General features: G+C 39.9%; 1 protein-coding gene across 1 annotated transcript; it reads left to right on the forward strand.

Moving 5' to 3' along the window:
- Positions 1-49,261: 49,261 nt before the first annotated feature.
- Positions 49,262-112,192, forward strand: LOC124605316 (eukaryotic translation initiation factor 3 subunit A). Its single transcript, XM_047136902.1, has 18 exons — positions 49,262-49,643; positions 54,124-54,320; positions 61,951-62,099; positions 69,842-69,992; positions 74,015-74,211; positions 75,079-75,291; positions 75,909-76,080; positions 76,280-76,594; positions 77,293-77,478; positions 77,798-78,145; positions 78,451-78,627; positions 78,870-79,034; positions 80,621-80,853; positions 83,859-84,112; positions 86,389-86,852; positions 109,343-109,419; positions 110,160-110,335; positions 111,087-112,192. The coding sequence occupies exons 1-18, from the start codon at positions 49,595-49,597 to the stop codon at positions 111,167-111,169; spliced, it is 3,606 nt and encodes a 1,201-aa protein (XP_046992858.1). The 5' UTR covers positions 49,262-49,594; the 3' UTR covers positions 111,170-112,192.
- Positions 112,193-121,896: the final 9,704 nt, after the last annotated feature.

Genomic DNA, 121,896 nt, shown 5'->3' on the forward strand with positions numbered 1-121,896 from the left:
ATGCTAATAATGGCTCTGTGGCCAGCACTGAATTTTACATTTGAATAAGAATTCAGGAAAAGATAATTTTAATCACAAGTGTGAACAACAGTGCCAATTATGGTTAGGTGGCCTCAAAACCCACAAAACTTAAAAATAAAAAAGTACTTTGGCGATAAAACTCGGAAGTTGCTTTGGCTCTATGGCCTATGAATAATCTAACAATTGACAAAGTATCTACAGCACAACTCTGGGTTCCATAGCCTTGCAAGAGCTTCTAATCATAAACAGATTTGGAAATGCAGTTCAGTTGATGGCTTCGTGGCTTGAATAGTGGCTGGGGGGTGGGGGTAAAATGTAATATATAATGGAAAACTGATTGCTGCTTAAATAATTAAAAGGGATTTCTTAAGAATAATTGAAAGAGGGAGACACTCAAGACAGAGCCTTGTGGGACTTGGGAGGAAATATGGCAGGAACCAACTAGCATGTGGAAGGAACGAAGCAACAGAAAAGTTTGAATGAAAATTGGGAGTGGGCCCGAAGACCCCACCCATGAAGTGTGGTGAGGATGTGATGTCGCCATGTGGTAACATATGCCTTCAACATGTCAAAAAAGACGGCAACCAAATGCTAATGGTGGGCAAATGCTGTATGGATGGCAGACTCCAGGCAAACCACATTATCGGTGGCAGAGTGGTCCTTACGGAGTCCACCCTCAGACGGAATCAGAAGGCCCCGAGACTCAAGTAGCCAACTCAACCTCCTTCTCACCATGTGTTTGAGCAACTTGTACAGAACGTTGGTGAAGCTAATGGGGCGGTAGCTGTCCACCTCCAGTGGGTTCTTGCTAGGCTTCAACACTGGTGCGGTAGTTCTTTCCTGCCACTGAGACAGGAACTCACCCTCAACCCAGATACAGTTGAAAAGGTCTACGAGGCGTCGCTGGCAGTTCACTGAGAGGTGTTTGAGCATCTGATAGTGGATGTGATCTGGCCTGGGAGCTGTATCAGGACAAGCAGCTAGGGCACTTTGGAATTCCCACTCACTGAATGGAGCATTGTTTGATTCAGGGTGGCATGTGTGGAAGGAAAGACTCTGATGTTCCAATCACTCTTTGAGGGAGTGGAAGGCCATCGGGTAATTCATAGAAGCAGAACTCTGAGCATAATGCTCCACTGAGAGTTTTGCAATTGCACGCTGATGGGGGTCCAATAGCCATAGAGGCGCCTAATCTTGGCCCAAACCTGCAATGGAGAGGTACGGAGGCCAATGGTAGAGACATACCTTTCCCAGCACTCCTGCTTGCGTTGGCGAATAAGGCAGCGGGCTCAGGCATGGAGCCATTTAAAGGCGATGAGATATTCCAATGATGGGTGCAACTTATGATGTTGGAGGGCCCGCCTTCGATCTCTAATTGCCTCAGCGCTCTTGGGTGACCATCAAGGCACAGTCCACCGCCGAAGGGACCCAGAAGAACGGAATTGCAGATTCCGCAGCAGAAACGATGCTGATGGTGATAGTGTGAACCATTACATCAATAGCGTCATTAGGAAGAGGCTCAATAGTGACAATGGATGCGATCAAGCCCAAGTCAGCCTTATTCATAGCCCATTTGGAGGGGCGCACAGAAGAGTGACGCTGTGGTAGTGACAGAAAGATCGGAAAGTGGTCATACAGCACAATTCATCATGCACCCTCCATTGGACAGATGGTAGAAGGCTAGGGCTGCAGACAGAAAGGTTGATGGCTGAGTACATGCCATGTGTCACACTGAAATGTGTGGAAGCACCATTATTTAAGAGGGAAAGTTCGAGCTGTGCCAACACTTGCTCAACAACAGTGCCTTGACCTGTTGCCACAAAGCCACCCCACAAAGGGTTATGGGCGTTAAAATCACCCAGTAACAGAAAAGGTGTCAGCAGTTGGTCTACCAGCACAACCAATACATGCTGTAGGACATCACCATCTGGTGGAAGATAGATACTGCAGACAGTAATAGCCCAAGCCATCCACACCCGAACAGCGACAGCCTCTAAAGCTGTTTGAAGAGGTACACACTCGCTGTAAAGAGAGTTAAGGATGTACAGGGTGTTACATAAAGGTACGACCAAACTTTCAGGAAACATTCCTCACACACAAAGAAAGAAAATATGTTATGTGGACATGTGTCCGGAAACGCTTACTTTCCATGTTAGAGCACATTTTGTTACTTCTCTTCAAATCACATTATTCATGGAATGGAAACACACAGCAACAGAACGTACCAGCGTGACTTCACTTTGTTAGAGGAAATGTTCAAAATGTCCTCCGTTAGCAAGGATACATGCATCCACCCTCTGTCGCATGGAATCCCTGATGCGCTGATGCAGCCCTGGAGAATGGCGTATTGTATCACAGCCGTCCACAATACGAGCACGAAGAGTCTCTACATTTGGTACTGGGGTTGCGTAGACAAGAGCCTTCAAATGCCCCTATAAATGAAAGTCAAGAGGGTTGAGGTCAGGAGAGCGTGGAGGCCATGGAATTGGTCCGTCTCTACCAATCCGTCGGTCACCGAATCTGTTGTTGAGAAGCGTACGAACACTTCGACTGAAATGTGTGGGAGCTCCATCGCGCTTGAACCACATGTTGTGTCGTACTTGTAAAGGCACATGTTCTAGCAGCACAGGTAGAGTATCCCGTATGAAATCACGATAACGGGCTCCATTGAGTGTAGGTGGACGAAACTAAAATGAGCTCTAACATGGAAGTTAAGCATTTCCGGACACATGTCCACATAACATCTTTTCTTTATTTGCGTGTGAGGAATGTTTCCTGAAAGTTTGGCCGTACCTTTTTGTAACACCCTGTAGATGCTGCCCAATTCTTATAATGACTATGATAGCCATGGAGGACGGGGGTTCGCATCGCCAGAAATCAAGTTTTCTGGAGAGCAATGCAGAAGAAAGGATGAAGTCTGAGAAGTAGTTGGAGCTCAGCAAGGTGGTGGAAAAAAACCCTGCAATTCCACGGGAGAATGACATTGTCCGTGGCCGAAAAAGGCGTGAAGGGACCAAGGAGGCAGATTACGCTGCTGGGTCACCTGCTGCCACCAACTTAGGATGCGTGCAATCGACATCCATTGTGTCTGAGGGTCCGGCGAGATCTAGGTCCTCAGCAGACGCCACAATCTCCACCTCATCCTCAGATGCAGAGCCTGTAGCGAGTGGTGGGGTGGGTGCCACTGCAAGTTCCTTGATCTTAGAGGTCTTCTTCTTGGACTTGTCTCCCTGCTCCTTGGGTTTCACTGGATGGGAGGGCTTCACTGATTCAGTCTCCGTGATGGAGGAGGATGGTGAAGCTCTACGACCAGCTGCTTGTGGGCACTTCAGCCACTGGTGGGTGTCATCTTTCCCACTGGTAGAAACCTGAGAAGGGAGGAATACAAGGGGCCCCTTGCAAGCGAGAGGAGCCAAAGAAGTTGGACCCTTCTCCGGCTTAGAAGTGGGGATGGATGTTCCCGATGGGAGGGGTGGAGTTGCTCCCGAAGTAGGTGGCGCAGGAGCAACAGGGAAGGGTAGAACCCCCCCACGAGCAAGGGGGCAGATCTAGTCTTCTAGCTCTGAGAGGTGACTGTTATAGGTGGAGCTGATGGGGCTAGAACAGTGATAGCGGCAGCATAAGAGGAGATCGTATGAACAGAATGGAGGACTTCAAACTTCCACTTAGCCTCGGTGTAGTTCAGTCGGTCCAGAGTTTTATATTCCATTATTTTCCGCTTTTTCTGTAAAATTCTGCAGTCTGGTGAGCAAGGTGAATGATGCTCTCCACAGTTCACACAGACGGGAGGCGGGGCACATGGAGTATTGGGATGTGATGGGCATCCGCAATCTCGTTATGTGGGGCTGGAAGTACAGCGGAAAGACATATGGCCAAACTTCCGACACTTTAAAGCACCGCATCAGGGGAAGGATATATGGCTTGACATCACAGCGGTACACCATCACTTTGACCTTCTCATGCAATGTATCACCCTTGAAGGCCAAGATGAAGGCACTGGTGGCAATCTAATTATCCCTCGGACCTCGATGAACGCCCGGACGAAATGAACGCCTCGCAGCTCCAAAAAAATGGTTCAAATGGCTCTGAGCACTATGCGACTCAACTGCTGAGGTCATCAGTCGCCTAGAACTTAGAACTAATTAAACCTAACTAACCTAAGGACAGCACACAACACCCAGCCATCACGAGGCAGAGAAAATCCCTGACCCCGCCGGGAATCGAATCCGGGAACCCGGGCGTGGGAAGCGAGAACGCTACCGCACGACCACGAGATGCGGGCTCGCAGCTCCAAATTGGCGTGCACCACGTCATCAGACTGCAAAAGATGGTCCCTGGGGACTATAATACTCTAGACCATTTTTAAACTCTTATGGGGCGTGATGGTGGCAGAAACATCCCACCAACTTGTCACAGGCGAGTAATGCCTATGACTGGGCAGAGGATGCTGTTTTTATTAAGCCTGACCTAGAGCGCATTTTGGACAAGCCCTCCACCTCCCCAAACTTGTCTTCTAAATGCTCGACAATGAACTGAAGCTTCATCGTCGTGAAGGACTCCCCGTCAGCTCTCGTACGTACTAGGTACTGGGGTGAATCAGCTTCACTGCCAACCTTAGCCTATCGATCCTCCCATGGTGTGGCCAGGGAGAGGAACGATTTGGGGTCATACGTGTTTGCATTAAATTGAGCCCTCGAACGCTTAGAGACTGCTGGTGGAGAGCGACCAGCAAGATATAATGCACCACGCTTCATTGCATGTCATCTTCCGTGATGTCACCCACTCTGACCAAGGACCCTTCCCATAGGCGCCACCCAGCCGCAGCAAGGACCGCCTGGCAGGATGGCCATTGCCGGGAGTCCCAATGCCCCAGTGAGATAGGCGTCTACTCCTTGGCATACGTGGGGAGTTAACGGCGCAGGCATCAGGACAGCAATCCCCGTGTTGTCAGGGGGCTACAACCAACAGGGTACATGGCGGCCCCACCACAACAGACTGGCTACAGAAGTACGTGGCGCAAAGAAGTACGTGGTCTTCGTCGGCGCAGAAACCGACACTGCATAGTACACGGCTTATCCTCGCTCAAGAGATGGAGAATGGGCGGGACTGCAATGTGACGACGAGAAAGGGGGCTAAAGATCTGAATACACGATGGACACAATGCACCAAGCAAGGCGCCCTTCCCCAATTGGCTCGCTCTTCGGAATAACTTTGAAGGTCAAACCCGAGAGGGGACCATCACATAAGTGCCGAAACATCTGAGACTCCTTTTAGTCGCCTCTTACGACAGGCAGGAATACCGTGGGCCAATACTAACCTCTGAACTCGCAAGGGGGTTTGTAGAGTTATGAGGTAATGGGAAGATGGGGTAGTAATATTGATGAGTTATTAGCGACAAACCGCGAATCAGATAACTTACAGAATAACTTAGAACATGCAGTAACAGATGGATTAAGTGGAGAGAACGTCACAGTGTCACAGGCAACGGTTGATTCCGTATCTGCTGACCTTGAAAACGTTACACAAGGTGTCGTGACAGCGTTCCAAAGTCATCTTCACTGGCACTCGACGACATACTGCCATTATTTCTTGCAGAGTCGGATGAGACGGGCAAAAAGGTGGATGAGTGAGACAAGAAGACAGACTTGAAAAATGTGACGCACTTTAAAAATATTGAAGATCAATTTAAGAATACAGTGATCAGCATAAGAGACTAGAACAACAGTTTAGCGGTCATGTGCAAGAGTGTGCTGAACGGATGGAAAAACTAGAGAAAAAGATCGGGGAAGAAATCAGAAGACGGGGAGAAACGGGCCTTTGAGGATCAGGTTAGCTGTTGCGGGGATAAATTAAGCATGGCAACTCTAGAGGTGAAGAAACGACCGTTGAGTTACTTATGCAGGTTGACAGCATTAAAGAACGAAAGGATGTAGTCATATGTTTCACAAGTTAAGAAGCAGGTAGAAGAGTAGTCATCATGTGATAATGCGAGTTCAGATGGATTCCAGTTAGTCTAAAAGATTAAGGAGAAATTGAAATTCTGTTCCAATTCAAAGAAATTCAAGCCGACTTCAACCGCCGTAATCGTGAGGCGTTGGTGGAATTATTTTAGCAGATTCAGTGTAACAGTGGTTCGGTCAACAGTGCGTATATCGGAGAAACATTAATGAGCGAAGAAAACAGGTCCAAAGAGGAACAAGTGTTTCCGGATTTAACTGAGAAGCTCTGTCGCACTTGCAATGATCCGGTACCAAGTCCAGTGAACATGGAAACATCGGCAACCATATGCATAAATTATCGGGACATGTACGAGTATGGAATACAAAAGCTTTTCGTCTTAGTTCAGAATTATGGATTGTTCCCAGACTGATCGAATAGTCTACATCCCAAAATTTGAACTGAACAGTTCCAAGAAGTTCTGCCAAGATCCTGGTGTGAAGGTTACATCAATTTCACTTGCGCACACTTACGCAAAGAAGTAGCTGCGACTACGCTCGTGATTGCGCCGAATTGCAAAACGTTTGAGAAATTTACAGACGCGTGTAAATATGCTTTTATGGTCATAGATCCCAAGTCATATTTGAGCATAATTTAAACAAAGTGATATTTAAAAGCCTAAGAATCCCATTTCTTAATATATTGTAAATTGTTGAAGTATGTAATGTATCATATTATTATTATTATTTTTCTTTTCTCTCTCGTTCTTTTGAACCATAGATAAAATGGGCATAGAAACAAAACAAGTAGAGATATGCTCTTCAATTTTTAATATTCATCTGTTCGTCCCTATAACTGACAGCGAGCCGTCGTATGAAGTGTTCTGCCGCATTAATATTGTTCAAAAATGTGTATTCTCGTCGGATATTAACGAAGTGTTTTGTTCATCATTCCAGGACGCACCGAGAATCCTGCTTCAAGAGGATCGAAGCAAACAAGAGGAATTTGCGTGAGCAGCGGAGGGGTAATCGTCATAACCAGCTCTATGCACAATCGCGGTAACGAGAAATACGTAAATTTAAATGGTGAATGTTGATCTTAAATGGATTGAATATTGAAGGTCTGATGATTTTTTCCTGTACCATAGCTCCACTGGCATTGTGGTTGCTGAACGGCAGCTACAGGGCGCTATCCATAGGGCGCAGTCTTGGGCCATCACACACAGGTTCCAGTTCTCAGCCACCAAGGCCTGCATCGTGCATTTCTGCTGGTATCACACTGTTCACTCTGAGCCACGGCTTCATCTTGGCAGTGAACCTCTTGCTGTAGTGTAGATGCACCGTTTTTTGGGCTTGCTTTTTGATACCCGGTTGACTTGGCTCGACAGCTTAAACAAACGTGATGACGCCATCTTAACACTCTTCGGTGCTTGAGTCACACCAGCTGGGGTGCCAATCAGTCTACCCTTCTACAACTGTATCAGGCGTTGATTCAGTCCCGTCTCATTATCTGGAGCTTTCCACACAAGCCCTGTAAACAGCAAACTTGTGGAGGCTGGTGTCCCTCCATTGCGGATCCAGCGCCTACATCTACTGGCCGTTCATGCTGCACATGTTTGTAGCTTGCCCGGGCATCCAAATTACTGTCTCCTGTTCCCCAACTCGGTCGTCCATCTTACAGATCGGCGCCCCAGGTCAGGGTGAATGATCGTGGTTCGTGTCCGGGCTCTTCTCTCTGGGCTTGAGTTTTTCCCTCTCCCACCTCTTTTCCGGGCCCATATACATATACCCTCATGGTGTGTGCCCTACCCATGCCTTTGGCTTGACTTGGCACAGGGCCCGAAGGACTCAGTCCCTCCTGAGTCCCTGAGGCCCTCCGTTGACGCTTTCTTTCCATCCTTGCCGCGTTTCATGGCTCTGACGTGGCCAATACCGACGGTTCGATGGTTGCTGGTCGAGTTGGTTATGCTATTACTCTTGGGGATCATTCCAAACAACGCTCATTGCCGACTGGCTGCAGTGTATTCACCGCAGAGCTTGTCGCCATCTCTCGCGCCCTAGAGTATATCCGTTCCTGCTCTGGTGAGTCCTTCGTTATCTGTAGTAACTCCCTGAGTGGTTTACGAGCTATCGACCAGTGTTTCCCTCAGTCTCGTCTGGTGATGGCTATCAAGGAGTACCTCCCTACTCTTTCCTGTTGCGGCTGCTCCGTGGTCTTTGTGTGGACCCCAGGTCATGTTGGCATCCTGGGTAATGAACGTGTTGACACACTGGCCAAACAGGCTGTCGGTGCACTGGCCTTGGAGATTGGCTTTTCGGAGTGTGATATCCAATAAGTTTTGTGGCAGAAGGTACTTGGCACCTGGGGTGATAAATGGCGCACCCTGCCTTCACCCAACCAACTTCAGGTCGTCAAGCAGACTACAGGTCGCCTTGCGAGCCTCCCGCAAGGACTCAGTTGTTCTCTGTCTGTTATGTATTGGCCACACCTGGCTGACACACAGTCATCTCTTGCACCTTGAGAACCAACCTCTCTGTTGCTGTGGATCAATGTTGACAGTGGTCCACATCAATGCAATACCTACAATAATTAACCTACCAAATAACCACACCTGTAGCTGAAGGGAAAACCATAAAGGTGTGATAATAATTCATCAAAAGCAATAACAGTGTTTCCTAACACAGAAGAAAGCAGTTCCACAACTGTTGCCATATTTGAGCAACAGGCAGAGGAATCTTAAACACATTCGCTTTTTAAACCAAAAATAATTCTCTTTATAGGAATATTAGAAAGTCGAGTGAAGTGTAAGAATGACCAAATCAATGTGTTACATATCATTATGAGAACAGATAACAACATGTATATACAGCTTCTCATGCATTAGATATGTTTACATTCTCTTCCTTTCACTAGAGCAATCTGCAATTATACACACATATGAAACTATTTCTTCATGAATAATTTGTAGCTTATATCACAGAATCAGTGAGATTCGACATTTTTACATTTATTTCACGATAACTCATACCTCTTAGTACTTTAATAATAATCCATGGAACGCAAAAATATAATAATTATTTCGTTAATTAAGTAGAAAAGTAATTAAAAACAAACATTATCTTTGTAATGCATGTGACTGTGCTTTCTCAAGCTTCATGCGCTAGTGTCTCTCCATCTGTCTAATGGTAACAACTTTTGTGGCAGAGAGTGTCACAACTACATGTGTGAGACCATGCACAACTGCTTCTCATGAGTCACCCCATGCTCACTGCTGCAAATCCACAAGGGTGCAACTATCCCACCCCTGGATAGCTTCTAATTGTGGTCACTGCTACGATCGCAACAGCCCGGACGATCAATGATCCTTTACTAACACCAGAATAAAAATTTTAAGTACAGTCATGAAAGTGCATTGGAACCTCTGTACCTCTTCAACATAAGGTTTCCCCAAAATAAGAAAAAATGTGCACAAAAGTTTAGTTGGACTGTAGATCCTCACAGTTTATATTTACCATTGCACTCATTCATACAAGAGATATATGATAAAACATTTCTCTGTCAAATGAAATGTGGCAATAAAATACAAATGAACAAGTGACCGTGAAAAAATAATGGAGCCAAGGTACATGGTGGACCAACAATGAACATGCGAATAAATTACTATCACAACAAATATGTGTTATAAGTGTGAAGATACATTTTATCAGAAAAAAGAATACTTTTAACTGTATGGCAACAGTGAGAAGATATGAAATTCGCAGATAATCTGAAACAGACAAAAATGTGTGTAACATGTGTGAAGGTACCTAAAATGAACAAACATAAAAATAATTTTAAATGTGTGGCAACAGGGACAAGATATGAAACTTATTAATTCTTTGGTCCCCAAGGCCAGTCAGAAACCACAAGAATATAAAATAATTTATCACAAAAGTGTCTTGTATGCAGATTCTGTGTGGACAAAATGTAAACATAAAAATGTATCATGTGTCAGATGAGTTACCAAATATGAAAACTTACTTAGTGTTCATTGAAAGAAGAGTGACATATAAAGACAAATTGCTACATAATCACAAATAGTATTATACACAACTGAAACAAGAAAAATCAAGAGGCGTTCATTGGATTTGTTGACTTGGAAAAAACGTTTGATAATTTCAAATGGTTCACGACGTTCGAAATTCTGAGAAAAATAGGGGTAAGCTATAGGGAGAGACAAGAAATATAGAATATGTGCGAGAGGCAAGAGGAAATAATAAGAGTGAATGACCAAGAACGAAGTGCTCAGATTAAAAATGGTATAAGACAGGGCTGTAGTCTTTCACCCTTCCCATTCAATCTATACACTGAAGAAGCAATGATGGCAGTAAAAGACATGTTCAAGAGTGGAATTAAAATTCAAGGTGAAAGGATATCAATGATAAGGTGTGCTGATGAGATTGCTATCCTCAGTGAAAGTGAAGAAGAATTACAGAATCTGCTGAACGGAATGAACAGTCTAATGAGCACAGAATATAGATTAAGAGTAAATCGAAGAAAGACAAAACTAATGAGAAAAGGCAGAAATGAGAATAGTGAGAAAATTAACATCAGGCTTGATGATCATGAAGTAGATGAATTAAGGTATTCTGCTACTTAAGCAGCAAAATAACTCATGATGGCCAGAGCAAGGAGGACATCAAAAGCAAACTAACACTGGCAAAAAGTCCATGCATTACCAAGAAGTCTACTAGTATCATACATAGGCCTTAATTTGAGGAAGAAATTTCCAATAATGTGTGTTTGGAGCACAGTATTGTATGATAGTGAAACATGGACGGTGGGAAAATCGGGAAAGAAGAGAATGGAAGCATTTGAAATGTGGCGCTGCAAAAGAATATTAAAAATTAGATAGACTAGTAAGGTAAGGAATAAGGAGGTTCTACAGAAAATCAGCGAAGAAAGGAACGGGATACTGAGCACCTGGTGGACAGCAGGGGTTGCATGACTCATAGGCTATTTGGAAGTGATGTTGTTAATGAGGGCAACCTTGACTCTGGTTTTACATAGCAATATTGTTGCCCAGCTGTCTGGAGACAGTGAGATGTGTGTGGCTTTATTATGAGGAAGTGGAGGTGGAAAATGGAATAGCACAACTGGTCTGTTCTTACCATCAACAGGCTGATTGAAGATCAGGTAATGTTGATCAATATTGTGATTATGGACAACAGCGGATTGGCATTTTCAGGAGGAGGAGAAAAAGAGGTAAATTTGATAGATGATTCCACAGTAAAAGACTGTATGGCAACAGTCAGGCCAAATGGTCGAGTAATGTGAACTCGAGAATCAAGAAGGTATTACAGTACATTGTAAAGTGTCACTTGTAATGTGACAACATGCCGTCTAGTGAATGCCAGGCATAGTCAAGGCGCAACAGTAGGGAAAGTGGACCCTTATGCCATTTGTGGGCCAGAATCAAAGGCAAAGACTGGGTGTTGCGTGATGTCCTTAGGTTAGTTAGGTTTAAGTAGTTCTAGGGGACTGATGACCATAGATGTTAAGTCCCATAGTGCTCAGAGCCATCAAAGGCAAAGCGGAAGTGCTTCCGCCTGGTGGCAGCTAAATTAAAGAACACTATGTGGGAGACAGTGTCTGGCTTGTGCTTCACTCTGACAGCGAAATAACAAAAGAATTAAACTAAATAATATTGTTACGTGTAATAAAAATATAAATGTAATATTACTTTAATATATGAAAATGACTGTAATTGAATATTGTAATGCTATGGTATGTTTATAAATGTAATATTACTTTAATATATGAAAATGACTGTAATTGAATATTGTAATGCTATGGTATGTTTAATTGTAAATAGAGAACTTGGCGTAATGTAAAATAACGTTTTCGTGTGGGGGGATCCCCGAGAATGAGAACAGTGTACAGGCTGGCACGTAATATTGTCAGTAGAAGTAAGTTGGCATACCTCTGAGACAGAACAAGTGGTAAGTGGCGTAAAAGTGTTGCTAACAGACCATTTAGAAGTGAGCTGAAAACAGATATGGACTTCGTTTATCGTATGGCTACAAGCTAAATGGACACTAAGGCTTGTAAGACGCGGTATTTCGTCGGAGATGGGCTGTGAGCGGCAAAATAGTACGGTTTCCCGATATGAGGTACATGGCATGGCATGGTGCAATGTTGTGTTAATTGCGACGAGTTGCTTGTGCCAACGGTGTGGTCTGAAGGGACCAGTAGCCGCTTCCAACGGCGTATTGTGATCTTAATAACTGATGAGGTCCATTGGTAAGCTCATTTCGGTAGCAACAAACTAGAAGTTATCTTACAAGAGTATTATTATGAACAGTGGTTTTTACACCGACGCCATGACTAGTACATTTATATTTTGTGACTCAATTTGTGTAATAGTCAAACCAAGTTCTCTACAGTGTGTAAAGTTTGGCGGCAATAATAATTTTGTGGTTTAAATTGCATTCCCTGAGTGTAATCAATTATTTAAAGGAAATAGCTCATTATTACCCCACATCCAGTGATATCTATGTGCTGCAACATCAGTGAAAAGTCATGGTGCTTGAGAATCGGCGTAGCTTTATTACAAGAAAAAATAATCGGAATTAACGCCGAAATTGCCAGCAGACGCCGCTTCATGCAACGGATGGAAGATGCCAGGTACTTTGCCACCTTTATTACTAACCAGGTCGATGCGGTGGCTTTTCAGTACATTGCCATAGTCAAAAATTACTTGGTTCCGTCCGAGCAACGTGATTCTCAATTAGTGTTTTCAGTAACTATGTTGACAAGCAGATCTATATTGTTCTTTAATTAAGCGTTCAAGGAAATTACTGCCACCACAGTACACATTGTGCCTTCAGCACAATGCAAGCTCAATAACATTAAATTCAGTTATTACAGTTTGTGTAGTTTACATTAACCTAAAACAAGTTCAAGTGTTTATCATGTGTGTTTCTGTATTGTGAAACGATTCCAGGCTGTGGTATTATTTTAAATGAATAATGTCCTCCTGCTAGGCAATAGCAAAGATACAGAATTAAGTGCTTCCTGTTCCGTCACCTCAAAGAGATTATCAGTGCTACTAATAATCAAATATAGACGTAAAAATAAGTTTGTTACGCGCCATTGTCATTATTTATTCCAAAAATTCCGTGTAGTAGTTGGATCACCATAGAGTGTCTAATCAAACCGATTACACGCGAGAGCCGCTTGGAAAAAGTTCCCCCAGAGGACTGTTACTGGTAGCTAATATCAAAGAGGAGTCAAACCTCGTTTGTATTTCCTACTTGCTGGTGAAGCTTGGAGTGGCGCATTGAATCAGCACCCGTCCAGATGTCAGGCTATCTGCCGCCTTTCATGTTTACAAACACCCAGTCGCCATGTCTTGATGTTCTCCATCATTTGATCATTCCTATGTGAAACCAGCCAGGTCGGCGAGCCCCCACCCCAGGGGACTCCCGCTGATCCGACGGTTTCCGTAACCCAATTAGAATGCAGGTCGTCAGCTCTCCATATGCCTCATATGTGCCAAATCAATGATCGTCCAAAACTTTGTACAAGAGGCACATGAAGTACAGTAAGATAACAACACACAAAATCGACATGAACAAAAACATATTTGATAATATACATAGATACAAGTCACTCTACAAAGATTTCCTGTGTTATGTGAATATCATTTCAAAAGTCCTGGACTGTGCGTGTGCTACCATTATAGTGGCATGACCATGTAGAAATTCATGTCAGTTCTGAGAGAGACTTTAAGGGTGATGGTCATAAATGTGTTTTCCAGTTTGCCTTGCTGTGGCGTGAGTAATTCAGTTTTTAGATGGAAGCTGAAATCGAGTCAGGTCGGATTATATGTAGTGACCAGCGTTCATACATCAGAATCAAATGCCTATGAGTAAAGAACACAAAAGAAATTTACAATGCTTTGAGAGAGGTTTGTGGAAATAGTGAAGTGGGTTGAAGCACAGTATTACAGTGGTCTGCTCGTTTTTGTGATGGTTGGGTAAGAGCTAAGAACAACTGAAGAAGTGGAATGCCATCAACTGTAACAGACTCCACCTCTCAGATGAAACTGATGATGATATTTGCATATGACATGAGTGGAGTCATAGCTACAAATAAAGTGTCCAGTTGGCATCTGTAACACGTGCATAATACAAGCTGTTTCTGCTACCGAAGATTCGTCAAAGATGACCTAACCTGCTTGTAGCTGGAGTCCTAATTTCGCACGATAATGCAAGGCCGCATACTGCACTCACAGTGACAGAAAGCTTGATAATAGTGGATGGAAAATACAACCCCACCCACCATACAGTCCCAATATGAGCCTACCACACTATAATTTGTTTCCTAAATTGAAGAAAGGACTCTGTGGAAAACGGTTTAATGAAGCTTCTAGTGAGGTGACCAAGCAATCAGACAGCTTAACAATGAAGGTACCCTATCCGGAATACAGAAGTGCCAAACCGGTGAGAAGCAGTCATAGGTAGGAACGAAGACTATATTGACAGTCTGTAAAGGTATCTTGTAAAATAAATCTTTTTTTTCAGTTTTATCTTACAGTGCACAGAACTTTTGAAATGATCCTCGTATGTAACGCATATTGATTACTACATGTAATCTGTGGCCACACGTTCGAAGAAAGTATGCATATTAAGTGTGTCAGTTAGTGTGTGACATGTTAATGTAAGTCAATATCTTAACAAACGCAAATAATCCTACTGGGTCAAACTACTGTCTTTGAAGCAGCGTTTATACATGCTCGCAAAGTACCTTATGTTTAATTACAACCATTACCTCCAAAGAGAACATAGCATGCTATGTTATTACCACTTAAAGAAAACATGGTTTAGCCTAATAGTGCTCTGATAAGATCTCCTTAATGCTGTAACTGGTGCCAGCATCATGATACCATGGGGCACGTCATTCATAATAGCACAGAAATATCTCAAGAAAATATCTAACACAGTGTGCTACTTTGCACAGTATATTCTACATAAATACCCTAGTTCTTTCATTATTCACTCTGCTCTTCGAGGACGGCTGACGTGAGGCTATGTACATAAGTTCTGTGCTGTGCCTCTTCGATGTAGCCTTCTGTCTCTCTGAACGAAATTGAGGATTGTTCTCTGAAATCATGTTATCCACGTATTCTACTTGTGGCAAGAAGTCCTTGCGTAAAACTCTTGACACAGTCAAAGCCGTGGCCTCCTTCAGCGGCACGAGAGTGAGGAATTTAGATGTTAGCTCCTCAACTACTATCATGTAGCAGAATCCTCTGGGTGTGCATGGGAGACGTTCCATTAAGTCAGTCATGGCTAATTGTTTTAGTTTCTTGTGTACAATGGTACTTGTAGTGTTATTCGTCGAATGATTCACCTTCTGGCAGGATTTACAAACAGAAAAGATCTCTGAATTATTCTCTCCATATTATTAAAATAACTAAGCCTCCTGAGCTTTAAGAAAGTTTCTGGGTCTGAAACGACCATAACTAAGATGTGTGTACCAGATGACTTTGTTCAGCAGATCTTCAGCTATACACAGGTGCAAAGATGAATCTTCACATAGCTCCAGTGCAATAAAATTCCTTTGTGCAATAGATAAAACTGCCTAATGGCTACTTTGCTTCAGTCTTTCCACTCAAGCTTTAATGCAAGAATTGCTGCATCCCTGTCCCTCTCTTGACCAATTTCTTCCACACTGGTGGTCACATAATTTTCAAACATGGCCTTATTCGTATAAAATAGGCTGAAATGATTCCTCACAATCTCTTCATTTACATCCTCTACCAATCTGACAAGATATCTGCTATGTTAGTATTTGCTGATATAAGTGTGATAGTAAGCTCAAATTCATGTAGGTACCCAGCTGAGTAATGTCTTATGTGTCAATTTTGCTGTTAATGGGATCTGCAGTGCTTTATGTTCTATGAATGTCGTCATCTTTCTACCAAACAAAAAAAAAACTAGACTTCTGAAACCCCCAGACCACAGTCAGAGCCTCCAGCTCGGTGAATGAATAGTTCTTCCCACACTCAGTTAAAACTCGGATACCCAAAGAAATCTTTTATCTATCATGCTTCCATTTTCTTCATACTCTTGAAAGATCATAACACGCAAACCAGTATAGGCACTGCAGTATATATGTTCATAATCCAGAATGTTGATTATACTCATCCCAATTACTGTCACAGGTGTATTATGACCCTTACCTGCATCTACATTCTGTCAATTGCAAGAAGGGCTATCATTGCATCACTCCCTCGTTGAATTTGGTGGCTGAATCTCTCCGATTTCTGCCAGTTGATTGCTCCTGTCAGGTTCTCACCAGTGGCCTTCAAATCGACGATTGTAGTTTTTCCTGTGAAAATTGTTAAAGTGGCTTGTCCTCTCTGACTGCGGTCGGACGTGGTTATACGCTCCCGGTGGCCCATTCCTGTCATTCCATCTGCCATTATTTCTGTGTGACGGTTCGCGAAAGTTTTCTTCATCTTTCTCCCCTTCTTTCTCGCATTATGTGACACATGCGCGAACTGTGACTCATGGAGAACACACTACAAAGTTTCTACTTTCTCCCCATCTGCCTGCGATTACCTCTTGGTGGTTAATGGGTAGCTTCTTACAGCAAAACCTGATAATTTCACTTGCGCTACACAGTGCGTCCAGGAACTTATTCTTCTTAACCAAAGACTCGAGAAGTTTCACTGGGCTTCTGAATCCTGACGATTCCAAATCTCTACACATCATAATTTCTCGTTTAATTCGATCCTGCATCTCACACAACCAATAGCTGTTGAGGAAAACTACTAGGAACACATTGTGTGACTTGGAGGCGACCACAATACTTCCCATCTTCTCCGCTACCGACTCTTCCTTGCATCTGCAAATAAATTCCCAGGATGCTGGTACTGATCTAACAAATCGGGTGATTCAAGCCTTTGGATGTAGTGTATTCCCACTATCCCGCGAATTTTGGAAGTTCTGCACTGATATAAATTGTTCGTCGTCGAATGCCATGTCCTCTCTTGCACTCGTTCTCATTCCTATTTCGGATGCTCTTGTGTTCTCCAGGTGATGTGCAACCTTGTGACTTGGGTTGCTACAACATTATCCTGCATTATTTTCGTAGCTGACATGCCTGTCACATCGTCTGACAGTGAGTGATACACAATTGTGCGACCGGTTCGCAGCTTGTGGAGCGCTGTCATGTGGGAGACACGAATATATAGTCCGACCTACCAGAAACCCTACCTTTGCAACTGCTCTATTATATCGGGCTGCGATACTCTCTTTCTTGTCTCCTGCTCCGTTCGCTTCAGTCGGGCGTCATTCTCTTTGGATCTTTTTCCTATTTCACCTTACACTTACTCTACTCGACCTCTCGTTTCTATAACATTGTTATGTGCTTCTGCTTGTTGTGTATCTATCTTGTCTACTCTCTCCGAGTTGTTTGATGTTTCTTCCAGATTTTTTCTTCCACTATCTTCTGACCCCATTCTTGCAATATGGCTATAACTTTCTTAGTCCGACTTGCAGCACTGTCAGATCGCTTTGCATGTTTCGCTACTTGTTTCGCCTCAGCTGACATCATCTTAACTTTCGTCACCTTAACTTGCATCATCTCTCCTTTGATTTTGTTCATGTCTTGTGTCAATCTTCCTATGACTTCTTTAAATTATCTTTGCCTGATACTTTCTACCACTTCTTTCTGTCAGCCTCGTTTCGAAGTCCTTAGTTTCTTTTATGACCACGACTAGAACATTTGAAAAACTAGATCCAACACAAAGGCTTACTGACAATCATTCTTCCCATGCGCCATTCGCGAGTGGAAAAGGGCAGGGGAGATCGACTAGCGGTACCAGAAATTCTCTCTGTTGCACACCATTAGGTGGCTTGCAGGGTATGATGTAGATGTTCTGAGGCCTTAGCTTCTTTCTGCCTCCTTTAAACGCTTAAAGAATACATGGACAGTGCCCTTCTGAGTGTTTCCCCCGGTAGTCCATTCTGGTGACAAGGTACATGAATGCTCTGTGGAACAGCACTCAGGTATCGTGACCAACCCATCGTAATCCACTGCTGAAACGTTTCGTAATTTTTACCACAGGATCAACGTTTCAGAAATCGACTGCCGATCCTGACACAGTTATATCAATCAGACATGGAACAGACTGCACGAAACCAGAGGAAGAATTCAGAAATAAATGTACGTATTAGTTATGATCCACAAGGCCTCTTACTACAACTATTGCAGATCTAAAACGAAACCTTTAATGTTTTTAAAATATTAATTAATATTGTGGCAAATCAGAAGGTTTCGATTGGTGAACAATCCTGGCACGTGGTCTGCCAATATACACTCCTGGAAATTGAAATAAGAACACCGTGAATTCATTGTCCCAGGAAGGGGAAACTTTATTGACACATTCCTGGGGTCAGATACATCACATGATCACACTGCCAGAACCACAGGCACATAGACACAGGCAACAGAGCATGCACAATGTCGGCACTAGTACAGTGTATATCCACCTTTCGCAGCAATGCAGGCTGCTATTCTCCCATGGAGACGATCGTAGAGATGCTGGATGTAGTCCTGTGGAACAGCTTGCCATGCCATTTCCACCTGGCGCCTCAGTTGGACCAGCGTTCGTGCTGGACGTGCAGACCGCGTGAGGCGACGCTTCATCCAGTCCCAAACATGCTCAATGGGGGACAGATCCGGAGATCTTGCTGGCCAGGGTAGTTGACTTACACCTTCTAGAGCACGTTGGGTGGCACGGGATACATGTGGACGTGCATTGTCCTGTTGGAACACCAAGTTCCCTTGCCGGTCTAGGAATGGTAGAACGATGGGTTCGATGACGGTTTGGATGTACCGTGCACTATTCAGTGTCCCCTCGACGATCACCAGTGGTGTACAGCCAGTGTAGGAGATCGCTCCCCACACCATGATGCCGGGTGTTGGCCCTGTGTGCCTCGGTCGTATGCAGTCCTGATTGTGGCGCTCACCTGCACGGCGCCAAACACGCATACGACCATCATTGGCACCAAGGCAGAAGCGACTCTCATCGCTGAAGACGACACGTCTCCATTCGTCCCTCCATTCACGTCTGTCGCGACACCACTGGAGGCGGGCTGCACGATGTTGGGGCGTGAGCGGAAGACGGCCTAACGGTGTGCGGGACCGTAACCCAGCTTCATGGAGACGGTTGCGAATGGTCCTCGCCGATACCCCAGGAGCAACAGTGTCCCTAATTTGCTGGGAAGTGGCGGTGCGGTCCCTTACGGCACTGCGTAGGATCCTACGGTCTTGGCGTGCATCCGTGCGTCGCTGCGGTCCGGTCCCAGATCGACGGGCACGTGCACCTTCCGCCGACCACTGGCGACAACATCGATGTACTGTGGAGACCTCACGCCCCACGTGTTGAGCAATTCGGCGGTACGTCCACCCGGCCTCCCGCATGCCCACTATACGCCCTCGCTCAAAGTCCGTCAACTGCACATACGGTTCACGTCCACGCTGTCGCGGCATGCTACCAGTGTTAAAGACTGCGATGGAGCTCCGTATGCCACGGCAAACTGGCTGACACTGACGGCGGCGGTGCACAAATGCTGCGCAGCTAGCGCCATTCGACGGCCAACACCGCGGTTCCTGGTGTGTCCGCTGTGCCGTGCGTGTGATCATTGCTTGTACAGCCCTCTCGCAGTGTCCGGAGCAAGTATGGTGGGTCTGACACACCGGTGTCAATGTGTTCTTTTTTCCATTTCCAGGAGTGTATATAAGATGCCCAGTCCTATGGTAATCACCTGTGATTAATCCCTGCCCTGGAATGACCCTCAACCCAGAACCCCCCCCCCCCGAAAAAAACACTACTCTAATACGTGTACAATGAATTATATTATCTCAAATAAACAAATGTATGGCCCTAGCATCGAATCTTAAGTTCAGAAACTTGTGGTAAAACAATAAATAACACCTAATATCTCACAGAAAAAAGACTAAAATTTGTATACTAATTGACACAAAATGAAATTTTATTTGTTATCGAAATGGATTTATTGAATAAATCATGGACGTAACTTGACATTTAAACACAACAACAAAAAAGCAATGTGGAGTTGAAACACCTGTGTATTCATATAAGTGCCAATGAGGTCGACCAAGTTGGCCCACACAACACCTTCCCATTTTTGAGTATCAATGTTAACTCTATCGTATTGTATCTATATTTAGCTGTAAGTGTGTAGTACATGCGCTAACTAACTGGCTGCTGCTGCAGGTGGAAAGTACATGCTGCACAGTGTAATAGAACAACTGGAAAATTCCCAGCATGCTAGGCTGCAACGAAGCTCACCGTACACAACTGCCCCTCATTAGTAGTCCCATGCTCGCCACGCAAATTGGCAAGTGTGTGACTAGCGTGTGCCTGGACACATTTGAACGATGGAGCCCACAGCGATCGCTGCACCCTGGGTGACTGCTGTAAATTTCGATCCTCTCTCCACGCCATCCTCAGTCGAACTCCTCTGATTGGCATCCCCATACAAACTCCCCAAAATTCTCTCGGAAAAACCTACTCACCCAAAATACGCTCCAAGTGGATCACCACGGCATAGGCACACTACCAATAGACACACGGCAGGCCCTCTCTGCGCCAGTCACAGAAACATGTTCCGATGCACAGCCTCCCTCCATGAAACAGGCAGAATCACTCCCCCAACAGAGTTACTTGCCACCAAATATTACAGACGCTCACAGTACGTCTTCTGATATCACCGTCTGATTTCCGATCATGACATCTAGAAAATTGCTTTGTGTGGGAAACTAAGGAGATCCAAAAATACACAGGTATACTGGCAACACAGTGTCGGGCAACCAGTATTACACACTCTGAGAAGAAACGTCTGAAGATTCTGAAGAAGTTCTTTCTGTTGGGCTGATGTGCGTCAGGGACTGAAAGTGGTAAAAAATAAAGCGCTGTGGCTATCACTGGGAACAATGCACTATAGTGTATTAATGGCAGGACGTTCCTCACAGGCTGACTGACTCCCCGTCAGCATGGATCTTCTGCTAGCCACACCCATGATGTGAAATCAGTGACCGGCTCCTGCACTAATCCTGACACTGCATCTGCATTCTAGCACTTCCGTATTCCCAGAACTGCGGCCCGCTGAGACATCCTTGCGGTGACTCACCGAGTAGCGTTTTCTCTTCACACAGTGCAGCAAGAGCAGTTATCAAGATTACTCGACAGAAAGAAAGAACCATAATCTCTAATTACCCAGAGTACCTACATGCCGAGGCAAGCACTACATAATCACTGTCGAGCTACTTCTTTAAATGTCATACTGTCCAAGTGTCTTTCTAGTTAGTTATTTGTGCATTAAATACATATGAACTCGTGAGTGAATTAACCCTTCATGACTTACTCTCTTTCGCAGGTATTGGATAGCACAGGAGATACATCTACATCTACATCTACATCCATACTCCGTGACGGTGTGAGGCTAAGGGTTCTTTAAGTACCTCTATCGGTTCTCCCTTCTATTCCAGTCTCGTATTGTTCGTGGAAAGAAAGATTGTCGGTATGCCTCTGTGTGAGCTCTAATCTCTCTGATTTTATCCTTATGGTCTCTTCACAAGATATACATAGGAGGGAGCAATATACTGCTTGACTCCTCGGTGAAGCTATGTTCTCGAAACTTCAATAAAAGCCCGTACCGAGCTACTGAGCGTCTCTCTTGCAGAGTCTTCCACTTGAGTTTATCTATCATCTTCGCAACACTTTCGCGATTACTAAATGATCCTGTAACGAAGCACGCTGCTCTCCGTTGGATCTTCTCTATCTCTTCTATCAACCCTATCTGGTACATATCCCACACCACTGAGCAGTATTCAAGCAGTGGGCGAACAAGTGTACTGTCACCTACTTCCTTTGTTAAGAAACTTCCTGGCAGATTAAAACTGTGTGCCGGACCGAGACTCGAACTCGGGACCTTTGCCTTGTGCGCGCAAGTGCTCTACCATCTGAGCTACCTAAGCACGACTCACGTCCCGTCCTCACAGCTTTACTTCTGCCAGTATCTCGCCTCCTACTTCCTTTGTTTTAGGATTGCATTTCCCAGGCCCCCACAACCGCACGAGTGGTCGACTGTGAAGAGCGGACAAATTGAATAGCTGGGCGGCGGCCATTAGAGTGGTAAACTGACGCGTGGAGTTCCAGTGTTTATACATCGCTTTTGGTTATAAAATGCCTTCCCTAGAGTTAGGTCGCAAACATCATGCCTCATTTAAATACGTTACTACAATACACTTCTTAATTTATGAACAAACAGCAACTAGTCACTGTTTATGAATTTATCTTACATACTACATGGAATCTGCCGTAGCTAAAAGTTATGTACTGGACCCTAGCATTTTTCGTAGTTCATTTACGATAGATGTACGCAAAATGCGTCAAACTACTCGAAGATTTGCCCACTATATTAATAGATATTTTCTGACTCTACCTTGCTTTAGATTTTATAACGAGAAGTGCGTTATATATGGCATAGTGCTTTGGCAACTGACGACCAAATTATCAAGTTTCAACCTAATCTAGACCATGAAAACACTATCGATCAGCGAACTTTCTTCAAAATGATCAGAACATATAAAATGGTATTCTGTCGGTCGGAAATCTTGCCTCCTGACAGCGTGTAATCATTTTTGTAACAGCTGTCGTTTTGAGAAAGGAAACCTGCAACTAGATGCACAGCCATTATGCTAATACCGTGTTACAAAAACATTTATTAAGCAAGTGCACTGACATACAAAACAACTTAAAATATTCACATACCTGTGAAATGTAATATTCGTTCCTTTCTCGAATTTAATTGTACAATTAATCGCTGCACAACTCTTCACCATTGTACTTCTTTTGATTGGAACGCACAGACAGTAGAATTACGAGTAACAAATACTGTATGTACGCCCCAACAAATATACGACATTGAATCAGGGTCTTCATAAACAACAATATTAGACAACACATCAGACTACAACCACTATAATGGCGTCCAGCGGAAGGTTCAAATTATCCCGCGACTGCCGCGCCATCAGTGAGTCTAGTTATTTTTTACAAGGTCTTTGGCATTTCCTTAGGATTCTTCCAATGAATCTCAGTCTGGCATCTGCTATACCGACGATTAATTTTATATGGTCATTCCATTTTAAATCACTCCTAATGCCTACTCCCAGATAATTTATGGAATTGACTGCTTCCAGTTGCTGACCTGCTATACTGTAGCACATTACACTTGTCTGCATTGAGATTCAATTGCCATTCCCTGCACCATGCGTCAATTCGTTGTAGATCCTCCTGCATTTGAGTACAATTTTTCCATTGTTACAACTTCTCGATATACTACAGCATCATCCACAAGCCGCAGTGAACTTCCGATCTTATCCACAAGGTCATTTATATAGATAACATTATATAGATATTATATAGATAACATTCTAGGGTGCGCTATATCCTTCAGTGTACATGTCCTTCAATTGATGTTGACAACAAGAAGCTCACCCTACTTACAATCCCTCAAGTTTTTTATGCTTTTGACAGACATAGTGTTACAATGCAAGTAAACTGCTAATACAATGTAACTCGGACATTACAACTATGTACATCAGTAATGAAGCTTATTTCCTCTAAGCTGTGTTTGCAGTAATGTAAAACATACTGCTGGTTTTTCCATAAAGGACTGCTCTTAAATGTCTGCATTAAGTTAAAACCACAGTGTCTAGAAACAGGTCTTATTTAAGTGTTGCTCAAAAGAGAAAGCTAACACCTAATGAGATGAAGAAGTTGAAAGGACAATCAAGACATACACAATCTTGCAGCGATCAGCTACATGTCCAAAACAGACATGTGCTAAACTTAGTCATGTAATTGAAGTTGGAGAAAGTCTGACAATTTAAAAGTTGAAACTGGAAGTCAGTAAAGTTGCAAAAACGAAACAGGGGAAGTTTGTAACATATTGTATGTTTGTAGAGGACAAGATATCAGCTATGAAAATTAATTGGGTGTGAAATCTGTTGATGCGCAATTTGAAAATGGACCATCAGCAATAGATGCCGATAGACCACAAACAGGGTGTTGTTCTCATCTACTAGATAATCAGTAAAATGCACCTTTTAGCACTGATTATTTCAAGGAAAACTGATTGAGAGATTAAATTAAAAATTATAAGTAGCAGGTCCTACAAGCTACAGGGTCCTTTCCCTAGAGACACTAATAGCAAAAGATCGTTTAACTGCGATTATTATTATAATTGTTCCAAAAGGATCAGAAAGCTGGGGCAATGAAATTCCCTTCTTTAAAGCCAATGTGATGTGTAGTGTGTTGGTTATTCAGAGATGGAAAAAACGATTGGCGTGATGGACAAATTAATGAGTACATCAATAGATGAGCTTGTTAGGCTTTTAACCTGATTTATGGCATGTGAATTGTAATGTTTTTATATTTGTTCTTTGAAGGTGTATTAGTGAACAAGAGCCCCAAAATTTATTTGCAGAGTGGGAGGGGGCAAAATCTTAGTTATGCCACTGCTTTGACTCATTTTAGCACTAACATAGCTCTTGCAACGTTCTAAAGTCTATCCTCACACCCTCTCTGTGTGACAAAGAGATTAACTAAATGTGTAACCTATTACTAAAATTCGTTGGCTTTATATGAGTCTATGGGATGTCCACACACCTACATATTGAGCTGTTTTTATTCCGTTAACTTCCGATAAATTTAGAGAGTTGTAGACATTTCTCAGGCACTCTAATTATAAATCATATGTAATGATATCATTTTATTCAATGAACTTTTAATTACATTTAGCAGCTTCTGAATGAGCAAGAAGATATCGAATCACATAGCGATCATATATCAACAAGCAGGATAAAAAAGGTAATATAATACACAGCTGCCATCGAGAAGGATAGAAGCAGACTCTAAAAAATTACTATCAGAGATTTAAACTGCAACCCCTGACACTCCTCCACTATTCAAATAACTCTCGACCTGCTCTGATAACATTTAGAATATCTTATGACTTTCCAGATTGTGGACCATTTTCAAATTGTAATCCCTGACAAAACTGCATTTAATATACATTTGTTTCATACCCCAGTGCTCCCATCTTCCATGTAAATGAATCTCAAAAACGGCATCTTCAAGAATCCTTACTGGGTAACTGACCTTGAGACGTATGCCTGTCAACAGTTGAGCTAACCACAGAAGTTCTGCTGCTGCTGTGCCCAAGACTACATATTCAGCGTCAGTTAAAGATAAGGAAACCCAACTTTGACACTGTCATTCAACAGACAGTAGTAGTGACTCGAGAATTTCGGTGTAAATTCTAGAGACACTCGGCCTTCCACCGTCTCGAACACCTGGTATCTTACAAGTAAGTAAAAGATCGGAAATGTATCTACTGCGTCGCCGGCTTCTGTGTGCAGGTTGGAAGTTTGTAATGAGAAGACGATAAACGGGGCCGTCGAACGACGCCGACAAGTGTTTGCCACAAGAGCCACAGATGCTGTGTGAGAGGACACGCAGTAATTAAATGCTATTCTTTGTTGTGTTAGTCAATGTGATTGTGGAAAAAAAGAAAAACGAACATTTGATTATAGACTTTTAACTTACTTCAAGTCTTAGCTCTGAACGAAGCAAGATGTGTGGGACGTCTACAAATTATTTGGTTTTTAAAACGAGTCAATTGTGATTATATTTAATTGTATTTAATGAGTATCGGTGTAGTTGACTTGCAAGAGTTTGTATGACTATATGAAACATGTGGAAAGGAAAATACACCTGAGCTGAATTGGAAGTACGAGAGTACCGAGTTATTTCAAGTGAGAGAGGTAGTAATTTTTTGGTTCCTCTAACCAGCATTATTTCTTCGGAAAAGACGTTATGGAGATCGACACAGCCACATATCCAGAGAAGAGGATCGGCTAAACGTTTCAAGTAAGGCAACTGTAATAAGAGAAGTGAGAAGTTCGCAATCCAGTTTTGCACCGCTTCTCTTGTCGCCAAAACCGTTAAAACGTGGCGACCGAAATGATCAGGACTCAAAGAAAGAGGAATTTTCGAACGAAATCAAGATAAAAAGATACTGTGAGTTGCAATAGCAACCAGTAGTAACAAAGTAGGGAAATTGCTTCGCAGAGTTGGATTCTGGATAAACGGTAAAAAAGGAGTGAAAATGAGTAAATATCATACAAGACGCAAGGAAAATCTCAACAGTTTAGACTAAGAAGAGTTACAACGAGATCTATTCGACAATGAAGATCCAATGTGGAGAGTAAGAAGCCCTCACACATATCACGGGGGCGTGGACCCTGCAACCAGAAACCAACGCCACTGACGCCAGCTGCTGCTCAGCGGTGGTGACTACAAATCCGTTCACGAACACCGACGCTGAAACCAACCTTTGATGCTGCTGGCGCCCGTGCTGTTCACTGGCGCTGATTCCACAGCTGCTCACCGACGCAGCCTAAAACTCTATGCCGGATGAGCGAAAGACAGTTAATTGAGTGTGAAGTTAAGGAAACTGTTCAATAATAACTGTTAGTATAGTTATTATACTCAGAGCTGAATTTTTTTAATGATTACTCCATATAAAAGTAAGAAAAATATGGATAAATACTCAAGAAACTGAGGAAACATCGTCGGCCTTTGTGGCCGAGCGGTTCTAGGCGCTTCAGTCCGGAAATGAGCGACTGATACGGTCGCAGGTTAGAATCCTGCCTCGGGCATGGATGTGTGTAATGTCCTTAGGTTAGTTAGGTTTAAGTGGTTCTAAGTTCTAGGGGACTGATGACCTCAGATGTTAAGTTCCACAATGCTCAGAGCCATTTGAACCATTTTGAGGAAACATCAGAACCAGCCATGGCCATGACAGTGACAAAAGAAAGGCCAGAGTGGACAGAAGTAGCAAATTTAATTAAATCGCTATGTCTTAAATTAGACTAAGTGGATACTCAACTAAATATTAGATTAGATGACCAAAGTGTAGTTGCAAATGCTCAAATCGCAACTTTAAGTGAAAAATTAGAGGCGCAGAGTGCAAATTCACCTACTTTAAGACAAGAACTAAGTCTTAAGTTAGATTCAGTAAATACTCAGATAAATGAGAGATTAGATGAACAGAAGGCGGATTCAGTTGCTATAAGAAAGGAACTAAGTGGTACTTTAAGTGAAAAATTAGAATCCCAGGATGAGGTTTTAAATGCTAAGTTCAGTACCTTAAATGATAAAGTGGAGAGTTTGCAATTAGATTTAAAGAATGAATTAAGTAATTCCCTGACTGTCCATGTAAACCAACTGTTCACTGACTTTAGTCAGACTCAGAGTAACCAATTTCAGGACTTAGCTAGGAAACTAGAATTTGATGTTGAAGATAAATGTAATAATATAGAATCTGAATTTAGTGAAAAATTAGGATCATTTCAAAGTATATGTTATGTTACATTTGATGCGGGAAACCAGAGCCTACACACTTTAAAGGAATGTGTCGAGAAACAGGATAAGCTAATTCCTATAGTCCAATCGCAAACTGCAGGCATTAACACTCACGTTGATGACGTGGAAAGGAATTTTAAAGAGAAACTAGCAACATCAGACACAATAAATATAAGCAGTCTGGAGGCACAAGTAGAAGAGATGATAGACAGGAAAGTGGCAACGAGAGTATCCTCCGACAGTGTGTCTCCAATTTTATCTTCTGAACTTAATAATACCAAGAGAAATGTAGGTGAACTGTGGAAAGAATTCAAACTTATGCAGGACAAAGTAGATAATAGAGTGACTTCTCCCAACGTAGCATTAACTAGTGAAGTAATGACAGATTTACAATGGGGAGCAAATTCATGGTTATCTAGACAGTTCCCTAAGTTTAAGCCAGATGCGGAAGTACATCCTACTCATTTTTTGCAAAGATTCAATCAAGCCTTGCCCAAGACTTGGGAAGAAAAAAGATTGAATTTGCGGTGGGGATACCTTTTAGGAGCATCTTCAGAGTGTGGCACAGTGAACATAGAGAATTTTCCGTCTTGGGCAGACTTCCAGAAAAAGTTTAAGGAGAAGTATTGGTCAGCAAGAGCCCAGGAAAAACTAATATCCGATCTGCAGGACCCAGAGTATTACAACAGTTTGTGGGGTACGATGGGAAGATATTTCGATTGGCATTTAACGAGAGCGAAGTACCTAGATAAGCCCATGGAGGGAGAAGGGTTGGTGCGAATTTTAAATAAGACGTATATCCATATATGCAAGGAATTATATATTATGTAGTGGGTGAAAACCGTAGAAGAATTATTATCCTTTGTAGACGCATTTGATGCTTTAAACAAAGACCGAAATGAGAACGTACATCAAAATGAAAATCAGAATTTCAGAAGAGGTAGTAATAACTGTAATAGCAGTTTTACGAGACATGAGGCCAACTTAGCTAGAGTACACCAGTGTAACCAGAATAAGGGTAACGGAGATTACCAGAAGAAGCATCCTCCCAGAATTTAGATCCAGTTACTTCGCAAGAATTTGTACCAAGTAGTAATAGAGGACAAAATGGTAATGTAATACCTCGATTTGGCAACCAACCAGTGATCAGTAATAATGAGGAAAACTTAGTGTGATCTGGATCCAGGGGTGGGGCCCAGGTCTTAGAAATACATTAGGTGACCTGGCTTATAATAGGTATGTTAATTTCATGCATAAAATACCAACCAAAGAATGGTTGTTACTGGAAGAACCGAGCTTAACTACCCTTAATTCACAACCACTAATAATAGGAAAAGTGGAGGATTCTGAAGTTAACATATTTATAGATTCCGGGAGTAAGTGTCACTTATTTCTAGCACTTTCTTTAACACACTACGAACGAAATATCACTTACCGATATTACCAAAAACAGGGGTGTACATAGTCGATACCTGAACAAAGAGCAAAGTTGTAAAACACGAGACCCAGGTGAACTGCAACATTGGGAATATCCCATTTTGTCAGACACTTTTAATTGTGGAAAATATCAATAGGGATGTATTATTTGGCATAGACTGGATATCAGAATTTAACGTCATATTGAATTTTGAGGAGAGTTTTCTTTATTTTGGAAAAGGTGACTTATAATATTGCGTAAAGTTTGTGACAGACAGCTATATTGGTAAAGAAACAACTAAGAGTCGGTGTCTGAGATTAGCTGCTACAGCGAGATTGTCACCAAGAGTAAATATCTCTGAAGTGAGCATTGTGTTCTGCGAATGTTGTCAACATTAAACCGGGACTGTCACGTGTTTTCGGGACTTCGCTGTGCGTGTGTGCTTTCTGCAGCGTTTGAAGTTTATAATATCAAGAGTTTTTGTTTTGTTTCACCGTTTGTTGATAGTGTAACAGCGATGGTGAATTACTGTTGTTGCTACGGATGCAAAGAAAAATATGTGAATGGAGGGATAGTAACTTTTCATGGGTACATACCATGTAGCTCTAATTATAGTTATCATATTAGTAAGAGACACTGTATATATTTAAAAATTTCGAGACGCATTATAATTAAGGCTTGATTCTGTAGACCTATTTTTCTACGATTTTATGACTATATAATAGACATTACGGCTCGTACAAAAGCTTAAAAACAATCGCTTCCTCTCGTAAATTTGCTATTGGAACAGGAAAGGGAATGGTTAGTTGTTTCAGCAAATACTATCCTCCATGCGTTTATCAGTGACTTGTTGATTATGTATATAGATTACTCAGTCTACTCTTTATTTAATAAACTGGGAACAAGTACGTAAAATGGGTTAAATAAATACTTCAAAGTATTACCAGTAAGAAAAATTGTGCTTTAGATCGCAAAAACGAGAAAATAAATACGCAGAAATAGCAGAAAAAAGGATGACTTAGCAGGGATATAATCGCTAATGTGTGGCAAATTCGGTGTTTTTCGGACACTTGCAAAAGTACTAGCGTACTGTCAAGTCGTTTTGCAAGTCTATCACTGCAAAAATGTACGTCAGGCTCTGTAATACTACAAAGTGCCGTATCATACCGGAAACTATCAAAAATCGAGTGCATCTGAACTGTGACACCTATCGCAAAGAAGCAGGACGTAATATCGCTTGCCCTTAAAAGTTACGTAGCTCGTTTATTCCCGGTATCAAATAGATGCTGTTAAAATGTCTGCGCAACATTTATAAATAATCCACGACACGTACGAAAAGAATCCGTCTGTACTAGGGATGTAGTGACATTCTAAACATACAGGGCGCTATACGGACAAACACACGACGTCCCGAGATCATGTGACCAGGCTGGCAATGTATGTTGACAATACAAAATCTATTCTGCGCATGTGAATGCTCACTCCAGGGATATTTAATCTATGATTGTCACCAGCGATTGATAACGTAAGTCACGTATCACACGGCGCTGACATAGAAAATAAAGTAAACGCATCTCCAATATTAACCAATGACCAAAAATTAGATTTATCTAATATTCTGCTGGTATATAAAATGGTATTTTCTGATCGTCCAGGTAGTATTAGTGACTATGTACGTAAATTTAAAATCAAAGATAGTACTCCATTTTTCTGTAAGCAGTTAAGGAAGAAATTGAGAAAATGATTGTCAATAACATAATAGAACGTAACTCTAGCGTCATGAATAACACCTTGGTAACAATAAAAAAAGGCTACATGACGTGTGCAGTTAGTACTGGACGCGTGTACTTTGAATAAGCATATAGAGATGGAACGAGACAGACGATGAAAAATATTATTTTAAAGGCAAGAAAGTCCACTTTTCACATAACCTGTCATAACAACATTGCCATTGACTTGTTTTCGAACACAGACATTATTATAACTAAAATTAGTACTGTAGCCTCTGCAGGCAATGGCTCTCACAGAGAACAGATTAGCACTTGCATCAGGGACGTACAAAACATTGTCCATTCTAGCACTGTACCATTTATTGTTTCGTCGAATTCCTTGTTCCTTGACCGTACACACACATTTTGACATCTTGTTTCCCCAATGAAATTACTTGAGGAGCATCAAATTCACTATACGAAACGAAATACTGTTTGTTGGGAGTGATATGATTTGTAGCGCCACTTTACTTCATGTTTTGCTAATTCATCTTTCAGGTCCACAAATAACTTTTGCAGTTTGGCCACATGTGCACTAATATCTTCCATTTCATCACGTTTAACACGGAAAAATGTTTCAATCAACATATTCAAACGCTGAGTACTGTTACGTTCAAATCGGGCGCGTAATTTGTCCCAGATTTCTTTAGCATTCTTACATGTTAAGACGACTTCTGCAGGTTTACTTAGCGCACTTGTTATAAGACTTGCTGCCTTTGCGTCGTCCTTGTGCCATTCCACATACGCTTCTTTTTTTTCACTTGTCGCATCTTGTGGCAACTCTACACGTTCACGCATACCGTTAATAATATCTCCTAGTCCATATGAACGCAGCACCATAGAAATATGCCATTTCCATTTGGCCCAGTCCTCAGGTCCTTCAAGCTTATCAATGCTGACCTTATAATCGCCGCTACCAATCATGTTTCTTTATAGACATAGGCTCATTTCGAAATTTTTTAAACTATGTTGTTTGCCTTTACACGTGTACTGGGCCCATAACCTGATGAAAAATAAAATTTTAGGGGCAAGGAAACGTTTTATTAACTTTAGAATTACATCCTGGATACGAAAAAACATTTACTGAAAAAAAACACAGAAGTTACACAAAAGCCAAGAATAAAGGTATTGACAGCAGAGTCATGGAGCACAGACATAAGCATAAACCTCAAGGAATTTTTTATTTTCTTTTAACAAGACACATTAACATCAATGAATTATTGTCAAAATTTGAGAAAGCACAGTATTTTAGTACGATGGACCTGACTGCTGAATTTTGGCAAATTCGGTTACATCCTGATTCAAAGAAATATACAGCGTTTCTATTTGATGGGAAATTGTATCATTTTAATGTGTTACTGTTCGGACTAAATATCTCAGTATCCGTGTTTAAACGTGCACTGGACAAGGCATTAGGAAGAGAATTGTTAAAGGACTTAAAAATATATGTAGATGATATACTAGTAGTCTCATCTACCTGGGAAGAGCATTGCCTGACCTTGAGTAAAACTCTGAAAAGCTTTAAAGAAAAAGGTATTACAGTAAAATTGTCTAAATCGCATTTTGCGAGGCAAGAGTTTAAATTTTTAGGGCATAGCGTAGGAGTGCAAGGAATCAGACCAGATCCAGAACGTATAAAGGCCATTAAGGAGTGTCCATCCCCTAAAACCATAAGACAATTGAAGGGATTTATTGGAATGGCCGGATACTGTAGATGATATATACAAGGAAGGGAATACTGTGAGTTTTGGGACCAAGAGGCCAATGATGTGTTTGAAAATATAAATAGAGCACTGGTCGAATCACCCATATTACACCATCTGATTATGGGTGAGCCATTCAAAATTTTAACAGATGCATCCAACTATGGTATAGCATCAGAACTTAACCAAGGAGAATGGGATCTGCAATGTACAAATCACAGATCTGTAGCTTTTGCTACCGGGGGCCTCAACAAACATAAATTAAACTATACAGCCACAGAAAAAGAACTATTAGCAATAGTATGGGGTATCCAAAAATTCCAAACACTAGTATGGAGGTCAGAAATACACATATATACGGATCACCAAGCTCTATCTTTTTAATGAATAGTCGGTTATTACATAGTAGATTAATGCAGTGAATGTTGTTCCTACAGGAATATGACATTAGAATACAGTATATAAAAGGTTCTGAAAATATTGTACCTGACGCTTTGTCTAGGTTACCTGTAGGCATGAAAGAGTTAAAACGTATGGAAGGGCCAGGCGTGATTTTTGCGATTAACTTTTTGACAGTAGGATATCCACATAACAGATTACAAGAAATGTCTCGAAGAATAACCAAAAACATCCATCATGAACACTAGTTTTCAGAAATATTTGCTATGTGTATTAGAATGTCTGTACCACCTAATCAAGCAGAGAAATGGAAGGTTGTAGGGAATAATTTGTTTTGGAGAGAGAGTATAACATCCCAACATTGGCGTTTATGCATCCCGAAGTTAATGGAGAATGAGATTGGGCGGTATGTTCATACTGGATATGGACATTTCAGGATAAACAAATATATAGCTCATATGAATAAGTTCTATTATTTTATGAAGCTAGGACATAAGGTAGCATCTTTAATTAGGACTTGTGAAATCCGTCAGAAGGTGAAAGAGAGTAACACTCATATTAAATACAAAATGTCTTCAGTCATTCCTAAGACATTACACGATCTTACAACAGCGGATTTCTTTGGACCCCTTCCGAAAGGAAAGGGAGGAGTGTCGCACATATTTGTCCTCATGGAGTGTTGGTCGAAGTATGTTAAGTTGATCCTATTAGCAAATGTACCAACCATGATACACTGTCTGCAACAATACTTTCTCGAGGTAGGTAAATCAAAACGATTTCTCTCCTATAATGGCCCACAATTTGTCAGTAATGAATTTAAAGAATTTCTAGCATGGGAGTATATTCGTCAAGTATTAATATCCAACAATAACCCATAGTCAAACCCATGTCAACAAGTAATGAAAGAGATTGGGAAATTATGCTGCCCCTTCGGCACGAAAAACATACAACGGGCAATGAAGATCAAAGACTTTGAACTTATTTTAAATGAACTACCACATTTATCAACTGGATCAACACCTTTATAAGCAGTAGGCAAACCTTTTATAGGGGAACCTATTATTAAACGTTTCATTTGGACTGAACAACCTACTGACAATTACCAACTTAAACAGGACATAGCCTCAAATAATCTAGTTGACAAGGAACAACAACGAGTGAGTGGACGTAATGAAAGGCCATCGAACCTCAGTACAAGGTCGATACCTAGTTCTTGTAAAACAGCATCCTCAAAGCTCTACCCTGAAGATGGAGACACATAAATTTTTCCAGAAGTTTGAAGGACCTTACCGAGTACAAGCGGTAATGCATCCCAAAGCCTTATTTTTAGTAAATCCTATAATAGGATCAAAAAAAGGAAAACACAGTGTTAAGGACATAAAATTGTATATCTCCCAGGGACGTTAACATTCTGTTTAATGGGCGGAATGACGACCGTCTGATCCCTAGTTGTTTCCGGTGTTACTTCTGCAATAAAATTTTCCTGCACCAAATTCCTCCAACTTCTTACACTATCCCCCTACTTCTTACGCTATCACTCTACTTCTTATACTATCCTATCATCCACCATTAGGAGAAGTCCTCCTCGGTTGTTAGAGGATTGTGTCTGTTACGAGGTGCATTCAAGTTCTAAGGTCTCCGATTTTTTTTCTAATTAACTATTCACCCGAAATCGATTAAACTGGCGTTACTTCTCGACGTAATCGCCCTGCAGACGTACACATTTTTCACAACACTGACGCCATGATTCTATGACAGCGGCGAAGGCTTCTTTAGGAGTCTGTTTTGACCACTGGAAAATCGCTGAGACAATAGCAGCACAGCTGGTGAATCTGCGGCCACGGAGAGTGCCTTTCATTGTTGGAAAAAGCCAAAAGTCACTAGGAGCCAGGTCAGGTGAGTAGGGAGCATGAGAAATCACTTCAAAGTTGTTATCACGAAGAAACTGTTGCGTAACGTTAGCTCGATGTGCGGGTGCGTTGTCTTGGTGAAACAGCACACGTGCAGCCCTTCCCGGACGTTTTTGTTGCAGTGCAGGAAGGAATTTGTTCTTCAAAACATTTTCGTAGGATGCACCTGTTACCGTAGTGCCCTTTGGAACGCAATGGGTAAGGATTACGCCCTCGCTGTCCCAGAACATGGACACCATCATTTTTTCAGCAGTGGCGGTTACCTGAAATTTTTTTGGTGGCGGTGAATCTGTGTGCTTCCATTGAGCTGACTGGCGCTTTGTTTCTGGATTGAAAAATGGTATCCACGTCTCATCCATTGTCACAACCGACGAAAAGAAAATCCCATTCATGCTGTCATTGCGCGTCAACATTGCTTCGCAACATGCCACATGGGCAGCCATGTGGTCGTCCGTCAGCATTCGTGGCACCCACCTGGATGACACTTTTCGCATTTTCAGGTCGTCATGCAGGATTGTGTGCACAGAACCCACAGATATGCCAAATCTTGAGGCGATTTGTTCAACAGTCATTCGGCGATCCCTCAAAACAATTCTCTCCACTTCCTCGATCATGTTGTCAGACCGGCTTGTGCGAGCCCGAGGTTGTTTCGGTTTGTTGTCACACAATGTTCTGCCTTCATTAAACTGTCGCAACCACGAACGCACTTTCGACACATCCATAACTCCATCACCACATGTCTCTTTCAACTGTCGATGAATTTCATTTGGTTTCACACCACGCAAATTCAGAAAACGAATGATTGCACGCTGTTCAAGTAAGGAAAACGTCGCCATTTTAAGTATTTAAAACAGTTCTCATTCTCGCCGCTGGCGGTAAAATTCCATCTGCCGTACGGCGCTGGCATCTCTGGGACGTATTGACAATGAACGCGGCCTCATTTTAAAACAATGCGCATGTTTCTATCTCTTTCCAGTTCGGAGAAAAAAAATCGGAGGCCTTAGAACTTGAATGCACCTCGTAAGTCGCCATCACGCTCCACTCTAGTCAGCGGTGGTCTCAATTGTAATGTCGACAGCAGCCGATTCTCTTCATGTATAGTTAGCTGTTATTTTTGCCTAGCCAGGTAATCTCTCCCACCATTTGCATATAGTTAGGTCTAATTTTTTCCTAGCCAGCCAGTCTCTCCCGCCATCCACGAATAGTTAAGTCTTACTTTTGCCCAAGTTATTCTTCGGAAGTAATCTCTTATCCAGCTGGTCTATGCAAACCAGGGTGCAGATTAATAAACTGCAGAGAATATTAGATTAATAGAAAATATGATTTTGTATGAGTCATTAACTAATTGTGATAATATGATACATAATTTTATATGTAATGCAGAATGTTTTTTATCTTTTATGAGATTTGATGTATACTGGACGCTTTATATTAGTTATTGGAGGGGTGGGTAGTGTAAGCACAAACATGGCAAACAGAGAACACACACCACACCTCCCAAACGACCCTTGCAAACAAGTGTGACTGATTCTTCACCATTTTCCGTTCCATAGGTGTTGCTAAGATTTTTCTTTGGGGACTTCAAATGTGACAGTGAGAATGTCTGTTCTGTTAGAGACGATTAACACCATACCTCCTCCAGCTTCTCACTCAAATTCCGGCGAGGTAGGGATCCTGGGGTAGGGGGGCAGGAAGGTTTTCCTTTCTTTGGGGCTAGCTTCTTCCTCTTCTTCGATCTTAGCAACCATTTCTACTTTTTCCTTTCTTACTTCTCATTTGAGTACCTGTCTATCTTTCCCTCTTTACATATTTATATACTTCTATCGCAGAAGTCCTTCTCATTTCCTGTGTTTTCCAGTAACCTTCAACTCCATACCGCCTATGTGCATAAGAATAGAAGAACTATGTTAATTTTACATCAAGTATACATAAGAAGGAAGTGTGAGTAATTAAGGAGAGCATAAGCCAAGGAGGAACTAATGAGCATAAGCCAGAGAGGAACTAATTGTGATAATGATGCAGGAATGTCAGTCGAAAATCTGTTCTGATGATTTGTAGGATAGTGGGACAAGTATAGCATAAGTAAATTATGATATATTGAATAGTGTATATAAATGTGGTGTCTACTGGAAGCATAGAAGTGGAAGAATAGTGAAGGACTCTAGGGGATTAAGTGAAGATTTAGGAAGTGAGTGATAAGTGTGAAATAGATTTTCTTTTCCAGAGGATATTTAATTATAGTCTACATAAAGATGTATACGTGGGGAATGAACCATGAGTCCTACTCAGAAAGGATAAGCGGGGACGCATCCTGCATTTAATGGATATAAAGGGCAGATAGGAAGACCTGAGAAAGGCTGACCTATACTGTGCAGACAGGGGCACCAAGAAAGAGATTGACCTGTGCCATAGGAAAATAGAAATTAAGAGGGGCATATCTACTGAAACAGAAGGAGGAAGTGCACTCATAGAGTCAACCCATATGTAAGGTATAGGTACTGTTCCTAAACAGAAACAGACAGTATCCTGGCAGAAGTCACACATTTTGTAGGAATTATTCTGGTAAATTTGATTTCTATATTCCACTAGCATTATTATGTTTTATGTCTATGAATGTCAGAAAGAACAATTTCATTTGCCCAAAGTTCCTCCAGACTGCAAGTTACTGTAGGTAATGAAACTATTATGTACTAAAGAAAAACTAGTACAGAGAATTAGAATGAAGAAAGAAGTAATTAAATGTCTATGACACCTGGAGTTTGTGACTGGAAATCAAGAACGTTGTCTGCACGATACCTAGATATAAAAGTACTAACTCCAACATTAGGTGAAATATTCATAGTTATTATCAAACCGCAAAAAGAAGTGCTAGATATTAAGTACATGATTACTAAAAGAAATGTAATGTATACTGATTAAAATATAAATTAGCGCTATGTGAGATATTAAAGTACTTAATGAATATGTATAAAATATCGAGTGTCCGGGTTAAGGGGAGGGATATGCAGTGACTCGAGAATTTCGATACAAATTCTAGAGACACTTGGCCTTCCACCGTCTCGAACACCAGATATTTAAAAAGCAAGTAAGACAGCGGGAACGTATCTAGTGCGCCGCCGGTTTCTGTGCGCAGGTTGGAAGTTTGTAGCGAGAAGACGATAAGCAGGGCAGTCAAATGACGCCGACAAGTGTTTACCACAAGAGCCACAGACGCTGTGTGAAAGGACACAGAGTAATTAAATACTATTTTTTGTTGTGTTAGTGAATGTGATTGTGGAAAAAAAGAAAAACGAACATTTGACTATAGACTGTTAACTTACTTAAAGTCTTAGCTCTGAACGAAGCAAGAGGTGTGGGACATCTATAAATTATTTGGTTGTTAAAACCAGGCAATTGTGATTACATGTAATTGTATGTAATGGGTATCGGTGTAGCTGACTTGCAAGAGTTTGTGTGCTTATATGAAACTTGTGGAAAGGAAAATACACCTGAGTTAAAACGGAAGTATGACAGTACCGAGTTATTTCAAGTGAGAGAGATGGTAATGTTTTGGTTCCTCTAACTAGCATTATTTATTTGGAGAAAAGTTATAGAGATCGACGCAGCCCACATATCCAGAGAATAGGATCGGCTAAACGTTTCAGGTAAGTCAACTGTGGTAAGAGAAGTGTGAAGTTCACAATCCAGTTTTGCACCACTTCTCTTGTCGCCAAACTGTTAAACAGTATTTTCAGGCATTTGCAAAAGGAATCCTATTATAGACTTCCTATCTTCTCCACTGCCAAAAACGTACATTTGTGTAGTACGAGTAGAAAGCCATCTACACTCCTCCTCTTCAACAATGCAAATCAAAATCTAGCATTTCTTTAATTAATATTTAATGAATCTTAGTATTTATTAAAGTCCCTTCCAATGGTGCTTTGTTGGTTCTGACTGGTATCTGGTGAAATAACTTACTACTATACACAGTTCCACTTTTTTTGTGAACATAGCATACATCAAACAAGCTGTCAATTGACAAAACGGTTTGGATTTGCCTATTTATACCTGATCGTTATTCAGCTGTGCTTTGCTCTCCCTTGTGTTTGTTCGGTCCTGGTGTCTTAACTGGGTCGCAGCTGTTCGTGTTTAGCATTTTAGTATTTTTTTGCAAGTATATACCTTGACTTATAATCATTCCATCATTCGACCTTTTGAAATAAATGCCAAGAAATTTTGTAACTTCTCTCATATTTTTCATGAAAAATTGATTTTTCGAGGCCCTTTATATCTTAGTGGATCTCATCAAAGCTAGTTGAAGCAGTTATATCATCATCCTCATATAATAGAAGATAGACTCTAATGTCTTCCAAATTGCATAAATGCAAGTATGTGTCCATGTTTGACTGCCAGAGCCCAATACTTTTGATAAAACTATCAAATGTTCATTCTACATATGAGGAACCTGTTTCAGTCCATACAATGCTGTTTTTAATTCAAAGATTTGATTCTTTTGATCTGCATCACTTGAGGGGTCTTCATGCAGACATCTTCATGTAGTTCCCCATGCAGAAAAGCATTTTTGATGTCCATTTGGCATGTACAGGGTGACAGTTATTGAACTATATGAAAAAAAAAACGCGAATTAGTTACAAACTGTGGGGTGCACAGACTTTATTCAACATGTAAACTCAACACAGATATTTGGGTTTAGGTTATGACATATTAAATATGCCTGCCATCATTGTCGATGATGTGGCATAGACGAATAGCGAAATTCTGCATGACCTGCTGAAGTGTCAGAACATCAATGCTGTCGATGACCACCTGAATGGCTGTTTTCAGCTCAGCAATGGTTTTGGGGTTATTGCTGTACACCTTGTCTTTAATATAGCCCCACAAAAAGGAGTCACATGTGTTCAGATCCGGAGGATATGGCAGCCAATCGAGACCCATGCCAGTGGCCTCTGGGTACGACCCAGAATGCGGTTCTCCAGGACATCAAATACTCTCCTGCTTCTATGGGGTCGAGCTCCATCTTGCATGAACTACATCTTGTCGAAATCAGGGTCACTTTGGATAGTGGGGATGAAATCATTTTCCAAAACCGTGCCATCAAGGAATATCGCACCTGTTGTTCCATGACTGGACACTGCACATCACACAGTTACCCTTTGAGGGTGAAGAGACTTCTCGATCGAGAAATACAGATTCTCAGTTCCCCAAATGTGCCAGTTTTGCTTATTGACCAACCCATCCAAATGTAAGTGGTATTGGTCGCTGAACCAAACCATACTAATTCCCATCATGCCCTGTGGCCACCATACAGTTTGAACGTCCTACTGCAAACCAATAGGAAGTTATGACGATTTTATTTCATAGATGTCTATAAATGTCACCCTATATATGGATCATCTTCAATGATTATTGCTACCAGCGTTCTCAGCACAATTGTGCAACAGGAGTGTGCATTTCATCTTCATCATAACACTTTCTCTGGGCACAACGTTTCATTACAAGCCTCGCCTTATATCTCTCAATTTCTCCATCATCATTATGTTTAATACTGAAGACTCGTTTTCCATCAATTGGTTTCTCTTCTGGGCAGCATTCAGTCAACTGCTATGTCTCATTAAGTTCCAATTACTTTATTTCTTCGTTGATTACTTCCCTCGATTCATGTTCGTCTCGCCCTTGTATACCTTCATAACACTCAGGAACTTTATCACCAAATGATGCAGCATGCAAGGCCAGTACTGCAGAATTGACTAATAACGCAGGTATTCTTCATTCCCTGTCGCTTTATCGAAGAGTTTGTACCTTTTCAGGCTTCCTGACCAATTTTCTTGAATTTGCTGTTTTCTTTCCTGCTGTCTTGATTTCATCTGTCTTGTATTCGTCTACGCTGTTTTCTTCTACTTCTTGAAAACATTGTTCGCTAGTTGTCCTATCGAGAGTTAATTTCTTTTCTTCTAAAATTTCCTGAACCTATTTTCTTCATGTCTGGACCCAAAATCTGTATCCATTTGGCAATCAGCGATTAAAAATACATTTAAGTGAGTGAGAATAAAACTGTCCAACTACAAGTTCCATTGGAATTGTTAAAAAGGTTATACAACCAAAATCCTAACCTGCTCCAAGTTGAGCCGTTGGAACTTTTCCCCTCAGGCTGTAGTTGGACTCCTTTTTGTGATATAGACTGCAATGAACGCTGCTTCTGTCCACAAACTCTTGTCAAGTTTGCCATTTTAGATGCATACAACACATGTTATCGAAAACAGTCCTATTTACACATTCAAAAACTCCATTCTGCTGTGGTGTGTATCACATTGTGAACACAATCTGAATGCCCACGTCTTCACAGATAGTCTTCAGCTCGTTTGATACATACTCTTGTGGGTGTTGGAGAAAACAATTCCTTTATTCCCACATATATTTAGCAATAACTTAACACTACACACATGAATGAATTGTGTAGACATGAACAGCATGGAATAACTAACAAAAGCTAAGTTAAAGAATAACTATATCACTGCACGTAAATTAACACTTCACGGAATGTTTATGAAGCACTGTACACTTGTAGGTATCGATTGTCAGAAATAGGTCACTACACTCTCATCCAGTTCTAGAACAAAGGTGACTTCATTTCCAAATTAAACTGAACTGTAGACATTGCTTCAAAAATTTTGAATAACTTTGGCACATCTGACTTTGTTACTGGAAAATATGCCCAAGAAAAAACATAAAATCATCACTAAATATTAAAACATACATTTTATTATCACTTATTAACTTGAAGTAATTGGTTCAATTACATAAATTTCCCTGTGACGTCAGTTTCCCTTCAAAACATGTATGACAAGTATTATAGTCTGACTTGCTAGATCTGAGGTTCATTCCATCAGTTTGAATCAGCAACTTATGAGTGTTATCGTGGCTCATGTGAACCAACCTTATGTAGCACACTTCAGTCATCTCTGTTGGTGAAGTTTCATGACAATGAAGTTCCTTAAGCATAAAATTTAGTGTGTATATGTTTGCCTCATTTCTCTGTACAACAGCAAGATTTATGTTGTTTTTGAATAATAGCTTTACTGTTCTCAAAAACTACTCCGAAACCTTTTGATTTTAGTTTACCTACTGACAGCAGGTTATCGCTGAGACCTGGAATCTAAGTACATCTACACTCAAAACAGTAATTTTCGCGGCACTTACACAAGTTCGGTTTCACCAACACATTTAGCGAATAGAAATGTTTCAGACTTGACAACATCAATTACCACTGATAATCTTTTCACGGTTTTAACTGTATATTACTATTTATAAAATAGTCTGTAGCTCTGGAATCCAAATGCCATTTAACTCCAGTTGACATATCCTAATTTTCATCACTATGTGGAATGATACAGTAATTATTCTCTTTTCCATCTTGATCATCAGAGGCTGCACCTACAGATTGTGTTTTGGTTTGTGTGCTGAGATTTTTTTTTTGTTTTTGTTTTCGTCAGTCTGACATTTTATGATCTTTCATCCCACAGTTATAACACTGAAAAATAAAACAATTAGTACCTCTGTTATTTGATTTAATGATGCTATCATACTTCGATTTCTGTCCTGATTGTGACAAAGAAAACTGCTGATGGCTTAATTTGATCGTTCTTGACAAAATATTTCTTCTTCATCTTTCCATCGAAAATTCGACTCTTCACGAAATCTAAAGTTCCTGTATCTAGTACTGTGACTAGGTTATCATAATCAGGCTGCATTGTCCACGACAGATGGAACACATCAGTTTCTTCTATTCTTGCTTCAGATGATTGTACCTCTCGAATTAATTTCTCTAACTGCAGAAGATGATCAATAAACAAGTTATTTAGGGAGTCAAATTTCACCATTAGCGAAGTTTTCCGAATTAACAACTGACTCACCATTCCTCCTCACTTGAAACCATCACACAACTACAACCACAGATCAAAGAAGATAATTTTGTCGTTAGCATTCCCCAGGTGATTATCTTCAATTCTCTGTATGATTTGAGAATTTCATTTGTTGTCATGTTTCTTGGAAGTTAATAATTTTATGTCTTTCTTTGAACATAATTCTACCATACCATTTTTCCTTAGTCGCTTAAGAATATTTCATTCTAATAATTTCCAGCAGATCTACCTCATTTACAAAATCTTATAAGAACCTCAATCGCAAATTTCCATATACCGATGTTGTTTATACTGAACATCACAGTATTATATTTCTCTTCCTCATCAGCCATGATCAGTAGAGATTGCGTCCAATATACATAGGAAGAGAGAGAGGGACTCAAATTACACGTCCTGTAAACCTACACAATTTAGAGAGACGTGAGCATTCCTCAAGCACAACAATTACAAATCACTTGTATTTATAACAACTTATTTAACATGCTGACTGCCAGCTCATACTGATAGATGTTTCACTCCCAGGTCAGGGCATGAACCACGTATCAACAAATAGAATAAAAAGAAAATATATTACATTAAAAAGCAAATGAACATAGTGAAAAAATTTTGTTGATGATCTGCAATACAATCCTCAATATTTGTTTATTTTAGCGATTTATTTTGATATAAATTTCTTAAATTTTTGACAGGATTTATTTTCTGTAACATAGTTTTCAAGCCACTGCAGGCTCAAATATAGGAATTACAGGAACATTATCTGGGCCATATGCAGCTAAGCTAGAAGCTATGGTCGTGTTTCTGGTGGAAATAACAGAACTTTAGTTATCGATAACGCAAAATTTATGAACTAAAAGGTTGTTACAGTTTGGGTGCTCGCAGTATGTTGCCCCTGAATACTGTCAGTATCATGACCATGGCATCCAGCTACACATCGTCCAGATGTAGACTAAAAATGTCTCTGGAGTGGACATTCAGATGCACAGAACAGATTTTCTGTTGTCACCATAGACAGCCACCCTGATCACGTTATCTCGGGATGCTATAGGTTTGTCTATAAATCGCCTTGTATATTTAGAATGTCACTACATCGCTAGTACAAACAGATTCTCTTTGTGCGTGCTGTGGATTTGGTATAGACACTTCGTAAACATCATAACAATTTTCATTTGACACCTAAAATAAAGTGGACTCTCTATCTCTGAAGAGAAAAATGAAGAAGTATGTTTGCTTCTTTGCAACAAGTGTCACAGACCAAGTGCAATCATGTTTTGGTATATGGAACAGTCATCACTATCTTTGGGTTTTTTATGGAACTTTATCATAACATTCCAAAACGGCTTACTAGCAAGCCAGTGCCTTTGAAAGTGTCCCAAAAAATACTGAATTTGCCACACATTAGCGATTTTACCATCTGCCTTTTGTCGGTTTTTCTCCAGTTTTTGTATATTTATTTTCTTCTTTCCTGTAGGCTAGAGCACACTTTTGCTTACTGGTAACAATTTCACATATTTTTTTACTGCCTTTAATGCATATACTCCCCCTACATCGTAGACTAAATAGAACTGAAAAAAATGTTCCATCGTTGGTTAAATGTACTACAAAGCCAAATGTATCCCAAATATTAAAAATATATATGACACGTTTCTCGTCCCACCCCCCTCAATGCATTGAATATTGCATGAATTTATAATAGAGTTGCCTCCAAAACATTCATTTTATCTCCTTGGTGTCATCTGTTGAAGCATAGATCATGTAACAGGACGAATGGAAGTGGACAGTGACACACATGAAGGAGTTTGATGGTCTCTTATGTACTAACATTTTATACCTGTTAATCAAATGGTAAAGACAATAACATGAAATTAATTTCAAAAAGGCATCTGAATTTTTACTTTGAAACATTTGAGGATGCCAGCCTTGTGAGTTCTGCACAAGATCTGTGCAAAAAGTATATTTAAGATAAATAGTGAAATCTCACTCAGTACAGATCGTCATACCTTCCAGCTTTCATATAATTCATAAATCATCATTTCATGTTCCTATTGGTACATATTTAACCTCTTGGTTACTTTCAATTCTCTCTCTCTCACACACAGACACACACACACACACAAACACATACACTTACTGTATATATGTATAGGATGAAGAAAAATTCGCACTCTCGGATTTTGCAGTGTGATTCCTCAGATACTAGCAACTCAAAAATGTTTCTCACAAAATTTGGTCGTGCAGATATTTCCTCCAGTAAAATGGACATTAAAGATTGGTAATTTGGCAACACTGTAATTACATGTATGTTATCTACCTCCATCAGGACAGAACAGCAGTTCTGCGAAGTTTGTGCAGTAGATATCATTTTGGATTATCATGCAAGATGTTGAGGCTTCAATCCTGGGTCTGTTTTTATTTGCTAAATGTAGTCTGTGTGGTACAGTACCTGGTATCTTAATCGTCATACACCCATTAGCTGATCTTAAACAAAACATTTGCACTGACGTGCTGTGGGAAGTACAATCGTTTTTACTGGTCAGCTTTTAAAGCACCTACTAGACTCGAAACCTGTTTTTTGTATGTCCTCCCCCAATGGTCCTATCTATTAGTACCAACTATTATTCTTGCCACGTTCAGGCTATTGTATTTCGTTGGGGTCTTACATCACCTGTAGGGCTAGCAACATGCTTTGCAAGTAATTTTTAAACTCAGTTACCATTTGTATGTATTATTATCATGGAACCATTAATTATGCCTTTCAACATTGAGACTGATAAGTACATGCTGTTTAATAATTGTCTCCAAGTATTATTATTATTATTATTATTATTATTATTATTATCATCATCGATGGAAATGTGGAAACATCACGTCCATTACCGTTAGGGAAACTGTTCGAACATGAACATCTCGCAATTAGTAGTGTCGGGATGAATCATGCAGAGCAAAAGCTGTAAGACAGGTAATGTGTGTGAGATGGAACAGTCATCTACAACTAATGATGAGTTGATATTGTATTAGCTATTCATCAGACAGGAAATCGTTGCTAGCGGAGTAATGCGCCCACAACAGACTCGATGTACATTTGCACATATATCGTATTTTCTTCTTGGGTTATCCTGCACTAATGTTGCAGATGTACGTCATATACAAACGATGTGTATGTGGATCTACTTCTGGTCGTTGGTGCATCTGATAACGAGGCTGGTGTTGCTGCTCATGCTAGATATCCTGGTTGATGTAATCCATATAAAAATATGTTCCATCATGTGAAGTTTTGCCTTCGGGAGACAGGTTCTCGTCTTTCACCACTGCATGACAAAGGTCGTCCACGCACTCACTGTACTACAGTGACTTCACGGGCATTGTACTATGGTCCGATGAAACAGCGTTCACTTATAAAGGTGTCTTCAACATGCATAATGCCCATTATTGGATGTTAACTCACACAACACTGGCAACAATGGATATCAAGTTTACTTTGGCATCAACGTCTGTATCAGAATATACCAGGGATATCAAGTTCACTGTGGCGTCAACGTCTGGGTTGGAATATTTGGAGACCTGTTGACTGCACGAAGGTATCATTCATTCCTCTCAAACTATTTGGCTAACACATTGGAAGCTGTCCAACTTCATGTTCGGCAGAGGTTATGGTTCCAATATGATTGAGTGCCTGCACACTTTAGAATTAATATGTGATGGTATTTAGACAGAACATTTCCAGGGAGATGGTTCAGATGGAGGGATCCAGTTGTATAGCCTCTACATTCACCTGACCTAACTCACCTGGGTTTCTTCCTGTGGAGACACTTGAAGGAGTACATGTATTCCACTCCACCGACACATGTGGAAGAACAGATAGCATGTATTCATGCTGATTTTGTAACTGTGAATGCAGTCATGTCGCAAAGAGTCCAGAGCTGTATGATACAGAGGGTCGCACGTCTGGACATGCTTTGAGCATCTGATCTGAGGACAACCGTTTTTTTTTTTTTTTTTTTTTTTTTTGAAGCGTCATGTGATCAATAATATGGAAATGTTTGTTGTCATTGGTTGCTAATGTGTTATATCTGAGCGGACATACTGCATGTAGCATAAATGACTAGTAGTTGTTATTTATCTGTGCAGCCATCTGTAGCATCTCGAAATGCACTTGTCATTTGCTTCAGATGTCTTATTTTTCTGACCATGCTTTTGTTGTTTGCCGTTAAAAAACGCTGTATTATGTAAATATCGGATACATATGGCTTAAGAAATGGTGTATACTACCTTATTATATAGCAGAATGAAATTTGCAACTAAAAACAAATACGCCTCGACCCAGAATCGAACCCTCGACCTCCTGGATGCTAAATGAAAACGCTATTCATTCTACCAACTGCACAGCAGTACTTGTATCTGCTATTAGAGGTATTTACGGTACATGTGACTACAGTGTTGTCAGTTTGCCAATCTTTAACCATCATTTACTGTTGGTGATATGTGTAGGGCGAAATTTTATGACAGACATTTTCGTATTGCTGGTATGTGAGGAATCGCACTACAAAGTTCGAATGCGCGAATTTTTCTTCGTCATGTGTGTGTGTGTGTGTGTGTGTGTGTGTGTGTATTTTCATCTCTGTTCTGCAAAATAACCTATCCAACCACGAGTGGAATATTTCAAGAACATTTTGATTTTTAATAACACGTGAAACTGTCTCTCCTTGTTACATAGTACCCCATGGGAAATATGTTTCAGTTAGTTTAAAACAAACTGACCAAAAATTATGCAGGTGTGATCTATCAGACGTGTATAAAAAGGAAAAAAGCTTAACTTCTACCAGTCTTTTTTGAGATTCACCACCATCAGAAAAAAGGCCATTTTTCGAGCAGTTGGGTTTTTTTCATTTTATGTGTACGAATACCAAGAAATTACTGCTGCTGATGACCAAATAGTTTTCTCAACAGTCCTACACATTTTGAAAATATAATAATACATTTAAAACATTTATTCAAAATGCAACCAAAACAGCACAGTATGGCTCAGCATGTCAAAATATTGTTGTAGTTTATGCAGATTAGTGCAGTTAATGGTAGGTAACGACTATTTAAGGGAAAAAATAAACTTATGCCTTATTCGCAGAGCACATATTAACACATGTGACTACCAAATTGTATTACGTTACCCCATCAAGAAACAGGAAAAATGTATATTCCACAGTGTTTAATGCACTCTGCACATCGTATCTTGTGCGCCACTATGCGCTGGATAATGTTTGTTCACACATCCCCAAGTATTCATACAATGCCAACATTTTCTTCTTTCACGTATTTCTCTCTGTACCTGTAGCAACTACGGTAATTCTTCATTGCTTCTACGAATAAACAAATGGTAGTAACATTCGGTTGGTCCCCACTGCACGAATTGTCTATGTAGAAATGATCTGCGTCCACAGATTTGCAGAAACCTCCAAGACCAGCTTCCAGGATTGCTCACATCTCATAGCGGCACATCACGCATATCTACTGCCCACACGCTATGATATGTCTGCACACTGCGCACATATCATGTGCACGGATCGCTGAATAGTTAACTAAAGCCCGGTCCACACGCAACGATCTGTCTGCGCAGACATCGGCGCAGATGTCTGTACATGCAAAAGATCGCTGCAAATGTGGTGTGTTCACACGACACAAACCCCAATCTACTATTCGCCCGCCATCTGTCGGTGTAGAAAAGAAATATTAGTGGTAAGCGACTACGCTCCCCGTAAACGTCAAAAATTTAATTCATTTATTTTGAAATATAGAAATGGAGGAAGTTCTGTTGTAGACTGTGTTAGCAACTTGTTTTGCAAAAAACATTCAGACCAACCGCAGGAAACAGACAAAGCGGTCAAAATGGTGTAGACAGTGGCTGCTAAAGCGAAAGCAGTTTTCTCGCGTAAATTTTCTGCGAGATTTGCAGGGCGAACCTTAAGAAAGCCAAGCAGATCAAAATACCATTACGTTGGCTGGTATACTTGATCTACTCCTACACCAGATCTTCTAGATTTCTGAACTTTGGATAACTCTTTTCGGTAAACAGTTCGCAACGAATTTTTTTTATTTTTTTTTTATTACTGTTTCTCTGTTTGCCGAGGCGTGAACTGCCCGCAATTTTTCAATTAGAGCATTGTATCGTGCTGTCTTTTTGTCTCGGTCACTATATTCTTTACTTTTAATCTTCCACAAACATGGGTGGTTTCTATATATTTCAATGAATTCACTTACAAACTCTCGAGAACACTGACGAGTATCAGCCACTTTAATGCCCTGTGCGCACAAATACAAACACTAGACTGAGCAAACAGCTGTTTCGCGCCAGATTTGCGGCGATCTCCTGTCCACACGCTCCAACTTGTCTGCGCAGATGTGGTTTGAACCCACAGATTTGAGAGGTTTCGCTCAAACCTCCAACTCCAACTTCCAGGTTTGCACACATCTCAGGTTGGTGCAAATCTTCTGTCCACACGCAACGATCTGTCTGCGCAGATGTGATGTGCGCAGACTTTTGTGCAGACAGATCGTTGCGTGTGGACGGGCCTTAAGGTGTCTCCGTCCGTCTCTGGCGATGTGCGACTCTACTTCAACACATTATCTTCTTTGATTAAATATGAAAATCTAAAGATCATCAACTCCGTACCGGAAGACAAACCACTCGTGTGATACATAGCTAATGATTACACGTAATAGTTGTGCATGTAGTTTTGGTGTCATTGTTCAATCACAGACATACAAATTTTCGCGTATTTTATAATAATCCGGTTTCCCATAAGAGTCAAATCAAGCCTTTTTAGAAATCAGTACTGCAAAACAGATACTAATAGCGCTTTCGTGACGTCACGTGGTTTTGGCTCCCTTCCTCTCCTGTGTAGGTCAACGTGTGGTTGGGTTGTGGTGTATGACGGGTTTTTGCTTTAAATTGCACGTTTTTACGAATTTAGTTTGTTAATTCCTATGTAAAAAGAAGATTACTAATCTTCGAAAATGGCACGATACGTGCAAAGACCTGAGAACGCTCTTAAACGAGCTAATGGTAAGTGAATTTTTCGCAATATGGATGGCATGCCTTCTTTAAGTTCTTCGGCTGATTATGTTTAGAATGAACAATATTTCAAGACTTTGTTTTATTCCTTGTTTAAATATTCGTTCAATTCTATAATGATGCGGATGGAAGTATAGGAAGAAGTGAACAGCTGTCAACAAGTATTTGACATTGCATGCTGCCGTTCTTATTAAAACGCTCATTTCCGAACTATATAAATGTGCGTTATTGATATTTTTCTTTTGTATTCGTGACTAGATATATATCCCCTCGAACCCCTTTTGTCGCTGAGAGCGTTATATGTCTATCTCTTTTGTGAGCGTTTTTCCGGCAGATAGATGAGCTTCAGCAAATTTCGAAGAAATGGCATAATATTATGGATAGATCACAGCCTAATTTATTGGGATCAACCCGATTTAGACACAACTGACATACTTTCAGTGACACGAATACAAGAAGTTGTTTTTTTTATGATGCTAATGTGTGAATGAGATAGGTATTGCACCGCCATAAAATGTCATTTTTTAGAAAATAATTCAGCTATTTGCGCTCTACATCACTGTCTTCCAGTGCCTCATCATGTAACACAGATCCGTAAATAGTTGCAAATTCCTTTAAATCTTGTCGATATGGTTAAAGGTGTTGTGGAAGTTTTTCTTTACAAAATATATGGATGTTTCTGTTTGGTAGGCCATTTGTTCATGCCCAGATTTCTCAGGAACATAAAAACTTCGGTCTCTAACTAAAGGCAGGGAACTTTCACATATGACCTTTCTTGTTAGTACATTTTTTTTTAAATTTTTAATGTATATTTCAAATGTACGGCATAACCTGTCAGATACAGTAATGTGTGTTTCTAGTAGGAGTTTTGAAAGTTTTTAATTCCTGCCATTGCCTGTGTAATGAAGAAAGATTAGTGTTTAACATGCCACTGACATCGAGGTCATTAGAGGCGGCAGTGCAGTTAAAGAACAGAAATTTATAGCAAGGCAGAGTTATGGAGAATGTTCATTCCATAGTATTGTTTCTCTTGCTATATTCTTAAAAATAAGATTGAACACGTGGATGCCTTCCTAAAATTAGTTAAGTTTCATTTTCTTCTTATTTACTGCTTCGTTTTAGTTACAGCTATATTTTTTTCGTTGTCTAATTATTCTTCCTGGCTCATTTGGAAGTACAGTTAGCCTACTAGAAACAGTTCTGAAATTGAACAATATTTATAAGTAAGTGTTTAATGTATAGACTTCTTACTGTGTGCAAAAAGTATAGGCAAGTGCCCAGTTATCTATATCGTAATTGATATGAAAGGTAGGATATATATTGAGAATGGAATACTAAATGAAACAAATATTTATCCAGATCACGAAAGAAGGTGAAATATTTGAGAAGTAGAAAAGAATCTTTAAATTTCACACATGTTAATGTATATTTACTTTGAAAGTGATCCCGTACTAAAGGGTCACTTTTGCTGATAACATGCAAGATATGCATTAAATCCCATCTTAGGAACAGTACATTTTTATGATGTTGCTGAAGTAAGAAAAGTACTGGCCTTCATTGTTGTTGAGCAACATAATTGATGAAATTTTTGTGTGTTTACCCTACCTATGTAACTGCTTATCTGATGGCTTCCAGGGGAGCAACAGAAATTTGATTTTCAGTATTTCGTATAATTATTGATTGAATTTGAAATGAGGTTTAACACAGTTTAAAAAAAATATTATTAGAATTGGTGTACATGTCTTAGAGCAGTATAACTGACTATACACAATTTCTGTAGGTTAATTTCATCCACTATTTTAGAATGAGAGCACTTGGTGACTTGCAACAAACTTGCAAATTTTTATGAATCTTATTTCTTGTTGAACAGGGAAAAAGTTTCATTTATTGTATTTTCACTGTTCATCCAGTAAAATTGCCACATCAAGCATGACATTTTAATTTAATACTTTTTACAACTTACTCCTTTTGCAGACAATGTCCACATATACTCTTGAATGTGGCTGCAAAATTGTATCATTGTACAACACACAGTTCAGGAAACATATCACAAACATTGAGATGAGTGAAAAACTAACATTTGTGTAAAACAGAGTGCAAATTACCCAGACTGTACACATCCAGTGTTTGATAGAGCACTTAGTGACTTCGAACAAAGTTTAAACACAATTTCAAAGCTTTTTTTTTTTTACACTTTTCCTCATTTGTATGCTTAACTTCAGATATTCAACACATTAATTTGTTTATGAAGTAATCAGAAATTTGGTGGTCTTTTGTACATGGGAATTAGATTCCTTAAAGATTATGTGATTTATTGTTGTTAATAGAAATCAGCATGTGTATATCAGCAGTGTGCACTGGACTTCACGTGTTTTATTTTTGGTGCTAAATCATTGAATATGTTGTGAGGGGATGGGGGCATGTTATCGACAAAAATCTGCGCAGTGTTACAAAGAGCTTGCTTTTAGGAGGGCACCTATTTGAATCCTATTTCGACCATTTTGGTTTTGTAGGTTCCCCAAAATCATTTCAGACAAATGCCAGACTGGTTCCCTCAAAAAGGACATATGATTGATTTCTTGCCTCAACCCGTATAGTGAGCCATCTCTAACAGTTTCGTCATCAATGAGTTATAAGTCCTGACTGTATGTTATGCAGAAGAAAAAAATTGGCTGCTTCAGTGTCAAATAAGATATTGACTCTTGTTATATATTGCTCACATCCATCATTTGTCATATATTTCAAAAGTTACCAATATGGGGATTACGGAAGTATCAGATTCCAGCCATCTGCTTTGACGAATGATGTCATCAGTATGGTGGAAGTGGCTATTCTAAGCTTCTCTAATATGGCACCTATGACGTAACTACATACTCACGGCAACAAACACAAAAATACATATAAGTGAGACAATAACATATCCCTCCAAAAATACAATCAAACTAAAGAGGCAGCTGCTGGAAATTGGGTGGTTTTAGGGGGGGGGGGGGGGGCAAGCTAAATATAACAGTAAAAAAGACACCACAATCCCAAAACACAAAATGACGAACAAAAAACTTACAAAATCTACAGGAATCGGACACTTCTCTTGATCTATATAGGTCAACCGCTGCTGCTGATACCAAAACACCAACATCTACAGCAAATACTACAAAAATTGGAATCAGGCATTTCCCTTGACCACAGCTGATGATACCAAATCACCAATACCTACATAGAAAACTACGAAAATTGGAATCGGTCATTTCCCTTGACCTATATAGGTCAACCATAACTATTGATATGAAAAACCACCACCTACAACTACAAAAAAACAAAACCAAAACACCTCAAAAATTAGATTGAGAGAGAGAGGGGGGGGGGAGGCAATCACAAGAAGACGTCTACAAATACAACCAACTCAAACTTTGCGTCGTAATGACGTCACATGCCTCAACACCCTTACGTCATGGGTCAAAGCAGACGGTGGAATCGGACACTTCCGTTGACACCAAATGTGTCAGCAATACAAGCTGTCAGCTTTGACTAGTGATGTCAGAAACGTAGGAGCTGTCAGTGTGATTCTATTGATTCACTACTTGAACTCGTCACTAACTGCTTTTGATATCTTACATGTTGATGTTCCCACCCCAAAATAAATATATTGGCTTGAAGCCTAACCTAGACCTGACCAACACTACAGGTTAGTCGCCACTGTGTCTTAATTCCAACCGAGTGAGGTGGCGCAGTGGTTAGCACACTGGACTCGCATTCGGGAGGACGACGGTTCAATCCCGTCTCCAGCCATCCCGATTTAGGTTTTCCGTGATTTCCCTTAATCGTTTCAGGCAAATGCCGGGATGGTTCCTTTGAAAGGGCACAGCCGATTTCCTTCCCAATCCTTCCCTAACCCGAGCTTGCGCTCCGTCTCTAATGACCTCGTTGTCGACGGGACGTTAAACACTAACCACCAGCACCACCACCACTTAATTCTAAATATGTGCTGCCAAAATTAATGTGCCATTCAAAGCCAAACAGTCAACATCACAAATCCTATTGACCAGTTTCATGTGTGAAAATAGTTGAGCCACTTTCTAGTACATGAAAGTTAACCCAACTGCAGGAAAGACAAGGCAGCAGTTGTCTGTAGGCAAAGTAAAGAGTGAGCAGTTGTAGTTTTTGAAAAGGGGGAGGGGAGGAGGAGGAGGAGGGCAGCTTTCCTGGAAGTATGCCCAGCAGGATGACTAAGAATCAGTTTCCCATCTAGAAGTGCAGTGCTGAATGGGGAAATTTACATAGATTCAGATTACATTTATTTCTGAACATTAGTTGTGTTAATAATTCTTGTGTTGCATGTGATATTAACACATTTGGTGAAAAATACTCTCCCTAAGTGTCTGCGCACTGTGTAGTTGAGGTTCCCTCCATATTGATAATGCATAAAACTTCGTATTAGTAAAAAAAAGTATTGTAAAATTCTCTTTTTTTACAGAATTTATTGAAGTGGGAAAGCCAGCAAGGGCGCTAGATACTTTATATGAAGTTTTTCGCAATAAAAAATGGGCATACAATTGGAGCGAGAGTGTCCTGGAACCAATCATGTTCAAATATTTGGACCTGTGTGTCGAGCTGAAGAAATCGCACATTGCAAAGGAAGGGTTATTCCAGTACCGAAACATGTTCCAGTCGGTAAGTGTTGTGTTCTCTGATAGCTTTTATATACTTATGTGTATGGTAATGAAATACAACTCAGAATTTACTGTATTTCAGTCCCGTTCTGCCATTGGCATGAAGATTATATAATGTGTTTAATTACGAAAACATATACACACATGAAAATCAGTTGTTACTCATTGTGAAAGTTCTTGTTACTTTCGTAAATACAGCTGTGAAAAAATTGAACGCAAGGAGAGCTAATGCAGAAAAGGTAAAATATAATTGTGATGGAAGGGAAGGGCTGGTATTTAAAATTTCTCATAATATTGTAAAAAAATAACTTTTGGAATAAATGCAGAGTCAGGCCCTGTTTCTAAATTTAGATTGTTATGTGTAGTTTTATAATTATTTTAAGTGGGCCATCACAAATCCCACTGTACTCGAGGAGGAATTAATGGTTCTAGAAATTTATTCCTCCTCGCATCCAGCAGGACACACACGCCCCACTTCAAATAATTTTTTTTACTGGGGATTAGGATTTGTAAAAAGAAGAAAGTACCTTTATTATGTGAAACAAATTTATTTATTCACAGCTTAACAAATGTATGAATTTTTTTCAAAACGTAGCTGAATACATAGTTGTTTATAGCAGCTGCATATGAAATTAATCCATATCTCTTGCTTCCGTGTTCTGCATTGCTTCCTGTGCTCCTCACTGAAAACTGTTTTCTGAGTGTGTCTCAATGCACATCATCATCCAAATAGAAGGGTGTGTATCAACAGTAAAATGTTGTTGTTGTTGTTGTTGTTGTTGTTGTTGTTGTGGTCTTCAGTCCTGAGACTAGTTTGATGCAGCTCTCCATGCTAATCTATCCTGTGCAAGCTCCTTCATCTCCCAGTACCTACTGCAACCTACATCCTTCTGAATCTGCTTAGTGTATTCATCTCTTGGTCTCCCTCTACGATTTTTACCCTCCATGTTGCCCTCCAATACTAAATTTGTGATCCCTTGATGCCTCAGGACATGTCCTACCAACCGATTTCTTCTAGTCAAGTTGCGCCACAAACTTCTCTTCACCCCAATCCTATTCAATACCTCCTCATTAGTTACATGATCTACCCACCTTACCTTCAACATTTTTCTGTAGCGCCACATTTCGAAAGCTTCTGTTCTCTTCCTGTCCAAACTATTTATTGTCCATGTTTCACTTCCATACATGGCTACACTCCATACAAATACTTTCAGAACGACTTCCTGACACTTAAATCTATACTCGATGTTAACAAATTTCTCTTCTTCAGAAACGCTTTCCTTGCAATTGCCAGTCTACATACTATATCCTCTCTACTTCGACCATCATCAGTTATTTTGCTCCCCAAATAGCAAAACTCCTTCACTACTTTAAGTGTCTCATTTCCTAATCTAATTCCCTCAGCATCATCCGACTTAATTTGACTACATTCCATTATCCTCGTTTTACTTTTGTTGATGTTCATCTTATACCCTCCTTTCAAGACACTGTCCATTCCAGTCAACTGCTCTTCCAAGTCCTTTGCTGTCTCTGACAGAATTACAATGTAATCGGCGAACCTCAAAGTTTTTATTTCTTCTCCCTAGATTTTAGTACCTACTCCAAATTTTTCTTTTGTTTCTTTTACTGCTTGCTCGATATACAGATTGAATAACATCGGGGAGAGGCTACAACCCTGTCTCACTCCCTTCCCAACCACTGCTTCCCTTTCATGACCCTCAACTCTTGTAACTGCCATCTGGTTTCTGTACAAATTGTAAATAGCCTTTCGCTCCCTGTGTTTTACCCCTGCCACCTTTAGAATTTGAAAGAGAGTATTCCAGTCAACATTGTCAAAAGCTTTCCCTAAGTTTACAAATGCTAGAAACGTAGGTTTGCCTTTCCTTAATCTTTCTTCTAAGATAAGTCGTAAGGTCAGTATTGCCTCACGTGTTCCAACATTTCTACGGAATCCAAACTGATCTTCCCCAAGGTCGGCTTCTGCCAGTTTTTCCATTCGTCTGTAAATAATTCGCGTTAGTATTTTGCAGCTGTGGCTTATTAAACTGATAGTTCATTAATTTTCACATCTGTCAACACCTGCTTTCTTTGGGATTGGAATTATTATATTCTTCTTGAAGTCTGAGGGTATTTCGCCTGTCTCGTGCATCTTGCTCACCAGATGGTAGAGTTTTGTCAGGACTGGCTCTCCCAAGGCCGTCAGTAGTTCTAATGGAATGTTGTCTACTCCTGGGGCCTTGTTTTGACTTAGGTCTTTCAGTGCTCTGTCAAACTCATCACGCAGTATCGTATCTCCCATTTCATCTTCATCTACATCCTCTTCCATTTCCATAATATTGTCCTCAAGTACATCACCCTTGTATAGACCCTCTATATACTCCTTCCACCTTTCTGCTTTCCCCTCTTTGCTTAGAACTGGGTTTCCATATGAGCTCTTGATATTCATACAAGTGGCTCTCCTTTCTCCAAAGGTCTCTTCAATTTTCCTGTAGGCTGTATCTATCTTACCCCTAGTGAGATATGCCTCTACATCCTTACATTTGTCCTCTAGCCATGCCTGCTTAGCCATTTTGCACTTCCTGTCAATCTCATTTTTGAGAAGTTTGTATTCCTTTTTGCCTGCTTCATTTACTGCATTTTTATGTTTTCGCCTTCCATCCATTAAATTCAATATTTCTTCTATTACCCAAGGATTTCTACCAGCCCTCGTCTTTTTACCTACTTGATCCTCTGCTGCTTTCACTACTTCATCCCTCAGAGCTCCCCATTCGTCTTCTACTGTATTTCTTTCCCCCATTCCTGTCAATTGTTCACTTATGGTGTCCCTGAAACTCTGTACAACCTCTGGTTTAGTCAGTTTATCCAGGTCCCATCTCCTTAAATTCCCACCTTTTTGCAACTTCTTCAGTTTTAATCTACAGTTCATAACTAATAGATTATGGTCAGTCCACATCTGCCACTGGAAATGTCTTACAATTTAAAACCTGGTTCCTAAATCTCTGTCTTACCATTATATAATCTATCTGATACCTTTTAGTATCTCCAGGATTCTTCCATGTTTACAACCTTCTTTTATGATTCTTGAACCAAGTGTTCGCTATGATTAAGTTATGCTCCGTGCAAAATTTTACCAGGCGGCTTCCTCTTTCATTTCTTAGCCCCAATCCATATTCACCTACTATGTTTCCTTCTCTCCCTTTTCCTACTGTCGAATTCCAGTCACCCATGACTATTTTCGTCTCCCTTCACTACCTGAATAATTTCTTTTATCTCATCATACATTTCTTCAATTTCTTTGTCATCTGCAGAGCTAGTTGGCATATAAACTTGTACTACTGTAGTAGGCATGGGCTTCGTGTCTATCTTGGCCACAATAATGCGTTCACTATGCTGTTGGTAGTATCTTACCCGCACTCCTATTTTTTATTCATTATTAAACCTACTCCTGCATTACCCCTACCATAGCACACTGGTCAGTAAAATGGCAAGATAATAAGCCACTTACAGTTTTGTCAGCTGTTCACCACCCGAAGATATGAGATCAATCACAAGGAAAATACTGGTGGTACGTAATCAGGTAGATCCTGCCCAACATCCAACATCTACACTGGTTTGATCAATAGCAGTGGAGGAAAATGTAACCAGCTTTCTTTTCACCTTAATGGTGTAAGGCAGCTTTTCACTTGGAGAAATAGAGGACAAGTCGAGAACTCTTCAGAAAAAGCAAACCACGAATTTTCCCATTTCATATCAAATAAAGAAAAAAATAATAAGATTACAGAACTGAATGAAATAAATAAATGTAACAATGTAGACACAAGTATGAACAAATGGCGCATAGAAATTCTCTACACACATTGGTTGTAAGGCAAAATCTCTAAACGAATTTAAAAGCCTTTTTTCTATGGATATGTGCACAAATCTGTACATTTGTAGCAAACAATGTAAAAAAGACCACAAGTACCTTTACTGAGTTTATCAATTGCAGACAGGGAAGAAGTACATAAGACTGCCAAAACATAAGACAGTTAATGCGCAACTGATATGATTAAACAATATCTTGTGAATTAGGTGCCAAACAGTGAGCCTGTTGGTTCCAAACTGCTGATACCTTCAACACTAGATTGCACCACATTACAGATCTGTCATTCATATCCTTGTGAACCTAGGGAAAGAAATTTGTATGTGGGACACACATAGCGCACTGGTCAAGAAAGGGCTAAGTCTATCCTGCAGAGCGGTGACATAGTGTTACAGGAGATAGAAGTGATCTACCTGTATTATTTAACAAATATAAGTTCTGACCTCAGTTGTTATGTTGTAATTGGTAGTTTTGTCCGAATTAAATCATCTCCATACCTAAAACCAAAATACAAGATGATGGTTGCTGCAACCAATGTCAAATGGTGCACCTCTTTACAACCAGTGATGTGCATCAGCCAACACTGGTAATAGCTAATTATCAGCCTATTAGTTTTTGATTTGGAGATGGGATAATTTGGTCAAATCCAATAATTACAGCTAAATAAAAACATAATTGAGGCTGTTTTGTTCATAGAATATGACAAGCATGTTCTGTGGTCAGAGTCTACAGTTACTGTAATAGGTGTAAGTCAGATGAATAGGTGTGCTAGGAATGATATAAACCATTGTGTGGAGTAGTTAAAGTAGATAACAAACAAAGTTAAAGTATATTGAAAGGGAGGAACTGTCAAATTTTATGGCCCAAGATAGGAAAAATGAAAATATAGCCATGCTTTCTCTGTACAGAACTCTAAATTGTGACATTTTAATGTGGTTTAGGATCCAATTCTACATCACAAAACTGTCATTTGTAAAAGTCTGCTGGGATTCGTTATACTTCTGTTGAGTCTTGTACGTTAAACTATTCTTGCAGATTCCGTAGTTAAAGGAAACATCTCATGTGTAAAAAGACCCTTATTTACTGAAGAATGTACCCAGTTTGCGACCTGCTTCCCAATTGGGGTTACCACTATAGTAGTCAGCACTGTAGTTTACTGTTATGGAACCCATAAGCTATATTCTCAGTTGAAACCCACCTAGTCTCATGAAGCCAAGAGAGAGTTGTGTGAGTAAATGAGCAATTCAACAGACTGTTTCTCTTTAGCAGCGTCTCAGATAGTTTGCATTATTTTATCCATTGGTAAATAACATGATTTTGACTTAAAAGGTTAGTTCTATTTCATTTGGAATTCCACATCATGTGTGTGGCTTTCAACACTAAAAAAAATGGGATGTCAAACTCCATCAGTGTCTGTAGTACTTTATCAGTCTGTGCGACTTCCATTGTCTCACAGCAGTGCTTAGCAATCCTTCGTGGAATTCACAGGAACATGATCCACAAATACAGGGTGAGGCAGGGAAGTACGCTTGCTTTCGAAATGACGTGAAGGGAGGGAAGGTATTGGCAGAGTTGAGATGGTCCCTAACGATGCAATAGCAGTGGAAGTTTTCCCTTAGTGCCATTGCAGTTGCAAACCTGGCTTGGTTGAATGAACCATATGCTTTTGCTGTCGAAATGTCCTTTTCCCTAAAACCAGTCTATTGTCTCAATGCAGCATGCAGTGCATACTCATCATGTCTGTTGTTTGTGGTGTAGTGACTAGCGTTGCTGCCTCTTGATCACAGGTTTGACTACTGACAGGGTTGGGGATTTTCTCCACCTGGGTCTGGGAGTTTGTGTTGTCCTCATCATTCCATCATCATTCGTGAAAGTGGAGAGATTGGACTGTGTAAAGATTGGGAATTTGTACGGGCACCGATAACTGCGCAGTTGAGTGCCTCACAGACCGAACGTCGCCATCATACTCGTCATCAAATTCCCCCCTTGAAATGCTTTTAGGAGGTTGATTTGGCAATCTCCAAAGCATTCTGCTTTCAAGCAAGTATCCACCTAGCACTTTCTAATTGTACTGTGTATCAGATTTTCCACGAAGACCTTCATTTCAACACGTACAAGATGGTCATTGTTCAGGAACTATCACAATGATACTGACAAAATTGATTACAGGCTTGTGAAATGTTGATTCCAAACTTTGCTCAAGATGCCCATGATTTTTGTGATGAATTGCATTTCCATGTTTTTGGGTGTGTTAACAAGCAGAATATGCATCATTGGAGTGGTGAGAACCCTAGGGCAATTCACAAGGGCACTTTACACGGTGAGGAAATGAGTTTGGTGCGCAATCAGTAGTGAAAACATCATTGGGTCTTACTTTTTGATGACAATGACCATGGTTCACCATCCATTCTGAGTGTTATGTCAACATAATCCAACAATTTGTTTGAACCACCATTTCAGCAGATGGATTTGGGACTAATGTCGTTTCAGCAGGATGGCGCCATGGTGCACACTGTTAGAAATTCTATTACTGTGTTGAGGAAAATCTGCCCTGGTTGCTTTCTCTCTCCATATGGTGACATTCCATTCCATGGTCTGCACCGCTCACCATGTTTAACTTCATATGACTATTTTTTATGGGGCTACCTCCAGAGAGATTTATAAACGTCAACCCAGGTCCCTACGGATCTCGAAGCGTGCAATATGCCTTGAAGTAGGCCTCATTCCGAAATCATTGCGTTAAAAAGTTACTTGGAACTTCAGAAACTGGCTGCATCAGTGTATTAACAGTGAGGTACATAATTTGCAAGGCCTGTTGTTTGACACCTCACAAAATTCATTTATAGTTGTACCCTACTGATTTCAATGTATAATTTTGCTCCATAATGGCTTTTTATTAATTAATACACTGCCCCACCCTGTATATTGATGAAGTGTGTATTTTGCTTGATTCTAATTCTAATCGCATAAAGACTTCCTTTTGCCAGTGTTCTACTCACTTCTTTTATATCTGGCTTTACCTAGAGAGAACACCTTAAAAAGCTGGAAGTTGTGATAACTAGCTCTAAATTTTCTATACTTACCTTTAATAACAGTTGTGGGGTTAATAAATGTAAAGAGAATAGCAATATCAGTGGTTTTAGTTGTTGTGATGTATCTGCTGATCTTTAGCTTGAATAATTTTCTGCAGTATCTAGTTTGCAAATAAGTTATTGACTTAAGTTTTCTAGTTCTCCTCTCGCATGTCTTACACCAAGATAGCTGTGAAAGTGTGCATAAAAGTTTTCGTGCTTTGTTAATCTTTTTCACAGTTTGTAATTATTGGCATAATTACTGTGACAGCTATGATATTATGTTTTATAACTATTGCTTGTTACTGTAGGAGTAATATTTATTTCTGCAATCTCTTGTGAGTTCCATGAAGTTGTAATGTACTCAGTCCTAGCTAGTCTTTCATTCCTTATTCACAATTTTGATGAAACTCTTTACTTCATAGCAACCCATAAGCCACCTCTGTACCCACAAAGGTGGGGCAGTGGCTAAAGTACTGGACTCTCATCAGAGAGGAACAGGGTTCCAATCCCCTTTCAGCCTTGTAGATGAAGGCTTTCTGTAGTTTCCCTTTGAATGCCGGAATGGGTCCTCTGAAAAGGACATTGCCAATTTTTCTTTCGTGCAGTGTCCTTCTGCAGTCGGAGCTCATGTTCTGGCTGTAATGACCTCATTGATGTGCTGTAAATTTGTGCTTATTGTAATATTTTCTTTTCAGGTAAATGTTTCTTCACTAGAGAATGTGATTCGCGGATATTTGAGAACAGCTGAGGAGAGAACAGAATCAGCTCGTGAGCAGTCACAACAAGCTGTGGTAGACATTGATGATCTTGATATGTTGGCTACACCGGAGAGCATACTCCTAAGGTAATACTACTTTGTGAATCTGTAGCCACAAAATGAATATTTTTTTTCATTAACTGCCTGTTCTATAGACCACTTTCATGCTAAGTATTAAGATGTAAATTCACCTGTAAAATAAGAGGGTTGATTCAAAAGTAGGGTAGGATTCCCAAAGCGGTAGATCCTCTAGGAGAGGTGTTTGGCAAAACCCAGCAACAGTGCCGTGCACAGCAACTGGCCCCACTCTCCATCCCTACCTTCCTTGCTTCTCTCCGCCATTCACTATTCGCCTAGCAATCGTCTACAGTGAGAATTTTTATTGTCACTACTGCCGAGTGTGGAAGCTGTGCAGTTAACAGGTTTTTAAACATATTCAACTGTGCTAAGTTTATGCCAAAACGTGTGTGGGCATTCAACATGTCTGCAAATGGTGTAGGGTGTGCATTATCGGCCACGTGGACTTCCACAGTTATGATTTGAGTGGAAGACCATTCATTTCAGACGAGACCACTGAAAAGGTCGAGAGAAAAATGCTCGAAAATTGAAGGGTAACGATCTATCGAGCTTAGTTGAGAGAATTTTGCCTGAAAAGTTGGCATATCACAAGGTTTGCATGTGATGCATCCAACAAATGCTTGCAGAAGACCTCAAGCAGCAATGTGTTGACTGTGTCAGACAGTTTCTCAAACAATTTGGAGACGAGGACAGAATTGTTGGAATCTGTCGTTATGGGCACCAAAATGTAGCTGTTTCATTTCACACCCGAAACTTAACAACAGCGTGGTTCCACCCATAATCACATAAGCTGAAAAATTTTAAACAAAAGCAGTCTGCTGGCAGAGTGATAGCTATTGTGTTTTGGGACTGTAAGGGATATTACTGAATGACTTCATCTCCTGGAATGATGATAAGCTGAGACAGGTTTGTGATGTGCCAAGAGAACTCTGATGTGTGATTCAGAGCCACTATAGAGGAAAATTGAACAAAGCATTGATGCTGCCTCATAACACCACTCAAACCTTCATCTGTAATCAAACTCAGGATCTCCTGATAAGTTTTGGCTGGACCGTCATTCTCCCCCACCCCTCCTCGTACAGTTTGGACGCAGCCCCTAGTGATTATCACTTAATCCTGAAATTCATGAAACATTTGGGTGGGCTACACTTCCAAACTGATGATGAAGTCAAATGGGTTGCTGGCAAGTTTTGCAAAATGTTGATAAAATAGTTGGAGCACTGTCTCCAAAAATGCCTGAATAGAAAGGGCTATTATATAGAGAAATATATTAATGTTTAAGCATTAAATCAATGTAAATGGCTCTGAAAATAACCAGTGCTTTCTGTTTTTAGAAAAATAGGGAAACTCTACCTTTAAACTGACACTCATATTTACGTGGCTATATATTTTATATGCCATTATGTGCCGTCATTTACAGTTACGTAATTAGGTACTAACGACTCTTCTACAAATGTGATAAACAAGTAAAAGTTATTTAACTTTTGTATTTCAAGAGTGGGTAAGTGAAGAATAGATGTTTGCTCTTAAGTGGTTTTGTGGAGAAATATTGGTGCCAGTCCCTGTGATTGCAAGAATATGCGCCAATAGCTGGTTGTAAGTAACCAGTGAGGGACAGCTGAATGTGAAGGAGTATCTGGTAGCAGCAATATGAAGCAGTTCTATTGAATTCTGATGATGTACACCTTGAATGTATAATGTATTTGCAAAACAGTAGTCAGTAATGTGCAGCAGCTACTGCATTAGTGTGAAAAACAATTGTGGTGGCATTAGTTTAATGTAAACTCTTTTGTCTGATTCTAACCGTAACCTTGGGCTATGTGGTGACTTCAGTCTGTGGTAGCAATAACTGTTGTGATAAACAAACAAAGTGGTAACAGATGATGATGGAAAGAGAAATAGCAAAGAGAAGGTTGAGAGACAGATGGCTAAAGGAGTGGAGGAAACATTTGGGAAAGACCCTGCCAGTGATGGGAAACTTTACGTAATGAAATGAAGATGAGGAATATGATGCAACTTCATTTATTGGGATTGTAAACTGTGGGAGCGGCTAACATGTTAAGGTAACTGTCATACATTCCGTCACAATGGTTTGTACTGTTGAATGAGCTTCTAATTGCTGACCAAACACCCTTATGATATAAACAGCTATGTAGATTTTAAATGTAAATGTGTTTTGCAACGCCCATGCATGTAAAACCAGGTAAGACCAGAAACGCGCTGAAATTATTATTTTGCGTGGATAAATGTGTCTTTATAATGATAAGAAGTATGACTTTCCCAGTGAGGTAAAACCAGAAAAAGTATTTTTAATTATCCTACCCTTGTGCCTCAGAACACCCATCTCCGTGCCACTTTGTTGCCTCAGGCAAACCTCTTTTTTTCTTCAAGTTATGACTCTCCTCTAAATGGCCATATCCACTGAATTTCATTTGTATACAAACATCTATACTAAGTTGGCTCCAGTTAACATCATTAGGTTTCCATATAAATCTCTTTTGTAGCTAAAAACCATTCCTGCTCCTGTACGCCGAGAGGTTATCATCTTTGTAATGTTTACCATCTTTATTTTGCTGCTAGAAAATCACACCCTGTTCCGTGCAGAATTCTTTGAATAATATTCGCTTTTAGTATCTTCATATTGTGCAATTGGTAACATTCGTGCTAACATAGAGACTCATGTCTTCATTTCCCTTTCCGCATTTCTGCTCCTTTGTAATCAATGCATGCAGCAAACACCAATATGTTATGTTGTTTTTCAGCTATAGATCACTTCAAAAGCTCCATTTCATCATATTATTGGTGGCAATAAAATGTTTCACTTTTCTCATCTCTCATTGAGTACTTAGGCCTACAACCATTGTTCTGTTACATATGTCAGTATTGTGTTCAACATAGCACCTCAATATGAATATTCAAATATGAATAATTATTTTGTTGCCATTTTGCTTCTCTATTCTTTCACAGCACTCTCCTTCCCATGCTGTATTTGTATCTGTATTTCTCAGGCTCTCAGTGCATCTCAGCATTTTTAGAACTATATAATCATTTTAATGACTTCATTTGTCAATGTTTTTGTTTCACTGTTTTGTTTCTTTTATGTTCTATTGTGTCCTTTTTGAGCTGTCAACTGTTTTGATATTCTGGCATTTGAGTATGTTATGTTAATTCATCACAGCCTTTAATTTAAAACTTATTTTAATTCAGTAGGACAGTTCTGGTAGAATGTAATTAATTTAGGAGTAAAGGACACCATTTGGTGAATATCACTAGCATTGAATTGTTGACAGGCGCACACAAAAGAGAAAGAACTTGCTGGTTTTTGGGATAAATCCTTTGTTGAGCCGCCCCCCTCCCTTTTCGCCTCCACACACACACACACACACACACACACACACACACACACACACACACACAACCTCCTTGTTCCCCTACATTGTGCCATCTGGGTACACAGTGACGAGCTTGCATTTCAGCAGGTCGACTATGCTGGGATGGATAGGAGGATAGAGAGGTAAGAGGCAGGAAGACTTGTTAGGTTGGGTAGGTAGTGGTGCGGAAGGAGGCAGTGGGTTTGCTGGGTAAGAATGCCTGGGGGATGGGGTAGCAGATGCACAGGCTATCGTATTTACTCGAATCTAAGCCTCACCTGAAAAATGAGACTCGAAATAAAGGAAAACAAAAATTCCCGAATCTAAGCCGCACTTGAAACTTGAGAGAGAGATTGAATTCAAGGGGAGAGAAGGTTTTAGGCCGCACCTCCAAATCGAAACAAAGTTTGTCCATTGTAATATGAGACACAATTTAGGTCGAATGAACGACGATACAGCTACAGTAGTTTGGTTCGAGTCGTAAGCTTAGCAGTTTACAGAATGAGATTTTCACTCTGCAGCGGAGTGTGCGCTTACATGAAACTTCCTGGCAGATTAAAACTGTGTGCCCGACCGAGACTCGAACTCGGGACCTTTGCCTTTCGCGTTTGGAAGGTAGGAGACAAGGTACTGGCAGAAGTAAAGCTGTGAGTACCGGGCGTGAGTCGTGCTTCGGTAGCTCAGTTGGTAGAGCACTTGCCCGCGAAAGGCAAAGGTCCCGAGTTCGAGTCTCGGTCAGGCACACAGTTTTAATCTGCCAGGAAGTTTCTTAGCAGTTTAGCTTTACCAGGTAGCCATTGCTATGCGTCAGGCGCTCTGTCCTTATTTATACGGGTACCCTTCCTTTTTCACATGCTTCGTCTGGTTTGAATCAATTGCTTATTTTGCTTTGATCTGATAAGTGCGTTTTCTTTGTTATAGGTGTTTATGTCACTCTAAGCTGAAAATGCATTACTGTTCTGTGTCATGCATTGGTTGTCGCATTCTGATAGTGCATGTTCACGGCCTGTTGCCGCTCGCGGCATGGCTTGCTTTTGTGCACGCTACCACCGCTTACAATTAAAAAAAAAAGAGGAATCGTCTCATTAGCGAAACAATGGCAAGAGACTGCTATTTGTTGTTACTTACGCTGCTGCTTTCTTTGATAATGATCAACAAGAACCAAATAATAGACTGCGTATAATAGAACATGTTCTGAACGAGAGTCAAGCGAAAATTTTTCTCCGTTTGAAAATCTTTGCGGCTGCTTCTTTAGTACAACAAATTCTGCACAGAAATTAGTTATCTTAGATTTATAAATCTAGTCAGTTGCCGTGCTTCGTTTCTGACTGTATCACTATTAGGCATAAGAATAATACGAATATAAACATGACACAATACGTATATTCTTCCGCGTTTGCTGTTGTCTCACTCTAGTTTCGTAGTTTATTAGGCAACAGGATTTAAATGAGATAGTAGCAAACACGAAAGAATACATGGCAAAATGTTTATATTCGTATTGTTCTTATGGTGAAGAGAATACTGCATGTGATTCACATTTCATCAGGTTCCGATTAGCAACCATGTCTTCTCACAGGTAGAAAAAAATTCAGAACGTAGAGTTGGCCATATTGACAAACATCCCAAACAATCTTGTCAGTCGGATTTTCGTAGTATATTGAAATTCTGCTACATTCAAAGATGAACAATACGGAATTTGTATTTACTTCGTTGGATAATGTATGAAAATGCAGTGGTCGAAACTCGGGACGGAGGAAAAAAAGCTCGTCTTCCACCTTTTTTTTTTAAAAAATTTATTTACTGACGCAGAGGTTTTGGCACCAGTATTTATCTTTGTGCCTACAAAGCATGCCTGTGTAGTGCTACATATATTCGACGGCAGAAGTTAGTTGTGGAGGCACCTACCTACATTTTTCAGAACTTCCACTTGCTTTGCACTCGATTCTAAGCCGCAGGCGTTTTTTTGGATTACAAAAACCAGAAAAAAAGTGCGGCTTAGATTTGAGTAAATACGGTAGGTGTGTGATGCACGTGTACCAGAGCTGGGGGGGGGGGGGGGCAGGTTTCACTATGGAGGTGCTGTGGATAAGTGGATTGGGATGGAGTGACAAGACAGGGGAAGGGGAAAACTGTTGGGTGGAGGGTTAGGGAGCAGTGGGTTAACAGAGACTGAGGCCGGGAGGGTCATGGAAGAGAAGGTTGTATTGCTGTCATTTGTGTGGTTCAGAAAAGCTGGTGGTGGAGGGTTAGATCCGACTGGCATGAGTTATGAGATAGCAATTGAAGTTGAATATGTTGTGCCCAGCTGTATGTTGCCCCATTCTGTAGTCAACTTTGTCCTTGGTCACTGTTTGGTGATGGCATTCATTCTGATGGACAGCTGGTTCACTCTCATACTGACAAAAAGCTGTGCAGTGATTGCAGCAGAGTTGGTATATGATATGGCTGCTTTCATGGCCAAGTATAAGCCTGCAACAAGACTAGAATGGGAAATTCATCTTACCCAACACAACGCGCCCTCCACCCTAGTCCATTGCTGAATGCAGTCCCGGGACTCTGTGTGTGTGTGTGTGTGTGTGTGTGTGTGTGTGTGTGTGTGTGTGTGTGTGTGTGCTCTAGATAGGATTTATTGCAAAAGCTAGCAAGTTTTCACTGTATTTCGTGTGTATCTGTTGATGACTCAATGCTTCTGCTATTCAGTTACTGCTCTTCGTTACTTCTATATTTACATTTTTGTCCTGATCCTTTATCTTTTGTTGACTTATATTTTCTCTTTCTGTAGTAACTACAGGGAAATTACTATAATTTGCAACACTACTGTGTCTAGTGATTATGGCATGTACCTACCAATCCTGAGTCATGTTGTCTGATTCTCAAGCAGTTATTTGTAACATAAAAGCCTTCTTCTTCTTCTTTTAAATCTGGTTAAAGATCAAATAGTTTTATAAATTATCTTCTGTGCCTTTCTCCAGGTATTGATTTCATCAGTTGTTAGCTAGATTCTTCTTGCTCTGCGGATAAAAATATTTTTAATGTGTGATATTGTTGAATGTTATGGTTGTGAATTATTATTTTCTTGGCCATCTAGAGTGCAGTACATGTTGAAGATCATGTTTATTTCTCATCTCTCTCTTTTTCGTTGATATTGCTACTGCACTGTTGCAGTTAGTTGATAGTTAATATCGCCAAAGCTAAATGTACTATGACTCCTCTTACTTTTCTAATCATTAAAATGAATGTTTACAAGATATGTACATATCTCACATGGCTTGTGATTTCATTGACTAAAATATTCTTGCTCTGCTTGCCACATCAGATTTGAGTAGCAACTTGAGCCTTTTGTGACTACATAATCATGGGAGGCAACTGGCCACGTGCCTTTCAAATATTCCACATGTAGTAAATGGAAAAAAATGTATATCAGAAGTTGCTCCAGGATGCTGATATGTTAAACTATAAGTGCCCTAGTAGTTGTTCTACTTTTCTGAACAAATATAAACTTTTTTCCTCGTGTTAAACTACTACTGTTTCCACCATTTGTTATAGTTTGTTAAAAGTCTTGGATTTTATATCATGTGTAAGACTTGTTATGATGTGTGTTGCAATGAAAATAACCTAAATCTCCTGGTAGGATGTGAGAGAGGTCTGATGTCTGTAATCCAGGGTGGATACATAAGTAAATGACTTCCTGGGCTGCTTGGTTACTGACAGGAATACAAGGGTACACTATTTCCAATAGTACCAGCTTGGAAAAAAGCTTAAAACTGAAAACAGTTCTACCTTACCTCAGTAGGAGAAATAAATTGTTTAGTTACAAGCTCTAGAGTATTGAATGTGTGTGAGAAGGCCACGAGTGGCACTTGTCCCTTATCCCTCGTTCCAGACGCGGCTCAGTTTTATGTCAGCAAGCATGCATTGTTGCAGTGTACAAGCCGAGAAGCACATGGCTTACCATGTGGCTAAGGAAATGTGACGACTAGCTATGTGACATGTGCAAGGTGTATCACTGAGCAAAGGATGTAGCACATTTCACACAAGCACCACATGGCCATAAGTGTCAAACATTGGGCTGTATCATTAGGCAAGGTAGTATCAATTATCTTTGGCAACTTGTAGTGACGTTTAATGCGCGCGCTGCACAGGCACGCCCACACACACACACACACACACGCGCGTGCGCTCACCTCCAGCAACTTTCCTTGTAAGTACTTGATTGCTCTCAACTTTTGTAATAGGTATATTGTGTGAAATGGTAGAAGTTTCATTATAAAGTAATAAGTATTTTGGTTTGAGAATGATGTGAACTGGGAACAAAACTCAACGAAAATGTTGTGATTAAATGAAGAACTGTTTATTAGATTCAACTTCTTTCTTTTTCAGTGCTGTCAGTGGAGAAGATGCCCAAGATCGCAGTGACCGGACAATTCTGACTCCTTGGGTTAAGTTCTTGTGGGAATCGTACTGTCAATGTTTGGAACTGCTTCGAACAAATGCCCATGTGGAGACATTGTACCACGATATTGCTCGCATGGTATTGTTGTTCATTCACTATGTAAAATAGTTATATATAAGTTGTTTGTGGTCTAGTATCAGAGGGAGCTATTCCATAAGTATGGAAAAAAATATGTTTTCATGTGTCTGAATAACTCTTACGGTACGTTAACAGTTGTTAAAATCACTAGTAAGTAGTATATCCCACCACCCATCTACAGCCATTAATACAAAGCCACTGATTTCCACTTGCTAATACTCACAATGCCAGGTGGAGTTACACCACATCTAAAGATCAGTGGATTGTAAACATGATTGCTGCCAAGATGTTTTCTGTTATTTATGTTCAATTCTGCGGTGCTAAGGTGTACACAGTATGTTATGTGGATTTCATTATTTTAGAACCTTATAATATGAAACTAATATAATCTCATTTTTAAATATACAAAGGTGTCTTGTAAATTTCCGTGACTGAATGGAACGTTTTTGTTGTGCCTTCAGGGTAGGTAAGCTTGATTATTCCGAGGGTCATAAAAAGAATTTCTGCAATGTATGGGGTACGTTATTGCTGACAACAATCTGAATTGGTCAGTGCGCCTGCTGTGATTGAAAATGGAGAATAGTTTACATGGACTGTGAACCATAGACTACTTACTTTTGGATGAATTAATTTAAATGTGATCGGACAAGCACCAAAGATGAAGTGTACTCTCCCCATCCAGTTGAGGTCACCACTTAGGAAACTGTCGACAAAATCCATGACATGGCGATGCCAGACCAGCAAGTAAAAATTTGGTTGATTGCTGAGACTGCAGGCATCTCAACTGAGTGAGTGCATAATATAATGGGCATTCAAAAAGAAACAAGTGGGAGGCATAATTACAGAAATCGGTACCTGTGTATTAGAAGTATTGACCCTGGCTGTTGAGACACTTGTTCCACTGCAACACAAGGCGGTGAATGGCTGTCTCGTAAAATTCCCAGGGCTGTGATGTTAACCAGTTCCACACGTACAGCTGGACGTCGTCATCTGAGGTGAATTGTTCGCCCCCCAGAGCCTTTTTAAGGGTACCAAAAATGGTGTAATCACAGGGGGAGATGTCCGGACTGTATAGAGGGTGGCCGAAAACCTCCCCATTTGAATTTCTGCAGGAGTGCCGCAGCTGTGTTGGCCATATGAGGCATTGCATTGTCGTGGAGCAGGATGACCCCATGGGTGACATTGCATGGTTGTTTTGATTTGATCGCTCGGCGAAGTGTGTTCAAGGTTTGGGAGTAATGCTGGGCGTTCACTATTGTTCCGTGCTGCAGGAAGTGAATCAGAAGGGGGCCATCTTGGTCAAAGAAGAATGTCAGCGTAGGAGCAAACAATTCACCTCGGACGACGACATCCACTTGTACATGCGAAACTGGTTAACATTGCAGCCCCGGGAATTTTATGAGACAGCCATTCATTGCTTTTTGTTGCAGTGGGGCAAGTGTCTCTACAGCCATGGTCAATACCTCTAACATACAGATGTTGGTTTCTGTAATTATGCCTCCAGTTCATTTCTTTTTGAACACTCCTTATATCTTGCACAGAGAGTTGGCTATGAAGAAGCTGTGTTTGAAGTGGGTGCCGTGGTTGCTCATAGTTGACCAAAAGCTCATCTGGCACACCATTTCAGCACAATGTGTGGCAATATTTGATCGCAATCTACAAGACTTTTTTCGCCAGTTTGCGACTGTTGAAACGTGGATCCATCATTACACACCAGAGTCAACATGGTAATCAAAACAAGTGCATTGAAGAAAGCAGAGACAGTTTTCTCAGCTGGTGTGGTGATGTTCACTGCCTTTTTTTCCCCCCAAAGAAATAATCCTCATAGTTTACTTGGAAAAAGGCAGAACCATATCTGGACCCTAATAGGCTTTTTTATTGGGTTGTTTGAAAAGTGCATTGGCAGGAAAAAGACCAAGGTTGAAAAAGTGCTGCTTCACCAGGATAATACACCATTCTGCACATTAGCAGTTAGTGGCACAAGTGCATGAATTGGGTTTTGAATTGGTTCCTCATCCAACCTATTCATCAGACTTAGCCCCAAGTGACTTTTTGCTGTTTCCTAACTTGAAACTTTGGTTTGCTGGGAAGAAATCATCAAATGAGGAAGTGATAGTTGCAGTCAGTGAATATTTTGCCTCAAAGAAGACTATGTTGAGAAGTGAGGTGAGTTGTTTATGGGGAAAAAAAAAACATTTTTTTCTCACTTTTTTACCAGAGTTAGCAAACGACCCTTGTATTAATGAAAGTTAAAATATTCAGACTCTGAAAACCGTGACATTTACCATCAGATGAATGCAGTGTGAAGGTAATTGCAAAAGCTAGTGTCTGAAAGTAACAAAAAAAACGAAGTAATAGTGAAGATTATGTAAGCCTTGTAACAGCTAAATAATTTTCGTGCTCACAAGCAAGATGGTGTTTGAATGTTTGAAATTCCTGCAGCCAAAGTTAACCCCAAAATCATGGTTTATGCTCATTGGATGTCTCAATAATAGCACTTTTCATAGTTTTTACAAATTAAACTGTTATAACATCCAGAATTCATTTTTTTAAATTAATTCCAGAGATAGAGTATTCTTGTGATTATAAATGTTACTGAAAGGGCTATTCTGATATATGCTGTTCAGATGGCTGAGGGAAAAGCTTAAGAGTTGGCATCCAAAGGGTATTTATGATGAATAATAAGGACTGACTTAGGTAAAAGCATACTATGATTCAGTACTTGGGATACACAGGGCACACATAGGGAAGGTGTTCAGACTTCCAACAGCTTTGAGGAGAGAACCTGTTCCAGAATCCACACTGTGCCCCATGTGACATTCTTTCCACATTTCCTATTGGTGTCTTGCTGCTGCCAAAACCTGCTAGAGTGCATCACCGGCAGTATCCCACCATGTGAACTATGTGTGGCTAGCAATATGAGCTGTTTCTGGAGCTCGAGTCGTGAGAGCAGTCCTTTTTGAACACACACGACTTCTAACATGAAAGAAGGAAAAGAAAATTTTACTATTCAGTGTTACTGATAAATCATTGCCAATCTCCTTAAATTATTCCCGAACTCCCTCAAATGACAAATGAGTGGCCACCTGCACAGTGCAAAGCATGTTATGAGTGGGTTGTGTCATCCTAGGCTGTGAGAAGTCATCAGCCCAAAGGTGATGCAGCTTATGCTTTACTGAGAGCCAAATTGGGTTCAAAAAGTTAAGAGTGTAGTTCCTGTTTGTTAATGTGTGTCGTGGAACAGCCATTGCTTAGTCCAAATCTGCCAGTGGAATCAATCTAAAATATTACATAGCTTTATGTATAAAAACTTGACATTTATAAATATGATAGGAGTTTTCTGGCAGAAATGTAAATATTTGTAATAGGATTGCATTTTGGCTGGTGTACAATTATGAGGTAGCTGGGGGGGGGGGGGGGGGTGAGAAGCAGGAAGTGGGATGGGTGATTGGAGACTAGGAAAGAGGCAGCAGGTTTGGTGGATAGGAATGTGAGATGGACAGATGGCAGATGCATGGTCTAGGCATGTGATACAAATGTACCAGAGTCAGTGAGGCGTGACACACGATGTAGGTGACGTGGAGGCACGGTTGGGAGAGGATGACAGGACAGATGAAGGGGAAACTGTTGGGTGGAGATTGTGGAAACAGTGGGTCAGCAGAGATTGAGGTCAGGAGGGTTATGGGACCAAAGAATGTGTTGCAAGGATAACTCCCATCCGCGTAGTTCAGAAAAGATGGAAGGATTCAGATGACCTGGGCTGTGAAGCACCCATTGAGTTCAAGCGTGTTGTTCTCTGCTGCATCTGCTGCACTGAGAGGGTAGCAATTTTCTTGGCCCAGTTACAGACCTGCTTAGAATATAAAGATTTAATTGGTGCGCGCGCGCCCACACACACACACACACACACACACACACACACACACACACACACACACACACACACGAAATTAGATTGATATTTGCTGTAATGTTGTCTGATTACATGCTTTCTCATATTGTTGTAATACTGTCTGTTACAGGCTTTCTCATTTTGTTTGAAATATAATCGTAAGACTGAGTTTCGAAAGCTTTGTGATAAGCTTCGCAAGCACTTAGAAGATATCAGTAAGCTCCCTCCACAGACTGCAAATGTCAGTATTCAGAAACCGGAGACCCAGCAGCTCAACCTTGATACCCGCCTTGTGCAGCTTGATTCAGCAATACAAATGGAACTCTGGTTTGTATGATACCTCAAATGTTAATTTAGATACTGATAAATAAATAAATCCGTTACTAGCTACCCTGCCATTTTGATCAGGTCATCTTTGCTACTTTTTTAATTTAAAAATGCTTCATGTGTAGTAAACTGTTATAAATTGTTTCTTACAAATAGTATGCTACAAAATTTCATACCTGTCATATAAGTATTCAACAAATGAATTAATTTATTCCTTAAAGTATGTTGACTGTAGTTGCTTGTAGGCATGGGAAGATGTGACATCTCTACCGTTGCATAGTTACTTCTTGCCTTGCATACATATTGCGGTTGCTTACTTGGAATCTTGCCTACATAAGGGTCTGATTTCTTACCGACAGTCATGTTTTCAAAAGCTATAGTCTTACAGTACTAAAAGGGAAAATGTTCTATCAGTGATGATGCAGTGGTGAGTTTTTGTGTATCCCTTTCAATGAGTTGGATTAAAAAGGCATTTCATTACACAAGTTTTACTGTGTATAGTGAGTTGATACTTCTGATGTATTGCAGTCCACTTAATTGTATCTGACCCTCCATATTGATTTCAGTCTTTATGAATGTCGATGTGAGAACAGATCACTATATCAGATAGATTTCAGTCTTTATGAATGTCGATGTGAGAACAGATCACTATATCAGATAGAAAAGGTGGTGAGAAAAAGCATTTAGAAAATACAAAAAAATTAAATTTTTGGATAAATCTCCCCCCCCCCCCCCCCCCCCGTGTGTGTGTGTGTGTGTGTGTGGGTGTGGTGCGCAGTGCACAGATGTAGATTGTTGTCAATGAATTATGCAAATAACTGTTAATTTTTCTTTTAATATTAGCAAGTTAATGTTTTAATTTGGCAGGCAAGAGGCTTATAAAGCTATTGAGGATATTCATGGCCTGATGAATTTATCAAAGAAGCCTCCTGTACCAAAGACAATGGCAAATTATTATCAGAAACTTGCCATGGTTTTCTGGAAAGCTGGAAACCATCTCTTTCATGCTGCTGCTCATTTTAAGCTCTTCCAACTGTCCAAAGAAATGAAGAAAAACATAACACCAGAGGATCTTCAGAGGTAATTATATTTATAGTACAAGGTAGTATTTTAACTGTTATGTAGTTTCTCATCTTTCAACACAGTGGCAGCCACATTCATTACTGATCAGATATTATTTGTCCACAGACATAATTTAAAATTTGATAAACTGTCTTTCATGGGATTAATGATGAACAGTTGAGTTGCTGCGGATATCTGAATAGTCTGTTGACCCCATAACTCACTGAGATCCCGTGAAGTGTTACATTGCCTCTTCTCTTTTAAGTTGCCTTATTATGTGACATGGTCATATTTGGAGACGAGCAGTCTGTTGTGTTAAAGCTGTGGATTCAAAAAAATCGCATAATAGTCAAGGTGGCAAATGTGATTTTGTTGATTACTAGTTTCAAGTTATTTACAAGTGATATTCAGATCTGTAATACAGGAAATTGCTTCTTAGAACTACAGAAGTGTTAATTGTTAATATAAAAGTTCCCTCACTCAGTACATATCATTACAAAATACATTGATCAGTGTTCCGTCCTGGCCATCAAAAGCTAAAATGTGAATCAAGATAAATGTAAATCTAGATAAGTGAATTTGGTTGTAGTAGATCTAAAGCAGATAATTAAACAATGATATATATATGATTCTAGAATGGCATGTCGCTTGCTTCTGGCAACACTTGCAATTCCGTTGCCGTCAGCTCACCCTGAGTTTGATCGCTTTATTGAAACGGATAAGAGTCCATTGGAAAAGGCGCAACGCCTGGCAATTCTTCTTGGATTGCCGCAGCCTCCTACCCGCCAGTCACTACTCAGGGATATAGTAAGTAATTTTTGGACCACGAAGTAATTTTCAGAAAATTGGGAGACCAGTGTAACTCAGTTCCTTGCTAGTGTGTTCTTAATATATTTATGATTCTGTGGTCTTAAAACATTGAATCACCACCTTTCATCCAAAAGTTAAGTAATGATTTTGTAATTGCTGAAGATATAAAATCTTTAATTTGTGCTTACATTCTTAGGTTCGATTCAATGTGGTTGGGCTGGCATCACCACAATTGCAAGAGCTTTACATGTACCTAGAGGTGGAGTTTCATCCACTCCAATTATGTGCTCGTGTGGAAGCCCTTGTAAAAGAATTGCAAGCGGATGAAAGTTCGCCACTATTCCAGTATATTTCTGCACTGCAAGATGTAACTCTTGTACGACTTGTGCGGCAAATAGCTCAAGTCTACCAGACGATAGAGTTCTCTCGTCTTCTTGAACTTGCACGTTTTGCGTCACCATTTCACCTTGAGAGGCTATTGGTTGACTGTGTTCGTCACAATGACATGCAGGTTTGTTCCTATAATTTGTTATGCAATCAGAATTAAAATTATATTTTCTTCTTTCCTTGTCCATAGTCTTTTAACAGTTACTGATTTTTGTTCATCATTGCAGCATACGCAGATTAGTGGTTTTTTCCCCAACCTGACCATTTTAGTTGTAAAGGGAAAGGGTAGCTACAATTCCATAAGAAAAATGAGGAAACTTCATGGCTACTGTGTTTAATAATTTCTTTGATAGTTGACCTAAGAATATTTCATTCTCTTTAATGCAGATTATGTAAATAGCCACAGTCGGCGGGAGGGAGGGGGGGGGGCATGATAAAATGTGTAACTGGTAACATTATTAAGGATTACTAACTTTGGCATTCAGACAGACTGTTCTTTTTGTAGAGCAAATGGGAAATGGGTGCAAGATTAATAATGACTCCCCTTTCAGGAAAAAAGAAAATTACCCCAAAAATCCCAAAAAATGGCAGAAGGAAATAAACAAAAGAAAATATTTCAAATTGAAACACCAGAATACATAGCTGGTGCTAATTATGAATGAGTTCTTTAAAAATAGATCTTGATGTAAGGTAAAAGCTTATGTAAAAACTAAGAGGAAACACACAGGATTGCATTTGTTGTTTGTATTTCATTCTTTTCAATAAGTTACTGAAGAATCAAAGATATGTTCAGTAAAATAAGTTTGTAATTGTATTTTTCAGATACGCATTGATCATGCAAAACAGTGTGTACATTTTGGTATGGATCTATCGGAATCACAGCGTGAAGATATTCCTGAAGGTCCAACATTACAAAATATGCCCAGTGAGCAAGTGAGAAATCAGTTGGTCAATATGGCAACTGTTTTACATCGTGCAATGAACACAATAAACCCACATCACAAGAAGGTTAGTATGACATGTTTTAATTGCTTTATTTGGTTGGTTATTATAATGTTACAAAATCTAAAAGCTTTTAACAGATGCTTCATTTGATTTAAAGAATTACACATGCGTTCATTGGGCATTTTACATTTAGATAGATTGAGGTTATCACATTTGACAAACTAAAAACGTTATTGTTATTTGTTGATAATTGTGATGGACATGGCGGTTTCAAGCTTCTGCAATTTATGACTAGCATCAGTACGTAATACAGTGATATTCATTTAGAAAAGTGTGCTTTTGTATTATTTTTGCTGTCATTTATTGTTTTATTACTGTACAGATGGAGCGTGAGAAAGTACGCCAAGCATTAGTGCAACATTATGAGGAAACAAGAGTGAGGGAACATCAGCGCATCCTTGCTCGCCACAAGATCATTGAAGACAGGAAAGAGTACCTGGAGCGTCTTAACAGTGCTCGTGAAGAGGAAGAAATGCGGCGGCAGGAAGAGGCAGCACGAGCTGCAGCTTTAGCTGAGCAGCGTCGTCTGGAGCAGGAGCGTGAAGAGCGTGAACGCAGAAGGCAGCAGTCTGAAATACAACAGATACGTGACCGTAACCTTAAAGAGAAGATGCAGCAAATATCCCAGACTTCGCATGGCCAGAAAATACTCAAGAAGCTTGATGAAGATGTTAGTTCAATCACATTTTATGTTTATGATAGGCTTCCAGTATTATTTTTTGCAGTAGTATAACTGTATTGCAAGAGAGGGAGTAGCCAGAGAAACTACTTATTCTATAGTTTTACCTGCAGTTATTAGAACAATCATTGTTCTGTGAAAATATTTTGTCACATTATAAAATTAATATATTAGTAAACAAATTTAGTGATTAATTCATGTTGACAAACAAGAAATTGACAAAATATTAAAGAATGTTGTGTATTGTTAAAACTATACTTTTTCACAGCTAAAGTTAATTTTACCAATTTTTACAGGATATAAAGAAACTTGATGCAGAGCAAATAGCTGCACGGGAAGCAGAAGAATTGATGAAAGAACGTAGAGAGATGCAGCAAAAATTGAAGTCACAGGAGAAGAAAGTCGACTATTTTGAAAGAGCTAAACGAATTGAGGAAATACCACTGTTTGAGAAAGCATTCAAGGAAAAGCAGGTATGTTATGTTTTTAATTATTGTTGGTGTAGAATGAAGAATTAAGGGGACCAGTAGAGGGACAGGGGTGTGGCAGGGGGGGGGGGGGGGGGATGGAGTTTGGAAACAGAATTTCAAAATGTTCGAACTTAAGAATAGTTATCTAAATGAAAATCAGTTTTGTGTAATTTAATTTGAAGTATCTTAAAGTTTCCTTTTAGATATGACTGATGTTATTTAATGTATTAAATTATTTAATACAGATCCAAGACCGTAAGACATGGGAAGAACAAGAACAGGAACGTATCAACCAGCTGATAGCAGAACGTGAAATAGCTGTACAGCATCGTGAGCGTCTCAAGAGAATGCATGCAGACCGTGATGCATTCCTTGAAAAACTAAAAGCAGAACGTCGCACTGTATATCTTGTAAGTTTAAGGTGTTTGTGGACACTTTGTAATATTGTACTGAAACTAACATATATATCCTTTCGTTTTAAGTAATATAGTGTGTGTTAAAATTTGTGTCCAATTGTTGATGTAGTACATGTTAAACATTATAGTTCATTTTGTTTGATCTTGCTTGTTGTCAATATTTTTATTGTCTGTGATTTCGAGTATTTCTGTGACAGTCACTGAAAACCTTCACTCTTCAGTACACACATTTAAAAATAAAATAGATTTTAACATTGTTAGCTCCTTTCTCGTGAAGGAGAGGGGGACAGGTTTTGGAAAGGATAGATGCTGAGACTCCAGGTTGAGAGAAAGGGGATGAAAAGAAATAGAGGAAGCATCAATAGTGTACTCATTGCCTGCTTGAGTCCAGAGATGATTGGACAGACAGAGACATAAAGATGGACTCCAGGGAAGAGAAATAAAAAATGAAATGAATAGTGCAATTAAAATCCTAGAGGATAACAAACTGTCCTGTGATCCCTGGACTTGAAGCTAACACCATGTTTACGAATGTGTTACATTTGGCCTTATGTTCTCTTTGGCACCCCCCCCCCCTCCCCCCCCCATTCATCTTCAAAACAATTGGGTCCCTCTCAACTTGCAGTCAGTGTGAACTACCCTTCCTTCCCAAACTCTGTAACTCTTTCTCCCTGAGGAATTACCTAGTTCTGAAAGCTAGAAATAGTTGTTTCACATTTAAATGTCTGTTAGTGCAACTGAAATATCAGCTCCTGGACGTGACTCATGGACAGGTATTGTCGTCTTGTAATTTTATAAGCTCCAATTTCTTTATGAAAAGATATTTTTGATGAGCCGTTTAAAGCAGGGTTTGATTTGAGACTTAATGCATTCGAGTCCCGGTCGGGGCACATATTTTCATCCGTCCCCGTTGACGTATGTCAACGCCTGTAAGCAGCTAAGGGTGTTCATTTCATTGTAATTTCATTCTAACGAGCTGCATGGTCACCGATGGTATCTGTTCTTTCAGACATGTCCGAAAGAACAGATACCATCTTAGTATATATTAATGCATTCCATAAAAATGTCAGTTGATGGTCAACTACCTCCATTGAATTTATATTATTCTGGAGGTACTAATAGAGCAAACTGAAGAGAGAGCAGAATTACTCCAACTATGCATTTTTCTTATTCTGTGGTGTAGAAAAAACATTTGTTTCCAATGCTATTGAATTTGATGTTTCATAGTAGTCTTAGTTTTAAGGTGACCCATAAATTAGAAATGTATGCTCACCTTGTCTACTTATTAAAGTTTCCATACTCATATTTGTTTGTGAGCAGATCAGCTATTAAAATAAAAGCTTACTTCATTTATCCATTTGGAATGAGACTTTATGTAGCCTTAGAAATTGGTGTCATAAGAGTATTGTTTACATAAATTCAGTCTTACTTTGTAGTGATGCAAATGCTGTGGTTGAAAGTTTTGTATGCAGGTCTTAACAGGAAAACTAATAAATTTGAAGAATGCTGTTCTCTCCCCCTCCCCCCCCCCCCCCCCTCTCTTTTTCCTGTTGTAAAATTTAAATTTTTTTTCAATGTAGGAAAAATATAAGGAATTTGAGAAAAAGCTAGATGAAGAGCGTAAGAAACGTCTAGAGGAGCGCAAAGCAAAACGACGTGAAGACAGGCGGCTGAAATGGGAGCGTGAACGTGAAGAAGAAGAAAGACGCAAGAAAGAAGAGGAGCAACGGCAGCGTGAAGAAGAAGAGAGAAGACGTAAGGAAGAGGAAGAGGAAAAACGCAGGCAAAAACTGGCAGAAGAGGAGGAAGCCAGGTTAGATTAAAAATAAAATTTATTAGATAAATTCTTGTTTTCAGTGTTTGAGATAACTACCATCAGAATCAGCAGGGAACATTTATTTACCTCTTGGTGCGAGTGAAGTGTTCTTATGCTGAAATCTGTTCAGCTGTTATGTCTGCTCCTATCCTTTGGATACTGTACTTACGAGCAAATATTAATTTTGTAAAGTGTATTTTAACTTCCCAGTTTATAGAAACATTTCAGTTAGATTCCTAGTATTACCTGACCACCTATGAACTGACACTTATATTAGCAGTCTACATTATCAATACACTAATAAATTAAAAATGAAAGCTCTTAGATAGCAGATACGTCACTCGTCTGGATCCAATGTTGAGTCAGCAGTGCTCTGGAATGGTTTAAATGTTAGTCCTATTTGTGTCATCAACTCATTTTGCTACCTTACATTTGCTCCATATTTTATATTTTATTTTCTCTTTTCATAGGAGCAGTTGTAATACAAAGCAAAACACACACACACACACACACACACACACACACACACACACACACACACACACGGGCAGTGCCTCCGAACAGTGGGGCATGGCTGTCCCAGCACACAGACAGAGGTTTTGTGTGTGTGTGTGTGTGTGTGTGTGTGTGTGTGTGTTTGTTTCAAAAAAAGGCCTTTTTTTAACAGTATTTTCCATTGTGCTTGTCTGCGACTCAGTGTCTCCTCTGTGTGGTAACAAATTATCCTTTCCATATTTTTATTCCGTCCTGGACACTCTATCTAGAGTTTCATTGTTGTTATGCAGTAGTATAAACATTCAAACAGTTTAGTGTGTGTGTGTGTGTGTGTGTGTGTGTGTGTGTGTGTGTGTGTTACACTGTGAAGCATTTGTCTACTTGAAGAGCAATTTCACGTATGCAAAACAGATTTCTAAACACAGCCCTTTATTATAGTAGACCCTGCATCTTTTGTAAGAAGTGGTTTGTCTTCTCAGTGAGAGGTGCTTTTGTTGGAAAATGTCCCCAGTTGCTGCTATGAAACCGTAGTGGATTTTCTGCTTTGCTTTCCTGTCCCTTGTGTATCACATATAGCTTCAGTGGAAGAATCACATTCTTAAAGAGCTGCTCTGCTATATTAAGCTAGAACTGTGTGGACTTCTTCCTCTTTGATGCTGGTTCAAATGTGTTAGATGATGCCTGCACTCAGCGTTGTCATATTTTGTGGGTAACAATTTTATTTTGTTAAATCCTGTGATATATTCTCTTAACATGATATAAAGATAGGAACTGGCTGTACATGTCAACACATCAAAGAAATTGTTGATTAATGCAAATGTTATTTCCCATACATCATGCTAGTTCACTGAACCACATTTAAATATTTTTCCTCTTGGGCCCTACAGTACTGATGGCATGAGTACTGCCGTCTAGTAGTTCTCTGTGCAAGTTGAGAGAACTGTTTCAATTGTCTGTGTAATTAGTTGTACACTCCTGCTCACATACTTCGAGCCTAATCTTTTCACTCACTGAAGATTTAACAGGCAAATCACTATTTTCTTTCTCCTTTCCAGATGTTTATTTCCGGATTATAATAGTATCAATTTTGTGAAGATGATTACTTTAAATTTGCGCTATATCTGGCTGTGTTTGATGGGTCATACAGAACATCTGGATACCTACCTCCAAAATTTAATCAAACATTCATTAATACTGGCATTTTCGCCTGGAACAAAAATTGTCCAAAATTTATCAAGCAGTTGTAAAATGACTGAACATAGGTTCCTCAGTTCATTACCTGCATTTATAATTAATGTGCTGACATTGCTTCAGCCAGTACCAGTTAGTTATTTTTAATTTGGCCGCTTATCCTGTATGGAATGTATCCTTGTTTCTGACATAAGGAGGGGAAAAAAATAGTGCACTTTCAATTCATTTATTGTTACAAGAATCTAGCATATGTTTTCATTGCATGAATCACTAGTCAGTGCTTTGACTTCATAAGTTTTCCCTTGAAAAGAAGTCACTGTGGTGTTAGAAATTAATTTTAAGATTTAACAATTTATAGGACTATTTTTCCCCACACATTGCATTACTGTGGCTTCTATTTGTGGTGTCGCAGTGTGAATACCATTTTTAGGAAGGTGAATAACATTGTAACTGAGACCATCATTCGTCTTTGAACAGTCTGCAGTACACTTTGTCGTTGCTTCTGCACACTTTTCTTGTGTCAGCTTGTTTACTTGTGTATATGCAGTTTACCCATCATCCGAAGTTCTATTTTTATTCAATGTTTATTACATCATTTGTCTTTTCATTCTTCACCATTCCTTTATTTAAGAAACAATAATAATAATCTCATAGCTTCTGATTTGTAGGGGTCAGGCACGCTGTCACTGAGCTCATGAAACACAGATTAAATGCTTGTAAGTTTGAATTGTGGATTAAATTTCACAAATGTACCACTATTGTGATCTTCCAGTACGACTACAGTAATATCAAAAAGTCGAGAAATGTAAAAAGAAGAATGAGCTTAGTAAACAAGGCTAAACTATTATGTTCACCTTATGTGTGACATCTTTCTGCTGAAAAATAGTTCGAGCTCATAGGTAAGTGAGCGCAGGAAGATCCTCGGCAGCTATTAGCACTATTGCTAGCTGTCAGCTGTGAAGCACAAATGGCTGCAGGAGATAACAGTAGCCATCGATGGTTCTGTGACAACACTGAGGCATTGCAATAGAGACGTTTACAATATTGCGTTAACATGATCATTTGAGGTAGGCACGCAGGGATGCCGTGTCCAGACCACTGCAACTGTCAGGGATTTTCTTATACTGACTCGACTATACTTATCTTTTTAACTTAAAAGTTTTTTAGTGCAAACGTAATACCAGTAGACTGCACATTTTTATATAAGATTAATGTATGTTTTATTTGAAAACATCACATACTTGTAGTCTTAATTGTTTGTATGTAGTGTTTCCTTAAATTAATAAATGTAATTAAAAGAAAAAAAATTCAAATAGGAGGAAAAAGCTTGAAGCTGAAAGACGTGAAGCGGAACAACAAGCGGACTGGCGGGCCCGTGAAAGAGAGAGGGAAAGGGAAAGGGAAGCGGAACGTTCAACATGGCGTCGACCTGTTACTTCTACTCCAATTAATGATGTCAGTGATGGCCCACCTAGAAGGGATATGCCTACTGATTGGCGTAAAGGTGGCAGTAGTGGGACGCCTTTAGCTGCAGCATCAACTCCATCAAAACCAGAAGTCTGGAGGTCTTGTAAGTATCTGAATTGAGGCAGAACATCCTATTAGTAAATCTTCCTGGAAGAAATAACAGACCAATTATTCCACCTGATGTACATCTTGCTTTTTCTGTTCCTGATTTTGACACCACCTTCCCCAGATAAAGCAATTTTTAAAAGTTCTGTGGCCTGTAGGTTATATTATCTAGGATTATACCCAATTAATTATCACATAGAAGGCATTTCTTACAATATCTTCTTTAATAAAATACTTTCAGACTTTGTTGAAAAAAGAGGATATGCTTCTTTTGATTCTGTAAAGTGAATGTAAAGAAACTGCTATTTAGCATTTGGGGATAGTTTGTAACTAACTTCAAGAAAATCTGCAATTTTTTCACTGAAAGATTGTTGTGATTTTATTTTCATTGTGATGTGCAGTGTCTTGCTAGAAATGTCTGAAGTGTCAAGATAACTCACAAAATCTGTGGATTGTCGTCTGTTGTTTGGTACACTACATAGTACAAGGCTGCAAAGAACGACTCTTAATTTTTTATTCAAATAGCTACTTATTACAGAAAAAATCTCCAATACCAACTATGGCCTTACATTAACAGGTGCATATTGGTTTTATTTACTATTTACATTTCTTTAAATCTCAACATAATGTCATTTAGACTATTATTTTTATGCTTTCATTTCTTATGAGTACTTTGTGAATTGCACTTAAATACTAAAATATTCATAGCAACCTCAGTGTATTTTGTTATTAAAATTAGTCTTAATTAGTTTAAATGTTTCTAATTGCTATATCGGCTTCAACTGGATAAACATTTTCAATAGCCTGTGGGATGAGTCTTCACCTGAAGCCTTTTTTATGCAATACATGTCAATATCTGCAAACCACTTTGATATGCACAGCTGGGAGTACCAGCATGTTAGGGTACCCTCCGGTTCCAAACGCATATTGAGTGTGGGAAGAATGGCTGCATCAATGCTTCTGTGTGTGCTGTAATTAGTCTTGTCTTCACGGCCCCTACAGCAGTGATATGTTGGGAGCTGAAATACATCTTTGCATTCATCACTTAATACTTTTTCTTGAAATTTTGGAAATACTTTTGAAGGATAATTTGCTCACACCTTCAAGAGTCTGCAAATTAATGTTTTTCAAAAATTAATCTACAGAAAAGTGCGAGGTGAGTTCTTAACCAATTTCTCATGTAACTGTGTTTTGTATGGAAAAGTCATACAGTCTGGCATGCAGATAAGTTTGTCACAATCAGTGCAATACCAACTTGTTTCTTTCCTGCTTGCTTTGCCAGTTGGCTTCTCTGAACAAATTTTACAGACCCAAGATTCATCTTCGCAGTTGCAGGAATTTAATTAGGTAAGTATTGTCCTGTAATCCTATTGCTGGTAGTCACACTAGGAACAGTTTCTTGAGCCAGTATTGTGCCTTTCTTGTAGGGTGGTCCACTAATTTCTTTAAACTTCTCCACTCAGATATTTCTCCTTCTGATCCAGACTCATTCTGCTCTTCCTCTAGAGCTTCCAGAATTTCTTACTCGCTTAAAAAATGACACACATTTGTAGCATAATTGAAGTAAACAGCGAAGTCTAACATATACATGCACAAATCTCTCAACTACAGCATAAAATAGCTCAATTAGTCGTGACAGCAGCTATTAGTTCGCTACTGTTTCTCTCAAAGTAATTAAAGAAACTGACAACACCTGCTCAGGGTTTGGTTGCATGACGTTCATACTTTATTCTCATACAAAACCAGTCCAGGTTTCAACTAATAGTTGACTCACGCACCTTGTAAAACATCACAGTCCGAGGTATACATGGGCACAGTCCTTTGAATGAAATGTTATGGCCCAAGTTATGCTTTGGCTTGGTTGGCAGTGTCAGACAAATCTACATGATGGCTCGCGATGTGCTGTGACAGCCTTAGACCAAGACTCATTCCTTGGGTTATTGAAAATCACTATCCAGGTGAAACAATGTAGACACAGAAATATCATAAAAAAGTTAGTGCTGAGAAGCGTGCTTTCTTTTGCTCTCTCCCTAACATGTCATGTGTGAACTTGATAAACTTTTGTTCTGGTTTGTTGTAATTTATCATTGTTAAATTTCAAAAGTTAGTATGGTTAGTATATTTTCTGGTGACAGGTGTTATATCAGTTTTGTATTGTCATTAGATTCAAGTTTCATGAAAATGGTGATACTTTTTGTAGAAAAAGAAAAAAATTTACTATTGTGAAAAGCTTGTTTATTAAAAAGAAATTCTTAAACTATGTTTGTTTTCTAGCACGACTGCGAGGAGAAATGGAAGGAAGCAGCTGGCGACGTGCAGAGCCTGTTGAAAATAGAGATGGACCAGACCGCTTTGGCAGCAGGGATGGAGAGCGCTTCGGGGACCGAAGTCGTGATGGGGAACGTTTTGGAGATCGTGGACGGGACACTGATGACCGCTTTGATCGAAGTCGTGATGAACGTTTCGGAGATCGTGGAAGGGATAGTGATCGTTTTGGAGACCGCAGCCGTGACAGTGAAAGATTTCCTGATCGTGGGCGTAGTAGAGATGAAATATTTGGTGATCGTGGGCGTGAAAGTGATCGCTTTCCTGACAGAGATCGTGATGGATTTGGTGGTAGTGCACGTGACAAATTTGGTAGTGATAGAGATCGCTTCAGTAGTGATAGAGATAGATTTGGAGAAAGAGGATCAGCACTTGATCGATCACGTGATAGACCGCTGGAAAGAACACCAATGGTGAGTGTAATATTGCTTTTATTAACAACAATTTAGCAGATTTTGGCAGTTTATCATTAAGTAGCTTCTAAATTAGGACAAACTAAATGATTACTATGTGTCATTACGCTGTAGTATCTTTGTTGCAGAACTTCAGGGTTAATTACTTGCATCTTCAGAGAGCTCAATGAGTCAATTTTGAATCTGAAACTTCAATTTTAAGACATCAGTAGCTAATTAATTTGTTTGTATGCATACTAAAATATTAATAACTTCATGAAATAAATCTAAAGAGTGAATAACTTACTAGTTGTGATGCAGTAGTATTTTCTTGAAGAGACAGACAGCGTACTGTATTTGTGAAATTAGCCCTCCAGTCACTGTTGATTGATAGATAGATTCTCTCTCTCTCATCTCAGAGTTTGTTATGAATATTATTTTTTTTCATTTTTTCTTATTTTTGCTATTAATTTTTCTCTTGGTGGTTTTATATACTTCCTGTCACCACCACCACCACCACCACCACCACCCCCACCTCCAGTGCACCCCTTTCTCCAGCTTCTTACTTCTTTTCCCTGTCTGCATCCTTTTGTCTGGCATTGATTTGTATGCTGCTTCCCATATCTGCTTCCTACAACTCTCTTTCATGATCTGTCATTATAACTTACATTAGCAACACCAAGAAGGTATGAGGAAAATTACTTCTGAAGTTTAAGACAGCCTTCAGTATCTTCTTGCACAGCCTTCAGAGCATTCTTTCCCAGCTGGAAAGTGCATTTGTGCCCTCTTCTTATCATACTATTTCCCACTACTTCTCTCTATGGTTTTCAGTTAAATCTGTAATCTTCTTTCATTTTCCCATCTTGTTAAAGAGTAGCATGGAAAGGCAGCAAACACAGATAAGAAATCAACCAAGTTCTGTTAGTCAAACCTTGTACCTTCTGATTCTTTGTTTAAGACAATTTTTTGATCTTCATGACAGCAAGCTTAATTACTGGAACTGGATGTTACAAAAATGTACTGCCGTGTGAGTTCTGCAGGCTTACTATGTTACTATTTTTGCTGAATATATGCAAAGCTTTGTTGTGTAGAGAATGTAGGGAATCAAATTTTTTACACAAATGTTGGAGTGGACCAAAAACAAGACTTTCTAGAAGTTACACAGTGGATTTTTGTCTGTGTTTTAATAGTCAAACATAGTGGAAAATGGACAATTGGCTATAAAATTGACCAGCATGAGTTATAGTTTTGAAAAGTTTAATTGCTTGAAAGTAGTAAAGGTAATTAAGAAAAACTTAATCATTGATTTGAGAGAAAAGTGAAATTTTTTGCAAACAGAATAATATTCAAATATATTTCGTGTTTTCTGACCAGAAATTAAGAAGAAAGAAATGTCTAAGTGTTTTGTGAAATGATTTGCTAAAATGAAAGAAATATAATAAATTAGAGGAACACTTGACATGCCATTGAATAATGCTCAATATCATGTACAGGAAGTAAGGTGCTGATTGAGAATTTAAATTCCAGTGTTTAACTTAGAATCCTATAATGTTAAAAGAGTACTGGAGGATATTTGTCTAGTGGAATTCCACTCAGTGGTCTCCCTACTACACTATCACAGTGACAATGACTTTGGTGCATTCTACCAACAGACAACCCTTTCAATCAGTATGCCTATACATCTCACTGCCCAAACATTCAGAGTTTGGACGACAGTCAGCAGATTTCAAATCAGTTGTATTCTTTCAGTGAGTGGAACACTACTCCCCCAAGCAAAACATGGATTGTGATAAATTTTTAAGTGTAGTACAAGAAAGCAGAATTCTGTGGCATCCTCTGAATGAGAAACATAACAACCAGGAAACATCGTAGAATATATGGTCTGAAATTGCTACTTTATTGGAAACAAGTTTTTCAAAACTTAAAAATTTAACAATAATTAACTGAATGTTACATTATGCATGTTCTGTGGCTTTGTAGCCATTTCATCCGCAAACTATTCTTAAAATGCAATACGTCATGCGGGTAAAATCTTATCGGAAATACTAGATTATAAGTTCAGAAACTGTAAGTTCAAAAACTGTGTGTTCAAGTGACGAAAGTGGTGTATGTCAGTTTTGATGCTTAGTTGCTGAAGTGGAACTTTTTTGGGTTGTGGCAGGTGGGGATTAGCTGTCTACAAATTATTTTTATTACTGGTGTTTTTGTGCAAGTAGGGTGGTGTTTGTGTTATATGAGGTACTTTGCAAATATGGTGTATGTGTTTCCACTTTGCAGTGCTTTGCCTGTTCAAAGTATCTTATTGTAAAATTTACATCGTCTTTCACATTTCTGCGTAATGACTGTCATTGAAGGACTGTCAGCATGTCTTTTATGCTGAATTTATTTGAAGTTGGCCGAGTGTTCATAATCGTGCGTTTCAGTGCCACCACAAATCATCTAGAGTATATAACAAAAATTTTCTCTCTTCATCTCTTATATTTGTTGAATGTTGTCCATTAACTGAGAAAAGTATGTACAGCATCGCCACATTAGAACAGACTCCAACCTCCTTGATAGTGAATCCTGCTCCCCTTGATCCCACCAAAAGCTTATGGAGGTCATATACACTGTGACAGAGCTGTTTGCCAATGTTATTGGGCAACCTCTGGTGACAGCATCTGCGGATTGTTTTCAGTGCCACTGTGACCACAAGCTAACATAAGAGTATCTCAGCTACTGTACATGATTTCAAGCATCGTTCAAAGGTGTCAAAAGTTTCTATAATGTATTTTATTTCCTACTCTTAGATAAATCATTTCACAAAATATCAGACCATTTTCAAACTTTTTTCCCCGTTTTATTAAGGGATGTTCAGTACCAGATTCAATACAGTGTTGGGTATTAACACCAGTGCATAAAATTTCATTAACATACTGATAATATTGGAACAAAAGTGTTGAGTCCAACAGTATGACAAAGTATCCATTGTGTTTTGTGCGTTGTTAATCTTCCCTTTAACAGAAAGGATATCATTTAGAATATAAGGTGAACTATAATTGTGCGATCCTCATGAACCATCTTGAACTAAAAATCAAATAAAAATGTAAGGATTAAAGGAAAAACACTCCAGTTGCAAACAAAATATTGGCCTTGACATAACTTTGATGGAACACACGTGTACCATATATTACATACCATCTTTACAATATTTTCCTTAAGACAAAAAGCACTAATTTTTAATACTGACAGAATAATGTTGCTGTCGGAGTGTTGTCATTATCTCTGTGTCTTTCTGTCACTGTCTCCTGTTCCTCAGCCAGTCTCCTTTTCTCTGTTCTTCTACTACTACTACTACTACTACTACTACTACTACTGTCTCCTCTCACTGTCACAACCTCCCTCTTGCTCTATAGCTACTATCCCATTCATTAATTCCCACTGCTGCGCCCCCCCCCCCCCCCCCCCTCTCTCTCTCTCTCTCTCTCTCTCTCTCTCTCTCTCTCTCTCTCTCTCTCTCTCTCTCTCACACACACACACACACACACACACACACACACACACTCACTTCCACTTTCTCCTTCTCTTTGTTCCTTGCCCAGCTGGCACTGACTCCCTCACTCTTTTCCTAGGACTATTCTGTCACTGTCAGCTATGTTCCACTGCTACTGTGCCCCTCCCTTCCTCTCACACTGTTGTCACCTCTTTTGCTCATTCTATACCACCACCGTCTGCTATATTTTACTATTTATAACTTTTCTGTGTCTTTCTCACTGCTACCATCTCCTCTCTCAGCATATAAAAGGTGCTGAAAAAGGTAAACTGAGGCAGCCGGTACCCCACTTTTCAGTCAGTATTTTTAAAACAGGAGGACATTTTCGAGTTTTGTATTTTGCATGCACTTCAGTACTACAACATGAGGTTCATGAAAGCCTTCTGGTGATAACAGAGGCACTTTACAGCAAATTTCTCCGTGCTACATAACTTTATAAACACGCTTTCACATTGCATAAGATATTGTGAGTGTGTTTTACACGTGGTTGTAGTAGGGTAACTTTGATCATTGTATCTCAGAAACTGATAAAGATATCCAGAATATTTCAGGATTGCTTGATATAGAGGTCTTAAGAATATATCGTAAAAATTTCAGCTGTTTTTGGTGCGTATCCATCCTGGAATGTACGGCTTTGTCGTGGTACCCAAAACTGTTTTTCAGGTTTTCGCAGGAACTACTCATGAATTAAAAGATGTCTCCATCTCCATAGGCCCCTTAAGATGCATCATTGACCACATGCAATGCAAAAAGAACCAATGGATTTGCTCCTTTTCCGTAAGCTGGAGGAAGAGTGCAATATTCAACTGCGACTCTGTGCTGGAGGATTGTTATAGTAAGACATGCCTTCTGTTGGATGCACAAATGGTCCCTAGCCCAAGGGCTATCCAAAATGCTTGACCCTACCTTTCTATCACCAGTAGAATTTGAGGTATGAACCCCAGAAAAATCCAGTGTTTGCATCCGGCATTTACATCCGGCATTTTGGAACATGTTAAGTAGCGCATGCTGTTGCGTGCATACCGACAAGGTAAAATGTGGGACTAATGCAATGTTTGCATGGTCCAACACAAATATTTGAGCCACTTTCACGAGATAGTGAGTACAAACCTAATATTACTGGTACATGTTGCTGAACTCTGGTATGTTTTTTCATATCTTATACATGATACAAAATTTTTATTACTGAATTTTGTTCCCTTCATACTACATGGGTATTGCATTCGGGTCAATCCAAACTAAGTGGTCCAATAAAAATTAAGTTGGTTGCTTGACCATTTTTAAATACAGGGTGATTCAAAAAGAATACTACAACTTTAAAAATGTGTATTTCATGAAAGAAACATAATATAACCTTCTGTTATACATCATTACAAAGAGTATTTAAAAAGGTTTTTTTTTCACTCAAAAACAAGTTCAGAGGTGTACAATATGGCCCCCTCCAGACACTCGAGCAATATCAACCCGATACTCCAACTCGTTCCACACTCTCTGTAGCATATCGGGCGTAACAGTTTGGATAGCTGCTGTTATTTCTCGTTTCAAATCATCAATGGTGGCTGGGAGAGGTGGCCGAAACACCATATCCTTAACATACCCCCATAAGAAAAAATCGCAGGGGGTAAGATCAGGGCTTCTTTGGAGGCCAGTGATGAAGTGCTCTGTCACGGGCTCCCTGGCGACCGATCCATCGCCTCGGGTAGTTGACGATAAGGTTTCATAACTAACCTTTTTCGTAGGACTCTCCATACAGTTGATTGTGGAATTTGCAGCTCTCTGCTAGCTCTGCGAGTCGATTTTCCTGGGCTGCGAACAAATGCTTGCTGGATGCGTGCTACATTTTCATCATTATATATAAAAACAAAGATGAGGTGACTTACCGAACGAAAGCGCTGGCAGGTCGATAGACACACAAACAAACACAAACATACACACAAAATTCAAGCTTTCGCAACAAACTGTTGCCTCATCAGGAAAGAGGGAGATGAGGCAACAGTTTGTTGCGAAAGCTTGAATTTTGTGTGTATGTTTGTGTTTGTTTGTGTGTCTATCGACCTGCCAGCGCTTTCGTTCGGTAAGTCACCTAATCTTTGTTTTTATATATAATTTTTCCCACGTGGAATGTTTCCTTCTATTATATTGACTACATTTTCATCACTCGTTCTTGGCCGTGCAGAACTTTTCCCTTTACACAAACACCCATTCTCTGTAAACTGTTTATACCAACGTTTAATACACCACCTATCAGGAGGTTTAACACCATACTTCGTTCGAAATGCACGCTGAACAACTGTCGTCGATTCATTTCTGCCGTACTCAATAACACAAAAAGCTTTCTGTTGAGCGGTCGCCATCTTAGCATCAACTGACGCTGACGCCTAGCCAACAGCGCCTCAAGCGAACAAATGTACAACTAAATGAAACTTTATAGCTCCCTTAATTCGCCGACAGATAGTGCTTAGCTCTGCCTTTTGTCGTTGCAGAGTTTTAAATTCCTAAAGTTGTGGTATTCTTTTTGAATCACCCTGTATTTTAATTTTTGTATATGTGATTATTCTATAATTAAGAAGTTCAAAAGAGTTTTTTAAAAAAAATTACCTTTCACCTTTACTGAATGGCGGCCATTTTCTTTTGTAAGCGAGCGACGATGTTTCAGTTCAGAGACATTAGCAAAAATGTGAATCTCTCTGCACTGGGTTACTTGCAACATTGCAATTGACATGATTGTTTTTAGAAGAACGTCTTCTACAACATCGTCTATTACACAAAATACCCTAAATTCAAAAATAACAAGTCAAAATGATCTCCAAAGTTTGGTATCCAAATTTTCAAAAATCCACTTTTTAGGCCCAAAAATAACAAATAAGAAGTGATTTATGAGAGTCTATTTTTTTCCTATAGTTAGATACCATACACTGCTGGCCTCATATAGAGCAAGAACACTTACAAATGGTTCTTTAATTTTTTATGAATTTTTGAAATTTGAAAATTTTTCATTTTTGTGGAATTTTGGGTTATCTCAGGTGAGACTGAATATAAAAATAAGATTTTTGTCTAGTTTGTACATCTATATGATAGCACCGTACTGTAATAATTTCAACATTGATATCTGACTGTGAACAAAGTTATGAATTTTCGAAAATGTGAAGATAATTCACATTACTCTACAACTGATCTTACGGCTGTTGCCTATTCATGTGTGATATTGGCGGGATACAACCAATTATTATTGAAGGAAGGTACTGAATTATATACAAAAAGTGGAAACATCGCAAATTAACATTTATATTATTTTGACCCACTTAAAATAAATATTTTCAATTAACATCCTTTCAGATGCGACTGTTCCTAAACCTTGTGGTGAATGTTAAGAACACTCATTTCTTCAGACAGCTTCTGTGATATAGAATAAGACCTCCCAGTTGCTGTGGTAAGTTCAAGCACTGAAAGTTTCCTTAAAACATTTTTCATTGGTATCCAAACTTTGTCACTAGTAGATTTCTTGAATGATGATCTTGGGCCAGCAGGGTGGTAAAAATGCACAAAAACATCATTGTTTTCCAAACTTATTCTTTCAACCTCTCAACCTCTACAAGCCACCACTGTCCATCATACGCACATGCCACTATGTCATTCAACGTTAAAGACAGAGATGTAATTTTACTGATACAATGATCCTCATAAATTTCGGTTTCTGATGTTACATAGCATCGAACTAAGTTTTCTGCAATGCCAAGGAATTTGTGAAAATGCCGTGTTCAATTATTGCTATACAGTTTTCAAATCTGGTTTGAAGTGTTGTTTTCATATGCAGAGCCACTTCTTTCTTGATCAGAAAATAAGTGATGCCTCTAATATTATCCTTGCAAAAGACATACATGTCCTGTACTGTGAGAATTTGGTCTGTGGTTGGTCTTTGTAGGCTGGCTTTACTTACTTCATGTTTTGTTGTACCTCGTACTCCATCACATGCATTTTTAGCACAGCAAGATGCAAAAAATGTGTCATTCAGCCTCCAACCCAAAGTCTACTTTGTGGTTGCACAGATCTGAAAAATTCTTTTTGTTCTTATACTGACTACCACTTCCATCTGAAAAGTATATCAATACCAGAGAAGGAAAGTTGCTACTCACCACATAACGGAGATGCTGAGTCGCGATAGGCACAATAAAAAGATACAATTAAAGCTCTCTGAGACTGCAGATGTGTGTGTTCAAGTTGCGTTTGTGTGTGTGTGTGTGTGTGTGTGTGTGTGTACTGCTGACAAAGGCCTTAATGGCCAAAAGCTTTAATTGTGTGAATCTTTTTATTGTGCCAATCGTGACTCAGCATCTCCGCCATATGGCAAATAGCAGCTTTCCTTCTCTGGTATTGTTACATTCCATCCTGGATTTTCCATTGTTTGAAAAGTATATCAGCTTCTCAACCTTTGTAATTTATTACATACTTTTGAAACATATGTACAGCCAAAGTGCTGTGCTCCAAGTAGTCGCTTAGAATGCAAATGGAAGAACTGCAAACTTCATCTTTCTCATTTTTAAAGTAGAGAATAAATGGATGCACTGTTGCCTGGTCATTGACCCAGTGGTACTCTTGTATTGCATCCTGAATCACAAATGTAACATGTTCTGCAAAATCAGCTAACACTATGCATTCAGTTTCTTGAAGTTGTGCTTTATTGTCCTTCAGAAACTTACTTTGGGTTTTAGAAACATAGTGATGACTTTTGAGTTTTTGTAAGTTATCAATTACAGATTCCAAGTACTCTTCCTTAGATTTAACCACTGTTATCATTTCTGCCCTGTCAGTTGTGACCCACTGTTTGAAGGTAATACTCTCTGGCATTTCCTCATCATATTCGTGAAACAGTTCAATAATAGTTTCTTTACCAGGGCATTTATTACACAAACAGTTGTAGAGTAAAGTGGATTATTTCCTCCTTTTCAAAAATTCATATCTTTGTTCAGTCAGATATCAATGTTGAAATTTTTACAGTACGTTACTATCATATAGGTGTACAAACTATGCAAAAATTATATTTTTATTTTCAGTCCCACCTGAGATAACTAACCCAAAATTTCACGAAAAATGAAAAATTTCAAATTTCAAAAATTCATAAAAAATTAAGGAAACATTTGTTCTTACTCTGTATGAGGCTAGTAGTAGTAGTGTATGGTATCTAACTATAGGAAAAAATACTCTCATAAGTCACTTCTTGTTTGTTATTTTTGGGCCTAAAAAGTGGATTTTTGAAAATTTGGATACCAAACTTTGGAGATCAGTTTGACTGGTTATTTTTGAATTTAGGGTATTTTGTGTAATAGACAAGGTTATGGAGAACACTTTTCTAAAAATAATCATGGTATATTCAAATTTTCACTAATGTCTCAAGACTGAAAAATCATCGCGCGTCTACAAATAAAAATTGCCACCATCCGGTAAAGGTGCAAGATAAATTATTTTTAAAAAAATTTGAACTTCTCTTATATAGGGCAATCACATATAAAAAATTAAAATATTAAAAAATGGTCAAGCAACCATCACTGGACCACTTCATATGGATTGACCCATTGATTTTGTCACTAAACTAATAGTGAAAGGTTCTTCTCCCCAATATTTCCAATATCAGTACCCTCAATATTTCTGTATGGTGTTAGGAAATTATTGAATACTTGGTATCTGTACTGATACCATATGTATTGAGAGGAAAATATTGATACTTACATAAGTAATAGTGTTACACCTTAAGTCCTAGATCACAAAAATGAAGCTATCTGGAATGGAAGTCATGTATAAGCTATGTACAGAGACCAGAAGCTAGGAAACATTATAAATGTAGCATCTTTTTTTTTTTGTCAAAGTTACAGCTAAGTTTTTTTTTTTTTTTTTTTTTTTTTAAATTGATTAGACGTAAAAATCCAAAGGTTGTAACGCTGCATGCGTGATCACGAATTATGAGTGAGTGCTTTAAAATTTACTGTAAAAAATGGAGGGGGGGGGGAGGGGTCACTGGGAAGCTTTATCATTGTGGAATGTTTGCATTTGCAAAAATGTCAACAGTTTTCTCCTGAAATGATCTTTGCTTGTTTTCTTGTTTGGCTCTGTTGTCAAGGACAGCATTTTCCCATTGGTGAACAGAATACTCTGAGTTAAGGTGTTTTTAGAGATTTTCTTTTTTCACTCAATTCGATAATTTTACAAAATATGCTGAATATTGATTTCGAGCTTTTATGGGGGATTGACACCCGTGTTATCCATATTTGACAACGCTACAGATAGCACCGACAACAAACTGAGCATGACAGTAGAACCAAAAATAGCTCTATTTGCAAATTAGGCGATGTGAAAGCAATTTCATAGTATAAATGGTAAAATAATTCATCTGGATACAAGTGCTACAAAATAGCATGGATTATACAGTTTTAGAGCTTTGCATTTTCAGACAGAATTTGCGTCTACATTCCCATTTAGCACAAATGTGAATTTTTAAGGTCCTTGCCAATAGTCATGTGGTGGTCTTACAAATGGGACATAGCCAATACCAAAAGATTTTGGGTGTTACATTATGCCTTTATAAACACTAGTTTTATATAAATTAAGTTACATTCATTTCTGAAGCTATTATTCAATAAGTGTCTTATTCCCTTACAATAAATTGAAAACAACTGGTTTTGTATTAATGTACTGTCTTTACTATTCAGTCGTTAGTAATCTTTGATGGCAGTGGATTGCAACAGTTCTTGAAGCATGTCTTGCTGTGAATGTTTATCACTACAGCTGTTCAGGGCCTGTGGCGCATTTGTCTGCTGCAATAATTTTGAGACTTACACGTATTTGTCATTTAGCTGTTGCAAAATACATTTACAAATCACATTTAACTGCAGAGCAACTGCTGGATCCTCAGTGCGCCTTATTCCTTGTGCTAAACATCAGTGTTTCTAGTTTTATGTAAGCACTTTTGGCAGACCACCCAAACTTTGTTTACTGTAAATCTGACAAATGTAGATGTACAGTACATGATTTTGTTGTCAGTTTGACGTCCTGCTTACAGCAGGATTTCAATACGATCCGTAGGTTGCTAGGACATGTCAGTGTACATTCTGGTTTCTATCCAATCTGTGTTTTTGCATTTTGTTGTGAGACTGTAGTGTTGTTATAGACTCCAGCAAATAGTGTAAGTAAGGTATTTAAATATTTAACTGCCATAGTACCTGTCCAAAGCCCAGAACTAAATTAAAACTGGGGAATGATACATGTGACAATGCAGCAATCAAGATGTGGTGTGTAGTAAACGAAGGGTTATTCTATTGAATGAAACTTAACGTATTAAAAATTGGCAGATAAGTAATGTATTGGCTGTCAGTCTTCATTGTTCACATTTGCAGTGTTTCAAAAGTTGTAATCCATCTCACTTAACTTCCAGTGCAACGTGGACAATAGGTGCTTTACAGTTGTTGCAATTTATCTATTGTGTAGCCACATGCCAAATTTGGCCAGCAGGTAGCGATGGCTTCTGAAGTTCAAAGAGAATGCTATTTCTTTCCATTCTGCTGTTAAGAGATTTTATACTTCACAGATACACTGCGCTGTACCCAGTAGTTTTGAGCATGCCTTGCTGAATTTATTAATGTCGCACATTTCTCATTCACATACATTTGCAAAGTTCTGCTGCTCCAACAGTAGACTCAATTTTGATGGGAGTTTGTTTAGAGAAAAAGATTCACAGACACTTTCACCACTACACCAGTCATTATATCCTCTCTGCAGCACAAACATTTTCACCAAAGACCTCAAGAATAATTTCTTTAATTATGTGCCACACTGTGCATCATTTACTGATTTACTTCCCACTGCTTGAAGTGTGGCTGTTATCTGTATCGGCAGTAGCAGAAAGCAGCCAAATGCAAATGAGAAAAATTTTTCTCGCGCACCACAGCTGCCAGATTCGCGAATGCGCAGAGTTCTCTGAGTTGTAGTGAGGAGGGGGTTAGTCTCCGCCTAACCCCTGTTTGCGTTAAGTGATTTCGCTATTTTCTCTTCGTTTACATCTCCCACGTCAAATGAAAACGAAACGGATTTCTGGGCCGGGAGTTATTGAGTGAATTATAATACATTCACATAATTATGAAGGGCAAAAATATATTATTAGTTTGTTTTCTGATTTTATTTTATTCCCAAATTATTAGCAGTCAAGCATTAATCGCCTTGTAGAACAATGAAGTTGTACTACAAGAAAATTTATATCCCAAAAACCACACTGAAAAGCTTAATATCAGATGGGACCTACTTCATTGTGAATCTGGAAAAACCAATGTGCACTTCAAGCCGAATTATGGATTTTAGTGTGGTTTACGAAATTCCAATACTTTCAGAGTATCCTCTGATGTCCTGTTTCTTTTATGGCGTAATGTAAGCTCCTGTAGTGCTTTAGACATACGAACATTCGGGCTTCCTACACCACTGTAGCTTCGCACGCACAGTAAGGCCTGTATTCTGGCGCTCTCTGGCAACTGCTAAATCGAATCCATTTCTAACAGACTCGGGATAGTATTGCGAACGGTAGTTCGAAAAGTGTTACTTGCAAAGTAAATTTCTTTTTACGCAATATGATTATGTGTGAGAAAGTGGGATGAATTTCTTGAATCACAGTGTGTTTAAAATTGAACACTTTGAGGACCAGTCACTTACAAGAATTTCGAGCCTAGAAGACCAGACATTTATGTCATTATTTTAAATTTACTGGCACATTTGTGTGATGTATCTTACACGCAATATAGAACAGTATTGCATGTGAAAGCTTAGCTTCTCTTGTAGCTTATTATTCATCGAGACCTATATTATATGTGAAAGCTTAGCTGTTCTTGTGGCTATACTATGTATATTAATGTAAACCATTAACTTTTCCTCTTTGTGTGTTCGCGCTGTGTAACAGTGATCTTGATATTGGCTGACTGCATCACGTGTCCTATGCTCTGAATATCTGCTGTCGTCGGCTGGCAAGATCACGTGGCATGAGATATGATTGGCTTACAAAAGGACATAGCAATCTCAATTTCAACGCTCCGGAAACTAACGTGCTGTGTTTGGTGCAATTCGAATTTATACTTTCGTAATACGAAAATATGCAGCGTATGTGTTGCTACACATCAAAGGTCTTTCCAAAACTTCTCTCCCTTTTTTTTCATCAAAAGTCTCTCCAAAACTTCTCTCCCCCATTTCTTTTTTTCCGGGGAGTTCTTTGCTAGTGTATAAAACGTTAACCTTTCACAGCAGTGATAAGTTGTACAGTTCCAAAGGAAAAATCTACAGAAAACCTAATGTCACTTAGCATGGATAAAGTGTATTTTTGCCCGAGAAAAAGTATATTTTTTAAACGGAATATCCGGGAATAATCTGGGAATTTTTTTTCCTTGTCCACGTATACACCCTGTACATTATCTTAATCTATGTATCTCAGCAAAAAAGTATTCCTCCTGTTTCACAGTAAACTGTGGGTTACACAGTTTTTGCTTCATCTTTGATAATAGCTAAATACACCGAATAATGCAGTACTCTCATTTGAGCGACCATTTACCAAACTTTTGATTATTGTTTTTGAATATTTTATACTTCAGTGCATTAAACTACTAATTGTTGTTGTATGGTCCCTTGTGCTACACAGAACAAAATGTATCCAGTAATAATAGTATCAGCCACCAACATTATAACATGAGAAAGCGACGAAAAATTGACACTATTTTCCAGAGCAATTAGGATTGATCTTGATCGAATCATGATTTAGTTTGTGTATGTCTTGACAAGTGTACCTCTCTATGTATACAAGTGGACATTTGCTAGGAGGAATGAATAAGTCCCGTAAGTAGCTACACAATTGTTGCAGGTAATTGCATTCTACTCTTAATTTCCATTCCATTTTACTGTGTTGCTGCGAGAAAATATTGTAGTCTCATTTAAAAATAAAAGAAACCAATTATTTTCTTTCCCCTCCATGTAATGTGAAGAAATGGAATCCCTAGTTGTGAACACCTGATTTTCAATTAAGGTCTTTGAAGGATGGCTTGCTACACAATCTTTCCTGAGTGCTTAGATAATTTTTGTCAATGCATTGGCCATTTTTCATTGGTATTGATTTAAATTTATGAATGATCTTCCCTGAACAAGACAACATTTTTATATTAGTGAAAAGATATAATCTTACTGAGTTCTCTCAAATATAACAAAATATAGAAACAATGGACCAGAAAACAATTTACGGAAGATTAATTAGTGAAAAAGTGACTTTGAAGTGCCCAAAATGGAAGACTATGTGGGTTGTGGGTGCAGAGATTGAGCCAGCTACAAAATATTGAAGTGCTGTTAGTCTTAGCTTCACAGACTTTCCAGTGCAATAAGAAAATATGATTTCCATCTGTGACAACCAGTTCTCCACTAAAAATGTTGAAAAAAGTTAGGAGTTGCTAATTATGTTGTGCAGTATTAGCTGTGAAATACAAAACTATCAACAATATATATTAAAAAGAAAACACTTGAATTTACCACTTGAAGTCTATGTATATTCCACTGGTCACCGTTCAGTATTTGTAAGACAGGACTTTATACCATTACCAATTTCTCTTTTGTTCCACTTACGTGACAAAAGTAAAAAAACAAATGCCCTTTCTGTATACACGCTCAATTTTCTCTCATCCCATTCTTATACCTAATACTTCATTTTGACAGTAAAAGTCTGAAGTAAGTTTTCTTAAAAAAATTTTGTCCCCACCCCCCAGAAAAAGAAAAAAAAGAAAACAGTAGATGCAGGTGAATAAGATAAGTAGATACCATTTTTTTAGGCATTTGACATTGTGTAACATTGTCCACTGATACCCCAGATTATCGTATGAAGTATCTTGGTTGATATGCAACTGGCTCAGTAAAATTTTAATTAACAAAACCCAGTACATCATAATGGACATCAGAAGTTAAACAAAAAATAAGGAAATAGGCATGTGTACTCAAAATAAGCATAATAGGATCTGTAGTGCTCTTGTAGACATAAGTGAGTTATCCGATAGTGTCAGTGGTTTTATCACATTGTTAGCTGAAATTGCTGTTGTCAACTGGAAAGTGTCATTGTTGGAAGTTTGTAAGAAAAATGCAGAATGACCTTGATCAAATTTCTACAGTACCTGATGATGAGTGGCAGCTCTTTTTAAATGTGGACAAATGGAATATAATACGTGTTACATTATTGTATGATTACACGATTGCAGAATGATGACTAGAAAGTGTCATATCCGTTAAATATATGAGTATAAAAATGTAGGTAGATTACAGACAAACACCCTTTTGCTTGCTGTACATGAAATTTCCATTTCCTGTGTGCGCAGACACGTTTAGTTGTTATAACAAGGAATCTTCAATGGGTGTCAGTAAAGTGTTCAATTCACTGTTTGAAACAAAGCAAACCTGTTTAAAATTGGTTGAACATCTCCACGTGTTCTATAATAACTGTGATTTTGTGACATATCATTTCAGCAACAACAACATTCAGCCCTGAGCTTAGATTTTGTTAATGAAAAATTTGTATTTGTGGCCAATGCATTGTTCTTGCACAAAGCAAGATTGAAATACTTATGTTACGAAACCCCACTGACTGGAAATTTTCGCCTGGTTTTCCACATGAAGGAAAACTTCATGGTTTTCTAATAATGGATATTATACCAACTGAAGGTGCCTTGTAAAAAAGCTGAAACACATCTTGGTTCTTAAATAAAATGAAAAATTGCTATGCAGCACGCAAAAAGGCATTTTCTTGTAAACTGCTGCAATTTTTATATATATCTCGTGAAAAATAACCGCAGTCATCAACTTCTTACGTAGCAGTATGCTCCCTCCCCTCTCCACCGTTCTCCCTCTCCGCCATTTCTACCCAGGGGGTTAGAATAGGCCCGAGGTATTCCTGCCTTTCGTAAGAGGCGACTAAAAGGAGTCTCTCACCTTTTGGCCTTTATGTGATTGTCTCCTGTAGGGTTTGACCTCCATTTTTCAAAATTTTCCCGAAGAGTGAGCCATTTGCGAAAGGGCACCTTACATGGTGCATTGTGTCCTTCGTGCATTGAAATCTTTTGCCCACTTTCTCGTCGTGGCATTGCAGTCCCTCTCATCCTCCATCTCTTGAGTGAGGATACCTTCCTGGGAGCGTTTTCCTCCACCCACTATGCAGTGTTGTTTTCTGTGCCGATGAGGACCATGGAATTCTTTGCATCTCATATCCAGCACGGTAGCCAGTCCATTGCGGTGGGGCCACCATGTACGCTGTTGGTTGTAGCCCCCTGACTACGCAGGGATCGCTCTGCTGATGCCTGCGCCGTTAACTCCCCACGTATGCCAAGGAGTACATGCCCGTCACCCTGGGGCATTGGGACTCCCAGCAATTGCCATCCTGCCAGGTGGCCTTTGCTGCGGCTGGGTGGCGCCCGTGGGGAGGGCCCCTGGTCGGAGTGGGTGGCATCAGGGTGGATACGTACGATGAAGCTTACCACGTCATCACTTGCTGGTGATCAAACACCAGCAGTCTCAAAGTGTTCCAATTCTCAGTACATCGCAAGAAAGTATGATCCTAAATTGTTCGCCTCGCTGCAATGTCAAGCCATATATCCCTCCCCCAATGCAGTGCTTTAAGTTCTGGAAGTTCGGCCATTATATCTTCCCGCTGTACTTTCAGCATCACATATCGAGATTGTGGACGTCCATCCCATCCCAATACTCCATGTGTCCTGCCTCCCATCTGTGTCAACTGCAGAGAGCATCATTCCTCTTGCTCACCAGACTGCAGGATTTTACAGCGAGAAAGGAAAATCATGGAATACAAGACCCTGGATCGACTGACCAAGAGGAAATTTGAGCGGCTACACCCTGCGGCTATGACTGCCGCTTCGAGAACAATAGTAGCCCCATCAGTTCCGCGAGTTCTAGTCGGCTCTCAGAGCCGGAAGACTACACCTGCCCCCTTGTTGGTGGGAGACACTTCCTTCCCTGTTGCTCCCGCACCACCGAGCTCGGGAGCACTGTCCCCCCAACCATCGCGGACACCAGTCCCCACTTCTCAGCCGGAGAAGCTTAAGTCTTCTTTGGCTCCTCTGCTAGGAGGGGGTCCCTTGGGTCACCCCCTTCCCAGGTTTCTGCTAGTGGGAAAGATGATGCCCACCACTGACTGAAATGCCCAATAGCAGCTGGTCGTAGGGCTTCACGATCATCGTCAGTCCCGGTTGCCGAATCAGTGAAGCTCTCCCAGCCAGAGAAACCCAAGGATCAGTGAGAGAAATCCAAAAATTAGACCCCAAAGACCTGCTTTCTGCATTGCTCTCCAGGAAACATGGCTCCCGGCAATGCGGACCCCTGCCCTTCGCAGCTACAGGGTATATTACAAGAAACATAGTGAATATAATAATTTGTCAGGTGGAGTTTGCATTTGCCCTGAACTCAGTGTGTAGTGAACCTATGCCCCTTCAAACTCCTCTCGAAGCTGTGGCTGTCAGGGTATGGACTATGCAGGAAATAACATATATCTCCCTCCAGATGGTGTGGTACCCCTGAACATATTGGCTGCACTGATTGATCAACTCCCTAAACCTTTCCTACTTTTGGGAGATTTTAACGCCCATAACCCCCTTGTGGGGTGGCACCGCGCTTACTGGCCGAGGCAGAGATTTCGAAAATTTGCTGTCCCAACTCAATATCTGCCTCTTAAATACTGGGGTCGCCACACATTTCAGTGTGGCTCATGGTAGTTACTCGGCCATTGATTTATTAATTTGCAGCCCAGGACTCCTGCCATCTATCCACTTCCCCATCTTCCTGTCACTCCCGTGGCATCGTGCCCTCGGACACCTACCCAGATGGGCTTTAAGCAAGGCAGACTGGGTAGCCTACACCTATGCTGTCACCGTTGAATCTCCCCCACATGGTGTCATCAATGTTGTGATTGAGCAGGTCACTACAACGATAATTTCTGTGGAGGAAAATGCGATCCCTCATTCTTTAGGGTGATCCCAGCGAAAGACAGTCCCTTGGTGGTCGGCAAGCTCTACAGCGACGTAAGCGGCACCCATCACTAGAGCACCTAATAGCCTTTAACGGCTCTGTGTCCGTGTTCACTTGCTTATGAAACGACGGAAACGGGAGTGTTGGGAGAGGTACACGTCGACCATTGGGTGTCATGTGTCACCTTCCCAAGTATGGACAAAGATCAGATGTCTTTTTGGGTACCAGACCCCACCCGCTGTCCCTGGCATTAACATCAATGGCGTGCTCTCTACTGACGCAAATGCGATTGCCGAGCACTTTGCTGAGCACTATGCTTGAGCCTCTGCATCGGAGAACTACCCCTCCAGCCTTTCGCACCCTCAAACAGCGGATAGAAAGGAAAGTCCTCTTGTTCACTACAAGCCACAGTGAACCGTCTAATGCTGCATTTATATAGTGGGAGCTCCTCAGCACCCTTGCACATTGCCCTGACAGAGCTCCTGGGCCAGATCGGTTCCACAGTCAGATGATTAAACATCTATCGTCTGACTGCAAGTGATATCTCCTCGTCATCTTCAACCAGATCTGGTGTGATGGCGTCTTTCCATTGTAGCAGTGAGAGAGCACCATCATTCCGTTGCTAAAACCCAGTAAAAATCCTCTTGATGTGGATAGCTATGGGCCCATCAGCCTCACCAACGTTCTCTGTAAGCTGCTGGAATATATGGTGTGTTGGTGGTTGGGTTGGACCCTGCAGTCACGTGGCCTACTGGTTCCAAGTCAGGGCGGCTTCCGCCAGGGGTCACTCTACCACAGATAATCTTGTGTCCGTCGAGTCTGCCATCCAAACAACCTTTTCAAGACGCCAACATCTGATTGCTGTCTTTTTTTTTTTACTTACGTAAAGCATATGACACGACCTTTCGACATCATATCCTTGCCACATTGTATGAGTGGGCTCTCTGGGGCCCACTCCAGATTTTTATCCAAAACTTTCTCTCGCTCCGTGCTTTCCATGTCCAAGTTGGTGCTTCCCATAGTCCCCCCCCCCCCCCCCCCCCCCCTCCCCCTCCGCCTAACCAGGAGAATGGTGTTCTGTAGGGCTCCGTATTGTGTGTGTCTCTATTTTTAGTGGCCATTAACGGCCAAGCAGCAGCTGTAGGGCCTTCAGTCTCCCCTTCTATGTATGTGGATGACTTATGCATTTTGTACTGCTCCTCCAGTACTGGTGTTGCTGAGTGGTGCCTACAGGGAGCCATTCACGAGGTGCAGTCATGGGCTCTAGCCCACGGCTTCCAGTTTTGAGCCGCAAAGTTGTGTGTAGCCGTCGTAAGACTTGGCTACCTCACCTTTGTCAGCTTAAGCAGGACTGCTGGCAGCCCCTCAATGCCCTCTGCTGCCTGAGCAACACCAACTATGTTGCAGATCGCTCTATGCTGCTGCAGCTCTACATAGCCCTTGTTCAATCCCACCTTGACTATGGGAGTCTGGTTTACGGTTCGGCGGCGCCCTCAGCATTGTGTTTCCTCAACCCAGTGCACCACTGTGGCATTCACCTAGCAACAGGAGCTTCTAGAACAAGTCCGATAACATGTCCTGCTGGATGCCGGAGTCTCTCCATTGCGGGTCCAATGTACACAACTGCTCACCAGTTATGTTGCACACATTCGTAGTTCTCCTGAGCATCCGTATTACTGTCTCCTCTTGCCACCCACGGCAGTTCATCTCCCGCATCGGCGGCCCAGGTCAGGACTCACAATTGCAGTTCGCGTGCGATCCCTTCTCTCTGAACTGGACTCCTTCCCCTCTACTTGAAGTCCATTCACGTACACCTCCATGGTGTACACCTCGGCCGAAGCTTTGTCTGGACCTTTTGCATGACCCTAAGGACTCCATTAACTTCACCGCTCTCCGCTGTTGCTTCCTCTCAATTCTTGATGTGTTCCAGGGCTCTGAAGTTGTTTACACTGATGGCTTGATGGCTGACGGTAATGTTGTCTTTGCCTATGTCCACAGAGGCCATATTGAACAGCATTCCTTGCCTGCTGGCTGCAGTGTATTCACTGCAGAGCTTGTGGCCATATCTTGTGCACTTAAATACATCCGTTCCTGTTCTGTTGAATTGTATCTCCTCTGTTCTGACTCCCTGAGCAGCTTACAAGCTATTGACCAGTGCTACCCTCGCCATCCTTTGTTAGTGAACAGCCAGGAGCCCATCTCTGCCCTGGAATGGTCCAGTCATTCAGTGGTGTTTGTGTGGACTCCAGGACATGCCAGAATTCCAGGCATGCTGACAGGCGGGGGCTGTCTGTGTGTGGAAGTCTTCCCTGCAGGCTTCTCGCAGGGAATCCGCATTGGCCAAATGTGACTCTCACATGGTTACCTCCTACGTCGTGAGGACCCACCTCAGTGTCGCTGTGGCTTCCAAATGATGGTTGTCCACCTCTTGCTGGACTGCCCACTTTTAGCTGCTCTGTGGCAGACTTTTAACTTTCCCAGCACCCTACCTTTGGTGTTGGGTGACAATGCCTCAACAGTAGGTTTAGTTTTACGTTTTATTTGTGATGGTGGATTTTATCATTTGATCTGAGTTTTAGCGCATTTCCTTTGTCCCCATGTGTCCTCCACCCTAGGGCTTTTAAGTTGGAGGTTTTTTGTGTGTTGCAGTGTGGCTGGCTTCGTTTTTTTAATCTCATCATCAGCCAGCCATGGTAATCTGCTTTCTTGTTTTTAATCTCCTCTCCTGTTTCTTGCATCTCTCTGTGGTTTTCTTGTCCTGTTTTGTCCATTGTAGTGTTTGTTGTCCTCCTATCATTCTTCTGGTTCTTCCTTTCTCCTGTTGTGCCATATGTCTTCTTTGTTTTCTTCTTTCCCTTGGGTAATTGTTCTACTGGGAACGGGGGACCAATGACCTCACAGTTTGGTCCCTTCCCTCCCCCCCCCCTTTTAAACCAACAACCCCCCCCCCCCCCTGGCCCTCTCCCTCTCCTCCTTTTTTTGTCATCACTATATTCATGCTGGTACATAAAGCTGTACATCACCATAAATCAAACGCGCATTTCTGACAATGTTCCACGTTTCTCGTGTTGGATGGCATGCCAAAGTAATTAGAGAGTTTCACCATAGGCCTTTGAATTCATTGTTTCTCCTCTTGGTTTGAACTCCGCGTGGATCAAAACCTTTCAGTCCCAGAAAACTGTTGCCATCGCTTTTCTGATGTTGAGATTTCTGATTGTTGTGAGGGAGTTCGAAAGATGCTGCTCCATAGACTGATGTTTGCCCTCCGTAGTTCTGTAAGAAACATAAGTTGTTGTTGAGATATTCATCACTAACATTGACATGTCTTACTAACATCTTTCAGAATCTTAGGCACTCACCATGCACACATTTTTTGTAGCCAAGATGCAGTGTCATTATTTTATGTAGAAGCAGTCGTGAAATTTGTGGAAAGTCTCATGTGATGTGCTTAAAGTAAAAGGCCGCTTTTCCTGAATTTTGTTGTCCACAGTTGCTTTCAAGTCATTCATAATTACTGATGGCCTTAAACTCCAATGTTCATTGTGCACACTGATTCTTCTCTGATAAAACATAATGCACCATCTCCTCACTGAAGACTCGTTCATTGCACTATCACCATAAACCTTCTTTGTTTGTTTATAAATTTCAATTTGCCAAACATTTTGTGGCTGTGTGCTCACATATGGTGGGATTTTCAATGGGTGCCACTATTTCGAAAACCGAGCGAGGTGGCGCAGTGGTTAGCACACTGGACTCGCATTCGGGAGGACGACGGTTCAATCCCGTCTCCAACCATCCTGATTTAGGTTTTCCGTGATTTCCCTAAATCGTTCCAGGCAAATGCCGGGATGGTTCCTTTGAAAGGGTGCGGCCGATTTCCTTCCCAATCCTTCCCTAACCCGAGCTTGGGCTCCGTCTCTAATGACCTCGTTGTCGACGGGACGTTAAACACTAACCACCACCTACTATTTCGAAAGGTCGCAGACCAAAGAGGCATGACCATTTGCCAGCAAAACTCAGCTTACAGAGGTGTGGGAAGGAGCTAACTAGCAAGTTTTCAATTGTGGTGGTGGGGGATCAACACTGGGAGTGGCACACAGTCATTACTTTTCTTGACGATCTTCGTCATTACTTTTGCTTCACACTCTGAATTTTGTGATAAACAGATATATACTGTTTTTGCTAGCGTTTCATCTAAAATCTATGTAGATTTCTTATTTTATGTTAAAATATTAGGCAAAGTTGTATGTAGATTTCTGAAAGAATAAAGTTTGATATTTTGAGGGGTGCTTTTCCACACCCACACCCCCATCCTTCCAAAGATAGCCAGCTGTCAATAGGACAAAGATCTGCAGCGCTGCTATAATGCTGCTGTGCATATACTTTTTTGGAAGCTGTACACTAAAAGTGAACGTAACGATTAGTTCACTTGTCTTGTGCATAATGTTCCCCTGCTAGAAAATAGTCAAGCAATTTGATTTCCATCAGTTCTATCTACTATAGAAAATGTAGATCTCCATCGTTCAAAGAATTCGTGCTGTATTTTAAAGTTATGAAGGAGTACTAAAATTTTCTTGAAGCAATTAAAAGCAAATCAAAACAGTATTACATCTACCAAAGAGACTTGTGGTGCCTTTTAGGTGCTGGTTTGAACATTTAGTTGCTTTGGAGGTTTCAAATGCAATTTTGTTGCTCCAGCCCCTCTCCCTAATACGTGCTCTTCCTGCGTTACTCCCTACTGTAATGTGTCAGTCGATACATTTTAAAAATGGAATTTAAGTCTTTTCTGTAGGAATTATACAATTCGTTTCAGTGTTTTACTCCATTCAGTGATAGACGTAAAGTGGTTCTATTTAATGAAAGAAATGTGCTACATAGACGTTAAAGTAGATTTCAGTTTCTATGAAGCTGCAAATATTTAGCACATATTGTTATTTGTGTTCAATTTCTCCAGGCTACTGGAAGCTGGAGGGCAGCTCAGAGACCTGTTGAACCAGAGGCCAATGATGATGATCGTCGCTCGGCAGCAAGGTAGCAGCGTTTTGGTTTGCAATTTGTAGTGTTACTATATATTAAACTTTTATTAAATATTCATTAAATAAATAGTATCTCTCTGTGGTGTGTAAATGAAGCTTTATCGGTTTCTCTACTTCATGACCAAAGATATCTTACCACAATTATTACGTTCTAAACTTTATGGTTATAAACAACTATGTGTATCTTTCTGTAACATAAATTATAATCAATACAAGATACGTCATTCATTTATTTTCATGTAATGTACACTGACAGGCGACAGAAATCTTCTTTCCTTTTAGAATAACTTTTTCTTTGCATTCTTCTGTAAATCAGTGACTAGGTTATTAATTGACATAGCCAGCACCAGACTATTTTAAAATTCACTATTTATTTAAACAATACTGTTACAAAAACATGACTGCGCCTCTCTTTGCATGTGCTCAGTTCAACAACCACAGAGAGAAGACAAATTACACCTGCATCTCATTTTTCGTTTATTTTTAAGACAACTGAAAATGGGACAACAGCAAGGGTAAAATTGCTCAACTGAGCACCTAATCAATAGTGGAGGATAGCTGATGAGAAAATTTAAGATTGAAATGCTACGTGAATCCATGAAACTTAAACTGAAAGAGTTATGTCAGAGCTGTTGGAGATGTGATACATTATGTGGGGAAAATTATAAAAGTACTTCCCACAGACAAAGCTCACACACAGTATTTCTACTAAACAATTTTTTTGCATTATTTCAGGCGACCTCTTCCTCTGTCTGCTGGCCCTCGGAAAGATACAATGCCAATGAGTGACTGGCGGTCGGGTGGTAGCAAGGACAATGACCTGAGGAGTGGGCCAACTTCTGCCACGCCAGATGGCCGTCGGGCGCCAGCTGGTCCTGATAGAAGAGGTGATCCACTGCGTGAAAACAGACGTGAGTGTAAATCTGTCAGTCTTATGTTCTAGATAAAAGGAATTTTGACTTAAGTTTGAGCTCGGAAAAATAAGATTAATTTATGATAGCTCTCTGTGTGTCTCAGTCATTCCTTAAATCTCAAAATTGCAATAAATGTGTTAAAAGTATCCCTGTGTTCATCATGATTTAACTGTCTTTCACTACGGCAGTCAGTAATATTCCCTAGACTGTGATAGCTGTTGTAGTTTTTTGACATCTTTTTATCTATGTGATTTGAAAAAATCATTTCCATCCGTTACCTGCTTCAAGATTTTTACTGCATTTCAGGCACATCTTTATGAATTATATAGATTGTTATTTCATCCTCAATTTTTAGTTGTTTAACAGCAGTTTATATCTACATGTTACAAACTTGTTCCGGGTTTAGTTTTGCTGAAGGGACTACTTCCATGGATGCTCTGTGTTGAGACTTCAGATTCTTTGAATTTTGTCACCATATCTGCTTTTTATTTAGAGACATGTAAAATGAGGTGAAAGGTCAACAGAAACATAATTGTGGTGGTCAAGGCAATAGGGGAATTATGTGGATGCTAGTAACAAATGAGAGTGGTAATTTACACAAACTGGACTGGAAGATTTGGGTATAATGGAGACAAAAAATTACTAATTATTTACAAAGATTGTATTGATAATTTCATATAGAATTGAAATGCTTTTTTTTTAAAGTAGTACTTTGTCCATAAATTCATAGTCCTCAAATTTTTTGTAGCCCGTCCTGGTGAACAACAGCCTCCACCCATTGGAGTTGAAGATGGAGATGATGGAAATTGGCAAAAGGTTGGACGCCGTTAATATTAGTGATCATAGCTCTCCAGCGCCACGTCCAACTACAGAGGACTGGTTCTCTCCAAGACGTGTTCTTAAATGTTATTGTGCATGATTGAATGTAAACTTGTTTGATCATGTAAGATTCCTGCAAGTTGTCTCAACTAAAGCAGCTTTCAGGTTTGAAGGCAAAACACAGTAGCACTTCCAGAGTTCAGAAGGGTGTTTAGTATAATTATTTTTAACAGTATATTATAACAACTTGATATTTCTATTGGATATGGTAATTGTATCTGATAAAATGATACACATCTAATAAAGTGTGCGATAACTGTTAGCTCTGTTGGTGTCAGAAAGGAAGGTTAACTAAAAGGTTGCCTTTATTTCTCTCTCTGTATGTATCCCTCTTTCTAATTAAGAACAGTTTTTTTGCTTGTCCTTAAAGCTGATTGTCAGCTTATTTTTCTTTGTGGTGTATTATTTACACTGTTTTTATATGTAACTTTTTCATTACTTTATTTCAGTAGTTTGTAATCCTGCACATATTTTGTTTGCAAATTGCACTTAATTCAACCAGACCACTCTGCACCATGAAATAATAAATAAAATTATTGTCTGAGTTTGTCCAACATAGGCGTGTGTTTTTCACAATGCTCAGATATAAGCAATTCAAGACTGTTTCATCATTAGGTGTTCATACTCATTTTGTCACATTTATTTATCATTGTTGCTTCCCTTAAAGTAAAAGTGGATAGGCCTAAAGTACCAATTAGCTTTCATAAAGATTTGTTCTGTTTTATGGTCTGGTACAATGTGTTTTTATAACTGTATCAGTTGGTATGCAATGATTAACAATCATGTTCATTATATTACTTGTAATTAAGCAATTTTCTGTATTTACTATATGTGGCTGAATTAATTTTGTGGAAGTCTCTTTCCTCCTGGCTTCGTTGTATATTTTTCAGATTCTGATGTTCAGTCAATATTGTGAAGCAAATTGTTCCGCTCTTGAAATAAATGTCAAGGTTCGGAAATGCACAGTCAAAATTATATTTGTAGACTCATTATTCCTCTCAGTCAACCACTACCCTGCCCATCTATATTTTCCTCTTTCCCTGTTTTTTTACTAGAGAATTGTCACTGATTCTTTGTATTAAATGCAACTCTAATTTCTAATGAATATTGATGTCAAACTTGACTCCACTATTTGATTTACCTCCAGTTTGCATGCTCTCTCTGCCAATTGTTAATTGATGGCCTTTCCTTGTCTGTTATCTTTTCTTAGCTCATTCTTGTATCTGCAGCACTGCTTTATGTGAGTTACTCCATGCCTTTTTCAGTTAAGGTAACATACGAGGTGCATTCAAGTTCTAAGGCCTCCGATATTTTTTTTTCTCCAGACTGGAAAGAGATAGAAACATGCACATTGTTTTAAAATGAGGCCCCGTTCATTGTCAATACGTCCCAGAGATGGCAGCACCGTACGGCAGATGGAATTTTACCGCCAGCGGCGAGAATGAGAACTGTTTTAAATACTTAAAATGGCGACGTTTTCCTTACTTGAACAGCGTGCAATCATTCGTTTTCTGAATTTGAGTGGTGTGAAACCAATTGAAATTCATCGACAGTTGAAGGAGATGTGCGGTGATGGAGTTATGGATGTGTCGAAAGTGCGTTCATGGGTGCGACAGTTTAATGAAGGCAGAACATCGTGTGACAACAAACCGAAACAACCTCGGGCTCGCATAAGCCGGTCTGACGACATGATCGAGAAAGTGGAGAGAATTGTTTTGGGGGATCGCCGAATGACTGTTGAACAGATCGCCTCCAGAGTTGGCATTTCTGTGAGTTCTGTACACACAATCCTGCATGACGACCTGAAAATGCGAAAAGTGTCGTCCAGGTGGGTGTCATGAATGCTGACGGACGACCACATGGCTGCCCGTGTGGCATGTTGAGAAGCAATGTTGACGCGCAACGACAGCATGAATGGGACTTTCTTTTCGTCGGTTGTGACAATGGATGAGACGTGGATGCCATTTTTCAATCCAGAAACAAAGTGCCAGTCAGCTCAATGGAAGTACACAGATTCACCGCCACCAAAAAAATTTCGGGTAACCGCCAGTGCTGAAAAAATGATGGTGTCCATGTTCTGGGACAGCGAGGGTGTAATCCTTACCCATTGCGTTCCAAAGGGCACTACGGTAACAGGTGCATCCTACGAAAAGGTTTTGAAGAACAAATTCCTTCCTGCACTGCAACAAAAACGTCCGGGAAGGGCTGCGCGTGTGCTGTTTCACCAATACAACGCACCCGCACATCGAGCTAATGTTACGCAACAGTTTCTTCATGATAACAACTTTGAAGTGATTCCTCATGCTCCCTACTCACCTGACCTGGCTCCTAGTGACTTTTGGCTTTTTCCAACAATGAAAGACACTCTCCGTGGCCGCACATTCACCAGCCGTGCTGCCATTGCCGCAGCGATTTTCCAGTGGTCAAAACAGACTCCTAAAGAAGCCTTCGCCGCTGCCATGGAATCATGGCGTCAGCGTTGTGAAAAATGTGTAAGTCTGCAGGGCGATTACGTCGAGAAGTAACGCCAGTTTCATCGATTTCGGGTGAGTAGTTAATTAGAAAAAAAATCGGAGGCCTTAGAACTTGAATGCACCTCTTATTGGCCTAATGCGTACTGAAGAAAGAAGTTTTTCCTGTATCACTTGATGTGTCAAAATAAAAGTGGCTACACATCAGATATCAAAGTCCCCTGTTGGTATAATAGTTACCAAAAATTGCACTTTGATCCACAGGTAACGTCATTCTGGTGTAACTATTGATGATTATGGGAAAAAGAATGAATAATGACACATTTAGAGCTTGTTAATGTCATTAGTTCTCTTGTGTAGTTGGATACAGCTGAGGTGTTTCAATAGTTAGAAAGACCAGCATTCACATGTTTGTAACCATATTTACTTTGCTACCCAAATAAAGTAGGGAGTTATTTCACACACCATGTTAGTTACTTACAATTTTTCTAATGTGTTTCTATCTAAGACTGCCATGCCTTCATCGTTGCAATATATTCTTGAATCGAGGAAGTCGATAAACTGATTCTTTTTTCTTTGTCATGGTAGATTGAATTAATTGACGATGGTGATCATCAGAATAATTGTCACACAGTCATTCTGGATAATTTTATTGGTAGTATACGTAAAAGGTGATATAATGTGCTCAGCATACTAGAAAATGAAGCAGTTAACAATTCTAAGGGAAAAGACATATTAATGTGGACCCTTTTAACAGTGATCACTTGTGAAAGGTATAATGGTTTGGTGGTATCAGGATCAGCACCGAACACACTAAAAGACTTTTATTCTACCAGATTCACATATTATCATCTTAAATTCATTTGTGTTTGGATCCTCGTTTCTGGACTACCATACCCCAATCAAAATAACAGTCTGTGTACCAAAGCTAGCACTTCTAATTGGTTTTTAGTGTATTTTTTATTTTCGTAATTCTATGCACTCTTGTATGTCAAGAACTGTCAAAACAGTAGTTCTATAGCTATATTAATGAAACCAAAGGAAGTAATTTGCTTGTACTGCAGAATCATGTAATTTAATTTGAGCAATGTCAATTTATATACGAAATGACATAAACACTGATAATGTCACAATGGCAATAACTTCCAACATTTTTCTGATAGATTGCTATTTAACATTATCAGTAAATGTGACTATAACAGAGCTGCCATACAACATTAAAGGCAGATAGTCTTGTACCGAAAGGAAGTAAGGGAGAGGATGTTGTTATGGGTGGCAGGTATCCACTTTTTATAGCACACATGCATTAATAAGGTTCTTTATTTACATGAAATGGAAACTTTACTCAACTCGAATAGAGTCCATGTGTTGTGCTACAAGCTCATTAGTAATAGTCATCTTGCAGATTGATGTAAAGTACAGTTTTGGCTGATGTAAACTAGTTCCGCTATAGTCACTAATCTGGTGGCTATGTACTGTTGTAGCCTGTGACAAACTAAACCCATTTTGCGAATAAACTGACAGATGCCAAACTGGATGAGTGAGGGAGGCTCTCCAGTCAGCAGCGGCGGTGGCCTAAATACATGCTGTCAAGAAAGATTTGGTTGTGTGTGTGTGTGTGGGGGGGGGGGGGGGGGGGCTTGTGATAGGCGTGCACCTACTAATTGATCTTCACACAGTCATCTTTGCCAACTGTAGTGCTGGCGACAGCTTATGCCAGCACACTCCCCCCTCCCGCCCCCCAAAATGCTGCACCATTGTCATGTAGGCAGGATAGGTTGCGAATGACAACAAGGAGGGAGGCAGGATGCTGGATGTAGAGATGAGCCGGAATCCTTGACTAGGGGGGAGGCGTACTTCCGACCTTACCCCGCTATCTGGCTGGGGGGAAACTGCTGCCTGGGCACACGTCCTGGGCTGATGACGGGTCCATGGCCATTGGGCCCACGAGTGGGGACATTGGGGGCGAGGACACATCATCCGTCTGCTCCTTGTGGGGTGCTCTGGTGGCTGCAAAGGCTATGCGGTCCCGTGATCCTGTGAATCTTGAGGGAACAAAAGCAGCAGAATCACAGGGCAAATGATACACACCAATTTGGTTTTGGTGGCAGCGATGCAAACCATCGGGACCTACAATCAAGTACATAAAAGAGCCAATGTGTTTATGGAGCACACCTCTTTCCCAGCTCCCATGGTTGCCATAAATCTTAGAAAGAACAATATCGTGTTGCGCAAAGAGATACTTGGAGGCCATTGGTGGCACCGGATGCTGTGGTGGATGGAACAAGTGAAGCAGTGTCCGATGGCGGCAGCCTTGCAGAAGCTCTGCCGGTGATGGTCCATCTCGTGGATGGAAGCACTGGAGATGAGAAAGAGTTGCAGTGCCTGTTCCCATGTGTGGGTTGTGTGAAGCTTGGCCATCTGCTGTCTAAAAGTGCGCATGAAAGATTCTGCTTCTCCGTTGGACTGGGGATGAAATGAAGCACTTGTTAGGTGATGAATGCCATTTTGTTGTGAAGTGAACTGAGGTCTGTTGTTCGAGACAAGTACTGCTGGCAAACCTTCTATGGAAAATATGGAGGCGAATGCTTGAATGGTTCTACGTGATTTGGTAGAAGCCATAGGCACCGCCAATGGGAACTTGCTAAAAGAATCTACACTATGAGCCAACAAGTGTTCCATAATGGTTGTGTAAAGTCTATGTGCACTCATTGCCATGGGGATTGAGTCTTAGGCCAGGCTGTGGAGGAGCTGATAGGATGTACATGCATGCATGCATGACACTGTGATGTCATCTGTTCAATACGGGCATTCATGCCCTGCCTAGCACATTGCCGTTGTGCTAACAGTTTAGTGTGAAAAATTCCCCAATGTCCTTGGTGGAGCAATTGCAACACTTTGGGAATAAGCATAAGCATTTGTCAAGTATCATTTTAACTAGAATCACACCCTACTGAACTGAAAGGTTACGTTGACATGCAAAATATTGGTGCACATCTGAGTTCTGGATACTATTCAATGAACGTGGCCAAGACATGCAAATGTAATGCAACAAAATCTTGAGTTCTGGGTCTGCTTCTGTGGTCTGCAATTTTTCTGTAGTGCATGGGACAAGATTCCAGCAATTCAGAGTCCTGCGCATCGATATGGCAACAAGGTGCGACAGATATATCAAAATCAAGAGACTAGGCCAATCGGAAGATGAGACAGGGTGTCTACATTGGCATGTTTTGCGAAAGGTCTGTAAACAATTTCATACCGATACTGTGAAAGCAACAAAGCTCGATGTTGCAATTTTTGAGCAGTGCATGTAGAAACTGACGTCAACAGATGAAGCAGGAAGTACAAAGGCTTGTGATATGTCACTAAAAAGAACTTGCGACCACACAAATAGTGATGTAATTTGGTCACTAAAAAGAACTTGCGACCACACAAATAGTGATGTAATTTAGTCACACCATACACAGTAGCGAGAGCCTCTTCTTGTATTTCAGAATAATTGCATTGAATTTGAATTGACCCTCTAACGGTAACGTGGGGTTGGATCAGACCCCACCATCCAAATATCGATTTTTCGGGGTAAAATAAAAAATGAATAATGGGAAAAAGTTTTATTATCAATTAAACATATAATATTTGTTATAACAAAAAGTTTTTTTATTTTTATAGTCAATAAGTAAGAATATAAAGTACGTTGGAAAAAAATAGGAACTTGATTACAAAAAAATACCTTAATAGAAATATTCTCTATAAAATTATTGAAAACATGGTAAAAATCAATAAATTCAGTCAACAACTAGGAACTTGAGTGCTTTAAAAATTCTAAAGATAGGATCTAAACAAGAAACATCTCTTAATAATTGTAGAAAATAATTATAGTGTCAGCAGCAGTTTCGAAATATAAAGTTCTCAATAATAAATGTATAACGTTATCCTGGAAACGTTCACATACAGCCCTGAAAATACATATTCGGCACAATTTATCACATCTCAGTTTCTTTACAGCCGGGGCATAATAACATTATGCTTCCCACATATGGAACGATTACACTCACTACAAAAAGCATTCCCCTTCCTATCTTATTTTCTTTAGTGACTGTGCTTGGATAGGCTTGTCTAATTCGATTGGTTCTTTTTCTAAAAGTTTTCCAATAGACGAACGGAGCTCACGGGGAAGATGTGTGTTATTCAAACTATTTTCCATAAGAGGTTTTGTCAAAGAGAGCACAAGATTTTTGAGAAATTATATTCTCATGTCCTTTGAAAAGCTGTCCATTTAGCTATTGCTTTTGTAAATGTTAAAACTATTTATAGCAGCGATGTCTAAAATAGCATAAAAGTACCGCATGGGCCATCTCGATTTTCTTTTTGTGGTCCTGCTGTGGCAAAGCATATCTAATACATTGACCCCTCATTTAGTTAGATTGTAGAACTCCACAATTTCAGGCTTATTTGATTTTTCATTTATCTCTCCAGAGAAATGCATAGACGATATCAGTAAAACTTTTTTATTTTTCTTTGGGGTAAATGACACCAAACTTTTGTCGTCCTGATACATAAATGTTGAAGAGCCTACTGGAGCGGAAAGCAGCATTGCTGGTGGTATTTGCAGTTTATTCCTCCTCAATGTACCTACAAATGTGAGTTTCTTTTGGAGGAGGGCGTCAGTCACCTTCAGTGAGGAGAACCAATTGTCCGCTGTAATGTTTCTATTAGAACCTCTGATAGATTCCGTTCGGCGCAAAACGTACTGGGCAGGTAAAGGCAAATCTCCAGGTCTCCTCTTTATTCTGTTATCCTTGCCAGTGTATGGAATGCCACGCAAAAAATTGAATGTCCTTGTGTCGCATAGTGACATTATTTTCAACCCATATTTGTTGGGTTTTGATGGGATATACGTTTTGAATGGACAGGCACCCTGAAACCTCAGGAGAGTCTCATCTACTGTGATATATTCAGATGGACTATAATTTTTTTTTTCACTGTTAGATTCAAACATTTCCCACACTTCTCTGAAAGCCGCAAATTTGTCGTTGATTTTTCTGGCCTCTGGTGGCTTTATCATCGAAGCGGAGGTTTTCTAGAAGGAATGCAAACCTTTTCTTGCACATAGTCCAACGGAATACCGGAGGTCCATAGATTGCAAAGAACATCTCATCTACACTGAGCATAGAATTTTTTAGGACACCACTCATGAAGAGAAGGCCCATCAACCCTTTTATTTCAACGCTCTCTGGTGGTGAATGAAACCACTGGACCGTATTGTACTTTTGCCTAGATTTCTGGATTTCAAGATTTGTGTACAAAACAATTTTTTCTATAATTTTGGAATCTATAAATGAAAAAATATTTCCAATTCACTAGTGACCCCCCTTGCCTCCCCACATGGACCAGGGAGATGAGTAATAATATTTGACGCTGGTGTCCTAGAAAATTTTCAATGAATGGGTTTGTTGGTCCATATTGAGCAAGCAGTAAGGGAAACAAAAGAAAAATTCGGAGTAGGTATTAAAATCCATAGAAAAGAAATAAAAACTTTGAGGTTCGCCGATGACATTGTAATTCAGCAGCAAAGGACTTGGAAGAGCAGTTGAACGGAATGGACAGTGTCTTGAAAGGAGGATATATGATGAACATCAACAAAAGCAAAACGAGGATAATGGAATGTAGTCACATTAAGTCGGGTGATGGTGAGGGAATTAGATTAGGAAATGAGACACTCAAAGTAGTAAAGGAGTTTTGCTATTTGGGGAGCAAAATAACTGATGATGGTCGAAGTAGAGAAGATATAAAATTGTAGACTGGCAATGGCAAGGAAAGCGTTTCTGAAGAAGAGAAATTTGCTAACATCGAGTATAAATTTAAGTGTCAGGAAGTCGTTTCTGAAAGTATTTGTATGGAGTGTAGCCATGTATGGAAGTGAAACATGGACGATAAATAGTTCGGACAGGAGGAGAATAGAAGCTTTCGAAATGTGGTGCTACAGAAGAATGCTGAAGATTAGATGGGTAGATCACATAACTAATGAGGAGGTATTGAATAGAATTGGGGAGGAGTTTGTGGCACAACTTGATGAGAAGAAGGGACCGGTTGGTAGGACATGTTCTGAGGCATCAAGGGATCACAAATTTAGCATTGGAGGGCAGCGTGGAGGGTAAAAATCATAGAGGGAGACCAAGAGATGAATACACTAAGCAGATTCAGAAGGATGTAGGTTGCAGTAGGTACTGGGAGATGAAGAAGCTTGCACAGGATAGGGTAGCATGGGGAGCTGCATCAAACCAGTCTCAGGACTGAAGACCACAACAACAACATTGTCTCTAAGTCTTTACCTAGCTCAAAATTTCTCTCATCATCTACATCTGACTGAGAATTATCAAACTCTACTGCTCCTGCTGCAAAATAAAATACATCATCCTCGTCATCAGTATTAAATAACACATCATCTTCAGTTTCTGAACAGTTTTCTGCATCGATATTGTCGCCATCCTCTGACTCAGCCTCGTGTTGGAGAAACTCGTTGTATATCTTGTCAGGAGTTCTAAGGAGTTGATGTGCCATTTTAGTAAGATACTAGAAGAGAAAGCAAAACTTAGATGTAATATAAACATCAATATGGGGTTGAATCCTCCCCACAAAAGGAACTAATAAGTGTGACGTAAACAGTAAGGTGCGGTCGGATCCAACCCGAGCGCAGGTAATGTAGGTTTCGGATAGAGAGGGTAGCTGCAGGTCACTCACCAGACTGACGTGGCCTCCTCGGCGTTCTTGGGACGACTGGCTGGTAGGGTAGCTGGAACCACAGCGCTCCCAGAAAAGTGAATAGGGAGTTGTAAACAAATCAGACTCACTGGGGTCGGATCCAACCCCAACCTTACCGTTAGAGGGTTAATGACTTTGAGGCAAAAGCAGTGAGTCTGTCTTGAGCACCAATTCTGTGCAAAAGCACAGAACTGATTCCGTAGGAGGAAATGTTGACTTGCAAAACTACTGGCTTGGCAGGGTCAAAACACATGTAACTAAGCAAAACAATTTTGAGTTCCTGAAGAGTGTCTTGACAGTCTTCAGTCCACACAAACGGTATATTTTTGCTGCACAAGTGATGCAATGGAGCAGCGATCTGAGTGGCGTCTGGTATGAACCAAATATAGTATTTACTGCAGTTCTGACACATTGTGAGAAACAGGCAGATCACGGATTGCAAGCAAATGAGATTGGAGGGGGCGCACACCCTGTTTGCCACATGACCTAAGTACTGTAGTTCAGTTTGAAAAAAAGTAACACTTGTTCGAGACAACACGTGAGTGCTACTTTTGACAACATTCAAAAAAAGGGTATGCAAATTGGCAATGTGTTCCTCTAGTGTAAGACCTGAGACGACAATATCATCAAGGTGGTTTGAATAAAATGGCACTTTTGCAGTCAGCTGTTCCAAGTAATGTTGAAAAATGGTGGGTGTGGAAGTACTGCCGAAGGGCAAATCCTAAGTTTGTACTTACAACAAACACTTTCTGTGATTCCTCATCCAATGGAATTTGCAAGCACGTCTACCTTAGAAAAGTAACTACCTGCACCAAGTCTGTCCACGAGTTCCTCAGGGCGAGGTAACGGATAAGTGTCAATTACTGTCTATGGGTTGACTGTAGACTTGAAGTCAACACAAATGGGAATGCAACCAGAAGGGTTGGGCAACAAAACAGGGGAACTTGCCCATTGACTAGCTTGAATGGGACCAATTACACCATTATCTTTCAATTCACTGGCTACTTTGTTTCCTAGAGCAATTGGAACGGAGCAGGCCCGGAAAAACTTAGGCCGTGTGTTGTCTTTCAATGTAACATGCGCTACAAAGTTATTAGCTTGTCCCATTCCTTCTGAAAATAGTTCAGGAAATTCTTTAACAGGGTGTATATGATCTGGGAAAAACACGAGAATCTTTTACAATGCCAGGAATTTTTCATTGTTTTAGTTTTCAGTTAAATTTTTGTAATTTTAACTGGTAAGAACCAATATCCTAACAAAGGATATTACCGTATCCTGGTACTGCAGAATAATACTGCAGCAGTAAAACATGAACGAGAGAAAAAAAACGAAAATAAAACTTAAGTTGCAAAGGAAATATGCCATATACAAGGAAAAAACACAGTGTTCATACAAGTGTATGCCAACAGCAAAATGTCTCAATGGCTTTAGGAAGACTATGCATTG

The sequence above is a fragment of the Schistocerca americana genome, chromosome 3 (genome assembly GCF_021461395.2).
Source record: "Schistocerca americana isolate TAMUIC-IGC-003095 chromosome 3, iqSchAmer2.1, whole genome shotgun sequence".
Taxonomy (NCBI): domain Eukaryota; kingdom Metazoa; phylum Arthropoda; class Insecta; order Orthoptera; family Acrididae; genus Schistocerca; species Schistocerca americana.

What these genes read in the sequence shown, in the direction of transcription:
- LOC124605316 (XM_047136902.1), top strand. Translation starts at nt 49,595, where the DNA reads ATGGCACGATACGTGCAAAGACCTGAGAACGCTCTTAAACGAGCTAAT. An exon ending in AACGTCGCACTGTATATCTT is followed by an intron (nt 79,035 to 80,620) that starts GTAAGTTTAAGG and finishes TTTTCAATGTAG; the next exon opens with GAAAAATATAAGGAATTTGA. An exon ending in ACCAGAAGTCTGGAGGTCTT is followed by an intron (nt 84,113 to 86,388) that starts GTAAGTATCTGA and finishes TTTGTTTTCTAG; the next exon opens with CACGACTGCGAGGAGAAATG.